This window comes from Rhinolophus hipposideros (assembly GCF_964194185.1).
Source record: "Rhinolophus hipposideros genome assembly, chromosome: 9".
Classification (NCBI taxonomy): Eukaryota; Metazoa; Chordata; class Mammalia; order Chiroptera; family Rhinolophidae; genus Rhinolophus; species Rhinolophus hipposideros.
Genome location: NC_138055.1, coordinates 24,488,783 through 24,632,961, shown reverse-complemented (window position 1 = coordinate 24,632,961; position 144,179 = coordinate 24,488,783). Strand labels below are relative to the sequence as shown.

The 144,179-nt window shown below is 36.3% G+C and overlaps 6 protein-coding genes and 4 pseudogenes across 12 annotated transcripts in view; 6 read left to right on the top strand and 4 right to left on the bottom strand.

Annotated features, from left to right (window-relative positions):
* NECAP1 (NECAP endocytosis associated 1) overlaps window positions 1-4,924 on the top strand; it is an 11,077-nt gene extending 6,153 nt beyond the window's left edge. The window contains exons 4-8 of the mRNA XM_081061082.1: window positions 570-651; window positions 1,439-1,547; window positions 1,643-1,826; window positions 3,290-3,392; window positions 3,704-4,924. Of these exons, the coding sequence (XP_080917208.1) occupies window positions 570-651; window positions 1,439-1,547; window positions 1,643-1,826; window positions 3,290-3,392; window positions 3,704-3,752 (527 nt within the window). The 3' untranslated portion in view covers window positions 3,753-4,924. The remainder of the gene's footprint in view (window positions 1-569; window positions 652-1,438; window positions 1,548-1,642; window positions 1,827-3,289; window positions 3,393-3,703) is intronic.
* Window positions 4,925-12,933: 8,009 nt separating this feature from the next.
* Window positions 12,934-13,645, bottom strand: LOC308501836 (protein NipSnap homolog 2-like; annotated as a pseudogene). The gene has a single exon. The product of its transcript is annotated as a protein NipSnap homolog 2-like (transcript).
* A 10,282-nt stretch (window positions 13,646-23,927) lies between these two features.
* On the top strand, window positions 23,928-38,262 carry CLEC4A (C-type lectin domain family 4 member A). Its single transcript, XM_081059529.1, has 7 exons — window positions 23,928-24,191; window positions 24,438-24,631; window positions 26,460-26,576; window positions 28,167-28,268; window positions 34,672-34,823; window positions 35,899-36,014; window positions 37,053-38,262. The coding sequence occupies exons 2-7, from the start codon at window positions 24,550-24,552 to the stop codon at window positions 37,192-37,194; spliced, it is 711 nt and encodes a 236-aa protein (XP_080915655.1). The 5' UTR covers window positions 23,928-24,191; window positions 24,438-24,549; the 3' UTR covers window positions 37,195-38,262.
* A 25,751-nt stretch (window positions 38,263-64,013) lies between these two features.
* LOC308502302 (C-type lectin domain family 4 member D-like) lies at window positions 64,014-80,272 on the top strand. Its single transcript, XM_081059910.1, has 6 exons — window positions 64,014-64,306; window positions 65,819-65,908; window positions 68,092-68,196; window positions 75,290-75,441; window positions 76,515-76,630; window positions 77,665-80,272. The coding sequence occupies exons 1-6, from the start codon at window positions 64,279-64,281 to the stop codon at window positions 77,804-77,806; spliced, it is 633 nt and encodes a 210-aa protein (XP_080916036.1). The 5' UTR covers window positions 64,014-64,278; the 3' UTR covers window positions 77,807-80,272.
* A 2,107-nt stretch (window positions 80,273-82,379) lies between these two features.
* LOC308502303 (transcription factor BTF3 homolog 4-like) lies at window positions 82,380-83,009 on the bottom strand. Its single transcript, XM_081059911.1, is given in 2 exon segments — window positions 82,380-82,836; window positions 82,838-83,009. Coding segments are annotated over 2 exon segments (477 nt in total). The 5' UTR covers window positions 82,946-83,009; the 3' UTR covers window positions 82,380-82,467.
* An 8,257-nt stretch (window positions 83,010-91,266) lies between these two features.
* On the top strand, window positions 91,267-99,554 carry LOC308502304 (C-type lectin domain family 4 member D-like). Of its 3 annotated transcripts, XM_081059912.1 has the most exons (6): window positions 91,272-91,517; window positions 93,024-93,116; window positions 95,300-95,404; window positions 96,352-96,430; window positions 97,516-97,605; window positions 97,860-99,550. In XM_081059912.1, the coding sequence occupies exons 1-6, from the start codon at window positions 91,490-91,492 to the stop codon at window positions 97,912-97,914; spliced, it is 450 nt and encodes a 149-aa protein (XP_080916038.1). In that variant the 5' UTR covers window positions 91,272-91,489; the 3' UTR covers window positions 97,915-99,550. The 3 variants fall into 3 exon arrangements, with proteins under 3 accessions (XP_080916039.1, XP_080916038.1, XP_080916040.1); XM_081059913.1 differs by lacking the exon at window positions 97,516-97,605 and having other exon boundaries at window positions 91,267-91,517; window positions 93,027-93,116; window positions 96,283-96,430; window positions 97,860-99,554; XM_081059914.1 differs by lacking the exon at window positions 97,516-97,605 and having other exon boundaries at window positions 91,318-91,517; window positions 93,027-93,116; window positions 97,860-99,554.
* Window positions 99,555-103,693: 4,139 nt separating this feature from the next.
* On the bottom strand, window positions 103,694-110,509 carry CLEC4E (C-type lectin domain family 4 member E). Its single transcript, XM_081060260.1, has 6 exons — window positions 110,302-110,509; window positions 109,041-109,133; window positions 108,327-108,416; window positions 106,997-107,142; window positions 105,739-105,854; window positions 103,694-104,731 (listed from the first exon to the last, which is right to left on the bottom strand). The coding sequence occupies exons 1-6, from the start codon at window positions 110,336-110,338 to the stop codon at window positions 104,566-104,568; spliced, it is 648 nt and encodes a 215-aa protein (XP_080916386.1). The 5' UTR covers window positions 110,339-110,509; the 3' UTR covers window positions 103,694-104,565.
* Window positions 110,510-115,094: 4,585 nt separating this feature from the next.
* LOC308501834 (large ribosomal subunit protein uL22-like) lies at window positions 115,095-120,331 on the top strand (annotated as a pseudogene). Its single transcript has 2 exons — window positions 115,095-115,247; window positions 119,775-120,331. The product of its transcript is annotated as a large ribosomal subunit protein uL22-like (transcript).
* A 400-nt stretch (window positions 120,332-120,731) lies between these two features.
* Window positions 120,732-121,691, top strand: LOC308501833 (vomeronasal type-2 receptor 26-like; annotated as a pseudogene). The gene is made up of 2 exons: window positions 120,732-120,750; window positions 120,819-121,691. The product of its transcript is annotated as a vomeronasal type-2 receptor 26-like (transcript).
* A 13,446-nt stretch (window positions 121,692-135,137) lies between these two features.
* Window positions 135,138-138,384, bottom strand: LOC308501832 (plastin-3-like; annotated as a pseudogene). The gene is made up of 3 exons: window positions 138,230-138,384; window positions 136,515-138,148; window positions 135,138-135,262 (listed from the first exon to the last, which is right to left on the bottom strand). The product of its transcript is annotated as a plastin-3-like (transcript).
* Between the last annotated feature and the right edge of the window lie 5,795 nt (window positions 138,385-144,179).

Here is a 144,179-nt window from a genome sequence, read left to right as displayed (position 1 = left end):
TTTCTGCAAAGTTAACTATTATTATGAAAGAAGGATTAACATGTTGTTTGTAATAGACATGGACACAAGTTCAAGACATGGTAATTAGTCGGTAAATGTAAATAAAAGTGTATATCTAACAAAAGAATTTACACTTATTGCCCATTCGTTGTTTGTAGTGGTTTTTGGTGGGACCATCATAAATCATCTGTATCTAGGCCAATCATTATTTCTTCTCCATTGTCTGTATCAGAGGTCGGCAAACTTCTTCTGTAAAGAGACAGATATTTAGATTTTACAGGCCAAGTGGTCTCTATAGCAACTACTCAGTTCTGTTGTTGTAGTGTGAAAGCAGCCACAGATAATATGTAAACAAATTGGTGGGGCTGTGTTTCAGTAAAACTTTATTTCACTGAAAACAAGCTACGGCAGCATTTGGACCATGGGCTGTATGTAGTTTGCAGACCCCTGGTCTGTGAGAAGATGATTCACATTGTCAGACTTCAGGTAGGGTAACTTATATTTTCATTGGATAGAATTTTCCCTAAGGGACACTTCCTATTCTGAGTATTCCTGTCTTTTTCCCCCAGGGCGTAGTGCTTTCATTGGCATTGGCTTCACAGATCGGGGTGATGCATTTGACTTTAATGTCTCCTTGCAAGATCACTTCAAGTGAGTGAAGCTCATCCTAGTTACCAGGTTAAGTGGTTTGGGGAAAGCTGCTTCGCAGTTGAATGGGCACTGTCGCTTTTACCCTCTTTATTTGGTAAACAAGTTTATTAGGAATATAAATCTTCCCATTGATTATTTGTCTGTATATTATCTTTGTATCTAGTTTATCCTTTCCTTATAGCCCAGAATATGTTTTTGATTCCTTGTACAATGGTTTGAGATGATGCTTTTGTTTATGCCTCTGGGGGTGCCCTTGCTTTTAGGTGGCTGAGAGAGGCATACAGTAACAGGGCTGTATATGAGATATGTGGGGAGTTACATGCCAGTTTTGTTATTTCATATAGTGACATGTTTTGTGCCTGTTGCAACATTTCTTCAGCCCACCTGACTTTGGCGTAGCTGTGGTGGACAGCACCATCCACACTGACGCTTCCTACCTCAAGGCACATACCTCTGCTTTTCTGCCTCAGAAGGCCAGTTAATACAGGGGTATAACCTGCAAGGACTGAGGAATTAATGTTCCTTCAGGGGCAGCCCTTACCCAGGCGAATGGGAATTGGTGACTAAATGCCCTCCTTTGGAGGGACAAGTTTAATGTACATTATGTTTCATTCTTCAGTGGTATTGAGCCCCAGTTGCCCTCTTTCTTGCCCCCCCTTTAACTCTTCAGTTCCCTCACTGTGCTTTCTGGAATCTTGTTTTGCATAAATTAGCTACATTCAAATTTGTGTGTCAAACCCTGCTTTCAGGGAATCCCAAATTAAGATAACTTACTCTTTTACTGAAGGTGGGTAAAGCAGGAATCTGAGATTTCCAAAGAATCTCAGGAAATGGACACTCGTCCCAAGTTGGATCTGGGCTTCAAGGAAGGACAGACCATCAAGTTGAGTATTGGGGTGAGTATGCTTTTTCCCCCCTCTTCCTATATTTCCATAAGCCTGTGACTTCTCTTTTTCTCTCTCTCGCTCTCCTTCTTTTTCTTCTTTTGTAGAACATTACAACCAAGAAAGGAGGTGCTTCTAAGCCCAAGACTGCAGGGACTGGGGGCCTAAGCTTACTCCCACCCCCACCTGGAGGCAAAATCACTATTCCCCCACCTTCCTCCTCAGTTGCCATCAGCAATCATGTCACTCCACCACCCATTCCAAAATCTAACCATGGAGGTAGTGATGCAGGTAAATCTCTCTAGTATTTTTAACTTTCAGAAATCATATCGTAGGTTGTAATTGGAGATCAGCTTTTTGTCAGGGAGAGTGTTGATGTTTTTATTATCAAATGGCACTTGGTACTGACAAAGTGATTTCTGGCAGCCTCTAGCAAGGGATCAAAGCTTTTCTAATGGAACGAGAGTCACGATATGTGGAAGGTTCTTTGGCAGAAAATGGGTGGATATCAAAAAGACTATTTCCTTCATTGTACCTTGGTTAGGTGCTAGTAGGCCTGAGTCAGCTGGACCAAGATTTCAGTCATGGCTCTGCCCCTTTATATCTGAATATGCTTGGTAACATTACTTAAAATCTTTTGAGTTTCAGTATCTTGATCTGCAAAATAGAGACGTAAAACCACCCCAGGATTGTGAAAGGTTAAGTGATGTGAGGGCACCCAGCACAGTACTTGGCACATAGTAACCATTCAGTAAATGCTATTTCTTAATCTTTTTCATTTCTTCACCAGGGCAGTTGGGAGAAAATGAGACATCTGTGTTTGTGAATGCATTTTTGTTGTTCTTTACTATCTGGTGGGGAAAATAATAGATATATTTACATTTAAAGAATTGCAAAGATTAGAAGTCAGAAAGGAATTTTCCTAAGACTAGAGAACCAGATATTACAGTCTGGGAGTTATAATAAGTGTTAACCAGAAGACACTGGAGATAATATCTAAGATTTATTTTTTATTTTTTAAATTAAATTTTTTATTTTGAGACAATTGTACATTCACATGAAGTTATAAAGATAATACCAAGAAATCCCTTGTATCCTTTACCCAGTTTCCCTCAATGGTAACATTTTACAAAACTGTAGTTATTAGACTACGGTCATTAGACTACATCTCAGCCAGGAAATTGACATTGATACTGTCTATTGCTTAGATTTCACCAGTTTTAGGTGTTCTCATTTGTGTGCATATGTGCAGTTGTATTGTGTGTAGGTTTCTGGATTCATCACCATGGTCAGCATACAGAGCAGTTCTAGCACTACAAAGATCACTTGTGTCACCCTTTAATAACCATCCCTCCCTCCCAGTCTCTTCCCCTCTTCACCCTCCCCAACAGTCCCTAGCTTTTGGCAACCACTAATCTGTTTTTCATCGCTATACTTTTGTCACTTCTGGAATGTTATATGAATGGAATCATATAGTATATAATCTTTTGGGATTGGCTTTTTCCACTCAGCCTAATTCCCTTGAGCTTTCATCCAAATTGTTGCGTATATCAGTAGTTTCTTCCTATTTATTGCTGAGTAGTATTCCATGACGTGGATATACCACAGCATGTTTAACCATCACCCATGTAAAGATATCTGTGTTGTTTCCAATTTTTGGCTATTATAAATAAAGCTGCTGTATATAGATTTTTGTGTGAACATATGTTTTCATTTCCTTTTCCTCCCTTTTTCTTCTTTTACCTTGTATTCAGATATCCTTTTAGATCTGGATTCTCCTGCTCCTGTCACCACATCAGCACCAGCGCCAGTTTCTTCAAACAATGACTTGTGGGGAGACTTTAGCACTGCATCCAGGTATGGGTGTAACATACTCTCAGTCAGGGTATGGATGATATGTACAGTCAGACGAAATCTTTGATCAGGGCATTCGTAGGTCATATAGAGTCTTTGGCAGGAATTCTAGGTAAGGCAGTATAGGAGTACTGGGATGTGAGATAAGAAAACTGTAGGGTGAAGCTGGAGGTGGGTATTTCAGGCCTTGCTTAGTAGAACTGCTGTGAAGTTTCAGAAATTCTGGGTAGCGATTTCTTTGAAACTATTAAGTAAAAAATGGAGTAGCTGTTCTAATACTATGCCTTTGGCTTTCTCTCTGTTCTGTCTTGCAGCTCTGTTCCAAACCAGGCACCACAGCCATCTAACTGGGTCCAGTTCTGAATAGCATGGGCAGGACATTAAGGACAGACTTGAAGAATAAAAATGACCTTGAGGGCACCAATCTGTGAGGGATGTTAGGAATCCCTTCTCTCCCCAGAACCAAAATAACTGGACAATCTTTCATAGCTTCGCTATTACGTTCAAGCTGGTTTATGTCGCTCCCCTATGTTGTTACTTGCTGTACAGCCAAGAAAGTATCTCTTATCTCCTCTTCACTATCAAGGCAGGGGAGTAGTGGGTCTTCTCATACTTGTGGCTGACGATGCAGGGCTTAAAAGGCCAGGGTCTCTGTGAGGGGGAAATGACCTCCCACATCTGCATAATTTTTCTCCGTCTTTTAAATTCTTTAACATATTTCAGAATCATCTCATGACCCTGTGTGTCTCTTTGTGAAGCCCTATTGAATTTTTTCAGGAGGGACAGAAACCTTGAAATTTCTTTTCTGCTAACCCAAGACTGAAAATGGACAGACTGACCTCAGTGTTTACAAATTTAGAATTTTGATAGGGATGGAAATGAAGAAGGACCTGTTTCTTGGGTCTCTGCTATATATCTTCCTTCAGGCTTATCCAATTCAGTGAACATCTAGTGCTGAGTGCAGCTCCACCACCCTCTCATGTGTTTACAAGTCTCTTCCTGTAATAAGAGGGTTGTGTTGGTGGAGCCTCCACTATTCTTTTGTTTGTTGAATAGTGCAACATCTTTGATCAGTGGGTGTCTCTTGGATGAAGGAGAGTCAAGGAGCTGTGTTTTCCAAGTTATATTCTAGAGAAGTGTTTACAGTAAGTCTTCAACGTCATCAGTAGGTTTTGTGACTTTAAACAACTTATAACAAAACCAGTTTTACCATGGGCTAACTGATGTAAACAAGAGTTAAATTCCTATGGCGTATCATCAACAGTATGACAAAATGACATTATTGAAAGACCTGTACTTTCTTGCTGCTTCATCTAATTGTTACACTTGAAGCACAGCGTTATTTTGTATTTGTCCCATTGTTTGACCTAAAGTTGAGGGTTTAGAGTTTTTAACCTGATTTGTAGAGCAGAGAGGTTGAAAGCACTTGACTCTTGTTCAGTACCCACATTACCTTGCTGCCTGGGTACCTGGCCCCTTTCCGTAAACATTTACTTTTCAGTCTATCTAATTCTTCAATAAAAAAGCTGCTATTATATGTATCATCATTTATGAAGGATGCTGGAGAATTACAGCTTTACCTATGATAGGTTTTGCCTAAGTTACAGTTTTGATACCCATCACCCAGGATATCTCAAAAGCAAGTTGCTCTCCCGTCATTTCTTTTCCTTTGCCCCACCATCCCTTTTACAATGCTGTGAAGAGAATTCCCTTTCTTAGTTGATTGGGCACTATCTGTTTCGTTTGTTAATTGGCAATTTTGAGGATGAAATGGGAGGATATTATTTCTTCCCTTAGCACCTGTTTGGACGTGGATACTCTGGCTGAATGGAGTCCTTATATTTAGTTTCAAAATACATTCTCTGTCTTAGATTTCCTTCTTGACTCTTTTTAACTTTGAATCCATCCTTTTTTCATTGCCTCCACTTCCAGGTAGCTCTATACTTACAGAGCCATGGCGGGGCATTTTAAAATTCCAATAGAAAACACTAAAAGGAAAATCTATAGAATCACTAGTGACTAACTGTTGGGAATCTATTTTCTCAATCTTCCTCCATGTTGTGTTCTTTGTATTCTCAAGATGATAATATATTATGTATTTGAATTGCTGAAAAATTGATGATGAAGTTTAAGATATATGTATATAAAGCGTATGCTGTATTGGTGCAATAATGGTAATTAAAAGTATGGAAAAAGGTAGTGTCTCTTTATCTTTTAATTTGCCTGTTTCATTACCTTTTTTATTTAATTGATCCAATATAAATGGGCCAGTAGGTAGTAAAAGACATTTTATAGCTATTATTCTTTTTCAAGAAATAGGAGCTTTTAAGAAGTTAGGCTACACTCTGTTCATGGTTCTAAACCCCCAGAGTAATCCTAGAGATTCCTTGTATTCAGTATTTATTTGCTGGTACTGTTAATTTCACTTGCTTCAAGTTATCTTCATGTTCTAGTCCACCTCTCACATCCTACAACTATTATATAATCAGCATAAATGAAGGAAATCAGGGTAAGAGACAGAACTAAAGTCAGAGGCAGAGACTAGAAGCCAGAAGGATCTTGGAATTCTTATTCAGTGATTGTTACAGGCGAAGAATCAGAATAATATGCATGCTTTTTTTTTTTTTTTTTTTTTTTTTTTGTGTGAAGTAACACATACTGCTCTCTCCAGAGATTCCAACATAGCTCCCCATTTGCTCTCCTAGGGTCGGGATTCATTGGCTTCTCCAACCAAGGCCTTTCTTACATTACTGAGGTGTGAGGCACTGTCACTGATAGAAGTATATCCTAATCCTCAGGTTTTGTTTGGGGAAAAATGTCATCAATCATGGTTGAATTGTGAACCTTTATTACTCCTCACTTCCTCCATTTTCATAACCTAGGTATGAAACCTAGGTAGTCAGCTTGTCTGTAGCTTTCTTAGCTCCAATTCAGTTTACATGTTGCCACCAGAATCTTCCTAAAACCAAGCCCTGCTCATGCCCTTTCCTCCCCTACTCATTGCTTTTAATGATTTTCCTTTGCTTACAGAATAAAGTCCAAAGTACCATTTCGTTCTCAACTTTCAGTTTTCCTTTTTACTCACAGTATGCTCCAGCAAACCAGGGTACTGGTCATTTTTCAAATACCATCAGCACTATGAGCACCGAATGCTTACTAAAATTCTCCCTGCTTAGAATACCTTCCCTTCCATACCTGCCTCTTGAAATCCTTCCCATCCTGTAAAGCTAGCACAAATACTACTTCATGAAATGTTACCTGTCGTTTCACCCTGATCTCTCATTTTCTTTGGGTTGCTGTTGAATTCTTCCTCATTAGTTCGTAAGCTCTTTGAATATGAGGACCATGTCTTCATTTTTATCTGCTCACTGTACTTACCATATGTCTTTCTAGATAGTAGATGCTCCTTAACTACTTGTTGAATTTATAGTGATTTCAGTGAAGAAGGACTAGAAAGGGTATTTTCCTTTTACTCATTCTCACTTGGGTTGTTTTTAGCTACATGACATAAATATTCCTTATATGCTTTGTCATAGTTGCAGAAAATCTCATTTATGTGCTCCAGAGTCAGTCAATATTAGGGATCAAGAAGCAGTGGTGAAGACATTTTACTTTGGTACTTAGACCTTATGGCCTGGGAAAAGGAAAATTGGATAGTGTGTGGGACAGCTGCTGGTAAATTTGGTATCTTACTGTATTATTTTAATTACCATAACTGGCTAAAGAGTACACGGCACTTTGGTTATATTTTAGTTATTTTCTAGCGTTTAAAAAAATCAGTTCTGTTATTGCGTCTTTACTATACATGAAGAAAATTACACATGGTTTGTGACTATAGAACTCAAACTCAAGCTTTTCCCATCAATTACATTCTCTCTTGAGAAAGAAGAAAAAGTTTATTTGTAGGTCTCTTAAGCCTGGAGGATGTATAGGCTTGATATGGTTTTTACAGCAATTTTATGGTCTGGCATTTATTTCAGAAATTTATAAGAATTGCTATTTTTTGACCCCTTTTGAAAGAAATCAAGATATAGGGATGGTATCTCTTAAAAAAAAGCTCTGGCATACTTGAATTGCCTATAGCTGAGCCAAGAGTAAAATAGTTGTCCATTGTGACCTCTCGTTCCATCCTATCAGTCTAAAGATAGTGTTGTTCCTCTCAGACACACTAATGCATTAAGGCCCATTATGATTTGTAAAATTTTGCTTTTCAGTATTTTCTTTTTTCTTATAGTGTGCCCTGCCATTGAACCTGTAATAGGAAAGAAAGGGCATTGGAGCACTTTTTGTGTGTTTTATGTAGCTGCATATCAGCATGGGGCCACTAGAGGGCGTGCTCCTTGTAGCGACTAGCACAATTGTAGGAAATGCTCAGACTTGGTGGAGATGGGAAGCATTTAAAAATAAAGACATAAATGAAGACTGTCAAGGGACATTTCATCTATGCTGTCTAAATGCACTGATTCAAAATTTGTAGGGAATGTGGAAAAATAGCTATTTGGACAGGCAGAAAATGAAGTACAGAATAATACTTCCTTCAGACTTTAATACTTAAATATTTGAATGGGGAATATACTCATTAATTTTCATACCCCATCCCTCCCCGAGTCCCACCAAAATAGATGATTAATGGGCGCTAAAGAATAGTGTTTATGAGCATGGGTTTGGGAGGAGCCTTGGTAAAAAAAGGTTGCTCTGATACTTGCTTTTTCACATTGGACAAGTTATTTAACATTTGTTTGCCTTAGTTTTCTCATATGCAAAATGAGGATAATAGTGCCTACTTTATAGAGTATTTTGACAATAAAGTAAGTTAAAATTTTAAAGTGCTTAGAACAGGGCTTGGTACATGGTAAACTATGTTAGTGCTACTACTGCTGCTTGGCTTGTTTTTTTTTTTTTTTTTTTTTTTTATTGGGGAATATTGGGGAACAGTGTGTTTTTCCAGGACCTATCAGCTCCAAGTGAAGTATTATTTTCAATCTAGTTGTGGAGGGTGCAGTTCAGCTCCAAGTCAAGCTGTTGTTCTCAGTCTAGTTGTGGAGGGTGCAGCTCACTGGCCCATGTGGGAATTGAACCAGCAACATTGGTATATGAGCACGGCGCACTAACCAACTGAGCCAACTGGGGCCCCAGACGTGGTATTTTAATTCTGGCTATCAGAATGTGCAATAAGATGGTAAGTATATAGGCAACATGATGGGCTTTTAAAAAATATTTAGTTTTTGAGATATAACTGACATACAACATTGTATACATTTAGGTGTACATGTTAATTTGTTACATTTATATATTGCAATATGATTACCACCATAGTGTTAGATGACATTTCTATCACATCACATAATTATTTCTTTTTTTGTGGTGGGAACAATTAAGATGTAGTCTCTTAGTAGCTTTGAAGTTTATAATACAGTATTGTCTGTAATGGCTGTGCTGTACATCAGATCTCTAGGACTAATGTATCTACTGGTTACAAGTTTTTTACCTTTAAACCACATCTCCCCAATCCCTCCTTACCCCAGCCCCTGGTAACCACCAATCTACTCTGTTCCTATGAATTTGGCTTTTTTAGGGTTGGCCCAGTGGCTCAGGCGGTTGGAGCTCCGTGCTCCTAACTCCGAAGGCTGCCAGTTTGATTCCCACATGGGCCAGTGGGCTCTCAACCACAAGGTTGCCGGTTTAACCCCTCGAGTCCTGCAAGTGATGGTGGGCAGCGCCTCCTGCAACTAAGAGCGAACTCGGCACCTTGAGTTGAGCTGCCTCCCAGATGGCTCGGTTGGAGCGCGTCCTTTCAACCACAAGGTTGCCAGTTCAACTTCCGCTAGTTGCTGCGCCCCCTGCAACTAGCAACGACAACTAGACCTGGAGCTGAGCTGCGCCCTCCACAACTAAGACTGAAAGGACAACAACTTGACTTGGAACAACAAGATTGGACAACAAGACTGAAACGATAACAACTTGACTTGGAAAAAAAGTCCCGGAAGTACACACTGTTCCCCAATAAAGTCCTGTTCCCCTTCCCCAATAAAATCTTAAAAAAAAAAAAAAGAATTTGGCTTTTTTAGATTTCACATAGAAGCGGGATTATATAGTATTTCTGTATCTGCCTTATCTCACTCAATCATACCCCAGGGTCCATCCATGTTGTGGCAAATGGCAGGATTTCCTTTCTGTATCTGCCTTATCTCACTCAATCATACCCCAGGGTCCATCCATGTTGTGGCAAATGGCAGGATTTCCTTTCTCATGGTTGAATAATACTCTTGGGTTCGTATACCATACCTTTATCCATTCATTATAAATGAACACTTACATTGTTTCCATATTTTGGCTGTCGTGAATAATGCTGCAGTAAACGTGGGAATGCATGTCTCTCTTTGATATCCTGTTTTCATTTCCTTTGGCTATATACCCAGAAGTGGAATTTTAGATTATATTATAATTCTATTTTTAGTTTTTTGAGGAAACTCCATACTGTTTTTCATAGAGGGTGTACCTATTTGCTTTCCCACCAACAGTGTACAGATGTTCTCTTTTTTCCCATATCTTTGGCAACCCTTGTTATCTTTTGTCTTCTTGAGGATAGCCCTTCTAAGAGGTGTGAAGTGATGTTTCATTGTGGTTTTGATTTGCATTTTCTTGTTGATTACTGGTGTTGAGCATCTTTCCATGTGAATGGGCCCCAAACATCACTCCTACCAGTCTGAGCCTCGGAATGGAGTTCCTTTCTCCCTCTTTTCTTCTGGGACTCTAATGATGTGTGGATTATTTGTCTTAATGGTTTCCCATAAGTAGACTTTTCCTCCCTTTCCATTTTTTTCTTTTTGTTCCTTTGGATAATTTCAATTGATCTGTCTTCTCAATCACTGATTCTTCTGCTTGGTTGAGTCTGTTGTTGAAGCTCTTGAATTCTTCAGTCATATTCTTCAGGTCCAAAATTTCTGTGTGGTTCTTTTTTATGTTCTCTTTGTTGAAATTCTCATTTTTTTCTCGAATTGTTTTTCTGATATCATTAAATTGTTTACTTGTGTTTTCTTGTATATCTCTCAGCATCTTTAGAATAACTATTTTGAATTCCTTGTCAGGTAATGCCTGATTTCCATTTTTGGGGGCCAATTACTAGAGGTTTACTGTGTTCTTTTAAGTGCTTCCCTGATTCTTTGTTATCCCTGCAGCTATTGTAGTTGTCTATTTAAAAAGCAGTCACCTCTTGCAGACTTGTGGACTGATTTTGGTAAGGGAAGACTTTCACCTGTGCGTGGGAGCATGCTGGAGCATGTGTGCCGCCAAGCCTAGCAGTGCAGGGTGCCAAATGCTGGGTGTGTAGTTGCTCTGGATCTGTCGTGGGGGGGGACATGATGTGGTTTCAGCTCAGGCTGCTGAGGTCCACAGCATCGACAATTGTGATCCTTGGTGAGCACTGCAGGGGGTCACAGAGACTGTAAAGGCTTCTGGGGTCCTCTGCAATGCCTCCAGGTCCAGGGCTGGAGACCGGGGCAGCCAGCGATGGTGGCTAGAGCCAGTGGTGTGTGCACACTTGTTTGTGAGGACCAGCTACAGGTGCCTATGGAGTGACTGCGACCAGTTACAGAAATACACATAATGGTGGGAGCCAGGGCAGGCAGCAAGGCTGGAGCCAACTATGTGCTTACTGGCAGATACGGGGCCCTGGCTATTGGTGTTGGCTATTGGCCCTGGCTAGTAGTTGCAGTTCCCCCTCGGGGTGTGGCTGCAATGGTGGCTGGTAGTAATATGCAAGTACACAGCAGGGGAGGCTGGCCTCAAGTGCGCATATGGTGTCTGGGGTCACCTGCTGGGATCTGGGCTGCATTTTGTATTTGTGCAGCTGCAGAGGCCTGGGCTGGCTGCAGATGTGGTTCAAAGTCTCCAGTGAGGGTTGAGGTGGGAGTGTTGGAAAGAGTGGGAAGAAACTCAGGTGAAAGCTGAGTGAAATCTGCAGGTGGTCCACTAAAGTGCTTAGTTTCTGCAGTGGTGAAATCTGCTGGGTTTGTCTGCAGAGCAGATCACTGAACTTTGATCTCTCCTGCTGTATGGCTGATGTTGGTAGCCCCTGCTTTTTCCCCTTGTTCCTAGCCATCTCTATGCATCTCAGCTTTGCCAGTGTGGTGACACTGAAACAGGAGCTTTCTGAAGTTCCCCAAAATGGTAAAGAAGTTGATCACTCACCCAACTGCTCATTTCCCTTACTGGGGGAGCAACCCAACTGCTCCTTTCCCTTACTGAGGAAGGGAAAGGAGCAGTTGGGTGCTCGGATCAACTTCCTCTCTGGGTAGTTGACTCTTGGTGCTGAGCAGTGCTGGCTGGAGGGGTGGGAGGAAGCAGGCAAAACGAAACTGTCTTTCTTCTGTTCTTGTGTGGTTGTTCTCAGGGTTTTTATTCCACTGTGTTGCTAAAGTTTTTTTCTTTTCTTTTTTTTAAATTAGGATTTTATTGACTTTTATATGTTCTTGGAGAAAACCATTCACATGTAAAAGTTTGAGATTTGATATGAGATTTATTCACACTTTCTTTTACATATAAATTAACTAGTTTGGGAGTCAGGCATAATATTTCATTTCAACAGCCCTGTTACATGATTATAGTCACAAAATCAGCACACTGTATCAAAAAACTAAACCAAACAGCTAGACAAAGTATGCAGCTTTATGCTAATGTAAATCTCACCATGCACCACCTCTCATGCACGATCGTGGAAGTATCTGCTGTGAGCTTACTAGAATAAGTGGAGAATGTCTGAGGTCATGAGTGATTGTTTACAAATTAAAACCTATTTTTCTAGTGCTTCTTGTTTTGTTATAGAAAGATGTTACAGATAAAAATTAGTGCTATTCAGGGTGTTCATTTCAAAATCACATATGGTACACAAGTTCAAGCGATTGTTCCCCTGTTATACAGAGACATCACAACATGCTGTATGAAGACTGAATTACTAATTAAATGTACCTTGGCAGCCACTACCAGCTTCGTAGTGACACATTGTTTACCATGCCGACTGATTGAAAATGAGAGTGAATTAAAACATTCAGGTATTGAGTACACTCATAATTTGTTCCTAGTCTGAGACTCCAAAAAAAAAACAAAAAAAACTTCTAGAGAAACATGATAAAATTTGTATTTCTTTCTGATATAAGAAATTTGTCAAAAAAATCTGTAATTATAAAACAGATTTACTTTTTATAAAAAAATGGCTAGCTTTTTTCATGGGTAGATTCTTATTTAGAGCTGATTCAAATTTTAGTTTGAGCCTTCTTCTCCCAGAGAGTGGGGAGGAGTGTTTCAATATGATAAGTTATATTTAACCAACACAGGGATGTTCCAGAGAGGACTACAGAGCACAGTTCCATTAGTCAAAGTACAATAGTTTCCTTCTAATTATGTAAATTTTAAAGAAACGAGGTCTCTCATAAGCTATGTACAGCAGTTTACATTTCAGTGTTTTTCACTTGATATGCAATTAAAATTAATTTATGACAAGTACTTGTCACATAAATTTATGTAGGCACGTCTAAATTCTGTAGCTTTAATGGAGGGCCAAGGTCTTCAGTGGGATCATGATTCTGGATTCCATTTCCTGAATAGTGGAACTGTATAATACACCAATTCTTCCCAGCCATGTTTATGCCATGCTGCATTCCGTATATCTTCCATTGTCTGAAGATCCTTGTAAACCCTAAGAGGATGCACTGTATATAACTGCTCACTCTAAGAGAAGAATCTTCCAACAGCTTCATTATTGTCCTGTCTGAAGTGAATTGCATGAACCCAGTAATTGCCCCATTCAATCATAGTTCCTGGTTGGAGTTGGTAAGATCTGAGTTCATATACATTAGGTCCTGATTGGAACGGGCTCATCATTCCAGAAACTAAATTCAAATAGCAGCTGATTCTTCCCAGAGAGAAACATATTGCTTCTTGCCTTCCAGAATTCCACAAACTCCTGATTTTCTCTGAGTTTTATTCATGACTGTGAGGGTGGGATAGCCTCCTCCATATCTCCGGAGGTGGATATGTTGATTCTGCTCGCCATACCACGTGTTCCAAGTCCCTACCAGAGTACAAGGGTAATGTTTATCTTCATACATCTTTGGCAACACCTCTTGACAAATTTTGTTGTATGCTTCTAGGTCTTCTAGTTGAACATTGTGAATCTGTTATTTGTGTAGACTGCTTGTTTCCTTTTTGGCTAGGAGACTAAAGTGAGCATCTTTTCTTGGATCAACTTTCCAGACAAATAAAGATTTTAATCAGCTGTCTTCTCAAGGTCTGTTATTGGAGGACATCAATCTGCCGAGCCAGGGCAGGAGGCCGCAGGAGCGGCCTGCCGCAGGACGCAAGAAGCAGTCAGCCGAGGCCGCTCCACGGGCATGGAGCTAAAGTTTTTTAAGTGGACCACAGAGCTCTCCTAGACCTGTTTGTGTTTATGGATGGCTGTCTATTTTTTGATCATCTCAAAGTATCCTGAAATTATCACTTTCATAAACATCTTTATTATATGTGCTTTCAAACAATTCTCTACATGTTTTATAGAAGTGCTATCACTTTCATTCTGGAGGGGATATTTAAATGCCTTAGAGATCCATTAGAGTCACCTGAAGAGCTTGTTTAAACACAGATTTCTGTGCCCAAACCCCAAAATTTCTGATTCAGTTGTTTTAGGGTGGAGCCCAAGAATTTGCATTTCTAACAATTTCCTGGGTGATGCTGATACTGCTAGTTTGGCGACCACACAAAGAACCACTCAGAATTTGGTAGCATGAGACTTACCAAGGTACCTGTTTGTCCTGCTCTCCTCATGATATCTGCATGATACCATCAGTGGATGAACCAGCAAGATGTCCTGTGACACGGTGACATGTTTAAGTTCTCTGCAGTATAAATGGTAGGACAGAATGAAAGAGTTAGGTAGATCTTAGGTAGGATGGTGAAAGTATGCTGTTGTTTCTGATAGGAGGAAAAGCTAATTGATTCTGGTTTTCCTTGCTTATTTGTTAAGTGGTAGCAAAGCTATCCACCATATTAATAGTACATACTATACTAATAGGACCAAGACTACATTGATTTGCTCTAGACCTCACCTGACTAACTTTGTGATAATCCACTGCCATTCTCTGAGACCAATCTGCATTGGCAAGATGGGTGAATTAAATCAAGAATATAATAGGAATCACCAAGTCTCCATCTTTGAAATTCTGCTATTAATAGTAGTATTAATCTCGGTGATTTCCTAATGGATGCTTTACAATTTGGGGTTTACTGTTTTGTTACGAAAGGGGAGTGTCAGGGACTTCAGTTTGGCTTTTTCACTGGAATGGATCTTCACAGGTCTACGAGACCATGTGGGGATTTTGCCATTTGCACATTATTTATTCCACCTGTACAATAGGAGCTTGGGCAGTAACCACAGGGTGGATTCAGGCTCTCATGTCTACTGTTTTTGTGGGCAAAGGAAACTCATCAGACTTTGAATGTTTTGGAGTCCGTTATATGTCTCTTTATCAGTTCTTGAGATCACATTTTATCAAAATCAAGCCTCTAGTTTTCAATTAAGAGACCAACCGTGTTTCCCCGAAAATAAGACCCACCCCCAGAATAAGCCCCAGTTAAGATCATCAGCCAGACAGATGCATTTGGTACGTTACAACATTCCAGAAGAAGAAGAGGACATGACTGTTTGAATAAATGTAGATTGTTGTACATGAAAAAATAAGAGACCTAGCAAAGCTTGAATTCAACTGAGTTTGTAGTTTTCTAACTTGTAGAATCAAACTTAGTTTGGTTTTAGGCTTCTTCACCCTATAGCAATAAACAATAAAGGATTTTTTAAACGTAGTCATAGAAATTCTGGTTTCCGGGTTTTACCTTAAGCTAAGAATATAGGGCTTTGAGCTTGTTACTCTTCTTTTGTCCAGTGCCATAAGAAGCAACGATTCTATTCTCCAGTCCTTACACTCTTTTCCCCCTTGCAGTCACTTGATCTCCTAAAAAGTCTTGTCTCCAATGGGCACATTTTTAAAGGTGACAACAAGTTTGTTTTAATTTGTTTTAGTCTGATCAGGCTGCTTAAAAAAGTACCATAAACTGGGTGGCTTATAACAACAAACATTTATTTCTCACAATTCTGGAGGCTGGGAAGTCCAAAATCATGGCGCTGGCAGAGTCTGTGTCTGGTGAAGGCCTGCTTCCTCATAGACAGCTGTCTTTTCACTATAACCTCACATGGTGGAAAGGGTAAAGCTTTCTCAAGCTTCTTTTATAAATTTTTGTTTCAAAAAAATTTTTTTATTAATTTCAAGTGTACAAAACAATGTAAAAGACATTTACACCCCTCACAAAGTGATAATCTCCCTCCCCCAATCTACTACCCCTCTCACATCGTATATAGCTGTTACAATTCCATTGACTATTCCCTGTGCTGTACTCCACATCCTGTGACCATAATATATATAGTAAACTATAGTTGGCATTCATTGTTATTCAGCTTCAGCCTCAGCTATACAGCACAGTGGTCAGGCATCTACACTGTCCCTGAAGTGGTCTCCCTAATAAGACAAGTGCCCATCTGACACCCCACAAAGTCTTTACAGCATTATTGATTGTATCCCCATGACAATCTTGTGGTTACCAATTGTGCTTTCTAATCCCCTCACCTTCTCCCTCATCCTCACCCCCCCTCCCATCTAGCAACCCTCAGTTTTTCCCTATATCTCTGAGACTGCTTCTGATTAGTTTGTTCATTTATTCTATTCTTTAGATCCACATATAAGTGAGATCATACCGTATTTGACTTTTTCCTTCTGACTTATTTCACTTAGCATAACGTTCTCTGTGTCCATCCATATCGCTGCAAATGGTACCATTTCATTCTTTATGGCCGAGTAATACTCCATTGTATAAATGTACCACAGTTTCTTATTCTAGTCATCTACCGATGGGCATTTCAGTTGTTTCCATGTCTTAATTATTGTGAATAGCGCTGCAATAAACATAGGCGTGCATAAATTTTTTTGAATTAGCGTTTTGGATTTCTTTAGATACCTAAGAGTGGAATTGCTGGTTCATAAGGTAGTTCCATTTCCAGTTTTTTAGATACCTCCATACTGATTTCCATAGTGGCTGCACCAATTTGCAATCCCATCAACAGTACACAAGGGTTCCCTTTTCTCCACATCCTTGGTAATACTTGTTTGTTGATTTATTGATGATAGCTATTCTGACAGGTGAGAGGTGATATCTCATTGTGGTTTTTATTTACATTTTCCTTATGATTAGTGATGTTGAGCATCTTTTCACGTGTCTGTTGACCACCTATAAGCCCTCTTTGGAAAAATGTCTATTCATATTCTCTGCCCATTTTTTTTAAGAGTTTTTTTTGGGGTGCGGTGGGAAGGGGAACAGGACTTTATTGGGGAATAGTATGTACTTCCAGGGCTTTTTTTCCAAGCCAAGTTGTTGTCTTTTCAATCTTAGTTGTGGAGGGTGCCGTTCAGCTTCAAGTTGTCCTTTTAGTCTTAGTTGAGGAGGGCTCAGCTCAGCTCCAGGTCCAGTTGCCGTTGCTAGTTGCAGAGGGCACAGCCCACCATCCCTTGCGGGAGTCGAACCGGCAACCTTGTGGTTGAGAGGATGCACTCCAACCAACTGAGCCATCTGGGAGCTCATCAGCAGCTTAGCTCAAGGTCCTGTGTTCAATCTTAGTTGCAGGGGGCGCTGCCCACCATCCCTTGTGGGACTCGAGGAATCGAACTCTGCCCATTTTTAAATTGAATTGTTTGTTTTCTTGATGTTGAACTGTATGTGTTCTTTATATATTTTGGATATTAACTGTAGTCACACAACAGCCTAGCCAACTGTCCTTCCATGTCTTTCCTTAAGGAAAGAAGAGTCTGTAAGATTGTGCCTTTCTGTGACTCTGTTCCATCCTTGTGTTTACACCTTGTCTCTCTGTTTAATCCCCAAAAGATGATTTGCAGCCAAAGACGGGTAAGATATCTCACGGGAGATACAACCTAAGCCAGATGGAATCGAGTGGGGACCCCCAATAAGCTGCCTTAAACAAATATGGGAAAGGGCTTTGCCTCCCCTTCCCCCTGCATGGGAAAGTCTGTTGCCGACTCTGACTTTTCCCTAACAGCTGTCAGTTAGAAATATAATGAGGAGAACGAAGACCAGTTATCTCTAATATCTGAGAGACTTAGCACTGAGAAGATATTTACCTTAAGTAAGATATAATGGGACCTTGTACCTCGGCTGTTTAGAGACTAAGATAAATTGGCTTGGGATGTTTATGAGTCTCACAGACCGTGCCATAAAACACTGTTACCCTCTTACATGCTGATCAATAAAAGCCTCCAGTCGGCTTTGTTCGGGGCTCCAGTCCTCTGAGACTGAGAGACCCCTGGCCTTCTGAGAGATTTAGCAGCTTTAAGTCTCTGTTTGTTTCTTTCTTAAAAACTTAACCCAAACCGCCCCTTCCCGCCTCCTCACTGCCCTTGTTGCGCCGGATGCGACAATTAACCCCTTATTGGATATATCATTTGCAAATATCTTCTTCCATTAAATAGGTTGCCTTTTTGTTTTGTTGATGTTTCCTTTGTGGTGCAAAAGATTTTTAGTTTGATATAGTCCCATTTATTTATTTTGCTTTTGTTGTCTTTGCCCTAAGAGACATATCCAAAAAACATATTGCTGAGACGAATGTCAAAGAGCTTACTGCCTATGTTTTCTTCTAGGAGTTTTATGGTTTCAAGTCTTATGGATACATTTAAGTTTAACCCATTTTAAGTTTATTTTTGTAAGTAATATAAGAAAGTGATCTAGTATCATTTTTTTTTGCATGCATCTGCCTAATTTTCCCAACACTATATATTGAAGAGACTGTTTTTACCCCATTGTATTAATATAATCTTGCCTCCTTTGTCATAGATTAATTGACCATATAGGTATGGGTTTATTTTTGCTCTGCTCATTTTTTAATTGGATTGTTTTTTCTACTGAATTGTATGAATTCTATATATATTTTGGATCTTAACCCCTTCTTAGATATATGCTTTGCAGATATTTTCTCCGAATCTGTATGTTGCCTTTTCATTTTGTTGATAGTTTTCCTTACAGAAGCTTCTTAGTTTGATGTAGTCCCACTTGTTTATTTTTGCTTTTGTTGCCTTTGCTGTTGGTGACAAATAACAATACCGTATTATATACTTGAAAGTGAAGATAGTAGATCTTAAATCTTATTACCACACACCCACACACAAGTGGTAATTATGTGAGGGGATGTGTTAACTAATCCTATTGTAATCATTTTGCAATATATACATATACCAAATCATCGCTTTGTACATATTCAACTTACATATGTTATATGTCAATATCTCAGTAAAGCTGGAAAAAAGTGACAAATACCATATGATCTCACTTATATGTGAAATTTAAAGCAGCTGAACTCATAGAAACAAAGTGGAATGGTGGTCACCAAGGACTGGGGAGATTAGGGAAATAGAACGATATTGGTCAAAGGGTACAAACTTCCAGCTCTAAGATGAATAAGTTCTGGGGATCTTATGAACAGCATGGTGACTGTAGTTAACAATATTGCATAATACAATTCAAATTTGCTAAGAGAGTAGGTTATAAATGTTCTCATCACAAAAAAATGTAATTATATGAGGTTATGAAGGTGATTACTAATCCTATTATAGTCATTTCACAGTATATACGTGTATCAAATCATCTTCTTGTACCTCCTTAACTTACACAATTTTATCTCAATAAAGCTGGAAAAATAGAGTATAAATAAGGGTGACTAATTATGCTAATTCATGCTCAGAAGCTTAGACATATTTTGATGAAAATTAGCATAATTTTCCCCAGTTTTATTGAGAAATAATTGACATACATCATTGCATAAGTTTAAGGTGTGCAGTATGATGGTTTGATTTACATATATTGCGAAATGATTACCAAATGGATTCAGGTAACATCCATCTTCTCATACAGATACAATAAAAAGAAAAGAAAGAAGAAAAGGAAAAAGGAAAAGACATTCTCCTTGTGATCAGAACTCTTAGGATTTATGCTCTTAACAACTTTTCTGTATACCATACAAGAGGTCTGTTGACGTTACTGCCAATGTAGTTTCTTTTTCCAAAGGGTATACTTAATAAATACTTGATGATTGAAGGTCAGCGTGCAATTATTCAGTAGGGGAAACTCTAAGGGGCTGATTGTTGTTAGGAGGAGTGTTTTTCAACCATTGACAGGTTGCCACAACCTATATTTTGTTGCCCAGAATTTGTACAAAAATAATATTCAACAGTAGGGGGCCTGGGCACTCACATCTCTTTCTATATCTCACCAGCCACTACATAAACCCTTTTTTTTAAAATCAAAATACTTAATATTCTTTTAGACTCAAAGGAATTATAAAATCTTTGAAAGGGATTTAGTGATAATTTTGCAGAAAACATCCTTTTCTATAATATCCTTAAAAGACAATTTTGCAATACCTGCTTGGGTAGCTCACTCATTGGAAGTTAACCTTTTGGAATACGAACAAGTTTTGGGTCTTGGAATTAGGCAGGCCTGGGTTAAAATTTAGAGTCTGTTTTTATTGGATATGTGTTACTGGCCAATTAGTTAACTTCTCAAACTCTGAATATTCCTCATTGGTCAAAATGAGGAATAACAATGCATACTTTTCAGGATGATTTTGAATATTAAGTGAGATAATAAAAGCAATATATGCATTACAGTTTACAGGACATAGTATGCTCAAATGTGTTAACCATTATTGCAGTCTTTTTCACTGTTGCTTACTCTACTAGCAGGAGTATTTGCATGGAGGAAACCCATGTTGATTCATAACAATAAAGGGGAATTACTGACTCACCAAACCAAGAAGGTCAAAGATGAAGATGGCCTTTGGAGTGACTAGTACTAAGAACTTCTTCATGGATTAGTCCATGGATTGCTGTTATATGGCCATCGTATCATATGAATTGTGTTTAAAAGCCCAAGAAGTCTTGATTATTACTCTTTGTGTGGGTTTGATAGAAGCATCATAAACCAGCAATGGAAAAACATAGAGCAGTTTTATTTCCCCAATAATTGATATCAACTTATCCCTCTGTTTAAAAGTAAGGTCAGAAGAAAAAAATACGGCAGTCTATGTTTTTTTAGTTCTTTCCGTTAAACACTAGTCCTTTCCAATAATTGATTATTCAGTCTAGCTATTAAAATGCCAGTCTCAAAGAATTTTCTCGTGAGCCCACAGTGTCTCAATTGCCTTCAGTTCAAAATAGTTCACGTGCCAAAGTGTCACATCTTGGGGGAGACCTGTTCTGAAACCCTTCAGTAGGCATGCTTGATTGAATCATTTGACACAAAGTCAAACTCTATCTTCAGCATCCTTCTCCTGTCTGAGCTGACATCTCATGGCTCAAATCTCCAACTCTAACCCCTTGCTTGGTCTTTCTGGCTTGGCCAGTCCCCGTCCTGAATCATCTTGTGAGCATAAACTATGTAGGAGCCCACTGTGAGTGACTTCATTAACATAAAGTATCCAGGCTCACCATATGTAACGAAGACACGCTCATTACTCAGGAAATACCAAAGATTTAGAGGTTCCTGGGAACTGGATACAAAGGCCACCCAAATTCTTGATTGCACAGATATCCTCACATCACACGCAGAAAGTGAATGAACTAGTGAAGGTACACCATCAACTTCTCAGGGTTGTGGAACCTTCACTGTTTCCTCATGATAGATGCCTTACCACACATGACATTGCAACCAACACTAAATGCATATGATATTCATGCAGCTTATTTTCCTTAATATTTTAAATATATGTTAAGTTCTAGTGTTTTATTTCTATGTCCTAAAGTATCCTCTTATATCACCTGGGATAGTTGTGTTCCACTTTTAAGATTATTGCCCTAGAGAGCCCTTGGCTTAATAGTTGAAAGAATGCTATGGACTGGATGTTTCGGTCCCCTAAAATTCATATGTTGAAATTTTAACCCCCAGTGTGATGGTATTAGGAGATGGGGCTTTGGGGAGATGATTAGGTCCTGAGGGTGGCGCTCTCATGAATGTGATTAGTGTCCTTATAAAAAACCCAAGAGAACTTCCCTTGCTCTTTCTGCCATATCAGGATGCGGTGAGAAGATGGCCATCTATGAACTAGGAAGGGGGGGGTCTCACCAGACATTGAATCTGCTGTCACCTGCTGCCTTGGACTTCTCAGTCTCCAGAATTGTGAGAAATAAATGTTTGTTCTTTAAACCACCTTGTCTATAGTATTTTTTCATGGCAGCCCAGATGACTAAGAGGAAAGGATTGGGGTAGTTTATATTATTGTTCTCAAGTGTTTATTTCTTCCTCTGTGTGAGTACTAAACTTTGCTGCCCTTGACATATTTGTTTGTATGGTAGAGTGTACTTCTCTTCCCTATTCACAGGTTTATCCAGGTGACTTGCATTGGCCAATGGAATCAAAGTAGATGTAATGTACACATTATCTGAATAGAGGATTTGAATGTCACTACATGTTTCGGCTTACAAAGAGCTGCTCTATGATCCTTGGTTCCAGAATGAGAAAATACTGAAGAACCAAGCCAAGTTACAGCAGACCCTAAGCCCACATGTAATGTGAGTAAGAAATGAATGCTTGCTGTCATAAGCCAGATTATGGGTTGCTTGTGATACAATATAATCCAGTTAGAATGTGACTTACTCCACAGAAATAAAGATGCTTTTAGGAATACAGTTTGCATTCTCTTTATTTTTTTAACATTTTTTATTAGTTTCATGTGTACAAAACAATGTAATAGTTAATTTATCATTTATATCCCTCACACAGTGATTGCCCCTCTCCCCACATCTACTACCTCTCTGACATCGCACACAGCCATTACATTTCCACTGCCTCTATTCCTAACACTGTACTCCACTTTTTGTAACCATATATATATGAAACCATATATATGTGTATATATATACATACATATATATACATATATACATATATATACACATATATACATATACATATATACATATACATATATATACACACACATATATACATATATACATATATACACACACATATATACATATATACATATATACACACACATATATATATATAAAAAATTGTAGTTGACATTCATTATTGTTCATCCTCAGCTTCAGGTGTACAGTGTAGTGATCAGGCATCTACATCATCCCTGAGGTGGTCTCCCTAATGAGACAAATGTCCATAGGATACCCTACAAAATCTTTAACATTATTGATTACATTCCCCAAATTGTGCATTCTCTTTATAAGCTTACATTGTTAAGCCTCTGATAATCAATGATTATTATTTGGAGTAGGGTGTGTGCATGCACACCTGTCCACGTGCAAGTGCTTGTTAGATCTAGTAATTATTTGCTAGAAATTTGTATGGATTAGCTCTTCCCCTTTCCTTACTGGTGTGGGTTTCAGAGGCTGAGCAGGCTAAGGAGGGTGTCCATGTGGTGGGGCAGCCCAATATGGGGAGTCAGAGCCCAGGAAGGGTGAAGAGGGCTTACACTCATGAGGGTGAGCTTGTGTAGGATGTTAGAGCATAAGTGGGGTAAGGATGGATTCCAAGTGAGGGTGAGGGATCAGCATCTAGAATCAGTCTAGGGAGAGCAAGGAGAGCGTTCTTATGGAGGGTGGCCTAGCATAGGGTATCAGGCCTGAGCAAAGTGAACAGGATGTCCATGGGGGTTGGCTGACCTTGTGCAAAAACACCCAAGTAGAATGAAGAGGGCATCATCAACAATGGGGGCCTAGATTGAGCGCTCAGAGCCCAATCATGGACAGAAGGGCATCTTAGCGAGGAAGTGGCAACAAAGATTGAAGATTGATTCTATCCAAGGGGTTGATCCAATAAGGAAATAAGTTAAAGATAATGGAAGTGAATTTCTTACTGTCACAGAAGTTAGAAATGTGGAAAGGGAGAAAACTGGAATAACTCTTTGGTGTTGGATTGGAATTAAAGGTAGAAGTGTAAACTCATATTTTCAATATGTTTAGATATAGAAATATAGAGGGGTGTGTGTGTGTGTGTGTGTGTGTGTGTGTGTGTGTGTGTGTGTGTGTTATGCAGGAGAACATGTCTGTGGAAAAATTTCACAAGAAGTATTTAATTTTGGGAGTGTTTTTCTTTGGCCTTTGGAAAAAAAATCACATTTAGCACTCCGTTTATCTCCTTCTAAACTGTGATTACATTCAATTATCTTAACTGTTAAAATAGTAATATATACCTGTGTAGCCTTTTGTTGTGGTGTTGTGGGGATTAAAGGGCTAGAGAAGGGTGGCCTAGTCCTCTAACATCCAATAGAAAGAGATGCTTTCAGAAGTTGCTGGAGTTGGCTGTAGCAAAATGAATGGAGATTCATGATGCAGTTAAGAGCAACAGAGAAAAGCAGAGAGCACTGAGGTACGGCTTTAAAAGGCATATGATCTAAAATTTCACTTCCCCAATACATCAGAGAATGCTGACTCTTGAAAGTGGGAAGCTCACATGTGAGTTTTTGTCAATGATCCTCTTAGAATGTGATCCCAAAAAGTTGCTTTGGGACAGATATACGGCCAAAACTGATGAGAATGTAGCGTGAGTGAGTATGTGCCAAGATTGATCGGTCTACCACCGGCCCATGTGGGAATCGAACCTGCAGCCTTTGGAGTTAGGATCATGGAGCTCTAACCGCCTGAGCCACCGGGCCAGCCCCTGAATTTTATTCTTGCTGTGAGTTCAAATAATACAGTTCTCAGAAAATATTTCTCTAACTGCTTAGTTCCTTTTTTCTTTTCCTTCCTATTTCTTTCTCCTACCTTTTGACTTCCTACTTTTATTACTTTGGTAGCATATCTTTAAAAGTTACGGTTTTCACTGTGCTGGTCCCGGAGACTGGGTCTCTGTCTTAAAGTTTTCAGTTCTCATGAGATTCATCTTAGGGCTATTTGCCTAACTGGGGCCTCTGTTCTCATCTAGCTGCACAGTAGGAATTCTGACAAGCTGCCATCATGTTTGGTTTTCATTTTGAAATGTTTTAAGGAAGAGATGAGAGTGATTTTTTGAAGGAAGTAGAAGATCTCTTACCAATATGACTTCAGAGATTACTTATGCTGAAGTGAGGTTCAAAAACGAATCCAAGTCCTCAGGAACCAAATCAGAGCCTCCGACAGGTAAGAAACATTTTCTAGTGGTCAGAGTTAACGATGAGGTAAAGGATAAAGAAAAAATACTATAAATGAAGCATAGGTGATATTACTTGCTGGTTTTATGACTGGCCACATTTGGAAATATAGGATTGATTCTCAGACGATTGAGTTGCTTGAAGATAAGCATTAGGGGTTGTATATTTGTACTATAATAAAAACTGAGGTGTAAGAAATCCACTCTAGTCTTGAGCTAAGGAGAGTGCTAATTATGAGGAAAAGTTGTCCTCCTCTGTCTTCTGAGGCTCAGTGAGACTGTAGTCAAGAATTTCGGTACAGAAACAAAGCCCACTAAATTATTGGTAGTCCTTGCAGATTGATGAACTAGTGGGCTTAGTTTCTTTTTTGTTTATTCTCGTTTTTTATTTTTGCTTGTTTTAGTTTTAGGTGTATGGACTTTGTTTCTTGATCAGTTAGAGGGAAAGAGTTTGGTGGAGAGTGTTGTGGGTGTATTTGTTTATACTGGACTAAAGTGGAACAAAAGGTCATTGCAGATAAAAGACTACAAAGTCTTATTTTAAAAAGTCCCTTATATCTCAAGGGAAATTGCTCTGTAATCAGAAAATCTGTTGAATACTGCATCTCTGAAATAGATTCACCTAAGTTGGGGAGTTGATAAAAGGTAATTTGAGTAGCACGTATAATATCTCAGCTATAGAGTAAAAGAGAGAAAAAACGCATGTGAAGTATAAGAAGCCCTGGGGGTTGGGGGGGGGTCATCTCATGATTGCTCATGTTTTCCAAGACACTTCTGTGGAGACATAGAGAATGCTCTGTAAACCTGTTTTTTCCCCCCCTTAAAAATGTATATGTCTTCTTTATTATATGTTAAAATGTTCACTGTAAAAAAAAGCCTAAAAACTAGAGGTACATAAAAATTTTTATTTTATTCTTACCATCTAGAGATAACTATAACTTACATTTTAGTGTACATCCTTCTAGATAGAGATATACATAAATGTGTATATGTATTTTTTTTCTAAAAATGAGATCATAATATACATTACTGAGGGTTCCCCCCGCCCGGCAATGTATCATAACTTTCAGATAATAATAATTCTTAACCACGAAATGTTGACCTTATCCTAAAGATGTAATGAGGGATGATTATAAAGATTTATCTGCTATGGTATTATTTAAAGTAGTTAAAGTTGGAAACAATCTGGAAGGTTATTTAAATATACATAATCAAATACTATGCAACCACAATAGAGAATGTTTTAGAAGAAATATGGCAGTATGAAAAATGTTCATGATATAGCGAGTACAAAAATAATAGGTCAGAAACCAGTATATATGGTGTGATATATGGTGTGTCAATCATGTGGGAAAATGTATGTGTATATATATATTCTCTCTGTCTGTCTCTCTCTCTCTCTACACACATACACACACACAAACACACACACACGGTGCCAAAAAATGTATACACATTGTAAGAAAGAACAAAACTATTAAAATTGTAATACTCAATATATACCGATAACAAAAGACGAATACAAGTCATGTGTATACCTTTTTTTGACACCCCTGGTATATACTCTAAAAATTGCTGGAAGGATATATATCAAAATATTAACAATAGTTGTCCTCAATGGCAGAAATTAGTGTTTTTTATGTTTCAAAGTTTCTACAATGAACATTATTTCCTTCGTAGTTTTACATTATTCAAATGCTGTATTGTTAGTAATACCTAGTATGTTATCCAAGAAAAGGGAGAAGAGGAAGAGAAGGAGAAAGAGTAATTAAAAGTCAGAATATATTACTGATGAAACTAATTTAATTTCTTCTTCAGCTCCCAAAGAGAAGACCAGCCCTTATAAAAGTAACCCTGGTTTTTCCCAGGCACTTTTTCTCTCATTGCTGATACTTCTGCTGCTATTGGCAATCTCATTTTTTATCGCTTTCATCAGTAAGTATCCAAATGAAACTATAAGGAATGTCTGCCTTACACAAAGAGAGGATATTCATTATATACTGATATTTAACAATGGTTTTATCCAGAAATCTAGGAAAAAAGTCTTCTTTGGGTGAGGGGGTGATATAATTAGTGGGACTCCACTGGAAATGTTTTTTATTTGAATTTAGTTACTTTTCTATAAAAATAATGGAATCCATTCTCTTTATAGAAATTGAAGAGTATATGTTTTTACAATGTGTTTGTGTTATAAAGTGAAATCCGTAGAGTACCATGTCTACACTAGACAGTTGTGTAAGTGACGGCAAATCTAGATTTCCTTAGTAGTATTTATAAGGCGAGGCCTTTTTGCATACACAGATACATATTTGAGGATGAGCAGGTAGACAAGGAGATAGGAAGAAATATTCCAGGAAGAATTTCCCATTGAATTTTTACCTTAATTGTTTCTTAATTATTAGTTACCTTAATTATTTCTTCCTGCATAAGACTTGTGAGATCTAAAAGCCAAATTGGCAAATAGGTGGATTTCTGTTTATTTTTGGATTTAAGAATTTATCAAGTTGTTAAAAGGCATAAAAACTAGTACATACATTTGGGTAGATATTTTATTCATTCATTTGGTCATTCAATGAGCAAGGATGGCCATCAACTTTATATGTGATACCGTGCCAGACAAAATCTAGACAGAGTACTTAGTCTCAAAAATTTCAGAAAATGGTGGTAACTGGTCACATGAATGGTTACAACATTGCACACTATGTGTTGTATAGGTAAGAAGCACAGAAGGCCAAAATAGACTTCTTGAAGGAGGTGACATCTTGAGCTGTGTGTACCAAAAAATGATAGAGAGATGTGAGAGAGAATGGAAAAATCTTAGGAAACCCAAGTATATATGACTGACCATATGGTGCTAAGTGAACTGTGAGAAATGAAATTATAGGTGGGAAAAATAAGTAGGACTCAAATCATGAAGTGTGTACAATTTTAAAGAATGAATTTTTTTTCCCTGATGGTGATTGTATCAGTTATCTCCCGATGCTTAATAAACCAATCAAAAACTTAGTAGATGAAAACAGCGACTGTTTATTTAGCTCATGATTTTGTGATTTGGCAATCAGCTGATCATGGCTGAAACCAGGAGTTAAGGGGAAAGAGAACTGCGAGGTCAAAGAGGAAGGCGCCCTAGGATATTACTGATGACCATTGCAAGGGTGATTTTATTGGAGTGGTGGAAGCAGAAGCCATCTTTCTCTCTATTTCTCTTTTCTACAAGCCTTAGCTTTTGCATGCATCATATATTTAGCATTGAAGGAGAATATGGATAAGTCCGTTTAGATATATAATAGACCTGTTATGTCCTCTTTCAACTACTGATCTTTCAGCTATTTCTGGAGAAATTTATGGTTTCAAAATCAGTAAGTTTAGGATTACATTGAATATGGGATGATGGAAAATCTTTCCAGTCAGGTTCCTTCTGCACAATTAGGCATTTGTAGGTTTTGTTCCTATAAAGAATAGGAACAATAAAGAACAAAGGTATAACACTGCCAGGAAAATGAATGCTCTTATTCTCTTTTTCAGTTTTCTTTAAAAAATATTCTCAGCTTCTTAAAGAAAAAAAGACTGTAAAAGAATTCACTCACACAGCTTTGGAATGTATGAAAGAAAATTTGACTATGGAAGGTAAAAATTAATGTTCCTATAATTCAGTTGTTGACTATACTGTGTAGGGATCCTCAATCAATATTTCTGTGAAAAAGATTCACACGTCATACTAAGTTGAGTCTCATGATCATTTTAAACTTTAAGTATACAAATATATAGGATCTAAAATTCTTATGTGAATATCTTTAATTTATCTGTGCAAGGAAACAGTCTTAGTTGTAAAAAATTTTACATTGCTTTTGGATTTCTTCAGCCTTCACTTCTTTCCGAAATTTTTGTGCACACTTGCTCTTTTTCTCACATATCAGTTAAAACTTACTCTCTCAAGAGAGATCTAATTCATTTGTGTTTTAAAAACATTTTTTAAATGAAAGTTTATTGGGGTGACAATTGTTAGTAAAGTTATGAAGGTTTCAGGTGTACAATTCTGTAATACATCATCTATAAATCACATGGTGATGGAAGAAAACATATTGTATGTTCATAAAACATTTCTGGAATAACACATAAAATACTCTTACAGTGTTTTACCTATAGAGACTAGGATTGAAGATGTTGAAAGAGAAAGTTTTAGTTTTGTTTTATGGAGATGATGATGTTGATATAAAGATAATTTATAGTGATATAAATATGAATGTGAATAATTTAGTTAGAAAATAGACAATTTTTTTTAATTAAATTTATTGGGGTGACAATTGTTAGTAGAAAAATAGACAATAACAACAGTTTTATAGTTATAGCAAATTGAGCAGATAATACAGAGTTTCCATGTCACTCCCCTCCCCTGTGCACATAGTTTCCCCAGTTATTAACATCTTAACATTAGTAAGGTACATTCATTACAACTAATGAACCAGTATTAATATACTAGCATTAATTAAAGTTCATAGCTTATTCAGATTTCTGTAGTTTTTACCTAATGTTATATTTTTTTTATTTGAGGACCCCATCCAAAATAGCTCATTACATTTAGTTTCCATGTCTCTTTATGCTCCTCTTGGCTGTGATAGTTTCTCAGCTGTTTCTTGGTTTTGATAACTTTGGCAGTTTTGAGGAATATTGGCCAGGTATATTGTCGGATGCCCCTCTATTGGAAATTAGTGGTATTTTTCTAATGATTAGAGTGGGGTTATTGGTTTTTGAGAGGAAGATCATAGACATGAAGTACCATATTCATCACATTATATCAATGTATGTACCATCAACATGATTTTTGACAATTGATGTTGACTTTGATCACCTGCCTGAGGTAATATTTGTCATATTTCTCCAGTATAAAGTTATTCTCCACCCCCCCTTTTCATACTGTACTCTTTGGAGGGAAGTTGCTGTGTGCAGCCCATAATTAAGTATTAAGGAATTAGCCTCCCTGTCCTTTAAGGTGGAGCATTGTATTAGTCTGCTTAGGCTGCCGTAAGAAAATATAGGTATCCCCCGCTTTTCAGAAGTTTGCATTTTGCCACTTCACTTATACAAAAGACCTAAATTAGTACCTGTTTTTGTTAACCGAAGAAAATCTGAAGAGGATTTTCACTTTTACAAAAAAAAGCAAAAAGCAAGCAAAGCAGTTACTGTTTGTTTTGCAGCAAGCTCCTAACAGAGACAGCACACACCTTGAGCAGCAAGAGTGGTCCCGCCAAACACCCTCCCGGGCAACTGCACTCAGTATCTCAGCATCAAGCTGCCACAGCTTTGATCTGTGTCTGTGAGCTTTGGTGTTTTATCTTGATTTATTTTGTGCGTCCATTAACAACAAGATGTGTCCTAAGTTATCAGAAAAGCCTGAGAGGTTATTTTTTGGGTCTGAGGAGCCATGGCTCCTGTTATTGAAGAATGGTGTTAGACACCAAGATCTGGACACTAGGTATGCTCATTGCTAGTGGGGTATCATTTCTTTTAGGCCTTCTCAGCTGACAGAGCAAAAAAATATATATGTGTGTACTAACCTGTGTATATACATGTATCTGAATATTTCTACATGTAACTATCTGTACCTATAATAAGTTAAACATCAGCTTTTACTGATGTCTCCAACTCTAATCCATTATCACATGCGTCATCCTAGTCTATACCCCTTGATACCTTGAAGTGACAAATCTGGTTCTCACCATTGCCCAATACATTTACTTAATTATTCAATTCCAAGTAACACAGATCATAGTATCAGAATCAGAAACTCATACCACCATGGGAAAGAACTTTATAACTAGAATACAGAGCTTATGCGCAGTTTCTTTTGTCTTTTATAGACTCCATTTCCAAAGTTACTTAGGTCATCACCTTACACCCCACCCTCTTCAGTGTGGTTGTTTCCTACACTTGTAATACATTTAGATTCTATTGTCACAGTCTTCATTCTTTCATGGGATCCCCTGACCTCCTAAATGAATTTTAAAAATTTGCATACAATAAATATGTAAAGTTCTATGGATTTTTGACAAATACATAATGTCATATATTCATTATTACAGTATCACACAGAATAGTTTCAGTGGTTTAAAAATTTCCTGTGCTCCTTCCTCCTTTCCAAACTCTTAGTAATCACAGAAATGTTTACTTTCTCTAAACTTTTGCCATTTCCAGAATGCCTTATCATTAGAAATATACAGTAGGTAGTCAATTTACACTGGCTTATTTTACTTAGCAATATGCATTTAAGGGTCCTCCATGTCTTTTCATGACTAAATAGTTCATTTAAAAATCACTGAATACTATTCCTTTGTAGGGTGTACCAAAGTTTGTTTATTCTTCCACCTGTGAAAGAACATCTTGATTGCTTCCAATTTTTGATGCTTATAAATAAAGCTGCTGTAAACATTGCATATAGATTTTAGTGTGGACATAACTTTTCCACTCAATTAGATCAGTACCGCCTAGAGGATATTATGCTGAGTGTAGTAAGTCAGACAGCAAAAGACAAATGTCATATGATTTCACTTATAAGTACAATTTAAAAAACAAAATAAATAAACGAATGAAACAGAAACAAACTTATAGATGCAGAGAACATTTTGATGGTGGCCAGATGGCAGTGGGGTTGGGTGTGGGTGAAAAAGGGGAAAAGATTAAGAACAAATTGATTGTTACAAAGTCGTCATGGGGATATAGGATATAGCATAAGGAATATAGTCAGTAGTATGGTAATAACGATGTATGGTGTCCAGAACCAGATGGCTTCATTAGTGATTTCTACTAAACATTCAAGTAGGATCTAATACCTGTCCTACTCAACATCTTCCAAAACACTGAAGAAGAGACAATATTGCCTAACTCATTTTATGAGGCCAACATTTCTCTGATACCAAAACCTGGTAAGGATAACACAAAAAAAGAAAATTATAGACCAGTATCTCTGATGAATACAGATGCAAAAATCCTAAAAAAAAATTCTAGCAAATCGAATATAGCAGTGCATTAAAAAGATTATACATCATGACGAAGTGGGGTTCATCCCAGGGGCACAAGGATGAACCACATAAACAAAATAAAGGATAAAAAATCATGTGATTGTATTGATAGATACAGAAAAAGCATTTGACAAGATACAACATTCATTTAGGATTAAAGCGCTTAATGAAATGGAAAATACCTTAACAAAATAAAGGCCATATATGACAAACCCTCAGCTAATATCATAATTAATGGTGAAAAACTGAAGTTCTATGTTCAGGAACACAACAGGGCTGTCCGCTATCACCATTGCTTTTCAACATAGTATTGGAAGTCCTAGCCAGAGCAATCAAGCAAGAGAAAGAAATAAACGGCATCCAAATTGGGAATGAAGAAGTTAAATTGTCACTTTCTGCAGATGACATGATGCTATATATAGAAAACCCTGAAGACTCCACCAAAAAAGCGATTAGAAACCATAAACGAATACAGTACAGTTTCTGGCTACAGAATTAACGTACAAAAATCCATTGCATTCCTACATACTAACAACGAAGTCTCAGAATAAGAAAAGAAACAAACAACAACAAAAAACCAAAACCGATTCTTTTTGCAATTGAAACAAAAAGAATAAAATACCTAGGAATAAACTTAACCAAGGATGTGAAAGACCTATACACTGAAAACTATAAGATATTTTTAAAGAAATGGAAGAAGACACAAATAAGTGGAAAGATATTTCATGTTCATGGATTGGAAGAATCAGCATAGTTAAAATGGCCGTATTACCCAAAGCAATATACAGATTTAATGCAATCCCCATAAAAATCCCAATAGCATTTTTTAAAGAAATAGAACAAAAAGTCATCAGATTTGTATGGAAACACAAAAGACCCCGAATAGCCAAAGCAATCCTAAAAAAAAAGAATAATGCTGGAAGTACACTCCCTGACTTCAGCTTGTACCATGTTTCCCCCAAAATAAGGCCAGGTCTCATATTAATTTTTGCTTTAAAGATGCATTAGGGTATGTTTTTAGGGGATGTCTTATTTTTTCATGTACAACAATCTACTCTTATTCAAATATAGTCATGTCATTTTTTTCAGGAACATCGTCATATCATACTAAATAGGTCCGTCTGGCTGACGATCTTAACTGGGGCTTATTTACGGGGTAGGTCATATTTTCAGGGAAACACGGTACTATAGAGCAACAATAATCAAAACAGTATGGTATTGGCTGAAAAACAGACACACAGACCAATGGAATAGAATTGAAATCCCAGAAAGCAAACCACATAAGTATGAACAGATAATTTTAGACAAAGGAGCCAGAAACATATGGTGGAGAAAGATAGCCTCTTCAATAAATGGTGCTGGGAGAATTGGAAAGCCATGTGCAAAAGAATGAAACTAGATTGCTATCTGTCACTGTGTACCATTATTTACTATAAATGGAATAAAGACCTAAACATAAGACCTGAAACAATAAACTGCATAGAAGAAAACAGGTACTAAACTGATGGACCTTGGGTTCAAAGAGGATTTTATGAATTTGACTCCAAAGGCAAAGGAGGTAAAAGCTAAAATAAATGAATGGGACTATATCAAACTAGAAAACTTCTGCACAGCAAAACAAACCCTTGACAAAATAAAGAGGCAACTAACTGATGGGAGAAGATTTTTGCAAACAACACCTCAGATAAGGGGCTAATATCCAAAATACATAAGGAATTCATACAACTCAACAACAAAAAACAAACAATCCAATTAAAAAATGGGCAGACGACTTGAATAGACATTTCTCCAAAAAGGACATACAGATGGCCAATAGACATATAAAAAATGCTCAACATCACTAATCATCAGAGAAATGCAAATAAAAACCACAATGAGATATCCCCTCACACCAGTTAGAATGGTTATCATCAACAAGGCAAATAATAACAAGTGTTGGATAGGCTGTGGAGAAAAAGGAACCCTCTGTTGGTGGGAATGCAGACTGGTACAGCCACATTGGAAGGCAATGTGGAGGTTCGTCAAAAAATTAAGAATAGAATTACCATATGACCCAGCAATCCCTCTCCTGGGGATCTACCCAAAAAATCTGGAAACCTTTATCTGTAAAGATATATGTGCTCCGATGTTCACTACAGCTTTATTTACGGTGGCCAAGACATGGAAACAACAAATAGATGATTGGTAAAGAAGAGGTGGTATATATACCACAATGGAATACTACTCTTTCATAAGGAAACATGAAACAGTGCCATTTGTGACAACATGGATGGATCTTGAGATTATTATGCTAAGAGAAATAAATCAGACAGAAAAAGTCAAGAACCATATGATTTCACTGAGATGTGGGATATAAAACTGTAAGCAACAAAAGAGCAAGATAAACGAATAGGGAAACAAAACCTCATAGACACAGACAATAGTTTAGTGGTTACCAGAGGGTAAGGAGGGAGAGAGATGGTACAAGAGGGTAAATGGGGTCAAATATATGGTGATGAAGAGAATTGACTCTGGGTGGTGAGCACACAACATAGGTGATGTATTACAGAACTGTACACCTGAAACCTATGTAACTTTACTAACCATTGTCTCCCCAATAAACTTTAATTTTAAAAAAATCAGATAATTCTAATATTTCTGTTGTATTGCCATGTACTTGTTTTCTTTTTCTTTTATATTAATTTTGAGAACATTTTGGTGTTTGGTATAATGAGTGATTTTCCACTGAAACCTAGATGTTTCTGTATAATGTTCTGAGTGTCTGGATCTTATTTAAACCTGTTTTAGCTGGCTTTTCCTGATAGCACTCTGGCAAGGGAAAGGGAGCCCTGCTTTGTTACTGCTTGTTGTAGGTAGACTTGACCTTTACACCTGATGGGCGGGGGCTCCTTGTTACCTCTGGATGCAGATAGGATTCCCGGTTTCCATGTGGTTCCCCCTTGTCCTTAATTTTAACACACACTTTGTAAATTACTTTTCTCACATTGTACCTATATGGCCTTATGTCACTACAGAGAAAGACTGGAGCTGCTGCCCAAAGGGTTGGAAATCATTTAGTTTTAATTGCTACTTTATCTCTACTAAAAACGAAAATTGGACTGAGAGTGAAAAGAACTGCTCAGGAATGAAGGCTCACCTGCTAGTGATCAACACCAAGGATGAGCAGGTACTTTCTAATAAATAACGAAGTCAGGAATTTTGTCTGGGTTTTGTACACCTTTTGGCTAAGAAGAACATTTTTCATAGTTTTGGGATATTGGTGCTGTGGCAAAAGACTTTAAAATAGATAGGAAATGTTACTTAAGCCTTTACATTCCACATCTCCTCTCGTTCCTGCTTCCAGGAAACTGATCTCCTTCAAAATAAATGGGGACATTTAAAATATAATATGTGGTGGTTGAAAGGAAGAATGAAATTATTTCAGCCTGAAATATCAATTTATTATTGCAACATGTAAATATTTTATAAATTACAGTTTAACAGAGAAGGGGTATTAGGTCAAATAGGGAAATCAAGTTCAATCAGGAAGAGTCACCATCAACAATCAGAAATGAAGTAAAAGAATTTGAGGCTGTTTAAGGAAAATAATCTGCAAGTGTTTTCTCATGCATAACTTTGAAGTATATCATCTCTCAGTGAAGAAAAGAAGGGAAGTGAGTCTGAGGTGAGAATTCACTATGATCATGGATAGAAATTGCTTCCATATGTATTGAACAATGCTATACTCTGAATGTTTGTGTCCTCTCCAAATTCATATGTTGAAATTGTGATTCCCAAAATGATGGTATTAGGAAGTGGGGCCTTCACAAGGTGCCTAGGTCATGAGCACCAATAAATTGGATTAGTGTTCTTATCAAAAAGACCCCAAATTGCTACATTGCCTTTCCACTATGTAAGGACACAGCCAGAAGGTGCCAGACTTGCCCCACCATGCTCGTACCCTGATCTGGGATTCCAGCCTTCAGAACTGTGAGAAATAGATTTCTGTTGTTTATAAGCCACCCAGTCTGTGGTATTTTGTTGTAGGAACCCAAAGAGATTAAGACAAATGTCATGCTCACAAGTGATGTCTACGTGTTATCCTGCACTGCACAGCCAGAGAAGGCCTAGGATCCTGGGCAGGGCCTCCACGTGTTTGTTCCTGAATCTTCTCCTTTCCTTCTCTTCTCCCTAAAGCCATAAAGAAGTCAATTCAACGTGAATACTCTAAAGGCTGTAACTGCTTTCTTTTCTTCCTTCAGGAATTTATCACTGGGAACCTGGATACAAGAGGGGCTTATTTTGTGGGGCTGTCAGACCCAGAGGGGACAGGAAACTGGCAATGGGTCGATCAGACACCATACAATCGAAGTGCCACGTGAGTATAGAATTAGATGAAGGACCCCTGTGTCTTGGATCATCAGGCATTTTAGGGTGTCCCGACTATCAATGCCAACTGTCAGGTATTAAAATAAAATAGCTTACTTTTCTTTTAACTCTTGGGCACTATGTAAATAATTTTATTATCTAATTTAATCACAAAGAATTCTATGAGGCACACATTATTTTTCTCACTCTAAAGCTGAGGAAGTTGAGTTCAGAGAGTTTAGATACCTCAGTGAATATTATCCAGTGGTGGCATCCGTGGTCCTTAAACCAAAGCTATCTGATACCAAAGTCTGTGCTTTTAACCAGTACATTTATATTTCTAAATATAACAAATATTTATGTCTGTAATGATTATAACCAATTGTTAATATTTACTATCTCTCATAAAGCAAATACGCTAAATTCTCATAGTTTTATAATAACTCGTATTTATGAGGGTATTTTAAAACTCTTAAGTGCTTTAGAACATTTTAGTACATTACCACCTTTGGGCCTTAGGTGATATAAGTAGGGGTATTACTTTATTCTTTGTTTTTTAGATATGTAAATAAGGGAAATTAAAATACTTGTTTAAGATAACAGGAATAGTAGCAGATTCAGAGATTTTAGCTACTTCTTTAGACTCCAAGAGCAGTACATTTAAAAAAAGAAAAAAAAAAGGAAACAAACTACATTGATTGATACTTGGGACCAGGGGACCAGGGTAAAACCTTGTCATCATTTAAAGGAGCCTAGACAGTGACAATACCCTAGGAACAGGGCATATAGATGGACAAATAGAAGGGAGCCTCTGGAATATGTACTGGGAAAGTGTTTATGCAGTAAAATGACACAGTACTGGATGATGTAGGCATAATTTTCAAGGGAAATGCCAGAGACACAGAGACATAGCATGAGAAGTAGGAAAGGAATGATTTGGGCATATCTGCCTTGATTTTCACAAAGTTAAACCCCAGCTTTCTCCCTCACTGTCTCTAACCCTTCTCGCTATTTGAAGACACATCCTCATCCTTTTTCCCCCTTTCAGATTCTGGCACCAAGGTGAACCCAGTCATCCTGATGAACGTTGTGCTATACTGAATGCTCGTCAGCAGGGATGGGGCTTGAATGATATCTCCTGTAACCTACCTCAGAGATCAATTTGCAAGATGATGAAGATCTACTTATGAATGAAAATTCTCGGTGAACATGTCGTTGAATTGGTGTCCACCATTAAAGAGAGAGCTAATTTACTTTTTACTTTTATTTTTTTAAAACTTTTTTTTTTAAATTGGAGACTATTGGGGGACAGTGTTTTTCCAGGGCCCAACAGCTCCAAGTCAAGACGTCCTTCAATCTAGTTGTGGAAGGCGCAGCTCAGCTGCAGGTCCAGACACTATTTTCAATCTTAGTTGTAGGGGCCTCAGCTTACCATCCATGCAGGAATTGAACTGGCAACCTTGTTGTTAAGAGCTCAGGCTCTAACCAATTGAGCCATCCGGCTGCCCCTAATTTGCTTTTTAAATTTCATATGTAAGCTTGTATGAGTGATCTCCATAGAATTTTCCAGTAAGCTGTTACCTAGTTCACCTATGATAAAATCAGTGTACACATTCATTTATTTATTCATTAATAAAATGAAAATATACTGAGCATTTTCCATGTGCAGACACATACTGGAGACACTATCTGCAGACAAACGGAAGAAGCATGAGCCTCCTCTCCCAATTTTTGTCTAATTGCTAAGGGGTTCGATACTGATATGATATGATGTGGCTGGGTCCTCCATCTATGTGGATTTTTCTCTTTATGGGTTGGTCAAAAGAAAATAATACTGAATATTACATTCATTTATCAGATTTATTATTTTCACTGAAAGCAAACTATTTATCAGTTGGAATATAATATACCTCAGTGTAAGATAATTTCCAGCTTTGGTCCAGTGGGCTCTTGGGCTTCCTAACATTCTCTATTTGGTCTTGGATTGTCATTTAACATCAGAGTACAGCCATAGGATAATCAGAGATTGAGCATTGGATGTTTAGAATTAGTAGTTATTACTGGTGTGAAACAGAATATAAACAGAGCCACTTTAAAAAGGGAGTTGGAATAATTTTATATATATAATGTGATGGTTCAGTGTGAGGTCGGAGGGATAGTGGATGGGGGGAGGGGGGTTCACAGTATGAGGGATATAAATGATGAACGTCTAAGTATTACCTTGTTTTGTACACCTGAAACTAATAAATAAATTAATTAAAAAAAAAAATAAAAAAAAAAAAATAAAAAGGGAGTTGGAGTTGCCATCCCAGAGGAAGTGCCTTGCATGTCTTACCCCTCCTTTGGGATGTTAAAACTTGGCAAAATAACCTTTGAACTGGACCTAAAGGAGCACTGTATTCCAAACAACTGTCTGCAAGGATAAGCAAAAAAAGCTGATATTATGATTACCTGGCTGAAAATTAAAGACATTCTTTAGAATTAGCATTACTATGTTAGTCTATCTGCACCTATAGAAATCCCTTTCTTCTATTCATGTAATTGTTCCCCTTACCTTTCTCATAAATACACCTCGTCTTTAACTTATAGTTGGAACGCTATTTGGGTGTATGCCTGAATCATAGCTTTTGGATCTCAAATGTTTGTTGCCTCTCACTTTGGCCTTTTATTTTTCGGTTAACACTGGTGAGTTGATGCAGATTTGTATTCATCAGGTATTTTGATACATTTTTTTCTTTGGTTAAGTTTTATGGTTTCTATGTATGGCTTGCCACTCAAAAGGTCCTATGGTGTATTTGTAGTCCCCTTTTTACCAAAGTTCTTATAGATCATTTTCTTTCTACAACAATATAAAACATATCATATTTACAATAAAGCCTGTAATTCATTGCTTTAGTATAGTAGTTGTAATTGATCATGATAAAGCTAATTCTCACCACGGTTATCTCAATATGACCTGAGATCATACCCTGATTTTCTTGATACAACTGAATCATTACATTTGCTGCTCACTTCCCAACAATATCTAAAGTTTAGTTATTTTTATACAGGTCCGATCATATTTATTGTATATAGAATTTACCAGTTATTTCCCAGAGAGCAATTTACGTAATAAATCTGGGGAAACTTTATTTACAATGAGATTTTCCCCTTATTGTTATATTTTAATCATCTGGGAGTGGATTGTAGGAAGGGCAAGAAGAACTACATTATTAAATGCCTTTGATTGTCAGAATAGATGTGCTTAAAATGGAGTGAAAAGGAGAATGGTAACATTAGTCAGTGCTGGAACTCTTCTCCTCTCTACACATTACATTTATGAATGTGGTTCAGAGCCTATTTTAAAATATTTTCCCTAGAGCACCATTAAATCGAGATTGTGTGTAGTAGGTTTTATGTAATTTTGTGTTTAAAGAGTGACATTTAAATGAAGAATCATCCAGCTGAGTTCCAATCAATGGACAGAATTGCGAAAAATAACGAAACAGTTGTTTTAAGCCACTAAGTTTTGCTTATTGTTCAACAATACTGATATATAACTGAGACACCTTCAAATTATATCAGTTTTGAACCAAGATTCTGCAAAATAATGAAACATATTCAATTACAAAAGATTAGTAACAATTTACTAATCTGAAAAGATTAGTAACAATTTAAAAATCAGAGTTGATTAATTTTACCATCACTGAGTAAAATGCAAAATATCGTTTAATTCCTATTCTCGTATAGTGGGCATATTATATTATATAAATTGCATTTTTGTTCCTTTAACCATACCTTTCACAGAGCAGAAGTTTTTAATTTTAATGAATTTCAATTTACCCATTTATTTCCTTGTATTATACTTTTGGTATTGTATCTAAAAACTCATTGCCAAACCCATGCCTCCCATGTCATATTGAAGAAGTTTTGCAGTTTTGTTTACACTTTTAGGTCTGTATTCCATTTTGAGTTAATTTTTGTGAAGGTATAAGGTGTATGTCTAGATGCATTGCTGCATGTGTATTTCTAGTTCTAGCATCATTTGTTAAAAAGACTATGCTTTCTCCATTGGAGTGTCTTGTCAAAGATCAGTTAACTATATTTGTGTGTGTGTCTCTTCTCGGTTCTCAGTTCTGTTCTATTGATTTATTTGTGTCTTCTTTCACCAATAAAGCACTGTCTTGATTACTGTAATTTTGTAGTAAGACTTAAATATTAAGTAGTGTCAGTCTTCTATTAATAACTTTGTACTTCTTCAATATTGTGTTAGCTATTCTGGATCTTTTGCTTCCCCTTATGAACTTTAGAATCAATGTTGATATTCACAAAATTCCTTGCTGGTATTTTGATTGGGATTGTACTGAATCTATAGACCAAGTTGGGAAATCGGACATCTTAATAATATGGAGTTTTCCTATCCAAGAGCATGAAATATCTTTCCTTTATTTAGATCTTTGATTCCTTTCTTCAGAGTTCTGTAGTTTTTCTCGTATAGATCTTGTACATATTTTGTTAGATTTATACCTACCTATTCTTTTTTTCTTCTTTGATGCCAATGTAAACGGTGTTTTAAGTTTCAAATTGCAATTACTCATTGCTAGATTATAGGAAAGCAACTGACTTTTATATATTAATCCTGTATCCTTCTACCTTACTATAAGTAAGTTACAAGTTCCAGAAGTTTCTTTTGTCAATTTTTTGGTTTCTTTCTACATAGACAATCATGTCAACCACGAACAAAAACAGTTTTATTTCTACAGTCTCAATCCATATATACCTTTTCTTTTGGCATTAGCTAGGACTTTCCGTAAGATATTGAATAGGAGTGGTAAAAGAGGACATCCTTACCTTGTTCCCAGTCTAAAGGAAAAGCACCCAATCTTTTACCATTAACTATGACGTTAACTGTTTGTTTTGTAAATGCTTTTTAAGTTGAAGGTTCCACTCTGTTCTCAGTTTGCTGAGAGTTTTTATCATGAATGTGTGTTGTATTTTTTCAAATGCTTTTTACTGGATCTTTGATATGATTATATGCTGTTTCTTCTTTTGTCTGTTGATGTGATGGAATACAGTAATTGATTTTCAAATGTTGGACCAGCCTTGCATACTTGAAATAAATTCGACCTGGCTCTGTGATCTATGATTTGTTTCATACATTGTTGGGTTCAATTTGCTAATATTTTGTTGAGGAGTTTTACATCTATGTGTATAAAAGATATTTATAGTTTTCCTTTTGTGTAATGTGTTTGTCTGGTGTTGGTATGAGGGTAATGCTGGCCTCATAGTATGAGTTAGGAACTGTTTCTTCTGCTTCTATTTTCTGAAAGACATTGTAGAGAATTTATACCATTTATTCCTTAAAAATTTGGTAGAATTCAGCAGTGAAACTATCTGGGACTGGTGCTTTCTATTTTGGAAGGTTATTAATTGTTGACTCACACTTATTCAGGTGATCTCTTTCTCTTTGTATGAGTTTTGGTAGAATGTGTCTTTGAAGAATTGTTTCATTTTATGCAAGTAATCACATTTGTGGGCATAGAGTTGTTCATAATATTCTTTTATTATTTTTTAATGTCTGTGGGGGTAATTAGTGGTAACTAATTTTATAACTTCTCTTTCACTTCTGATATTAGTAATTTCTTTTTTCTTTCCTTTTTTCTTGGTTGGCCAGGCTAGGGAGTTATTTATTCTTTATATTTTCAAAAAAATAAACTTTTGTTTTCATTGACTGTCTCTGTGGCTTTCCTGTTTTTAATTTCATTGATGTTTGTTTTCTTCTGTTTTTCCCTTTCTTCTGCCTCCCCCCGCACTCCAATTCAAGCTGTTGTTTCTCAGTCTAATTGTGTAGGACACAGCTGCCTGGCCCACGCTGGTATTATGAGCTCTTTTCAGCTGAAGCAGTCAGTTACCTGTCATTCGTCGGCCACTAACAGCAGCTCTTGCCGGCTGCCGGCTGCTCACGCAAGCTGTCGGCCACTCATGATGACTACCGGTCACTCATGGCAGCACACGGTAGCCCATGACAGCACACAGCAGCCCGCAGCAGCCCACAGCAGCTCATGCCGAGCTCTGGCTGTTCACTGCAATCCAGTTCCAGGGAGAGCCGTTGTTCACAATCTTAGGTGTGGAGAGCACAGCTCATTGGCCCATGTGGGAATCGAACTGGAGACCTCGGCATTAGGAGCACGGTGCTCCAACCACCTTAGCCACCGGTCCGGCCCTGTTTTCATTTTTATTGTGTATTTTCTTCTGCTTACTTTGGATTTAATTTACTCTCTTATAGCTTCCTGTTGTGGCCTCTTCTCTATGTAGTTATGGTGGTTCTGTTCAGCTAGTGTTCAGATGAATCTTGAGGTTGAGTGTTCTGTGATCCTGGAATGCAGTAGGTACAGTCCAGATTTTAGCTTTTCTAGTTTTGTAAAATAAAGGCTATATAACTTGAGCAGGGAAAAAGTCTATTGTGTTCCATATTCATATATCCATGATAGATTTTTTTTTCTTGTATTCATGATTGCTCACTTGGGAATGTGGAGATGTTTTTGATGTTAATAAAGGTCTACATTCTAGGGACTTCATGTTAAGAAGGATCCTCAAACCCGTGTGTGATGACAAGGAATTCATGAAGCCCACCTCTGTTATACCATTTGAAGCTATCCCTTGCCTAATTAGGGAGATTATAAAATATTACTAACCTCTGTTTAATATTAATATTGATACAATAAGAATGTTTAATTGCTTTTGTAGAGAAATTCCAGGATCTTCCATTTTGTAATCATATTCCTGAACAATGTACACGGGTCTTTATGTAATTTACTATATTAACATACTAACTAAGCCATATCTATTTAATCAGACTTTTGCTCACTTCCTAGGACACTTAATCCATTACTTGGATTAAGCCTTACCTAAAATCCAATGTAAAGGTTGGCTAGGGAGCACTTAATTAAGTCCTACAAATAAATTTCTTTTAGGGCATATAAAATTTTCTATTTTTCATGAGTAGGAATCAGAGAGAAATTTCATGTCAGAAACTGAACAAATGATTTAAACATTCTTTTTTTTTTTAATTTGGACTACAACATTAATATATTGCAAAAACTCAACTGCAAAAATCAATGCACACTTATATTGTTATTTTAATGACTAGATGGCGTATTGTTCCATATAGAGATATTATCTATATATATATTTACTCTATTTTCCATTTTTTTATTAGTTTCAGGTGCACAAGACAAAGTAATACTTAGACGTTTACCATTTATATCCCTCACAATGTGTGAACCCCCTCCCCCATCCACCATAGCTCTGACATCGCACAGAGCCATTACATTTCCACTGTCTCTATTCCTAATGCTGTACTCCGCTTCTTGTAAGTATATACATACATATATATACATATGTATATATGTAAAATTATAGTTGGCATTCATTATTGTTCAGATTCAGGTGTACATTGCAGTGATCAGGCATCTACATCATCCCTGAGGTGGTCTCCCAAATGGGACACGTGTCCATTGGATACCCTACAAAATCTTTACAACATTATTGATTACGTTCCCAAAAGTAATTTTCAAAACCCCGTGGCCATCTGGGGGTTACCAACTGTTTTCTAATCCCCTCACCTTTCCCCTTACCCCCATCCCCCCGCCCATCTAGCAACCCTCAGTTTTCCCTCTATGTCTCCAAAACTGTTTCTGATTAGTTTATTTACTTATTCTTTTCTTTAGATTCCACATATAAGTGAGATCATATAGTATTTGTCTTTCTCTGTCTGACTTATTTCACTTAACGTAATGTTCTCTAGGTCCATCCATGTTGTTGCAAATGGTAAGATTTCTTTCTTCTTTATGGCTGCGTAATACTCCATTGTATAAATGTACCACAGTTTCTTAATCCAGTCATCTACCGATGTGCATTTCGGTTGTTTCCATGTCTTGGCTATTGTGTATAGTGCTGCAATAAACATAGGAGTGCATAAAGATTTTTGAATTGGAGTTTTGGATTTCTCTGAATAGATACCTAGGAGTGGAATTGCTGAATCATAAAGTAGTCCCATTTTCAGATTTTTGAGATACCTCCATACTGTTTTCCATAGTGGCTGTACCAATCTGCAATCCCACCAACAGTGCACAAGCATTCCCTTTTCTCCACATCCGAGCCTACACTTGTTTGTTGATTTATTTATGATAGCCATTTTGACTGGGGTGAGGTGGTATCTAATTGTGGTTTTTATTTGCATTTCTCTGATGGTTAGTGAGGTTGAGCATTTCTTCATATGTCTGTTTGCCATCTGTATGTCCTTTTTAATATAATTTGATGTCAGGTATTGTTATACCTCCCACTTTGTTCTTATTTCTCAAGATTGCCAAAGCTATCCGGGGTCTTTTATAGTCCCATATAAATTTTAGGATTATATGTTCTATTTCTGTGAAAAACGTCGATGGTAGTTTGATAGGAATTGCGTTGTTCAATTTAGTTGTTCAATTTAGTAGTTGTTCAATTTAGTAGGATAGTTATATAATAATACTATTATTTGTGGCTTTGAATAAAACCCAGAATTTAATTATACGTTATCTCATTTGATTCTCATACAATCTTGTAGGTATTTGGGGACCTGATTATGATTCCTATTTTTATAAATAAAGAGAAGATTAAGGTATGTGCTTAAGATCAAAATGAATCAGTAGCAAAACCAGGTCTCTTAATTTCAAAAACAAAGTCTATCTCCCACCACCTCACTCCTGCCACAGATTGTATTCCTTAGAAGAAGGCTAACTTCTTATGTCCAGACTCAAACATCCTGACACTTGTTTAGCGTATCTCCATGAGAATAGAGGAATTTGGGAAGGTGATAAGAGTACACAAATGAAGGAAGCAGCCTCTTTGTTACATGCCACTAAAAAAAGAATTGTTTAACAACTCATATCAGGATAAGGGCTCTGTAGAGAGGAGGAAATGAAGATCAGATTCTAGGGAAAAGGTTCAGTGGTACCCTATTTCATAAAAATTTTGCCAGGAGAATGTTAGATGAGCAATTATAAAAGTGTTTGTTCACACTTGGGGTTTTTGAGGAGGGCAGTAAGAGAAGAGGAGAGCAATCATTGGGATGTTCTTTTACCCTGAGCCTCATTCTCTTCAATCCCAAACCTATGTACTTTATGATCACTATGCATTCATTGAAGAATTGTTTTTATTCTTTGTTTCTCTTTATATTACGGCACCAGTGTGAGCCCATTCTTTCTGCAGAGGATTGAGCTTTAATAGTTTTCTGGAATCATAAAGGATGGGGCTTGAATGATGTTCTCTGTTACTCTAAAAGGAATTCAATATATGAAATGAAGACTTATCTATGATCGGAACTCTATTTATCAACATCTTTAAAATTGAGACCTATCATAAAATGATAATTTCCTCTTGTAATTTATGTATAATTCACATCATAGTAGTCCATGGAAATATCCAGCTGCTCTTCTCCCTCCAATCACCCCCTTATAGTTTCCTTTTTTCCACTAATGATAGGGTGAGCTCTTCCTTATTTTTCTTTCTTCTTCTTTCATTTGTTATGTATTATTTTCTTTACTTACTTTATACTTCGTTTCACAAACATTCATTGTGCCAGAAATGGTGTTATTTTGTCTATTAGAAGACTTATAAGTAGGTATCTATTAAAAATTATGACTGACCTTCCTCAAAATACCATTGAGAAATCCTTTTGGTCAAGATGGTGATAGGATTACAGTCATCTGAAGGCCTGGCAAGAGCTGAAGGATCTACATCCTATATGTCTCGCTCACATGGCTACCAACTTGTTACTGGCTATTGTTAGAAGGCCTCGGTTCTTCACCATAGGAAACTCTCCATAGGGTTTCTTGAGCGTTCTCACACTATAGTGGCTGGCTTCTACCAGGGCAAGTAATCTAAGAGAGTAAGTGAAAGCAGCAATGTCTTCTAGCCTTAGAAGTCAATCCCGATGACTTCTGGTGCATTCCATTGTTCACATAGACCAAACCTGATATACTAAAGAAGGGGGTTACCGAAAGGCATGAACAACAGAAGATGAAAATCACGGAGGGCCATCTTGTAGGCTGGTTACCATAGCAGGATTTCTTTGTGTTTCTTTTTATGGTAAGGCCATGAATTCTAGCCAGAATTGCAAATCCACACTATAATTCTTTTTTTTTAAAATTAAAATTTATTAGGGAAGTTTCCTTTAAAAAGATACAAAATATGTGTACCAAGAAGGAAAATAATTGAAAATTATTCTACACTGAAATTATGAACTTGTTTTCATCAAAACACTATAAAGAAAACCTTTGAAGGTTGAACTGGGAGAAGATAATTCACATACTTACGACTAACACAGCATTAATACCAAGAATATATAAACAGTGGTCACAAATGAATTAGGGAGACAAAAAATGGGCAAAATATTTGAAAAGCATTTCACAGAAGAGGAAATACATAATTCAACAAACATGTTTTATAGAGATGCTCAGCTTCATTCATAATTTGAGAACTACAAGTAAAGATCACAGTAATATTCCGTGTCATACCCATTTGCATGGCAAAAAATAAAAAACAGATAATACCAATTGTTGGAGGAGATATAGATAAATCAGATCTATTTTTTTGAAAGAGAATATTTTTTTCAGTTTTTTAATTTATTTATTTTAATTAACTTTTTAAAATTTACTTTTCAATTATAGTTGACATACAATTTTATATTAGTTTCAGGTGTACAACATAGTAATTAGACATTTATATACCTTATGAAGTGATCACCCTGATTAGTATCCATCTGGCACTATTCGTAGTTATTACAATATTATTAACTATATTCCTTATCTTGTACTTTACATCACCATGAAGATTTTTATAACTGGCAATCTGTACTTCTTAATCTCTTTCACTTTTTTTGCTCATCCCCAAACTCCTTCCCATTTGGTGACCATCAATTTGTTCTCTGTATCTCTGAATTTGTTTCTGTTTTATATGTTCATTTATGTTGATTTTAGATTCTAAATACAAGCGAAATCATATGGTATTTGTCTTGTTCTATCTGACTTATTTCACTTAGCCTAATACCCCCTAGGTCCATCCATGTTATCACAAATGGCAAGATTTCATTCTTTTTTTATGGCTGTGTAATATTCTATTGTATATATGTACCACATCTTTATCCATTCATCTATCAATGGACACTTAAGTTACTTCCATATTTTGACTATCGTAAATACTACTGCAACAAACAACATAGGGGTGCATATATCTTTTTGAATTAGCGTTTTGGATAAATACCTAGAAGTGGAATTGTTGGGTCATATGGCAGTTGTATTTTTAATTTTTGAGGAACCTCCATACTGTTTTCCATGGTGGCTGCACGCATTTAAATGGGCACTCTTATGCATAGTTGACTTGAATTTATATTGCTATAGCCACATTGAAAAGTACATAAATCTATGTTGAGAATAATATCAAGAAGATAGTGTATTATGAATCTCAAATTATGATTAAAATATTTTTGTGCACCCACAGTTCATATCATTATGACATCACTTGCTTTAACTTTAGCCTTTGGTTTTAGTTATTTTCCTGATATTAAAATAGGTATACCAACTTTATATAGGTGAGTATTGTAAGGTATTTCCTTTTTCTTTATTTTTGACTTTTCTTGAGTCTTCTGTTTTAGATATGCTTCTTGTAAACAACATGTAGTTAAATTTTTAAAATTTTCAATTGGACAACCCATTTTTTAGGTGGCAAATTTAATGCATTTGCATTTATGACAATTTTTCATACGGTGTTTCCCCCAAAATAAGATCTAGCCGGACAATCAGCATCTATTGGAGCAAAAATCAATATAAGACACGGTATTACGTTATATTATATATATTATATTATATTATATTATATATATTATACATATTATATTATATCAGGTCTTAAATTAAAATTATATTATATTATACATATTATATATATATATAAAATATATTATATATAATATGTATACTATATAATATATTATATATAAAATTATATTATATTATATTGTATTGTATTGTATTGTATTGTATTGTATTGTATTATAGACCAGGTCTTATATTATATTAAAATAAGTCTGGGCCTTGTATTAATTTTTGCTCCAAAAGAGGCATTAGAGCTGATTGTCCGGCTAAGTCTTATTTTCAGGGAAACAGTATACACAGTTTTAAATCTATCATCTTACTATGTGGTTACCATTTTCCCCATCATGGTCTATGCTCTTTCCCACTCTCTCTTTCTTGTCATCTTTTAGATGGATTATTTTTAAATTACTGTTTTTTCCTTTTGTTATTTTGGAAGTTATATATGTTTTTACTATTCTTTTAGTGGTTACTCTAGAAATTGTGATGTGAAGCAATGACCTATCAAATCTAGTGTCAACTGATGATTTGCTGTCCTCCTGGATACTATAAGAACCTTCAAACACGTTAATTCCCTTGCCATTCCTCTCTACTTATAAGCTATTATTGTCATGTATGTTAATTTTATATATTCTTTATACCTTACAAATTTTATTTTACTTGTTTTATACAGTCAATGTCCATGTACATTTATCTACATATTTACTATTTTTAAATTTCTCTTTACTCATTTCTTCATCTCAAACTTCATACCTGGAATAATTTTTCTTCTATCTATATAATAATCTTTTTTTTTGGTCTTTTTAATTTAATTTAATTTAATTTGATTTATTAGTTTTAGGTGCACAAAACAATGTAATAGTGAGACATCTATCATTTATATCCCTCACACAGTGACAACCCCCTTCCCCTCATTCACTATCCCTCTGACATCACACAGAGCCATTACATTTCCACGGTCTCTATTCCTAATACTGTACTCTGCATCTTGTAAAAAATATTTATATATATTATACATATTATATATATATATATATTATATATATATATATGTAAAATTGTAGTTGACATTCATTATTGTTCAGCTTCAGCTTCAGGTGTACAGTGCAGGGATCAGGCATCTACATCTTCCCTGAGATGGTCTCCCTAACAAGTGTCCATCGGATACCATACAAAATCTTTACAACATAATTGATTACATTCCCCAAACTGATTTTCGTAACCCCGTGGCAATATTGTGGTTACTGACTGTGCTTTCTAATCCCTTCACCTACCCCTTTATCTCCATCCCCCCTCCCATCTAGCAACCCTCAGTTTTTATGTAATAATCTTTATATTTTTATTTATATCAGTCTTCTGAAGACAAATTTTCTCAGTGTTTATTTTCCTAAAAATGTTTTCTTTTTATTTCACATTTACTCTTGAAGATAATGTTTGCTGGGTATAGAATTTTGTTATTAATGAATTTCTGTCAGCTCAATGAAAGTATCATTCAGCATCTTCTGGTTTTTATAATTGTGCATAAGAAGTTAACAATTTACCTAAATTTTGCTCCTTTGAGGATAATTTTCTTTTTTTGTTGTTGTTGTTGTTTTAGAGACATTCTCTTTTTGCTTCTGCAGTTTTCTTATGAAATGTCTAGGTATAGATTTCCTCCATCCTTCCTGCCCTCCCTTTTTCCTTCCTTCTTTTTATTCCTGTTTTTCCTCTTCCCACTCACCTCTCACTTGCCTTTCTAATATTTCTTTCTTCTTCCTCTTCTCTTTCTTCTTCTTTTTCTGTTATACCTTGGATTCTTTGGGCCTTTTAAGTATGTTGATTGATGTACATCTTTAGTGTTAGAAAATCTTCAGCCATTATTTCTCCAATTCTCTTTTTCTTTTTTTATTTTCTGGCATTTCATTTAAATATATGTTAAGACTTTCTATCATCTTCTGTATCTCTTGCTCTTTCTTCTGTGTTTTACTTCATTTTTTCTCATGCTTTCTTTTCTATTCTTGAAAGCATATCCTACATAGTAAAATATTCATAGATCCCATTGCTATTTAAATATTATTTCTTCTTTAAACTAAATCATGTCTGCAAAATGAGGATATTGCCCATCTTTCTGGTTGAGATGACTTATGTTTCTTCTTAAGGCATTATTTACTTCGTGGGAAAAACTTCCAATGAAAATTTACCATGGAGAATAACAATAAATGTGAATACTTGTTCGTATTTTGGAGGCATAAAAACTAATTACTTTATGTCTTATTTTCATGATCTAATGTAGTAATCAAATAGAGTAACTTCATGTGAAACACCAAACAAATGATTTTAACATATTTGGAGATGTCCTTAACATTCTTTTGTTTTTGAATGTACTTTTGCTTGCATTTTTCTCAATGTAAAGGAAAAGGTTTTAAATCTTTGGGGACTATAGCCCTTAACAGTACTATTTCATTTAAAATGAATTTTACATTGGAAGTTTTCTAGTTTTTCAGAGTGACTAAGGCCTAACTTCTCTGAATAAATCCATGTTTCCTGGATAAAAACTTCAGGGCAACAGACATAAGAGGTTCCTAGTATACCTTGCTATGGGAGTGCGCACACAGTGTTTCTAAAAGAATACCCTCAAAGTGGAAGTGAGAACTTATTTTTTTTTCAGTTCCAGGTAGGAGAGTAGAAGTAAAACCAACAATGGAAGATTAGGAATTGATATTGTTTCCAAGAGTGATGCTTTCTAAAGCAATTAAACCAACGTGAGAGAATTGTGAAGTTAGAGAATTTTAGTACTAGAGATTATAACACTAATAATAGGTTGGGAAAAGGTAAAATTAGAAAAATAGCTCACATATGAGCAGTTGAAAGGCAAAGAAAATGTGCACTGTGGTTCAAGGTGGTGATGTAGGAAAATCCTGAATTCACTTCCTCCCACTGACACACTGAATCTACAGCTACATATAGAACTATTTCCTCTAGAGAAAGCCCCAAAACTAGCTGAGCAATTCCTACACACCAGGTGAATGAGGAAAAACTCATACTAATATGGGTAGGAGAGGCAGAGAAACAATCTTGCCATGAACCTGACCCTAGCACAGTGACCCACAATTAGAAGCGTCCCAGCTTCTCCCTGAGGAGTGAAGGGTTTGAACCCCACATCTAGTACCTTAACTTATAAGACCTGTACCTGAGAGGTGGGCCCCAAAAAATCTAGCTTTGAAAGCCAACAAAACTTGCATCCATGAGACCCCTAAGTCTACAAAGAATCAAGAAACAGTTCTCAAGGGTTCGAACGGGCTCACCATGACTAATCCCATAGGCACAGAGATAGCAAACTGAAAAGCACCAGTCTTTCTGTGAAAGGCCGATATGCTTATTTAAAAAGTTTCAGCCTGAGTGGCAGGCATCTAATTGATCACACATATAAGGTCTGACTAAAATACTCTCCAAAGGCCACAGAGGCTGTCAGGCACTATCTGTGTTCTCCCTTTGCTCTTCTTTTGCTGCCTTCTTATGTGAATTGGGAACATGTTGATTTAGACAACCTGAAATTTTCTAGAATGTTAAGAAAAATGGCTCAGACTTTAGTGTAATACAAAAAAACAATATCATCACTAAGGTCAGCTCCATTTTAGATTTTTAAGGTCAAGTGCTAGAGATAAATGGGTTTAAGAATTGATGTTTCATTAATAAAGTAGAAGCAGATTAGGAAACTTATATATTGACCAAGAGAAATGTGGAGACAGAGCCAGGAATGCAGTTTCCAGGAATGCAGTTCCTTTCGGCCTCACGTGGAAAGGTGCTAGCTCAGGTAGTACATGGCTATCAACTGTGATTGGATGGCCATCAGCTGTGGCTAGTTGGCCGTTAGCTGTAACCAGTGAGCCATTGGCCACTAATATAACTGCTGTGGCTACGCTAGCAGAAAAAATGGGGGCTAGCAGGAAGATGGTGGCTGGCAAGTGTGGATTGCAGTTAGCACGGTGGAGTGCAGATTGCAGATTGCAGAGAAGTGGACAGCAGGTTGCAGACAGTGTGGCTCCTGCTTCCTGTGTCTCCAACCCAGCTGCCAGCAAGACTATAGTGGTATGACTCCCCTACCTCCGTGGGTGTTCCTTTTTGGCCTCACCATATCCTGCGTTCTTATGTGGGGAGCGGGAGCAGAGACCCCGCAGGCCACCCTGCACGACAAGAAATGTAGAGAAATTGGATTGAGTCAAGTCTCCACAAATCAGAAGAAAATAAATGAAAGGAGTGAAGAAATGAACGGAGGAGCAAAGATAGATCAGTTCGTGTTCTTACCAAAGAACAAAGAGGTCGTTTTCATTGTAAGACATTTAACATATCTCACAGCATTGAAATTTTCTCCTGTGTATTTTACCTCTTATATTTTTTGTAGTTACTAGTAGTCAGAAAACTTATCAACTTTTAAAAGGCCCACAGAATAATAAAATACAGAGAAATGGGCAGCCAGTGAGTCAACATATTTTTGAATCGAATAATTACTATTTTCTTGGTGCTAGAGAACCAGTGAGATCCTTAACAGTGTCTGTTCTAAACTGTAGCTCTTACATTTTAATTGCATGGACATTGAAAAAAATATGGAAACCTATAAATAAGTAAAAATAAAATACAAACAAGCTCTGAGATAGTAAAGTTTTTTCTTGAGGTTTGGCACAGAGAAAAGTGATATAATTAGGAGAACTGCAGAGCCATCACGACTGCAGTTAGAATCGTGATGGCATGTGATGGCATATTTTAACCTTAAGAAATATGAGAAAATAAATGAGGGAGAACAGTAGTAAGATAATCTGTGAGAGCATGTGTTCTGGTGGCTGGCTACCTAGCCTGGTAAAGACATAATAAATAGTACAGGAACTAACCCCCCTTCCTCTTTCCAGGTGACTCGTCAAAATTCTTTATAATGGAAAATTGACATGGGTTTTTTGATGACCTGCTTGTTAAAAGCAATTTTACTGGAAGATATCACTTTTCCATGAGTAATCAGACTTCCTGTTCGAATGTTCAAATTCCTATTCAGTTTGACCTCCACTCTGAGTTCCAAATGAGTAGGTCCTGTTGTTTCCTTTAGAGATTATAAATAGGCATTTCAAACTTTACATGTTGAAATGAGGCCCTCGATTTTTCCAAAACACTGTCTCTTCTTGTGCTCTCCCTTTCAGTAAATGGCTTCGAATATATATCCAGATGCCCAAACTATTAATCTAAGAATGAGTCTCAACAATTTTGCTTTCTTAACCTGGTTTTGTGCTGGTCTCAGGCTATTAATGGTTATGCTTTCGGCTAGAAGTCCCTGAGAGCACTCACATGGGCCCGCAGTAGCCCCCACAGACATCTTCACTTTTAGAACCAATGTTGTGGGGACAAAACCCCAAAAAAACAGTTTCCAGGCTCTCGGCCTCACATAGAAAGGTGCTGGCTCGGGTAGTAAATGGCCATCAACTGTGATCAGATGCCAGCAGCTGTGGCTAGTTGGCCGTCAGCTGTAACCCGTAGGCCATTGGCCACTAATATAACGGCTGTGGCTACGCTAGCAGAAAAGGAATGGGGGCTAGCAAGAAGGTGGTGGCTGGCAAGAGAGGACTGCTGTTAGGCAGATTATGTAGATCCTGCTTCCTGTGTCTCCAGCCCAGCCGACAGTGAGAATATATTGGTTTTACTCCCCTACTTATGGCTCCATGGGTGTTCCTTTTTGGCCTTACCGTGTCCTGCGTTCTTGGGCGAGGAGTGGGAGCTGAGACCCTGCATGACAAATGGCGCAGCGAGTAGGGTCCCCCGCGTGACAAATGTTGTGGCTGGACTGGCTCTTGTGGTTTGTATTATGATTGCAAGACACCCTCAGCAGTAACCATCAGGAATCTTTGAAAAAAAAATAATAAGGTTTATTTCTCACAAGTCCTGGAGGGTACATAGCATGCCTGGAACCACACAGTGAGGTCATGGCTGAAGAAAGAGACACAGGGAGAGCAGGCCTGGGGTTCTTCTTTCATGGGATTATGGATAGGGAGGGGGGAAGGTTTTGTGGGTTCACTCTTTATTGGTGAATTTAAAACATAAGAGCGGGAATTAAAGTGTGGGAAGGGAAAAACAAGTGGCCAAACCGTCAGTTACAAAGTCAACCAGGGAATCTCAATGTGGAATCTAAAGAAGAGAATAAATGAACAAACAAAACAGAAATAGTCTCATAGATTCAGAGAACAAAATGATAGTTGTTGTGGGGGTGGGTGAGAAAGTTTAAGGGATTAGGAAGTACGAATTGGCAGTTATAAAATAGCCACAGGGATGTGAAATACTTGCACAGTATGGGAAATAGTCAATAATATTGTAAAAAGTATATATAGTGTCAGATGCATACTGGACTTATTGCGGGGATCACTTCATCAATTATATAAATGCCTGATTACTCTGCTGTACAGTTGTAATTAATATAAAATAATATTCCATGTCAACTATAAGTAAAAAGTATGGAATGTAAAATACTGTATATAGTCAACGGTATTATAATAACTATGTTCAGTGTCAGATGAGTAGTAGACTTGTTGGGATTGTCACTTTGTTAGGTGTGTAAATGTCTACTTACTGTGTTGTTTTGTACACCTGAAGCTAATAATAATTAAAAAGAATAGTCAACTAGAGATCTCTAAAACAAAGGAAACTCTGGGAAGGGGGCAGTCTGGCTCTTTATCTAGTGAAGTAGCTGGCAATCTTTATTGGAAGATAGCCATCTTTTAAGTGCATGCCTTGACAATCAACCGCTTAAATCAGACATTTGCATTACAATAAACACCCCAACTGTCAGGTGTTTACACTATACCCCTTCATCTAATCTATTATCGAAGCCTATTTGTTAAATTTGAAGGTAATTAGTGACAGCCCTCTCGTTTCTGAGTTCTAGAGAATGAAATAAAGAAACCAGGAAAGAAGCCAAATACTAGATTTATTGATGGTAAAGCTGTACTGAAAAACACGAATTGGATATGTAGCCAAAAAAAAGTTTTTTATTACTCTCCCAACTCCAAGTCTAAAATGGAATCCCCTTTGGGGGAGAACTGTGGAGGCTACATGCTAAAAAAAAGACCTCCCCTAGTCTTCCTGTAGAGAACCAAGAGAGAAAAGCAACACTTGAATACTGCCCTTTAATTAATTGGTTCTCCCCAGTGGAAATAATGAAAGCATCAGATTTTATCTCAAGAGTCTAGGATACTGTGAGAAATGAAGAGTCACAAAAACATGCTGAAAGGGTTAGTGGAAATTTCTCTTTATGAACTGAGGAATATGGAGAGAAAAGAATGTTTTTTTGCCATGCTCATTGCCTCCTTTTTGAATCAACTTTATTGAAGTATAACTTAATACAATAAAATATACCTGTTTTAGTCAGTTCAGGCTGCGAAAATGAAGTACCGTAGACTAGGTCGCTTACAAACAACAGAAATTTGTTTATTCCCCACAGTCCTAGAGGCTGGAAGTCCAACATCAGGGTTCCAACTTGGTCGGGTTCTGGTGAGGGCCCTCTTCCAGGTGGCAGACTACTATCTTCTCATTGTATTACAATTAAAAAAAATTTTTATTTAGTAAAACTAAATGTAATACATATCTCTGCTTATCTTTAGTATGGTTAATCAACTAGTTTAGAAAGATGTGTTAATATCTCCAACTATAAACGTTGGTTTATCTAATTCTACCCTTACTGCTATCAGTTATTCCTTTATATAATTTGAGTCTCTCTCTTGTTATGATTAATCTTCTGTGATGCCTTTTAACAATATGTGACATTCTTTTTCATTTACAATAGTTTGCATTGAATTCTATTTCATTAGAAATTCAAATTGATATTCAAATTTTTAGTTCATATTGCCTGAATCTTTTTCTTTTCTTTTTCTTTTCTCCTTTCTTTTTGATTTCATCTCATCCCGTCAACATTTTTGAATTTTTCTGCTACTTGTTTTAAGTATGCCTCTTGTAAACAGCATCCTTTGGTCGCTCTTAATAGTTTCTGTCTTAAGTAGTGAGTTCAACCCATTTCTATTTATTGTGATTATTTTATACTGAGTTACCACTGCTACCTTATTTCATGTTTTCAATGCACTATTCTTCAATTTTGTTTCTTTTAAAACATTGCTTTCTGTTTCTCATTAAATAAATCAAAATATTCTCTGATTTTAAAAAGTTACCTTCTATTTTTGTCTTATGGTAGATACTATTGACCTCAGATTCATACTCATGTTTATTGACATTATCAATTTTTTAGACATTGTGTTTGCCAGTATAGACTGTATTATACTGTGAGAAACAATTACACCAAAACAAAGCTACTTTTTCATGATGCATGTCCATTTCTAATTGGTAAGAATCTATATTACTGTTCTCCTCACTTGGGAGTCAAGACAGATGGAACAGCCACTATATGAATATGGGGGAAAGAGAGCTCTGAAGGTTGTCTTATAAGTAGTAAATGTTTTGACCTGATGTGAAACATGTCACAAATTATTGGCCGGGATGAGCCACAAGGCTTCATTTTTTTCTTTTATTAAATGTATTTATTTTTAAAAATTAGAATACAGGGGGCGACAAGGTAGCTTAGTTGGTTAGCGTGCAGTGCTCTTAACAACAAGGTTGCCAGTTTGATCCCCACATGAGCCACTGTGAGTTGTACCTTCCAGAACTAGATTGAAACAACTACTTAGCTTCGAGCTGATGGGTCCTGGAAAAACACACTTAAATTTTTAAAAATTTTAAATACAGTTAATATATAGTATTATATTAGTTTGAGGTTTACAGCATAGTTCTTCAAAAATTTACAAGGCTTCACTTAACCCTAGTGACTGAGATTATATGATCGGAAGATAGTAAAACTAGAATATTTGGCAAACATAAGTCATAACAACATACTTATCAATATCTTTATGTTTTTTCATAAAAACACAAGCATGTTAGTACATTCTTAGGTCCTTTTATTCTTCTCTGTGCTCCCTGTGTGTGTGTTATTTGTCACTGATTGGCTCTGCCTCCCTATGCAACCCTATGAACCCTATGCAACCCTATGAATGAGTGAGTCCAGTGTCCTGTTCTCAACTGCCACTCAACTCTTTTAGACTCATGCCTATGGCTCCTTTTGTGGAGTCTTCATCTTTCTTGCTGCCTTTTATTTTCCCAGCATTATTGTCTTTTCCAGAGTCCTGCCTTCTCATCATGTGCCTGAAATAGGACAGCTTTAGTTTTGTCACTTTTGCCTCCAGCGGTGTTTCAGGCTTAAATTGCTCTCGGACCCACCTGTTTGTCTTTCTGGAGGTCCAGGGTATCCATAGAGCTCTCCTCCAACATCCTATTTCCAATGAATCCAGTTTTTCCCTCTCAGCCTTTCTCACCGTCCAACCTTTTCATCCATACATGGTAATTGAGGATATGAGGGTGTGGATGATCTTAGCCTTGGTCTCTAATGACACACGTTTGTTCTGAGTGATCTTTCCAAATTCTCCCATTGCTGCCGTTCTGAGTCTCAGCCGTGTCTTGATGTCTTGGCTACAGTCTCCATTTGACGTCTGCGCCAAGGTAAGGAAATATTTTACAATTTCAGTGTCTTCATTGTCAATGTTAGAGTTGTATATTTCTTTTGCAGTCATTATTTTTGTCTTCTTGATGTTCAAATGCAGTTCTGCTACCTTGTTTCAAACTCTGGGAACCTGGTTGTTCAGTAACCTTAGTTTTCGTGAAATGCATGAGCAGACTTCCTATACATTTTTCTCTCTTTTGAAGTTTTTAGTTGGCTTATTTCTGTTTTTTGCAAATGAAAGACTTAACCCAATACACAGGTTATATAGAAAATGAGAGGTAAGACAATGACGACCTAAAAAGGATTATAATGGAATCTAAAAGTATAGTGATTTGGCAGAACAGCTATAGCCTTAAAACAAAAGTTAAGTATGCCCTTGACAATAAAAGAAATGTAGATGTAAGTGTTTAATCTCTGTTTCCTAAGGATTTCATAATTTATTATTATTATTATTATTATTATTATTATTATTAAAGTGGGGTAGACACCATCTATACTGACTGGTATATAAATACCAGTCGGGAACGTGCAGTATGGATACTGTCTACCCTACTTGAATAATGTTCTTTTATTAATGTCCTTGACTACAATCTTTCCTCTAGGGTATGTCAGCAGCCCTTAAGGAAAGAAAGGGAGATCTTTACTGTTGGTCTAGACATACTCACTTGTAAACATTTCCGATTTGCTCTGTCCTATCTGACCTCTGAGAAGCATATTACCTCAGATCAGTGTTCTTTACTTGTTCCAGCAAGAGAGGAAACTGTGGGCCCTTGTTTCTTCATTGGATTGCTGCTATGGTTGTCATCCTGTTTGTCTATGCTGCTTTCATCATCACTGGAGTTGGTGTACAACTTTCCCTTCTCTGCCTCTTGCACAGATTCCTTTTTTAGTGTAGTCCAGTCATGGTTTCTGTACATACATATGCGATATGTTCTTATTTACTGTTAGTCTATGTTTTTAATTTACTTTCCAGCTAGAGTTCATTTGATCAGTGGTATCTTACCTGATAAAATATCCTTCTTTTCTCAGAGGACTACAACCTAGTGGTTAACAGTATGGCCTTAAGTTCCATGATACCTAGATCTGAATTCCAGTTCTAGCTTACTCTCTGCAAGAGCTCAGGAAAGTTTTTAATTTTTCATATATATAAAACATATTATATGTATGTTATTTTCAAAGGGGGAAAATAATAGTACCTATTCATTTTGTGAAAATTAGGTAATTTGATTTCTGTTCACAACAGTGCCTGGCATATCAATAAATATTAACTATTATTGCTTTTAGAGGTATGTTTATCATAATACTCCAAGGTTATAGCTAGCATCAGCTGGTACTCATATTCTCCTAGGTGTATTGGTTGGGTTACCTTATAACTTTCTTTCTTTCTTTTTTTAACCAAGAGGTGTTGGAGGTAGGGGACACACTCTAGGCTCACAAAAGATATGGATAATAAATCAGAGACAACAGGTAAGACCACCTTGTTAGGAATCAGTCTACAAAGCATGCATACTTGTCGGCTACTTCTTTCTCCAGCCTCTTCCAGCCCTAATCACCAATGTCAACCTCCTAAAAACAACATTCCTTCTTTCTGAGTTGACCTGAGAAATCATACAGGATGTCAAGTCCTCTCAGTTGTAGAGCTGACACTTATTTTGCTGCTAATAAATCTGATATCTGCAGCGCAGGGTACTTGCATTGTCTATGAATTTCTAAGTTATTTACCCTATCCTCATACTACCCCAAATACACCCATATGATTAGGTTTCTGCCTCTGGACAGATTAGTTTTTCTGTCTATGACCCTGGTTTTGGACCCTGTGCTGGAAACTGCTCAATTGACACTCAATAGTTCACAGCCACTCCTTTGGCTGTTCTCTGTACTTAAAAACATCTATTATCAAGACCCTCAGTGCTGTTACTTATCTGATTTCAAGTATGACCAATGGCTTGAACATTCTCCTGCAGCTGAGTCATGACTCCAGAGTTTGACTTTCTCAGAGACTGGCATGTTTCTGGACATTGTATTCCTCTTCTTCTTCCTGTGCTCTAATGCACTCAGAGGGGTTAGTTTTGCCATTTTAATTTTCTAATCACTTGTACTGACTTGTGTACTCTTGCCAATTTGGTAGTGTGGAATAATAAAAAGGAATGCAAACTCTGAAATCATCAAGGTCTATTGTCAAATGAAATATGCACAAGATGACAATCTAAATAGTACAAAATAGTTCATGATGAAAAGCAGCAGCCTCTCACTTCATCCTTTCCTACCCCAACCTTACTGTACAGAGGTAACTTGTTTTAGCTTTTTTTTTTAAGTTCTGCTGATTTTTTTCTGTAACTGTAAATAATACTTATATCTGTTTTTCTGAGTATTCCAACCCAATACTTCTTGTTCCCTTATTCTTTTTCACTTTCCTCTCTATTTTCACATTTTCTCTTTCAAATTTTGATAATTAAATGATTATTATTACTTTTAGTTACGAATTTATTTGCTGCTTTTGCAACTCTAAAAGATATTTTTGTTCATTTATTTTTTGTTATATCTCTATTAAAATGAGGATGATTGCTCCTACAACTTTCTTCTCACTTTTACTTCCTATATTTGTCAGTCCTATACTTTTAATTTTACTTTGCTAAGATTAACACTTAATTTTGTGCAACAGCTATGATCAAGTGTGAATGTTTTATAGAGGCTAACTCTCGTCAATGAACTTTCTCATGATCATGATGCTTTTGGACCAAGAAATGGTCTGAGATTATATTATGTTTACTTTTCTATAAATCCCATGTGTCAATTCTGATTTGTTAAGAGATTGCTCCTATCATTAAGGTCCTTTTCTTTTTTAAAGATTTTTGATTGGGGAAGGGGAACAGGACTTTATTGGGAAACAGTGTGTACTTCTAGGACTTTTTTCCAAGTCAAGTTGTTGTCCTTTCAGTCTTAGTTGTGGAGGGCGCAGTTCAGCTCCAGGTCCAGTTGCCAGTTGCTAGTTGTAGGGGGCGTAGCCCACCATCCCATGCAGGAGTCGAACCTGCCACCTTGTAGTTGAGAGGATGCACTCTGACCAACTGAGCCATCCAGAGCTCATCCAGAGTTTAGCAGAATCTCAGCTGTGTTCAATCTCAGTTGCAGGGAGCGCTGTCCACCATCCCTTGCAGGATATGAGGAGTTGAACCATCAACCTTGTGGTTGAGCGCCCACTGGCCCTTGTGGGACTTGAACCGGCAGCCTTCGCAGTTAGGAGCAGAGAGCTCCAACCACCTGAGCTACCGGGCTGGCCTAAGGTCCTTTCTTAATGCCTGGTCTTTTAAAATATTTTGAGTCTGTGACCACTGTTTTGTCCTTTTTACATATTAACTATTTCTTAATTTTTTGGGGGGGAATATTGGGAAATAGTGTGTTTTTCTCCAGGGCCCATTAACTCCAAGTTGTTGTCCTTCAATCTAGTTGTGGAGGGCGCATCTCAGCTCCAAGGCCGGTCGCTGTTTTCAGTTTTAGTTGCAGGGGACACAGCCTACCTTCCATGGGGAATTGAATTGGCAACCTTGTTGTTAAGAGCTAACCAATTGAGCCATCCGGCTGCCCCATACATATTAACTTTTTATAACATTATCTTAGAATAAAGAATGAGACAAATATCTTGTAAAATACTGAGTCTCTGTCACATTTGAAAGAAACCCCATTTCATTTAGGGGGAGATGGGACAACTACTACTCATCGTCTAGTTCGTCCTAGGACAGGTAATTTTTACATATTTTTCCCACTGTCTTTGCCCCAGATTGTCAAAGAATCCCTAGCAAGTTATAGGTATATTGTGGAATCAGTGAAAGGCAATGTTCGCTGCTATATTCCCATTATCTACAAAGTGCTTCGCATCATAGTAGATGCTCATTAAATTTTTGTGACTGTGTGATTAGTTTTTATTTCTAACTCCTTCTTGGCCCTGGTTTTTTCATCAGGAATTTCCTGTTATGTTTGTTTTCTATATATCTTCTTTTTTAGGTTCTATTATCAGTATAAATCCAAAAATCCAAGGGTAGAATTATATCTTTGCTAAATTTTGACCTAAAATTTGACGCTGAAATATTTCTTGCATTTCAGAGCAACAATTCACCTGTAAGATACTGTGGGGTAGTTTTGACAAAGGCCATTAAAGTGAAAATAACAAAAAACAGAAACTTGTGGTGTAGAAGAGATTGCGTAGCCCAATAGAATGGGCAGTTCCGAATTTTCTCAACTAACAGATTTTGCAATGCATTGTGAAATTTTGAATAACAGATTATACTGGATTCTTCGCTCTAGCACATCGCTGAGTCTTATATTCCATTTCTGGGCTTGTTTGTTGTAAGTTAGTATAGTTATTTGAAAGTGTTGTCTGGCCAAAATCTTAATGGATTTAATAGCTTGATTTGATTTACATATCATGTTTTGGAAGGATGTTTGAATATTTTTAAGTTTTGTTTTTACTTCAAAAAATATTTTTATCATGTAGTTATTTATTGATATGAACCCCCCTTTTAGAACTGCTTTAGCTGCATCCCACAAGTTTTTTTTATTTGTATTCATATTTTCACATGTCACAAAATATCTTTTATTTTTCTTTTGATTTCTTCTTTGACCCATTGTTTTCTCCAGTACCATTTTGTTTAATTTCCACATATTTATGCATTTTCCAGTGTTTTTTTTCTTGTTTGATTTCTAGTTTTATACCATTGTGACCAAAAAGATGCTGGATATGATTTCAATATTATTAAATTTATTTAGACTTGTTTTGTGGCCCAACATATGATCTATCCAGGAGAATGTTCTATGTGTGCTTGAGAAGAACGTGCATTCTGCTACTGTTGGGTGAAACATTCTATAATGTCTGTTGAGTCCCTCTGGCTAACGTGTAGTTTAAGTCCAATGTTTCCTTGTTATTTTTCTTGTGAAGAGATAAAAAGTTTTCTAGAGAAGCAAAAGGTGACGGAGTTTATCACCAGTAGAACGGTCTCACTAGAAATATTAAAGGTGCTTATTCAAGCTGAAATGAGAGGATGCTAATTAGTAATAGGAAAATATGAACATATAAATCTTACTGGTAAAGATAAATATATAGTTAAATTCAGAATACTCTTATGTTGTAATGGTGGTGGGTAAATCACTTATAAATCTAGAATGAAGGTAAAGACAAAAGTAGTAAAAAATAATTATAACTACAATAATTTGTTAATGGACACACAAGGTAAAAAATATAAATTGTGATATCAAAAACTTAAAACATGGAAGAGGGGAGTAAAAATATAAAGCTTTGGTATGCGTTTGTACTTCAGTTATTAGCATAAAATAGGCTGTTCTAAATATACGATGTTTTGTGTAAGCCTCATGGTAACAACAAAGCAAAAACCTATATAGATACCCTATATAGATATATATATATATATATATATATATATATAGAATAGTTTAAAAAAGAACATATATTATTGCAGATTAAGGAAGAATATATATTATATATGATATATATACATATATGTATATATGTATCTGTATATATCTATATATGTGTATATATATGTATATATATAGATATATGTATATATAGTAATATTGTAGTTTAAAGAGCAATGTAGGCAAAGGGACATATCCTGGAAGGTTAAATTTAAGAAGGATCTCTAAATGCTAGGTACTTTTCTTTGTCATTTTGGGCTACTATAACAAAACAAAATTCCGTAGACTTGGTTGCTTAGACAATAGACATTTATTTCTCACAGTTCTGGAAGCTGGTTAGTCAGGGTGCCGGCATCGGTGCACGGGACAAAAGCATTCACTCCATGACAGTACTGTAAATGAAGTCAGGGCCCCTGATGATGCCTTTATCACAGAATGTCACATTTTAATTTCCTTTGCCTTAACTAACCTGTTTTCTTTCATCTATGAAAATTTTGGGATTTAATCGACAGCTCAACCACCACTTTCTCAACTCTAAAGCAAAGGTTTTTGTGTCTTTACATATAATGTACCTACACTGTACACATTAAAAGCTTTTGCTCATTGGTCACATTGTCTTTTACCATTTTGCATACAACTTACTCAGCATAGAGTACTTTCTAGGGCAGAGCTTACCTCAAGCATATAACTGCCTTTGAGAATATAATATCCAGGAAAAGAGAAAGATGAGGGTATGTTTATTAATTGTTTTTCACTCGTAAACTTTTCACTTGTATTTCAGATTCTTCTTTGGAGTAAAACAGGTTTTTCACTGTTTACAAGATTATTTTTGAGTTGCAAAAACTCTCTCCATGTTTTTTTCCTTGTATTCCCCCATTCAGTCTTGGCTACCACAATCAGACAGAAAGCACAAGGACCACTTTTTCTTGCATGTGCACTGGAACTTTGGCAGCAGATAGTAATTGCTCCAGGTCTGTCAAATAGATGTACTAAAATTTTATTAGGTATAATGAGTGTTTTTTAGGGCATTGCTAATTTTTTGTTTGTTTAAATCAATACAATCAAATTGGATGATTCTACATGACACACTGATCTAGTGATTTCAACATACTTATGGAAGTTTCTGCTAACTGTTTTTGGGTGTTGCTTTCTCAATTTCCTTTTTTTTCTTTGCTCGGTTTCCTAAAGTGAATCAAAGGAAACCCCAGTCTCTGAAAAGACTTTTTCTTTTGAGTTTTGTTTTATATTGGAAACTTTGTAGTCTCAGTAGAATCTGTAAGATTGATGTTCAATCTCAAGTATTTCTGAATATATTCTTTTATCCACAGAAATATACCCTGGGAGGAAAATATAAGAAGAATCTTGTCCTCCCAAACACTGGACAACACAAGAGTTAACACACAATGGGGCAAGAAGAACCTCAAAATAAACGTGAGTACTTCTCTCTTTTCAATTTTAAAGAGGCAGACAAAATTATGACTAAGATTTAAAATACAAATTGATGGTAGCTGTCATTTTGAAGGTTGAATGTGATGATATGGAGAGGATATGGTGGAAAAAAATGAGGATGACTTTGGTGAAGAGGAAGGTCATAGACAAATTTAAATATATTGAGTAACAGAAACTCTTTGTAAAACATAAGTTGGGCCCAGAGAGGAGTTAAAGTATATAAAAGAAAAACAAGATGAAAAGAAAGAAATTTGGGAAGACTGTTTTAAAGGGAAGAGAGAGAAGAAATAGAAAACAAACCGACTAAGGCTCACAATATTCCTGAGGCTCTAACTTTACCCTGTTTTATGTTTTAAGTGACAGGAATGGATTTGTATTATGAGAACATTATATAACATTTTGAGAAATACAGAGAACAAACGCAAAAATATATCATTTTAAAATTAACGTTTCAAAAAAAATAAAAAATAAATAAAAAATATAAAATTAATGTTTTACTTTAGCTTGTTATCCCAACATGGCAAAGTTCAATGAACCCACAATGTAGTGATGCTATAAAATTGTTTTTATGTAACAATATGTCCTGGAGATTTTTTATGGCAATATGCACTGATATATATGATTATTTTAATTGCCATATAGAATTCCATTATATAGATTCACCATGATATAGAATCTCTACTATTGATAATACGTATGAAAATATTAAGTTTCGGTGTTTTTTTCTATTTCCATAAGTACTGTAAATGAATATCCTTTAACATAAATAAATTCAATTATTTCCATAGGATAGATCTCTAGAACTGAAATTCTTGTGAGAAATATTAATGTTTTTAAAAATTGATAAATGCTGTTAACTTGATCTGTCTAAAAGGCTTTCTAGTTTGTAGTTCAATAGAAGCATTTATTTCCTCACCAAGTGTGCTATGTGTATTTTTAATTTACTCTTTAAAATCTGATATATTAAAGATCACATCATAATATTTTGGCTTACATTTCTCTGATTGAGCATATTTTTATTCATTTTATGGCCAATTTATAATTTAGTAAATTAAATATTCAGTAAATTTCCTGCCAAATTTTTGCTGTTTTCTAATTGATTTTTTAAATTCTTTATACAGTCTGGATATTAATATTGTGACAAGATTTTTCTCCTGTATGCTCCTTGTGTTTTAACATAATTTGTTATATAGAAGTTTTAACTTTTATGTACCCAAATGATCAATTTTTTATAACTTTGGGTTTTGTATCTTCCTTATAAAAAGCCTTTTCTATTCCAACCTCCTCAATATTGTTCACGCAGTTCTGATCTATTGCTTGATTGATTTGTAAGGTCTAAAATTGATTTATTCAGGGGAAAACTTTAAGCCCTCCTCTAGATCTAAAATATTTTGAGTGATCTCATATTTAGCCTGATCCTTGGTAGAATTAGCTTCCCCAGCTCTTGTGGCTGAGAAGCAGATAACCTATTTGCCTTCCTTTCTGTCCTAGTAGAAAGAGACCCCCATTTCCAGCTGATCCCTTGGGCCATTGCTATTGTTTTCATCTCACTTCTTGGTGCCTGCTTTATTGCAAGTTGTTTGGGTAAGTTATTAGCAAAAGTGGAGCTCGCCTAGGGTTATTTTCCCAAACAAATTTCATAAAATTGCTCTAAATCTTTTGTTATCTTGATTTCCCCCAACATATCAATTTATAATAACTTCAGGGTCTTGGAATTAAAATTCAGGGCTATGTACTTGTCCTGCTATTCTTCGCTGGTGCTGCCTTGTGTCAGGGAATGAAAGATGGAATTTAGACCCTTTTCTATACACGTGAAGGTTGGTGGCTGTAGTAAATCATCCTCCATTTTGGAGTAGGATTACAAAGGGTTGCCTCTTATGCAAAAAACCAACTTTCAGATGGACTGCAGTCTGGCTTTGAAAAGAAGAATAGCTGGAAGACCAGTTGTTTCTGATATCAAGACCTTCTGCAATGTTATTATAATTAAAGTAATCTGATAAAGATGCTAGTATAGGCAAATAGCCCGAGAAAAAGAATAGAGAGCTTAGTTACAGATCCTGCATATTTAAAAACTCTTTATGTAAAACAGAAGGGGATACTACAGAGTTATAGGAAAAGGATAGTTTTGTTCAATTAATGGTGTACAGACCATTAATTATCCATAATTTAAAAATGAAATTGCTCTCCTGTCTCATATCATGCATAAAAACCAACCCATTTTGGTCAATGGATAATTGACCAAAATGTGAAAAGCAAATCAATAGCACTTTTTAGAAGATAAATGGAGAATGTCTTCATGATCTTGAGTCACAAAATGATTTCTTAAGCAAGTTACAAAATGTTCTAGCCAATAAATAAAATATTGACAAATGATATTACATTAAAGTAAAAATTACTGTACAACAAAAAATACCACTGAGAGAAAACAGATAGCCATAGGAGAAGATGTTTGTAATGCATATAATTAATAAAGAATTAGTGTACAGAATACATAAACAAATCCTTCAAATCAATATGAAAAATACTGACCATAAAACAGAAAAATGGGCAAAATTTTGAATAAGCACTATGGAAACAGAATGAAATGTCCAATAAACATATAAAATAAACATACAAAAACTCAACCATTAGTTTTGAAGGAAATGCAATTAAATTCACTATGAGATACCATTGATAACATACAAGAATGGCAATAATTTAAAAGTGTGGGACAGGCAGATATTGATGATACTTTGGAGCAACTGGACCTCTAATGAATTGTTGCTGGTAGGAGTGTAAAGCAGTAAACCCACTTTGGGAAAGTTGCCACTATCACAGTTGATAATACGTATATCCTATCACAGCAATTTCACGCCTAGGCATATGCCTTGCAGAAATGCATGCTTATGTGGTCTAGGATGCATGGTCAAAAATGCTGAGAGCAGCATAGCTCCCAATAGGCAGACACTGGAAGTAATGTAAATCTCTACCAGAAGAAAAACAGATAAATGCATTTTAGAGCATTAAGAAAATGGATCACTTTTACAGCAATGAAAATGGGTAAATTAAATTTGCACATAACAGCAGATAATGCTGAATGGAAGACAACCAAAAGAAGATATATTGTATGATTCCGTTTCATAAAGTTCAAAAGCAGGCAAATGTGATCTATATGGTTGAGTGATATGTTATTAAATGGTAAAGTTGTGAAGCAAAGCACAAAGTGATTACTTTAAAAGCTATGGCATGATTACCTTTAAGAGAGAGGGCGTGAGTTGCATTTGGATGTGAAGGCCACCTGGGGTGTTGGTAATGTTGTGTTTCTTGATCTGGGTAGTTGTTACCTAGAGTTTTCCCTTTACAATAATTTGATGATTTATGTTTTCCAGTTCTTTACAAATTTGTTATATTTCAAAGTAAAAATATTTAGAAGATAAATAAATGTATAAGGCTCATAAAACTTTGCAGAACAGTGTTCACCAAAATCTCCATGCTAACACAAACTCTGATAGAAAAGTATGCTTAAAAGCACATGCACCTAAAGGCTTGCAAAACTACTCTCATAAAGCACAAAATGCATAATATGATGAAATATTCATTTTCAACAGTTCTTTTCAACCAATTCACCTGAAACTGCAATAAAGGAATTGCATAGGAAGAAAAGAGAATGTGTGGGGCGGGGGTAGGCTTAGTATTAGGGTGTGAGAGAGATTAGAACAGTCAGCCCCATTTCTCTAGGTAAGCAGTTACATAGGGAAAGGAAACTAACTGTTCTCCCTCCTTGACAGTGACTCATTACAACTTTCTACACTGTAAGAGAAGCACGGGAGGATTCCAGTTACCAGAGCATCACAAAGAGCTGACCTGCATCAGAGGAAAATCAGAACGGAAAGGTACAGATAGCAGTAGCATAAGAGAATTTCTTTCTCATTTCCATTGCCATTCAAATTCATAATCTGGTTTAAAGTATATCAGTAATAAACCAGGAGAGATTAACATAACATAAAATGAGAATCTGGCACAAAAGTGAACATCAGTAAATTGAGAGAATTATTTCTCATGACTGTAATCAGTTGAATAACTGGAGGATATAACAATACACTTATGGGCCATTCTTGGCATCTAAATAATAATATTAATTTAATTATATTTCTTTTGAGTCAGACATAGCATAAGGACTGTTTCCTTCTAGAATATATAGCTTTGTTGAAGCATCTTTATCTCTTTTATTATTCTGGAATTTATAAAGTCTCATTTGGGAGAATGAGGAAATGCTTGAGAGTTTTAGCGTACTTTTTGCCTTCGTCTGTTAAAATGTCCTGCAAAAGTCTTTGTTACAAAACACTTTAATTTTGAATATAAATAGATGTAGGGATGTTGAAAAATAATCATTCCTTCTAAGAGATTACATCATCTATATATCACATGGTGATGGAAGAAAACATATTGTATGTTCATAAAACATTTCTGGAAGAACACATAAAATACTCTTACAGTGTTTTACCTATAGAGATAAGATTAAAGATGTTGGAAGAGAAAGTTTCAGTTCTGTTTTATGAACATGATGATGTTGCTATAAAGATAATTTATAGTGATATAAATATGAATGTGAGTTATTTAGTTAGAAAAATAGACAATTTTTAAAGAACAGTTTTATAGTTATAGCAAAACTGAGCAGATAATACAGAGTTCCCATGTGAACATAGTTTAAATGTGCAGAGCATAATGTCAATTCCAAAAGGATGGAATGGACCTTGAGAAATCGGTAGGAGACTGGACAGCAAGACATGCTCAGAGGAGTGAGAGTGAGAGTCGTAGGGCAGATGTTCCCATGTCACTCCCCTCCCCCGTGCACACAGTTTCCCCAGTTATTAACATCTTAACATTAGTAAGGTACATTCATTACAACTAATGAACCAGTATTAATATACTAGCGTTAATTAAAATTCATAGTTTATTCAGATTTCTTTAGTTTTTACCTAATGTTATTATTTTTTTTATTCGAGGACCCCATCCAAAATAGCTCATTACATTTAGTTTTCGTGTCTCTTTATGCTCCTCTTGGCTATGATAGTTTCTCAGATGTTTCTTGGTTTTGATAACTTTGGCAGTTTTGAGGAATATTGGCCAGGTATATTGTCGGATGCCCCTCTATTGGAAATTAGTGGTATTTTTCTAATGATTAGAGTGGGGTTATTGGTTTTTGAGAGGAAGATCATAGACATGAAGTACCATTTTCATCACATTATATCAATGTGTATACCATCAACATGATTTTTGACAATTGATATTGACTTTGATCACCTGCCTGAGGTAATATTTGTCATATTTCTCCATTATAAAGTTATTCTCCACCTCCCCTTTTCATACTGTACTCTTGGAGGGAAGTTGCTGTGTGCAGCCCACAATTAAGTATTGAGGAATTAGCCTCCCTGTCCTTTAAGGTGGAGCATTGTATTAGTCTGCTTGGGCTGCCGTAAGAAAATATAGGTATCCCCCGCTTTTCAGAAGTTTGCATTTTGTCACTTCACTTATACAAAAGACCTAAATTAGTACCTGTTTTTGTTAACCGAAGTAAATCTGAAGAGGATTTTCACTTTTACCAAAAAAAGAGCAAAAAACAAGCAAAGCAGTTACTGTTTGTTTTGCAGCAAGCTCCTAACAGAGACAGCACACACCTTGAGCAGCAAGAGTGGTCCCGCCAAACACCCTCCCGGGCAACTGCACTCAGCATCTCAGCATCAAGCTGCCACAGCTTTGATCTGTGTCTGTGAGCTTTGGTGTTTTATCTTGATTTATTTTGTGCGTCCATTAACAACAAGATGTGTCCTAAGTTATCAGAAAAGCCTGAGAGGTTATTTTTTGGGTCTGAGGAGCCATGGCTCCTGTTATTGAAGAATGGTGTTAGACACCAAGATCTGGACACTAGGTATGCTCATTGCTACTGGAGTATCATTTCTTTTAGGCCTTCTCAGCTGACAGAGCAAAAAAATATATATGTGTGTACTAACCTGTGTATATACATGTATCTATAAATATTTCTACATGTAACTATCTGTACCTATAATAAGTTAAACATCAGCTTTTACTGATGTCTCCAACTCTAATCCATTATCACATGCGTCATCCTAGTCTATACCCCTTGAGACCTTGAAGTGACAAATCTGGTTCTCACCATTGCCCAATACATTTACTTAATTATTCAATTCCAAGTAACACAGATCATAGTATCAGAGTCAGAAACTCATACCACCATGGGAAAGAACTTTATAACTAGAATACAGAGCTTATGCGCAGTTTCTTTTGTCTTTTATAGACTCCATTTCCAAAGTTACTTAGGTCATCACCTTACACCCCACCCTCTTCAGTGTGGTTGTTTCCTACACTTGTAATACATTTAGATTCTATTGTCACAGTCTTCATTCTTTCATGGGATCCCCTGACCTCCTAAATGAATTTTAAAAATTTGCATACAATAAATATGTAAAGTTCTATGGATTTTTGACAAATACATAATGTCATATATTCATTATTACAGTATCACAGAATAGTTTCAGTGGTCTAAAAATTTCCTGTGCTCCTTCCTCCTTTCCAAACTCTTAGTAATCACAGAAATGTTTACTTTTTCTAAACTTTTGCCATTTCCAGAATGCCTTATCATTAAAAATATACAGTAGGTAGTCAATTTACACTGGCTTATTTTACTTAGCAATATGCATTTAAGGGTCCTCCATGTCTTTTCATGACTAAATAGTTCATTTAAAAATCACTGAATACTATTCCTTTGTAGGGTGTACCAAAGTTTGTTTATTCTTCCACCTGTGAAAGAACATCTTGATTGCTTCCAATTTTTGATGCTTATAAATAAAGCTGCTGTAAACATTTGCATATAGATTTTAGTGTGGACATAAGTTTTCAACTCCATTAGGTCAATACCACGTAGAGGATATTGTGCTAAGTGTAGTAAGTCAGACAGCAAAAGACAAATGTCATATGATTTCACTTATAAGTGGAATCTAAAGAACAAACTAAATAACAGATGAAACAGAAACAAACTTATAGATGCAGAGAACATTTTGATGGTGGCCAGATGGCAGTGGGGTTGGGTGTGGGTGAAAAAGGGAAAAGATTAAGAAGTACAAATTGGTTGTTACAAAGTAGTCATGGGATATAGGATATAGCATAAGGAATATAGTCAGTAGTATGGTAATAACGATGTATGGTGACCAGAACCTGATGTCTTCACTAGTGAATTCTACCAAACATTCAAGTAGGATCTAATACATGTCCTACTCAAAATCTTCCAAAAAACTGAGGAAGAGACAATACTGCCTAAATCATTTTATGAGGCCAACATTACCCTGATACCAAAACCTGGTAAGGATAACGCAAAATAAAGGAAATTACAGACCAGTATCTCTGATGAATACAGATGCAAAAATTCTAAAAAATTTTAGCAAATCGAATATAGCAATACACTAAAAAGACTATACATCATGAGAAAGTGGGGTTAATCCCAGGGGTACAAGAATGAACCACATAAACAAAATAAAGGATAAAAACCATGTGATTATATTGATAGATGCAGAAAAAACATATGACAAGATACAATATTTATTTATGATTAAAACTTAATGAAATGGAAAATACCTTAGCAAAATAAAAAACATACATGACAAACCCTCAGCTAATATCATAATTAATGGTGAAAAACTGAACTTCTATGTTCAAGGACACAACAGGGCTGTCCCCTATCACCATTGCTTTTCAACATAGTATTAGAAGTCCCAGCCAGAGCAATCAGGCAAGAGAAAAGGCTTCCAAATTGGGAATGAAGGAGTTTAATTGTCACTTTCTGCAGATGACATGATGCTATATATAGAAAACCCTAAAGACTCCACCAAAAAAACTATTAGAAACCATAAATGAATACAGTACAGTTTCTGGCTACAAAATTAACATATAAAAATCCATTGCATTTCTATATACTAACAATGAAGTCTCAGAAAAAGAAAAGAAACAAACAACAACAACAACAACAACAAAAAACACCCAAAAACCAATTCCTTTTGCAATTGAAACAAAAAGAATAAAATACCTAGGAATAAACTTAACCAAGGATGTGAAAGACCTATACACTGAAAACTATGAGACGTTTTTAAAAGAAACGGAAGAAACCACAAAGAAGTAGAAAGATATTTCATGTTCATGGATTGGAAGAATCAGCATAGTTAAAATAGCCATGTTACCCAAAGCAATATACAGATTTAATGCAATCCCCATCAAAATCCCAATAGCGTTTTTTAAAGAAATAGAACAAAAAGTCATCAGGTTTGTATGGAACCACAAAAGACCCAGAATAGCCAAAGCAATCCTAAGAAAAAGAATAATGCTGGAAGTATCACACTCCCTGACTTCAGCTTGTATCTTGTTTCCCCCAAAATAAGACCGGGTCTCATATTAATTTTTGCTCTAAAAGATGCATTCGGGCGTATTTTCAGGTGATGTCTTATTTTTTCATGTACAACAATCTACTTTTATTCAAATATAGTCATTTCATTTTCTTCTGGAACATCATCATAACATACTAAATATGTCCATCTGGCTGACGATTTTAACTGGGGCTTGTTTTCAGTGTAAAACTTGTTTTTGGGGAAACACGGTACTATAGAGCAACAATAATCAAACAGTATGGTATTGGCAGAAAAACAGACACACAGACCAATAGAATAGAATTGAAATCCCAGAAATGAAACCATTTAAATATGGACAGATAATTTTAGACAAAGGAGCCAGAAACATATGGTGGAGAAAGATAGCCTCTTCAATAAATGGTGCTGAGAGAATTGGAAAGCCACGTGCAAAAGAATGAAACTAGATTGCTGTCTGTCACCGTGTACCAAAATTAACTCAAAATGGATCAAAAACCTAAACATAAGACGTGAAACAATATACCGCATAGAAGAAAACATAGGTACTAAACTTATGGACCTTGGATTCAAAGAGGATTTTATGAATTTGACCTCAAAGGCAAGGGAAGTAAAAGCTAAAATAAATGAATGGGACTATATCAAACTAGAAAACTTCTGCACAGCAAGAGAAACCATTGACAAAATAAAGAGGCAGTCAACTGAATGGGAGAAGATTTTTGCAAACAACGCCTCGGATTAGGGGCTAATATCCAAAATACATAAGGAACTCATAAAACTCAGCAACAAAAAACAAACAATCCAATTAAAAAAAGGGCCGAGGGGCTGGCCAGGTCGCTCAGGTGGTTAGAGCTCCATGCTCCTAACTCCAATGGCTGCTGGTTTGATTCCCACATTGGCCAGTGGGCTCTTAACCACAAAGTTGCTGGTTCAACTCCTCAGTCCTGCAAAGGATGGTGGGCTCCGCCACCTGAAACTAAGATTAAACAGGGCACCTTGAGCTAAGCTGCCCCTGAGCTCCCGGATGGCTCGATTGGAGTGCGTCCTCTCAACCACAAGGTTGCCGGTTCGACTCCCGCAAGGAATGGTGGGCTGTGCCCCCTGAAACTAGAAATGGCAACTGGACCTACAGCTGAGCTGTGCCCTCCACAACTAAGACTGAAAGGACAACAACTTGAAGCTGAATGGCACCCTGCACAACTAAGATTGAAAGGACAACAACTTGACTTGGGAAAAGAAAAAGGCCTGGAAGTACACACTGTTCCTCAATAAAGTCCTGTTCCCCTTCCCCAATAAAATCTTAAAAAAAAAAAAAGAATGGGCCGAGGACCTGAATAGACATTTCTCCAAAGAGGACATACAGATGGCCATATGAAAAAATGCTCAACATCACTAATCATCAGAGAAATGCAAATAAAAAGCACAATGAGATGTCCCCTCACACCAGTTAGAATGGTTATTATCAACAAGGAAAATAATAACAAGTGTTGGAGAGGCTGTGGAGAAAAAGAAACCCTCATACACTTCGTGGGAATGCAGACTGGTGCAGCCACAGTGGAAGGCAGTGTGGAGGTTCCTCAAAAAATTAAGAATATAATTACCACATGACCTAGCAATCCCTCTCCTGGGGATCTACCCAAAAAATCGAGAAACCTTTATCTGTAAAGATATGTGTGCTCCGATGTTCACTACAGCTTTATTTACGGTGGCCAAGACATGGAAACAACAAATAGATGATTGGTAAAGAAGAGGTGGTATATATACCACAATGGAATACTACTCTTTCATAAGGAAACATGAAACAGTGCCATTTGTGACAACATGGATGGATCTTGAGATTATTATGCTAAGAGAAATAAATCAGACAGAAAAAGTCAAGAACCATATGATTTCACTGATATGTGGGATATAAAACTGTAAGCAACAAAAGAGCAAGATAAACGAATAGGGAAACAAAACCTCATAGACACAGACAATAGTTTAGTGGTTACCAGAGGGTAAGGAGGGAGAGAGATGGTAAATGGGGTCAAATATATGGTGATGAAGAGAATTGACTCTGGGTGGTGAGCACACAACATAGGTGATGTATTACAGACCTGGACACCTGAAACCTATGTAACTTTACTAACCATTGTCTCCCCAATAAACTTTAATTTTAAAAAGTCAGATAATTCTAATATTTCTGTTGTATTGCCATGTACTTGTTTTCTTTTTCTTTTATATTAATTTTGAGAACATTTTGGTGTTTGGTATAATGAGTGATTTTCCACTGAAACCTAGATGTTTCTGTATAATGTTCTGAGTGTCTGGATCTTATTTAAACCTGTTTTAGCTGGCTTTTCCTGATAGCACTCTGGCAAGGGAAAGGGGGCCCTGCTTTGTTACTGCTTGTTGTAGGTAGACTTGACCTTTACACCTGATGGGCGGGGGCTCCTTGTTACCTCTGGATGCAGATAGGAGTCCCGGTTTCCATGTGGTTCCCCCTTGTCCTTAATTTTAACACACACTGTGAATTACTTTTCTCACATTGTACCTATATGGCCTTATGTCACTACAGAGAAAGACTGGAGCTGCTGCCCAAAGGGTTGGAAATCGTTTAGTTTTAATTGCTATTTTATCTCTACTAAAAACGAAAATTGGACTGAGAGTGAAAAGAACTGCTCAGGAATGAAGGCTCACCTGCTAGTGATCAACACAAACGATGAGCAGGTACTTTCTAATAAATAATGAAGTCAGGAATTTTGTCTGGGTTTTGTACACTTTTTGGCTAAGGAAGACATTTTTCATTGTTGTGGGATATTGGTGCTGTGGCAAAAGACTTTACAATAGATAGGAAAGGTTACTTAAGCCTTTACATTCCACATCTCCTCTCGTTCCTGCTTCCAGGAAACTAATCTCCTTCAACATAAATGGGGACATTTAAAATATAATATGTGGGGGCTGAAAGGAAGAATGAAATTATTTCAGCCTGAAATATCAGTTTATTATTGCAACATGTAAATATTTTATAAATTACAGTTTAACAGAGAAGGGGTATTAGGTCAAATAGGGAATCAAGTTCAATCAGGAAGAGTCACAATCAACAATCAGAAATGAAGTAAAAGAATTTGAGGCTGGTTAAGGAAAATAATCTACAAGTGTTTTCTCATGCATAACTTTGAAGTATATCATCTCTCAGTGAAGAAAAGAAGGGAAGTGAGTCTGAGGTGAGAATTCACTATGATCATGGATAGAAATTGCTTCCATATGTATTGAACAATGCTATACTCTGAATGTTTGTGTCCTCTCCAAATTCATATGTTGAAATTGTGATTCCCAAAAATGATGGTATTAGGAAGTGGGGCCTTCACAAGGTGCCTAGGTCATGAGCACCAATAAATTGGATTAGTGTTCTTATCAAAAAGACCCCAAATCGCTACATTGCCTTTCCACTATGTAAGGACACAGCCAGAAGGTGCCAGACATGCCCCACCATGCTAGTACCCTGATCTGGGATTCCAGCCTTTAGAACTGTGAGAAATAGATTTGTTGTTTATAAGCCACCCAGTCTGTGGTATTTTGTTGTAGGAACCCAAAGAGATTAAGACAAATGTCATGCTCACAAGTGATGTCTACGTGTGGTCCTGCACTGCACAGCCAGAGAAGGCCTAGGATCCTGGGCAGGGCCTCCACGTGTTTGTTCCTGGAGCTTCTCCTTTCCTTCTCTTCTCCCTAAAGCCATAAAGAAATCAATTCAACATGAATACTCTAAAGGCTGTAACTGCTTTCTTTTCTTCCTTCAGGAATTTATCACTGGGAACCTGGATACAAGAGAGGCTTATTTTGTGGGGCTGTCAGACCCAGAGGGGACAGGAAACTGGCAATGGGTCGATCAGACACCATACAGTCGTAGTGCCACGTGAGTATAGAATTAGATAAAGGAACCCTGTGTCTTGGATCATCAGGCATTTTAGGGTGTCCCGACTATCAATGCCAACTGTCAGGTATTAAAATAAAATAGCTTACTTTTCTTTTAACTCTTGGGCACTATGTTAATAATTTTATATCTAATTTAATCACAAAGAATTCTATGAGACACACATTATTTTTCTCACTGTAGCGCTGAGGAAGCTGAGTTCAGAGAGTTTAGATACCTCAGGAATATTATCCAGTGGTGGCATCTGTGGTCCTTAAACCAAGGCTATCTGATACCAAAGTCTGTGCTTTTAACCAGTACATTTATATTTCTAAGTATAACAAATATTTATGTCTGTAATGATTATAACTAATTGATAATATTTACTATCTCTCATAAATCAAATATACTAAATTCTCATAGTTTTTTAATATCTCATATTTATGAGGGTATTTTAAAACTCTTAAGTACTTTAAAACATTTTAGTACATTACCGCCTTTGGTCCTTAGGTGAAATATATAGGGGTATTAGTTTATTCTTTTTTTTGATATGTAAATGAGGGAAATTAAAATACTTGTCCAAGATAACAGGAATAGTAGCAGATTCAGAGATTTTAGCTATTTCTTTAGACTCCAAAAGCAGTACATTTAAAAAAAAAAAGGAAACAAACTACATTGACTGATACTTGGGACAAGGGGACCAGGGTAAAACCTTGTCATCATTTAAAGGAGCCTAGACAGTGACAATACCCTAGGAACAAGGCATATAGATGGACAAATAGAAGGGAGCCTCTGGAATATCTACTGGGAAAGAGTTTAATGCAATAAGATGACACAGTACTGGATGATGTAGGCTTAGTTTTCAAGGGAAATGCCAGAGACACAGATGGAGAAAACATAGCATGCGAAGTAGGAAAGGAATGATTTGGGCATATCTGCCTCGATTTTCACAAAGTTAAACCCCAGCTTTCTCCCTCACTGTCTCTAACCCTTCTCGCTATTTGAAGACACATCCTCATCCTTTTTCCCCCTTTCAGATTCTGGCACCAAGGTGAACCCAGTCATCCTGATGAACGTTGTGCTACACTGAATGCTCGTCAGCAGGGATGGGGCTTCAATGATATCTCCTGTAACCTACCTCTAAGATCAATTTGCAAGATGATGAAGATCTACTTATGAATGAAAATTCTCGGTGAACGTGTGTTTGAATTGGTGTCCACCATTAAAGAGAGAGCTAATTTGCTTTTTACTTTTATTTTTTAAAACTTTTTTTTAAATTGGGGAATATTGAGGGACAGTGTGTTTTTCTAGGGCCCAACAGCTCCAAGTCAAGTCGTCGTTCTTCAGCCTAGTTGTGGAAGGCGCAGCTCAGCTACAGGTCCAGACGCTGTTTTCAATCTTAGTTGCAGCGGTCACAGCTTACCATCCATGCAGGAATTGAACCGGCAAGTTATAATGTTGTTAAGAGTTCAGGCTCTCACCAACTGAGCCATCTGGCCGCCCCTAATTTGCTTTTTAAATTTCATATGTAAGCTTGTATGAGTGATCTCCATAGAATTTTCCAGTAAGCTGTCACCTAGTTCACCTATGATAAAATCAGTGTACACATTCATTTATTTATTCATTAATAAGATGAAAATATACTGAGCATTTTCCATGTGCAGACACATACTGGAGACACTATCTGTAGACAAACGGAAGAAGCATGAGCCTCCTCTCCCAATTTTTGTCTAATTGCTAAGGGGTTCGATACTGATATGATATGATGTGGCTGGATCCTCCATCTATGTGGATTTTTCTCTTTATGGGTTGGTCAAAAGAAAATAATACTGAATATTACATTCCATTTATCAGATTTATTATTTTCACTGAAAGCAAACTATTTATCAGTTGGAATATAATATACCTCAGTGTAAGATAATTTCCAGCTTTGGTCCAGTGGGCTCTTGGGCTTCCTAACATTCTCTATTTGGTCTTGGATTGTCATTTAACATCAGAGTACAGCCATAGGATAATCAGAGATTGAGCATTGGATGTTTAGAATTAGTAGTTATTACTGGTGTGAAACAGAATATAAACAGAGCCACTTTAAAAAGGGAGTTGGAGTTGCCATCCCAGAGGAAGTGCCTTGCATGTCTTACCCCTCCTTTGGGATGTTAAAACTTGGCAAAATAACCTTTGAACTGGACCTAAAGGAGCACTGTATCCCAAACAACTGTCTGCAAGGATAAGCAAAAAAAGCTGATATTATGATTACCTGGCTGAAAATTAAAGACATTCTTTAGAATTAGCATTACTATGTTAGTCTATCTGCACCTATAGAAATCCCTTTCTTCTATTCATGTAATTGTTCCCCTTACCTTTCTCATAAATACACCTCGTCTTTAACTTATAGTTGGAACGCTATTTGGGTGTATGCCTGAATCATAGCTTTTGGATCTCAAATGCTTGTTGCCTCTCACTTTGGCCTTTTATTTTTCGGTTAACACTGGTGAGTTGATGCAGATTTGTATTCATCAGGTATTTTGATACATTTTTTTCTTTGGTTAAGTTTTATGGTTTCTATGTATGGTTTGCCACTCAAAAGGTCCTATGGTGTATTTGTAGTCCCCTTTTTACCAAAGTTCTTATAGATCATTTTCTTTCTACAACAATATAAAACATATCATATTTACAATAAAGCCTGTAATTCATTGCTTTAGTATAGTAGTTGTAATTGATCATGATAAAGCTAATTCTGGAGAACTGAAGAATATGGAAAGAATGGTTTTTTGCCATGCTCATTGCCTCAACTTTTTTGAATCAACTTTATTGAACCAACTTTATTGAAGTATAACTTGATGCAATAAAATATACCTGTCTTAGTCAGTTCAGGCTGCGAAAATGAAGTACCGTAGACTAGGTCGCTTACAAACAACAGAAATTTGTTTATTCCCCACAGTCCTAGAGGCTGGAAGTCCAACATCAGGGTTCCAACTTGGTCGGGTTCTGGTGAGGGCCCTCTTCCAGGTGGCAGACTACTATCTTCTCACTGTATTACAATTAAAAAAATTTTTTATTTAGTAAAACTAAGTGTAATACATATCTCTGCTTATCTTTAGTATGGTTAATCAACCAGTTTAGAAAGATGTGTTAATATCTCCAACTATAAATGTTGGTTTATCTAATTGTACCCTTACTGCTATCAGTTATTCCTTTATATAATTTGAGTCTCTCTCTTGTTATGATTAATATTCTGTGATGCCTTTTAACAATATGTGACATTCTTCTTCATTTACAATAGTTTGCATTGAATTCTATTTTATTAGCAATTCAAATTGATATTCAAATTTTTAGTTCACATTGCCTGAATCTTTTTCTTTTCTTTTTCTTTTTTCCTTTCTTTTTGATTTCATCTCATCCCGTCAACATTTTTGAATTTTTCTGCTACTTGTTTAGTATGCCTCTTGTAAACAGCATTCTTTGGTCGATCTCAATAGTTTCTGTCTTAAGTAGTGAGTTCAACCCATTTCTATTTATTGTGATTATTTTATACTGAGTTATCACTGCTACCTTATTTCATGTTTTCAATGCACTATTCTTCAATTTTGTTTCTTTTTAAACATTGCTTTCTGTTTCTCATTAAATAAATCAAAATATTTTCTGATTTTTTTTTTTTTAGTTTTATTTTATTTTATTTTATTTTTACATCCCTCACACCGTGAACCTCCCTCCCCCCATCCACCACCACCCCGACCTCACACCGAGCCATCACATTATACACATAAAATTATAGTTGGCATTCATTAATGTCCAGTCTCTGGTGTACAATGCCATGACCAGGCATCCACAGCATCCCTGAGGTGGTCTCCCAAACAGGACACATGTCCATCGGACACCCAACAAAATCCCCAAACACTATTGAATAAGTTCCCCAAAGTAATTCTCAAAAAACCCTGAGGCCATCCTGTGGTCACCAGCCGCCCCCCAATCCCTTCACCCTTCCCCCCATCTCCAACCCCCTCCCCCCCGCCCATCTAACAACTCTCGGTTTTTTGTGTCCCCAAAACTGTTTCTGATTAGTTCATACACATATTCTTTTCTTTAGATTCCGCATATAAGTGAGATCATATGGTACTTGTCTTTCTCTTTCTGACTCATTTCACTTAACATAATGTTCTCTAGATCCATCCATGTTGTTGCAAATGATAAGATTTCTTTTTTCTTTATGGCTGCGTAATACTCCATTGTATAAATGTACCACAGCTTCTTAATCCAGTCATCGACCGATGGGCATTTCGGTTGTTTCCATATCTTGGCTATTGTGTAAAGTGCTGCAATAAACATAGGAGTGCATACAGATTTTTGAATTGGAGTTTTGGATTTCTCCGGGTAGATGCCTAGAAGTGGAATTACTGGATCATAGGGTAGTTCTATCTTCAGATTCCTGAGATACCTCCATACTGTTTTCCATAGTGGCTGCACTAATCTGCAATCCCACCAACAGTGCACTAGCATTCCCTTTTCTCCACATCCCCGCCAGCATTTGTTGTTTGTTGATTTATTGATGATAGCCATTTTGACTGTGGTGAGGTGGTATCTCATTGTGGTTTTTATTTGCATTTCTCTGATGGTTAGTGAGGTTGAGCATTTCTTCATATGTCTTCTTGCCTTCTGTATGTCCTTTTTAGAAAAATGTCTCCTCAAGTCCTCTGCCCATTTTTTAATTGGGTTGTTTGTTTTTTTGGAGTTGAGTTGAGTAAGTTTTTTATAGATTTGTGATATTAATCCCTTATCAGATATATCATTGGCAAATATCTTTTCCCATTCAGTAGGATCCCTTTTTGTTTTATTGATGGTTTCCTTTGCTGTGAAAAAACTTTTTAGTTTGATGTAATCCCACATGTTTATTTTTTCTCTTACCTCCCTCGCGCGAGGGGATATATCAGTGAAAATCTTACTCCGGGTAATGTCCATGAAGTTTCTTCCTATATTATCTTCAAGATATTTTATGGTTTCAGATCTTACATTTAAATCTTTAAGCCATTTTGAATTTATTTTTGTATATGGTGTGAGGAGGTGGTCCAGCTTCATTTTCTTGCATGTGTCTCTCCAGGTTTCCCAATATTTTCTGAGTTTAAAAAGTTACCTTCTATTTTTGTCTTATGGTAGATACTATTGACCTCAGATTCATACTCATGTTTATTGACATTATCAATTTTTTAGACATTGTATTTGCCAGGATAGACTGTATTATGCTGTGAGAAACAATTACACCAAAACAAAACTACTTTTTCATGCTGCATGACTATTTCTAATTGGTAAGACTCTTTATTACTGTTCTCCTCACTTGGGAGTCAAGACAGATGGAACAGCCACTATATGAATGATTATGGGGGAAAGAGAGCTCTGAAGGTTCTCTTATAAGTTGTAAATGTTTTTTGTTTTTTAAATGTAAAGATTTGTTTTATTTCTATTGGGGGAAGGAAGAGGATAAATAGAACTGTTTTCCAATTTGCTCTCCACTGTATACACACATACCCACACGCATACATACACATGCATACACCAAAAATACCCCAAACAAAAAAAATGAAAGAAAAAGCCAAGAGCCAAAAATCAAAACACCCTCAAACTGCATCAATACTTCATATTTTGACCAAAAGAACAGATCCTGGGAGGAAGTGCAAAATGCAAAATCAAATGACCAAAAAATGCTGAACAAACAGCATTATTAATATACAAAATATTTATATTACTGAACTAGTAACAGTTGATGTTCTCCGTGTCTGTAAAACTTTGGAATCACAAGCTGATCTGTTAAATCTAGTCCATGCCAGCTTCCAAAAACCAGAGAGATTTTAGTTAGCTTCATTTTTTGATGCCTCATCAAAATTTTCTACGAGATCTGGAACATCATCATCCTCCTCGTCAATATCTTCTGGTTTTGGTGCTTTGCTATCCAACACTTGCCGAGGGAACTGTTCAGCTAACTTCCTAAGACTTGTTAAGCTATCAGCACCAAGTTGACTTAATATTCCAGGTAGCATCTCTGTGATTGGTTTGGCTTCTGCATGACCAGTAATTGCAAAGGTGTTAGCAGAAAGGGAAGCTTGAACTTTGGGATTGTTGAAATGAATAACTGTCCCATCATCTTTAATCATGTTTACCTCTTCAATACCAGCTATATTATTCACAGCCAGTTTTTTAAGAGAACTCTGAAGTTTTTTTGTCATCAGCTGTAGCTGTTCTATGTACCACCTTCTTCTTTCTGCGAGCTGTACCCTTGCCCCCTATCCGGACCTGAGCCTGAAGTTTGGCTAACTTTTCTTGATTCATGCTGTTAGTAAATCTGAAGAAGGGAGGGTCCTCCAACACCAGCACGCGGCAAGAGCAAGATGGCTGCCTCAGTCAAGACAGAGAAAGACGACTATAAGTTGTAAATGTTTTGACCTGATGTGAAACATATCACAAATTATTGGCCAGGATGAGCCACAAGGCTCCATTTTTTTCTTTCACTAAATGTATTTATTTTTAAAAATTAGAATACAGGGGGCGACAAGGTAGCTTAGTTGGTTAGCGTGCAGTGCTCTTAACAACAAGGTTGCCAGTTTGATCCCCACATGAGCCACTGTGAGCTGTACCTTCCAGAACTAGATTGAAACAACTACTTAGCTTCGAGCTGATGGGTCCTGGAAAAACACACTTAAATTAAAAAAATTTTAAATACAGTTAATATATAGTATTATATTAGTTTGAGGTTTACAGCATAGTTCTTCAAAAATTTACAAGGCTTCACTTAACCCTAGTGACTGAGATTATATGATCGGAAGATAGTAAAACTAGAATATTTGGCAAACATAAGTCATAACAACATACTTATCAATATCTTTATGTTTTTTCATAAAAACACAAGCATGTTAGTACATTCTTAGGTCCTTTTATTCTTCTCTGTGCTCCCTGTGTGTATGTTATATGTCACTGATTGGCTCTGCCTCCCTATGCAACCCTATGAACCCTATGCAACCCTATGAATGAGTGAGTCCAGTGTCCTGTTCTCAACTGCCACTCAACTCTTTTAGACTCATGCCTATGGCTCCTTTTGTGGAGTCTTCATCTTTCTTGCTGCCTTTTATTTTCCCAGCATTATTGTCTTTTCCAAAGCCCTGCCTTCTCATCATGTGCCTGAAATAGGACAGCTTTAGTTTTGTCACTTTTGCCTCCAGTGGTGTTTCAGGCTTAAATTGCTCTTGGACCCACCTGTTTGTCTTTCTGGAGGTCCAGGGTATCCATAGAGCTCTCCTCCAACATCCTATTTCCAATGAATCCAGTTTTTTCCTCTCAGCCTTTCTCACCGTCCACCCTTTTCATCCATACATAGTAATTGAGGATATGAGGGTGTGGATGATCTTAGCCTTGGTCTCTAATGACACACGTTTGTTCTGAGTGATCTCTCCAAATTCTCCCATTGCTGCCGTTCTGAGTCTCAGCCGTGTCTTGATGTCTTGGCTGCAGTCTCCATTTGACGACTGCGCCAAGGTAAGGAAATATTTTACAATTTCAGTGTCTTCATTGTCAATGTTAGAGTTGTATATTTCTTTTGCAGTCATTATTTTTGTCTTCTTGATGTTCAAATGCAGTTCTGCTACCTTGTTTCAAACTCTGGGAACCTGGTTGTTCAGTAACCTTAGTTTTCGTGAAATGCATGAGCAGACTTCCTATACATTTTTCTCTCTTTTGAAGTTTTTAGTTGGCTTATTTCTGTTTTTTGCAAATGAAAGACTTAACACAATACACAGGTTAAATAGAAAATGAGAGGTAAGACAATGACGACCTAAAAAGGATTATAATGGAATCTAAAAGTATAGTGATTTGGCAGAACAGCTATAGCCTTAAAACAAAAGTTAAGTATGCCCTTGACAATAAAAGAAATGTAGATGTAAGTGTTTAATCTCTGTTTTCTAAGGATTTCATAATTTATTATTATTACTATTATTATTATTATTATTATTAAAGTGGGGTAGACAGCATCTATACTGACTGGTATGTAAATACCAGTCGGGAACGTGCAGTATGGATACTGTCTACCCTACTTGAATAATGTTCTTTTATTAATGTCCTTGACTACAATCTTTCCTCTAGGGTATGTCAGCAGCCCTTAAGGAAAGAAAGGGAGATCTTTACTGTTGGTCTAGACATACTCACTTGTAAACATTTCCGATTTGCTCTGTCCTATCTGACCTCTGAGAAGCATATTACCTCAGATCAGTGTTCTTTACTTGTTCCACCAAGAGAGGAAACTGTGGGCCCTTGTTGCTTCATTGGATTTCTGCTATGGTTGTCATCCTGTTTGTCTATGCTGCTTTCATCATCACTGGAGTTGGTGTACAACTTTCCCTTCTCTGCCTCTTGCACAGATTCCTTTTTTAGTGTAGTCCAGTCATGGTTTCTATACATACATATGCGATATGTTCTTATTTCCTATTAGTCTATGTTTTTAATTTACTTTCCAGCTAGAGTTCATTTGATCAGTGGTATCTTACCTGATAAAATATCCTTCTTTTCTCAGAGGACTACAACCTAGTGGTTAACAGTATGGCCTTAAGTTCCATGATACCTAGATCTGAATTCCAGTTCTATTTTACTCTCTGCAAGAGCTCAGGAAAGTTTTTAACTTTTCATATATATAAAACATATTATATGTATGTTATTTTCAAAGGGGGAAAATAATAGTACCTATTCATTTTGTGAAAATTAGGTATGTTAATTTCTGTTCACAACAGTGCCTGGCATATCAACAAATATTAACTATTATTGCTTTTAGAGGTATGTTTATCATAATGCTCCAAAGTTATAGCTAGCATCAGCTGGTACTCATACTCTCCCAGGTGTATTGGTTGGATTACCTTATAACTTTCTTTTTTTTTCTTTTTTTCTTTTTTTTTTTTAAACCAAGAGGTGTTGGAGGTAGGGGACACACTCTAGACTCACAAAAGATATGGATAATATCAGAGACAACAGGTAAGACCACCTTGTTAGGAATCAGTCTACAAAGCATGCATACTTGTTGGCTACTTCTTTCTCCAGCCTCTTCCAGCGCCAGTCACCAACATCAACCTCCTAAAAACAACATTGTTTACTTTCTGAGTTGACCTGAGAAATCATAAAGGATGTCAAGTCCTCTCAGTTGTAGGGCTGACACTTATTTTGCTGCTAATAAATCTGATATCTACAGGGCAGGGTACTTGCATTGTCTATGAATCTCTAAGTTATTTGCCCTATCCTCATACTACCCCAAATACACCCATATGATTAGGTTTCTGCCTCTGGACAGATTAGTTTTTCTGTCTATGACCCTGGTTTTGGACCCTGTGCTGGAAACTGCTCAATTGACACTCAATAGTTCACAGCCACTCCTTTGGCTGTTCTCTGTACTTAAAAACATCTATTATCAAGACCCTCAGTCTGATTTCAAGTATGACCAATGGCTTGAACATTCTTCTGCAGCTGAGTCATGACTCCAGAGTTTGACTTTCTCAGAGACTGGCAATATCTTCAACCATAGCTGGGTTAGAAATGTTTCTGGACATTGTATTCCTCTTCTTCTTCCTGTGCTCTAAAGCACTCAGAGCGGTTAGTTTTGCCATTTTAAGTTTCTAATCACTTGTACTGACTTGTGTAATCTTGCCAATTTGGTAGTGTGGAATAATAAAAAGGAATGCAAACTCTGAAATCATCAAGGTCTATTGTCAAATTAAATATGCACAAGATGACAATCTAAATAGTACAAAATAGTTCATGATGAAAAGCAGCAGCCTCTCACTTCATCCTTTCCTACCCCAACCTTACTGTACAGAGGTAACTTGTTTTAGCTTTTTTTTTTTAAGTTCTGCTGATTTTTTTCCGTGACTCTAAATAATACTTATATCTCTTTTTCTGAGCATTCCAACCCAGTACTTCTTGCTCCCCTATTCTTTTTCACTTTCTTCTCTATTTTCACCTTTTCTCTTTCAAATTTTGACAATTAAATGATTATTATTACTTTTAGTTATGAATTTGTTTGTTGCTTTTTCAACTCTAAATATTTTTGTTCATTTATTTCTTGTTGTATCTTTATTAAAATGAGGATGATTGCTCCTACAACTTTCTTCTCACTTTTACTTCCTATATTTGTCAGTCCTACACTTTTAATTTTACTTTGCTAAGATTAACACTTAATTTTGTGCAACAGCTATGATCAAGTGTGAATGTTTTATAGAGAGGCTAACTCTCGTCAATGAACTTTCTCATGATCATGACTCTTTTGGACCAAAAAATGGTCTAAGATTATATTATGTTTCCTTCTGTATAAGTCACATGTGTCAATTCTGATTTGTTAAGAGATTACTCCTATCGTTAAGGTCCTTTTTTTTTTTTTTTTTTTTTTTTTTATTAATTAATTTATTTATTAGTTTCAGGTGTACAAAACAAGGTAATACTTAGACGTTCATCATTTATATCCCTCATACTGTGAACCCCCCTCCCCCCATCCACTATCCCTCCGACCTCACACTGAACCATCACATTATATATATAAAATTATAGTTGGCATTCATTAATGTTTAGCTTCTGATGTACAATGCCATGATCAGGTATCCACAGTATCCCTGAGGTGGTCTCCCAAATAGGACGCATGTCCATCGGATACCCAACAAAATCTTTACAACATTATAGAATACCTTCCCCAAATTAATTTTCAAAAGAAAATGGTCCTTTTTTTTTTTTTAAAGGTTTTTTTTATTGGGGAAGGGGAACAGGACTTTTTTATGGGGAACAGTGTGTACTTCCAGGACTTTTTTCCAAGTCAAGTTGTTGTCCTTTCAGTCTTAGTTGTGGAGGGCGCAGCTCAGTTCCAGGTCCATTTGCCGTTGCTAGTTGCAGGGGGTGCAGTCCACCATCCCTTGTGGGACTTAAGGAATCGAACTGGCAACTTTGTGTTTGAGAGCCTGCGCTCCAGCCAACAAAGCCATCTGGGAGCTCAGCAGCAGCTCAGCTCAAGGTGCCGTGTTCAATCTTAGTTGCAAGGGACGCTGCCCACCATCCCTTGCAGGACTCAATAATCGAACTGGCAACCTTATGGTTGAGAGCACATTGACCCATGTGGGACTCGAACAGGCAGCCTTTGGAATTAGGAGCACAGAGCTCCAACCACCCAGGCCGGCCCAAGGTCCATTCTTAATGCCTGGTCTTTTAAAATATTTTGAGTCTGTGACCACTGGTTTGTCCTTTTTACATATTAACTATTTCTTAATTTTTGGGGGGGGAATATTGGGGAATAGTGTGTTTTTCTCCAGGGCCCATTAACTCCAAGTTGTTGTCCTTCAATCTAGTTGTGGAGGGCGCATCTCAGCTCCAAGTCCGGTCGCTGTTTTCAGTTTTAGTTGCAGGGGGTACAGCTCACCATCCCATGGGGAATTGAACCAGGATCCTTGCTGTTAAGAGCAACCAATTGAGCCACCGAGCTGCCCCATACATATTAACTTTTTATAACATTATTTTAGAACAAAGAATGAGACAAATATCTTGTAAAATACTGAGTCTCTGCCACATTTGAAAGAAACCCCATTTCATTTAGGGGGAGACATTCATTTAGATGGGACAATTTCTACTCATTGTTTAGTTCGTCCTAGGACAGGTAATTTTTAACTATTTTGCCCATTGCCTTTTCCCCAGAGTGTGAAAGAGTCCCTAGCAAATTATAAGTGTATTGTAGAATCAGTGAAAGGCAATGTTCCCTGCTGTATTCCCATTATCTACAAAGTGCTTCGCATTATAGCAGATGCTCATTAAATTTTTGTGATTGTGTGATTAGTTTTTATTTCTAACTCCTTGTTGGCCCTAGTTTTTTCATCAGGAATTTCCTGTTATGTTTGTTTTCTATATATCTTTTTTTAGGTTCTATCATCAGTATAAATCCAAAAACTCCGAGGGCAAAACTGTGTCTTTGCTAAATTTTGACCTAAGATTTGACGCTGAAATATTTCTTGCACTTCAGAGCAACAATTCACCTGTAAGACACTGTGGGGTGGTTTTGATAAAGGCCATTAAAGTGAAAATGACAAAAAACAGAAACATGTGGTGTAGAAGAGATTGCGTAGCCCAATAGAATGGGCAGTTCCGAATTTTCTCAACTAACAGATTTTGCAATGCATTGTGAAATTTTGAATAACAGATTGTACTGTATTCCTTGCTCTAGCAAATCTCTGAGGCTTACATTCCACGGACTTATGTCCATTTCTGGGCTTGTTTGCTGCAAGTTAGTTTAGTTATTTGAAAGTGTTGTCTGGCCAAAATCTTAATGGATTTAATAGCTTCATTTGATTTACATATCACTTTTTGGAAGGATGTTTGAATGTTGTTAAGTTTTGTTTTTACCTCAAAAAATATTTTTATCATGTTGTTATTTATTGATATGAACCCCCTTTTAGAACTGCTTTAGCTGCATTCCACAAGTTTTTTTTGTTGTATTTATATTTTCGTTTGTCACAAAATATCTTTTATTTTTCATTTGATTTCTTCTTTGACCCATTGTTTTTCCAGTACCGTTTTGTTTAATTTCCACATATTTATGCATTTTCCAGTTTTTTTTTTCTTGTTTGATTTCTAGTTTTATACCATTGTAACCAAAAAGATGCTGGATATGATTTCAATATTATTAAATTTATTTAGACTTGTTTTGTGGCCTAACATATGATCTATCCAGGAGAATGTTCTATGTGTGCTTGAGAAGAACGTGCATTCTGCTACTGTTGGGTGAAACATTCTATAATGTCTGTTGAGTCCCTCTGGCTAACGTGTAGTTTAAGTCCAATGTTTCCTTGTTATTTTTTTTGTGGAGAGATAAAAAGTTTTCTAGAGAAGCAAAAGGTGACGGAGTTTATCACCAGTAGAACGATCTCACTAGAAATATTAAAGGTGCTTATTCAAGCTGAAATGAGAGGATGCTAATTAGTAACAGGAAAACAAGAACATATATAAATACATATATATGTATTTAACATATTACATGTTTAACATATATTTAACATATGTTATGTACCATATATAAATCTTACTGGTAAAGATAAATATATAGTTAAATTCAGAATACTCTTATGTTGTAATGGTGGTGGCTAAATCACTTATAAATCTAGAATGAAGGTAAAGACAAAAGTAGTAAAAAATAACTATAACTACAATAATTTGTTAATGGACACACAAGGTAAAGAAATATAAATTGTGATATCAAAAACTTAAAACATGGGAGAGGGGAGTAGCCCACATACTCATACTAAAGCTTTAGTATGCGTTTGTACTTCACTTATTAGCATAAAATAGGCTGTTCTAAATATACAACATTTTGTGTAAGCCTCATGGTAACAACAAAGCAAAATCCTATATAGATATCCAAAAGATAAAGAGAAAGGAACCTAAGAAGAAAGAAAAGATCATATATATGTGTGTGTGTGTGTGTATATATATATATATACACACACACACACACATATATACAATAGTCTAAGGAAGAACATATTGCAGTTTAAGGAAGAATATATATATTATGTATGATATATATATATATACATATGATATATATATGTACTATATACATATATAGTAAATTGTAGTTTTAGGAAAAATGTAGGCAAAGGGACATATCCTGGAAGCTTAAATTTAAGAAGATCTCTAAATGCTAGGTACTTTTCTTTGTCATTTTGGGCTATTATAACAAAACAAAATTCCATAGACTTGGTTGCTTAGACAATAGACATTTACTTCTCACAGTGCTGGAAGCTATAAGTCAGGGTGCTAGCATTGGTGCAGGGGACAAAAGCATTCGGTCCATGACAGTACTGTAAATGAAGTCAAAGCCCTTGATGATGCCTTTATCACAGAATGTCACATTTTCATTTCCTTTGCCTTAACTAACCTGTTTTCTTTCATCTATGAAAATTTTGGGATTTAATCGACAGCTCAACCACCACTTTCTCAACTCTAAAGCAAAGGTTTTTGTGTCTTTACATACAATGTACCTACACTGTGCACATTAAAAGCTTTTGCTCATTGGTCACATTGTCTTTTACCATTTTGCACACAACTTACTCAGCATAGAGTACTTTCTAGGGCAGAGCTTACCTCAAGCATATAACTGCCTTTGAGAATATAATATCCAGGAAAAGAGAAAGATGAGGGTATGTTTATTAATTGTTTTTCACTCGTAAACTTTTCACTTGTATTTCAGATTCTTCTTTGGAGTAAAACAGGTTTTTCACTGTTTACAAGGTTATTTCTGAGTTGCAAAAACTCTCTCCATGTTTTTTTCCTTGTATTCCCCCATTCAGTCTTGGCTACCACAATCAAACAGACAGAAAGCACGAGGACCCCTTTTCCTTGTATCTGCACTGGAACTTTGGCAGCAGATAATAATTGCTCTAGCTCTGTCAAATAGATGTACTAAAATTTTATTAGGTATAATGATTTTTTTTTAGGGCATTGCTAATTTTTTGTTTGTTTAAATCAATAAAAACAAATTGGATGATTCTACATGACATACTGATCTAGTGATCTCAACATACTTATGGAAGTTTCTGCTAACTGTTTTTGGGTGTTGGCTTCTCAATTTCCTTTTTTTTTTCTTTGCTGCGTCTCCCAAAGTGAATCAAAGGAAAACCCAGTCTCTGACTTTTTCTTTTGAGTTTTGTTTTATATTGGAAACTTTGTAGTCTCAGTAGAATAGGTAAGATTGATGTTCAATCTCAAGTATTTCTGAATATATTCTTTTATCCACAAAAATATACCCTGGGAGGAAAATATAAGAAGCATCTTATCCTCCCAAACACTGGACAACACAAAAGTTAACACACAATGCGGCAAGAAGAACCTCAAAATAAACGTGAGTACTTCTCTCTTTTCAATTTTAAAGAGGCAGACAAAATTATGACTAAGATTTAAAATACAAATTGATGGTAGTTGTCGTTTTGAAGGTTGAATGTGATGATATGGAGAGGATATGGTGAAAAAAAATGAGGATGACTTTGGTGAAGAGGAAGGTCATAGACAGATTTAAATACATTGAGTAACAGAAACTCTTTGTAAAACATAAGTTGGGCCCAGAGAGGAGTTAAAGTATATAAAAGAAAAACAAAATGAAAAGAAAGAATTTTGGGAAGACTGTTTTAAAGGGAAGAGAGAGAAGAAAGATATAGAAAACAAACTGACTGAGGCTCACAGTATTCCTGAGGCTCTAACTTTACCCCATTTTATGTTTTACTTAAGTGACATAAATGGATTTGTATTATGAGAACATTATATAACATTTTGAGAAATACAGAGAACAAACGCAAAAATATACCATTTTAAAATTAACGTTTCACTTTAGCTTGTTATCCCAACATGGCAAAGTTCAATAAACCCACAATGTACAGTGGTTCTGTAAAAAATGTTTTTGTGTAACATTATGTCTTGAAGATTTTTAAGGCAATATGCACTAATACATATGATTATTTTAATTGCCATATAGAATTCCATTATATAGATTCACCATGATATAGAATCTCTACTATTGATAATACATATGAAAATATTAAGTTTCGGTGTTTTTTTTATTTCCATAAGTACTGTAATGAATATCCTTTAATATAAATAAATTCAATTATTTCTATAGGATAGATCTCTAGAACTGAAATTCTTGTGAGAAATATTAATGTTTTTAAAAATTGATAAATGCTGTTAACTTGATCTGTGTAAAAGGCTTTCTAGTTTGTAGTTCAATAGAAGCATTTACTTCCTCACCAAGTGTGCTATGTGTATTTTTAATTTACTCTTTAAAATCTGATATATTAAAGATCACATCATAATATTTTGGCTTACATTTCTCTGATTGAGCATATTTTTATTCATTTAATGGCCAATTTATAATTCAGTAAATTAAGTATTCAGCAAATTTCCTGCCAAAATTTTGCTCAGTTTTCTAATTGATTTTTTAAATTCTTTATACAGTCTGGATATTAACATTGTGACAAGATTTTTCTCCTGTATGCTCCTTGTGTTTTAACATAATTTGTGTTATATAGAAGTTTTAATTTTTATGTACCCAAATAATCAATTTTTTATAACTTTGGAGTTTTGTATCTTCCTTCTAAAAGGGCTTTCCTATCTATTCTAACCTCCTCAAAATTGTTAACTAGTTCTGATTGATTGATTGATTGATTGATTGATTGATTGATTGATTGATTTGTAAGGTCTAAACTTGATTTATTCAGGGGAAAACTTTAAGCCCTCCTCTAGATCTAAAATATTTTGAGTGATCTCATATTTAGCCTGATCTTTGGTAGAATTAGCTTCCCCAGCTCTTGTGGCTGAGAAGCAGATAACCTATTTGCCTTCCTTTCTGTCCTAGTAGAAAGAGACCCCCATTTCCAGCTGATCCCTTGGGCCATTGCTATTGTTTTCATCTCACTTCTTGGTGCCTGCTTTATTGCAAGTTGTTTGGGTAAGTTGTTAGCAAAAGTGGAGCTCGCCTTGAGTTATTTTCCCAAACAAATTTCATAAAATTGCTCTAAATCTTTTGTTATCTTGATTTCCCCCAACATATCAATTTATAATAACTTCAGGGTCTTGGAATTAAAATTCAGGGCTATGTACTTGTCCTGCTATTCTTCACTGGTGCTGCCTTGTGTCAGGGAATGAAAGATGGAATTTAGACCCTTTTCTATACACGTGAAGGTTGGTGGCTGTAGTAAATCACCCTCCATTTTGGAGTAGGATTACAAAGGGTTGCCTCTTATGCAAAAAACCAACTTTCAGATGGACTACAGTCTGGCTTTGAAAAGAAGAATAGCTGGAAGACCAGTTGTTTCTGATATCAAGACCTTCTGCAACATTATTATAATTAAAGTAATCTGATAAAGATGCTAGTATAGGCAAATAGCCAGAGAAAAAGAATAGAGAGCTTAGTTACAGATCCTGCATATTTAAAAACTCTTTATATAAAACAGAAGTGGATACTACAGAGTTATAGGAAAAGGATAGTTTTGTTCAATTAATGGTGTACAGACCATTAATTATCCATAATTTAAAAATGAAATTGCTCCCCTTCTCATATCATGCATAAAAACCAACCCATTTTGGTCAATAGATAATTGACCAAAATGTGAAAAGCAAATCAATAGCACTTTTTAGAAGATAAATGGAGAATATCTTCATGATCTTGAGTCACAAAATGATTTTTTAAGCAAGTTACAAAATGTTCTAGCCAATAAATAAAATATTGAAAAATGATATTACATTAAAGTAAAAATTACTGTACAACAAAAAATACCACTGAGAGAAAACAGACAGCCATAGGAAAAGATGTTTGTAATGCATATAATTAATAAAGAATTAGTGTACAGAATACATAAACAAATCCTTCAAATCAATATGAAAAATACTGACCATAAAACAGAAAAATGGGCAAAATTTTGAATAAGCACTATGGAAACAGAATGAAATATCCAATAAACATATAAAATAAACATATAAAAAGTCAACCATTAGTTTTGAAGGAAATGCAAATTAAATTCACTATGAGATACCATTGATAACATACAAGAATGGCAATAATTTAAAAGTGTGGGACAGGCAGATATTGATGATACTTTGGAGCAACTGGACCTCTAATGAATTGTTGCTGGTAGGAGTGTAAAGCAGTAAACCCACTTTGGGAAAGTTGCCACTATCACAGCTGATAATATGTATATCCTATCACAGCAATTCCACGCCTAGGCATATGCCTTGCAGAAATGCATGCTTATGTGCTCTAGGATGCATGGTCAAAAATGCTGAGAGGAGCATAGCTCCCAATAGGCAGACACTGGAAATAATGTAAATCTCTACCAGAAGAAAAACAGATAAATGCATTTTAGAGCATTAAGAAAATGGATCACTTTTACAGCAATGAAAATGGGTAAATTAAATTTGCACATAACAGCAGATAATGCTGAATGGAAGACAACCAAAAGAAGATATATTGTATGATTCCGTTTCATAAAGTTCAAAAGCAGGCAAATGTGATCTATATGGTTGAGTGATATGTTATTAAGTGGTAAAGTTGTGAAGCAAAGCACAAAGTGATTACTTTAAAAGCTATGGCATGATTACCTTTAAGAGAGAGGGCGTGAGTTGCATTTGGATGTGAAGGCCACCTGGGGTGTTGGTAATGTTGTGTTTCTTGATCTGGGTAGTTGTTACCTAGAGTTTTCCCTTTACAATAATTTGATGATTTATGTTTTCCAGTTCTTTACAAATTTGTTATATTTCAAAGTAAAAATATTTAGAAGATAAATAAATGTATAAGGCTCATAAAACTTTGCAGAACAGTGTTCACCAAAATCTCCATGCTAACACAAACTCTGATAGAAAAGTATGCTTAAAAGCACATGCACCTAAAGGCTTGCAAAACTACTCTCATAAAGCACAAAATGCATAATATGACGAAATATTCATTTTCATCAGTTCTTTTCAACCAATTCACCTGAAACTGCAATAAAGGAATTGCATGGGAAGAAAAGAGAATGTGTGGGGCGGGGGTAGGCTTAGTATTAGGGTGTGAGAGAGATTAGAACAGTCAGCCCCATTTCTCTAGGTAAGCAGTTACATAGGGAAAGGAAACTAACTTTTCTCCCTCCTTGACAGTGACTCATTACAACTTTCTACACTGTAAGAGAAGCACAGGAGGGTTCCAGTTACCAGAGCATCACAAAGAGCTGACCTGCATCAGAGGAAAATCAGAACGGAAAGGTACAGATAGCAGTAGCATAAGAGAATTTCTTTCTCATTTCCATTTCCATTCAAATTCATAATCTGGTTTAAAGTATATCAGTAATAAACCAGGAGAGATTAACATAACATAAAATGAGAATCTGGCACAAAAGTGAACATCAGTAAACTGAGAGAATTATTTCTCATGACTGTAATCAGTTGAATAACTGGAGGATATAACAACACATTTATGGGCCATTCTTGGCATCTAAATAATAATATTAATTTAATTCCATTTCTTTTAGTCAGACATATCATAAGGACTGTTTCCTTCTAGAATATATAGCTTTGTTGAAGCATCTTTATCTCTTTTATTATTCTGGAATTTATAAAGTCTCATTTGGGAGAATGAGGAAATGCTTGTGAGTTTTAGGGTACTTTTTGCTCCCATCTGTTAAAATGTCCTGCAAAAGTCTTTTTTATGGAAACACTTTAACTACCAATGTAAATATGTATACGGATGTTGAAAAATAATCATTCCTTCTAAGAGAATATGTTGTAATTTTCTTATAGTTCTTATGTGATTCAAATACTTTTGTTTAGAAGACATTTACAAATGTAATTTTCAAGATATTTTTTAAAGGGGGAACAGAATTATCTTGGTAATCCTGATATTATTTCCATAAATGATAACTGGATATTCGGTAGTAAAATATCCTATCTGTTTTTTGGATATTAGGTAGTAAAATATCCAATCTGTTGCAGATGAAATGCTCTTTTTAAAAATACTATTATTTTTTTCAGTGACAATTGACATTCAACAGTATTTTATATTAGTTTCAGGTGTACCGCCTAGTGGTTAGACATGAAATGCTCTTTTATTAACTGATTTTCCTTTCTATTTTCATGTGAGGGAGCACCTAGAATTGTTGTCCCGTTGGCTGGAAAGCCTTCCAATCTAACTGCTATTTGCCTGTTAACGACAGCAAGACATGGACTGAGAGTGAGAGGAACTGTCCAGGGATGGGGGCTCACCTGGCCACCATCAGCACAGAAGCTGAGCAGGTATGTTGGGAGGCGCGCACAGTTTCTCGGTTGGTTTGAATCTCTGCAGAGAAAGAGGAATTTTCTGCTCTGCTGTACCTTTGTTCCTTTGCTTCACCTATTCCATCTGCCTGGAAAGCCTTTTCTTCTCTCTCATTTTCTTCATATGACCAACTTCTTTGGGTCTTTTGCAGTTGATTTATATATTATTTCTCAAAACTACTCTACCCATCTCCCATACTGCACCTTCCCTGTTCTAAATTGGAGGTACTTCGATGGTCCTTTCTACACTGTGGTTTGATGGCACTTACTTCTGTGTCCTGCAGTTCTTCAATACTGCATCTTTTCCAAGGACCCTACTTTGTAGAGGGCTGGGGCCATGCCTTACTTCAATTACATGTCCAGGGTCCTGTGCAGTGCTAGGCACACTGGCTAGGTCTTAATAAATGGAAAGTAAGTGAATAGATGAATGGTTAATCGAGGCTGAAATAGCTATTCAGGATAAAGCATAGGAAAAATAATTCAGATGTATGGTTGTAATTCTAAATTAAAAAATCTTAAGGTAAATTTAATTCTTTAAAAGCTGAAATTTATATCCTCATGTAATATATTTCCATATATGTACCAGGACTCACATTCTACTGTTTTATTGATCAGCAGGGCTTTTTGGAGGATTCTGTTTTCATGGCTTTGCAGGTTCACTGACTCTGAATAAAATGGAATTTAATAAAATACACAATTAAAGAAGGCAATTTTGTAAACAAAAGTTCTTCATAATCTGATTCTATGAAGCATTTGCTAAGTGGTTTGCAAGTATGAGCTCAGTTAATCTTCACAATAACTCTGTGAAGCATGGAGTTGTCCCTTTTGATGATAAGAAAACTGGGGTTTGGTGAGATTAAAGCAATTACTAACATTACGCAATAAACTGCAAAGGCAGGAAATGAAAGCAGATCTGTGTGATGTCAATGCTTTTGTGCTTAACTAGTAATCTATTTGACCTCTTTCCTCTTTTCCTAACATAACAGCTATTACATGGTAAGTACAAATATATTTATGAAATTTACATTTTTTATGAAGAACTTTATTATTCAATTTTTGGATAGACGATTTTCATATTTCCTGGGACTTACACATGAGAACCCTGAAGTCCTGTGGCAATGGGTGGACAAGACACCATTTAACCCACACATGGTGTGAGTATATTGACTGGGGTGAAAGAGCTTTATAGGTAAAAAAGGTAGCAAGCAGAATTTATTTTGGGGCAGAGCATACCAATGTAAAAATGCTTACTCAGCACTCTATGTTGAGCAATCTCTATAATAATATACTACTACATTTGTATTAGTCAGTGCAAATTTAAAGTTTTCACTTAGGGGCATTTTCTCTGAATATATATACATATATATTTATTTATTTTTATTTTATTTATTTATTTTTTTCATTTCAGGTTCCGGCATAAGGGCAAACCCAACAACCATCAGAAAATGTGTTGTCCTTGTTAATGACCAAAACAAGTGGGCCTGGAATGATTTTTCTTGTAACGTTGGGGCAAGTGGGATTTGTAAGATACCTGGAACTGTATTCAATAGACACCTATGAAAGGGTCCTTGTGATGAGGACAGAAAAGAAGGACCCATTAGACTAGGGCAGAATATACATGCATCACTGGAACAGAGAAAACATGCTGGGTCATAGAACATTTTCAGTCATGATGGCCTTATTTGTTTTGTTCAATTCATTCAAGATAATGTGTTTTTGTGTGGTTTTTCAGTGGAAGGAATAATCTTTTCTGTGAAAGTCATTTTTCATTAATTTCACTTTCTTGATAATACTTCAAAATATATACATTTCAATTGGTGTGCATTTATTACACATCTAACAGATGGCTTAAATGGTGTAATGTCTTAGTCATTTCTTCCTCTGCTCAAAATCTTAGCTCTTAAAATTCAAAGGTGGAATATTCCAACTGGTAGTGGTACACCATTTTTTTAACCCAAATATCACAAGCCCTTTAAAGTTTTCAAACAATATTTTTATTGTTTGATGCTTCATTTTCAGACTTTTTAATAGTGTGAGTCATTAGATTGACATTTAATGAGCAAAATATTTTCTGAACAAGAGTGTAGAATAGTTCTGAATTATAGTATTGCACAGGTAGAAAAAAAGTCTATCTACCTTTTAAAATTTACTTCTTACTCTATCCTAAATGTCTTTCCAAAGCAGAGAGTCTCAAGCTGACTTATTTTCTTATTAATTTGTTTTAGTGGAAACGTCCCTTACAGGCCACTTTAATCAAACCTTCAATTCTATAGCTGGGGAAACCTTGGAAGCCAAAGAGCTCACCTTTACGTTGCTAGTTCAGGATAGAACTAGAACTATGGCTCAGATCTACGTTTCATAAGAGGTAAAATGTATTCCCTTTGTTATTACAGGGAAGTTACTGGGAGTGATTCGGATTCTTAGCTAACAGATAGTTCCTAATTATTCAAAGTAATATTGTACTGGTGTTTCTATATTTTTAATTTGGATCAGAAAGAATCATATTTTTAACTCATTTATGTAAACTGTTAACGTTTCTTTGGAGTTATAAAGGTATAGTTCAAAGTAGCAATGATGTCATTGTTTTAACAACTGAAAATTTAATATATGAAAATTATGTTTTTGTGATATATGTAATATTTATTAATTGTAAAGCAGTCACATCCAACATCAACAAGATATGGTGGTTTATCTTAAAATTCCCAATTTGCCAATATTTCCTGGATCTACGTTAAACAATTTCAAGCAACAGCTTTTTAACCTAACTTCCTTATTACTATTTTTTTTCCCTTATCACTATTTTTAAATTTTGCAAATTAGTTAGTTAGTTTCTGATATCGGAATATTAGTGTTTGATTGATTGGTTCCACGTGTATATGTGTCTGTGTTTAAAGATGATGGTTTTAACTGAAGTAATGCTAAGTGACTTTAATTGTGTTTGCCATATTCACTAAATTACAAAATCTATAAGACCTGTTGACATAACTTATGTAAATACTAGTAGGCTTTGTATAGTTAATATTATTCATGTTTATTTGTATAAAACTGTGTATTGGTTGAGATTCAGTTGTCAATAAAATGTGAACGCTTTGTGATTTTATACATCTGTGGGTACGTCTATATATATTTCTCCCAATGCTAACCATTTCTCATTACTTCCATGGCTACTACCACAGACCAAGCCATCATCTCTCTTACTTGGATTATTGAAATGGCTTTCTGATTGGTTTTCCTATTTTCCCCCTTAGTCCCTTTCAGTCTATTTTCAACTTTCATGGCATCTTTCCTATTCTTCACAATTTCTTTAAGAAAGCTGATAATAATTTCAAAAAAATAAATGCTAATTAGTTTAGTACACTGTCGTAGTCCTAGAAGTTTGAAGCACTTATGGTAATGGAAGGAGAACTGACTCTGGGTGGTGAGCATGCAATGTGATATATAGATATACTATAGAAATGTACACTTGAAACCTATATAATTTTACTAACCATTGTCACCCCAATAAATTTAATAAAAAAAGAAAATAATTTTAAATACTGTTTTATCTTTGAAAAAGTAATGTGTTAAATATTTTAAAAGGCGAACAGTAAAGACATTAATATAAGTATAAAGTAAATTTCTCTTCCACCCTGAACTCTAGTCCCCTAAATGCTTCTTCAGAGTAAGTACAGTTTGATCAGTTTCTTATATATATTTCCATATATGTTTACTCATATATGTGTTACATAAAATATATAGAATATAATTTACAATTTTTACACTAATGGAACCATTATCTACATAGTCTTAAATATCTTGCATTTCTTACTTAACTAGATAGCTTGATAATTATTTTATACCTTGTTCCTTATAAGTAAGTAGTATTTTCTTGTACAGGTATATCATAATTTGAAATAAACTTAAAATGACAAAATATTTCCTTATGTAATAAAAATCAACAAAATAATGACTGTGAGGCAAACCATGAGAGCAATCCCACATCAGATAAGAAAAGAAAGACAGAGTTCCAACGAGATTATTTTCCCCATGAAAATATGGGACTGACAAAATGCACTGAGAGTGATACACAATTCTGGAGAGTTAAGGGATGAATTATTCACCAGTACATAGAAAACTAAATAAATATGAAAAATGATGCCAATAATAGTAACATGAAAAACAAAATGTGTTTAAGAAAGTAATCATGATACAGTACATAATTCAGATATTAATAATATTTATATATCATAGTAACGTAAATGTTGAATATTGACATAACAATAAGTTATGATATAGTGATATCAGAAGGATGGGAAGGTGTGTGTGTGTGTGTGTGTGTGTGTGTGTGTGTATCTATGAGAGAGAGAGAGCACAAGAGAGAGAGAGAGATTCTTGTTTTCATTAGTGTGGAGAAATTATCAAATTATCAAATGACAATATAGTATAAATTATTAGATAGAAATAGAAACTATGCTATTTAGAAACAGGGAACACAGTAGAAGAAACATCTAAAAAGCTGAATGTGCTTGCCTCTTAAGCATGGAAATCCAGTTGGCAGAAAACAGGTATTTTTAATTTATAATACCTATGGAAGGTGTTTTTTTTTAATGTACATGTATGTACATAGTATCCAAATTTATTGAAGTAAAATATTAACATTTAAATGTTAACATTTCACATTAATATTTAAAAAGAAATGCTTAAGGATCGTCTAATAAAATCAATAAATGATTTAGTGTAAAACATTTAACAAACAAGGAACAAAAGGAATTTTCCACGGAAGGTCTACTCCAAATCTGTAGCAGTTATTACACTGAACAATAAATCATTATAAACATTTTCTTTAAAGTCAAGAACAAAACAAGGATGCTCACTATAGCAGCTTCTATGTGACAATTATTGGCAATCCTCGCTAGCTTAGTATGATCAGAAGAACTAGAAAGGAACAAACCCAAACTATAATTATTTGTAGATCAGAACTGTCCAAAGGAAATATACAGCAAGCGAAAAATGTGAGCCATATATGCTTAAATTTTTTAGTAACGCATGAAAAAAAGTTCTTTTAATTTATTTAAACCAATATATCCAAAATATTATTGTTTTAACATGTAATCAGTATAAAATTAGTAGTGACATTTTATTTTTTATTCCAATTTAGTTCTCCAAAATCTGATATGTATTTTATACTTCCCAGCATATCTCAACTAAAACAAGTGATCAATGTTCAGTAGCTACAGTCCTGGATAGCTAAGTATATAGACAATATAATTATCTACATAGAAAATGTAAGGGAATATACAGCTAAAGTGTTAAAAAAATAGAGTATAGCAATGTTTCTGGATAAATTATCAATATACAAAGATCAACAACATATAATACTTGCAAAGTATAGAAAATGTATTTTTATATAAAATGTTACACTTACAACAGCAATACAACTATAAGATACCCAAGAATAAACTTAACCAAATGTGCAAGTTTATGGAGAAAAATGACAAAACTTAATTGCAAGACCTGTAAGCCATCCTACTACAGCATGGCTGTGTGGCTCTCCTCACCCCACTATGTGCCCTGTGACTCTTCTGTTTGGTCCTCTTACTTGGGCTCAACACCTACACTCCTCAAATTAGCTCAGGCTTTCACACTTTGGGCCAGTCTGCCACTCCACCAGGATGGTCCCTGGAATCCAGTGGGACACCCTTACAACTCTCCCCACCCCCACCCTTCTGCTTACACAGATTCACCCTGCTTAGGCTCTAAATCCCTGTGGTGGTAATTATGCATTCCCTTCCCCCCACCCTCACACCCATACATTCATGCATACACATGTAAAAACTAACTTGCTTTGCATCATTTGATGAATGATTTCAGGACTGCATTGTTAAGAAAGGCAAAAGGAAATGGGGATTAGGAAAAAGAGAAAATAAAAAAGCAAGAACATTTTACATGGTTCTTCATAATTTTCCTTTACTTCAGAAGAACTTTTTTGGAAATAATTTTTTATGGTAACTTATAAAGCCTAAAAAATTCCTGAAGTTCCACAATTCTTTAATTTCACTTCAATTTGTCATTTGTTTAATTCAAGTAAAATTAAATTTAATATTTTAAAAGTATCATCTGTTGTATGATTTCTTTCTGAATGTTTGTATGTGTATATAGAGATAGATATAGATGATAAAAATATAGATAGATGTAGCTATAGACAGAGATAGGTAGAGAGAGATAGAGATAGAAATAGATGTAGAGATAGAGATAGAGATAGATATATACACCCAGTAGTCCTCCCTTATCCACAGGGATACTTTCCAAGACCCCTGGTGGATGTCTGAAACTGCAGATAGTACCAAACCCTATATATATTATGTTTTCTCCTATACATACATACCTTTTCACTTAAAGAAAGCATTTTATGACTTCTCTTTGGCATATCTGAATTATCACCATCACTACTCTTGCGATTTGGGGCCATTATGGAGTAAAATAAGGATGACTGAACACAAGCACTGGGATACCATGACAGTTGATCTGATAACTGAGAAGGTTGCTAAGTGACTAATGGGCAGCTAGTGTATGCAGTGTGGACATGCTACACTAAGGGATGATTCATGTCCTGGGCAGGACAGAGTGGGATGGCTAGATATGCTATCATGCTATACAGAACAATAAGCAATTTAAAACTTATGAATTGTTTATTTCTGGAATTTTTTCCATTTAATATTTTTGGACTATAGGTAACTGAAATGACAGAAAGCAAAACCATGTATAAGGGGGATATATATAAACAGTTTCAACTGGATGATCTACTTCTCAAACAAAAATAAATAATTTAGGTTCCAATGATTTTTAACTACTAAACTCTTAGTAATTATTTCTTTTCTTGCAAAATTTTAAAGACAAATTTAGTTTTATAACTTAAATTATAAATATATGGTGAAATAATATACACTAATATTTTCATATGTCCTTCAATATCAAAATAAAATTTAGAATAATCAAATTATAGCTATCTATATGGAAACAATGATGACCAAAAACATCTCCATATATCTTTCAATGTTTTCTCATTCATGTTTATGATTTGAAAAATGGGAATGAGAAAGTTGAAAATGTATTTATGAGGTTACTTTTAGTTTGAATGACTTTTGGATTAAAGGTGATTTCAAAACCACAGATTTTCACTTATGCCTAAGAGAAATAAACATTTGTAAAGAAAGCCAATATATGTTCAGTTGAATTTTCCCACTCAATAATTACACATTAATTCCAATATATGAAATTTGAGGGTGTCTTTATGGTGCTGTGTGCAAGAAACATGTTTATAAAAGCTGCCATGTTATATACATATTTTTGAATAACCTTATCTGTATGGTTAGAATATTATGCAACAAATGGATTGGCTTGAGATTACACTCTGGCCCTGGCTGAGTAATAGACACAAATTCAGGTGAGATTCCGTTAGTCAGTGGGAGAGGATATGGAGAAAAGGGAGTTCCTGGGATGAGTGGACTGAATGGCAGCCTGTTTGGAGCTGAAGGTTAGCATGTCCTTTCCATAAAGAGGTGCAGTAAAGTCCTTTGGCCAGAAAGTCCACACCAATCTTTTGAACAGGAATAAGTTTCATAACTTTAAAAAGTTTCTTACTCATTGTACAAAGCATATTGAAGGACTATGCTTAGGGAGGCGGTAAAACAGTATGAAATCAAGAAGAGAAGACACATTTTTCAGGAGCTAGAAAGAAGAGGAATTGACACAGAGCCTGAATTCAGGCAATTGTTCAAGGCACTTTCCAAAATCCTCTTCTTTGTCCAACTCTGTTCTATCTCCCTGTATTTTCTTATAAATACTCACAAATGAAGAAAATGTACCAAAACAAGAATTCCTTTTTTCTCACAGCATTTGCTAAAGAATTGCTTGGTAAATTCTGAGAAGTCCTGAGACTAGTAGAAAGAAAAATACACTTCAATCAGTATCATGAATTATAACATTCAAAATTCCTTATTTTTATTTATATCAAAGTGGCAAACACTTATGAAGTCCTTAAGAAGTGCAATGCACACTTTTCTCATGTTGGAGTTGTGGCTGTTTTCACGCTCTTCTTCCTCCTCATTTATACATTTAAGTTGTGTCTTCTGTTCTTAGAGATTATTCTTTGCTTCATATATTTCTGGAATTTCGCAAACACGGTACATTCTGAAGAAACACGTCATATCATTCCAATTTCCCCTCGGATTTGGAGAGTCTCTTATGGTGACACAGTCCTCCACTGTAGCTAGGTTGTTGGGCTCCCCTACATCCCAGAAGCTGAAAGGAACGGACATGGGAGATTTTAAATCCCAACTACAAGCGATAGTGACCTAATATACTAGGCAAATTACTTTTGCATTATTTAACTTCACAGCAATTTTGTGAGGCAGATATTATATTCTCAATTTTATTGATGAAGAAAAGGAATAGGAATCTCTGAAAAGCTAAACAATTTGTCTAAGTCATAGAGTTTGTGAGTAGTTAAGCTGAACTGGATCTCTCTTCCTTTCTATTTTGTCATACTTCCTCATATATTAGACCCAGAATGAGAAGTTATGGGAATGACTGATGTCTTGATGGATTTCTTTCCTTTGTACTCATATCTCATATCATGTTTGTTTCCCTTTATTCTACACAGAGTTTGTACTTACTTCTGTGCACACTTGAATAGTGTTGTAGTGAAGCAACTTTTTAAAGTATCAGAGCATGTGGACTGTACTCTCAGAGCTGATTGATACCCCCTGACCTCTAGTTTCCTGCAAAGCTCAGTGAAGATTAATAGTATCGATGTATCTCAGAAAGGTGTAACTTCGGTTAGATGAAATCATGAATGAGATCAAAACTTTGAAAACTCCAAAATGTTGTGCTCTAAGGCTGTAAACCCATTATTAAGGAGAAAAGAGACATTATCAAAGGGGTTCCCTTTTTCACGCCATAAGAATCTTCTTTCTTTCTCGAATCACTATTTTTGTCTCATTTACTATAGTATAGGGGCATAAGACTGAATTCCACTCTTTGCCTCTGCTGCATTTCCAAAGAATTGATCTTCAGTTCTAATCCTCTTTCAATTTTCACCTGTTAGCCCTGTATTCTTGAGACAGTCTTAGGAAATGATAGCAGTAGATCCACATGTTTCTCTTTTCTCTCTTCTTGTATCTAATGTCACAAACAATAAACTTAAATATATCTCATGGAGCTGAAGGAGCTTCTGAGAACTCCCCTCAACAGTGGTCTAACTTTAGGATTTAGGGTAATGTTAAATTTTCCTACAAGAAAGAAATTACCTCAGAGACTCCATGAAAGGTGTGCCATCTACCCATTTCCACTGACCCTCAGCCATCTGGTCTGTCAGTCCAATGTAAAATTCTCTCTGTCTAGGTTTCGAATGGAAAAGGAATTCCTATGGAAGGTACACAATGACAAAAAAATAGATCAACTATTTCAATTCTGAACAAATGTTGAAGGTAATTGTTATTAAAAGAGATAAAAAAGGATCTGGACTAAAAATGATAGATAAATGGCCCTGAAATCATGGGGGAATTATCTTCTGATTTTTTTTTTAAAGAGATACTTTTTTATTTTTTTAATTGGGGAAGGGGAACAGGACTTTTATTGGGGAACAGTGTGTACTTCCAGGACTTTTTTCCAAGTCAAGTTGTTTTTTTAATCTTAGTTGTGGAGGGTGTCATTCAGCTTCAAGTTGTTGTCCTTTCAGTCTTAGTTGTGGAGGGCGCAGCTCAGCTTTAGGTCCAGTTGCTGTTGCTAGTTGCAGGGAGCACAGCCCACCATCCTTTGCGGGAGTTGAAACCGGCAACCTTGTGGTTGAGAGGACTCGCTCCAGCCAAATGAGCCATCTGGAAGGCAGCTCAGCTCAAGGTGCCGTGTTCAATCTTAGTTGCAGGGGGCGCTGACCACCGTCCCTTGCGGGACTCCAGGAATTGAACTGGCAACCTTGTGGTTGAGAGCCCACTGGCCCATGTAGGAATCGAACCAGCAGCCTTCGGAGTTAGGAGCATGGAGCTCTAACCGCCTGAGCCACCAGGCGGCCCCTGATTTTTTTTATTGTGATAAAAATACACAAAACATAAAATTAAACCAACAAAAAAGAACCTTCAACAGCTCAATAACTCATTCAAAGTTTACAAGTATCTACTGTTATTTGTCGCAAAATCTACTATATAGATTAGCACAAAATATTATTAATCACAGCTTAAAAGCAATGGACAATATTTACTTTCTTTCTTTCATCTAGGTTGGTAAATATAATGGTCATTCTAAAATGGACTCCCAGCTTTTTTTTTTTCATTGCCTTACTAATGAAGGAACTAAATATGGAAACGTATTTTTTCTTAGGCTCTTCAAGTAATGAAAATAAATTAGAGTAGGTATTGACTTAGAAGAATAGTAGGAATAGCATGCATTTCAGTACATTCATTTAAAACATATTAACTGTGGTCCAAACACTGTATACACATATGGAGAAAGGGATAGATCATGTGAAGAATGTTACATTGATACTGGGGAAGGCTGTACTTCAATTACCTGCTCCTCCTGTGTGTTGATAACCACCAGATGAGCTCCCATGTTTGTGCAGTTTTTTAAACTTGCTGCCCAGGTCATGGTGTCAGTGGAAAAGAAGTAGCAGCTAGATTGAAAATGTACCCAGTTCAATGGACAGCAATTCTTGACTGAACATAGGAGAAGATAAGTTTCCATGAGTGTCCCACATGAAGTAAGTAAGAAAACAGAAAGTTCCATCTGGTCCCATGAAGTCCATCATTTACAATTAGAAGCCTTGGAATCCCTTGTTTGTACCCCCACCCCCATCTTACCATCTAAGACTTAAGGTAATTCCTATGTCAATAAACACAAATAGCAATTTTCTTGTCTTTTTGAGACACAATTTTTATTTTCTAGATATACCAGTAAATGCAACCATATATACAATCTATCTCAGTTATGCTACTTTTATGGGACTCCATTATATATTTTTAGACTGCCAAGGTCAGAGAAAGTTATGCATTTTATCTAAGCAACCATCTCTCATGTTGTCCAAATGATGTACCCTCAACAAACTCTCCAAACTGGCTTTACAGATGGGTTAAATTTCTTAGAACTATAGAAGTTAAGACTTAAAGGTGTTTTAAAAATAAATAGTCCAATTTCTCTCAATTTAATGGTGAGGAAATTATAGCCAAGAGAAGGAAGTCATTTTCTAGTATCATATGTCTTTTTTCTAAGATTTAGAATAGGACTATATGCAAGAGCATAGAAAGTATATTTCTGAAGTTTTTCCAAATTCCCATTATATATATATATATATACATATATATATATATATGTATATATATATATGTATATGTATATATATATGTATATGTATATATGTATATATAAGTTTATTAAAGTTTATTGGGGTGACAATTGTTAGTGAAGTTACATAGGTTTCAGGTGTAATATTCTGTAATGCATCATCTATATACCATATTGTGTGTTCACCACCCAGAGTCTATATATACTTTTTCCTTCATTTCATTTTGAAAGCAGGTGGTGAACAGAAAAAAGAGTGTGCTCATGGTGATAACCCTTGCACTTCTAGATTTACTGTTCAGACATATACCTCAAATTTATTCTAAAAGTTTGCTATAATGTCCCCAAGATTTCCTGCCTCAATGCTAATTGCATTTCCAAAGGTCTATTCCTGTCTTCTTAACCAATTCCTCATAATACTCTTCCAGTACAGGCAAGATTTTACATTTTGCTTTTGAAAAACAGGACCTACTCAAACTACTTTACTTATCCCCAAATCAATCTAGAAGCCAGAAAATGTTGATGTGTAAATTTTGATGTTCAAATTTGAGGACTATTATACCTGATTCATCATTGTAGCAGGAGAATTCCAGGAGATCTTCATGTGGCTGGAAATTTCTTTCATCACAGAGTTGAAAGATGTGATATGTCGCTATAAGGAAAGGGACACAGTTAATGTTTATTACTCTTTTGATAAAAAATAAATTATTTTTGTATTTATAACAAAAGTGCCAAATGTTATATTATTTTCTTGCTATTTACCTTTCCTTCTGCATGGAGAGGAACTGAGATTTACTTAAAGAAAGAAGAAGGAATTCACAATTCGTGGTTTTCCTGATTTATGAATAAGAATGTACTTTATTTCAGGCCCAAAGACTTAGATAAAACAAATGTGTTTGCATTCTTTCTTATGCCAAGTCTCACCCTCTCTACTCTTCTTTCCAAAAAGTGATTTATGTCTCTGGCTGGGATCTCCTAAGAAAGCTTTACACCAATGATAAGGGTAGAAAAGGAAGGACTCAAAGAGTCATGGAGATGAAAAATATCCGTCATGAAAAATGTGTCAGAGGTCAATGAAATTTGGTAATAGTTCTATTTGGGACTAGCATACTAATTTGGGATTTCTGGCTTGAGGAATAACCTGGAGATAAACGGGGGGCGGGGGACGGGAGTAGACTAGAATTACCCTTTGTCGGAGAAGAGAATTCACAGACAGCAAGAAAGAATGTACCCTAATTATTCACCAGGGAGATTAAATTTGACCTTCAGAACTCACCAACACATCTGGTGATAAAACAGGCACTGAGTAGTAGGATAGAAATCCCAGCAACAGTCCATAAGAATACTTGGGAAGAGAGGCATCCGCTCTCTGTAGAAAGACACAAATATAGTCAATCTTCCCTAAGCAAGATACAAAAGAGGTATAAAAACTTCTTATTTAACCTTACTTATTTCCTTCCACTTTATTGTCTTTATTGAGTAATTCTCAATCTTCAGCATGTATCAGAATTATTTGGAGGGCTTATTGAAAGACAGATTATGGTGCCTCACCCCGAGTTAAGAATTCAGTTAGAGCTGGTATGGCACAAATAAATTCCCAGTGATGGGGAACTGACCTAAAATGGTGGCCGGAGCCAAGAGAGAAATCCCCAGCCTAAGCCCCAGCCCACTTCCGCATAACCCCCTTCAAGCCACACCCTGAGCCAATCATCAGAAGACACCTACCCCTTCCCCCACTCAAGGAAGTCCCTAACCCATAAAAACCTGCTCAAAACCTTGCTAGGGGCTCAATATTTGAGAGAGATCCCGCTGAGCCCGCTGGCATAATAAAGCTGACGTTCCTAACTCTCTGAGTGCTGGTTCTTTCTGGTCCTGGTATCCATAATACCAGGAGCCGCTGATGCTGCTAGTCTGGGGACCAAATTTTCAGAACCACTGGAATAATCCATTACTAATTCTTTTTTTAAAAAATTTATTGGGGTGACATTTGTTAGTAATCTATTATTAGTTCTAAGACCGACTCCTGAAGTTGGACAGGTGTGCAATTTTTCCTTTCTAAATCTCCCAAATTTTTCCCTTCATTCCCTTTCTCTTTCTCACCCTCTGTTTTTCTCTTTCCTGCTCTTCTCATTTGAGTGCTTCATTTTCCAGACCCTTTGTAAATCAACCAGATAAAACATTGTCTATCATCTAGTAGTTCCTCTCCTCCTCTTTCCCCATTCACATTTTACAGACAAGGAAAGTAAGTTCCAGAGAAGTGAAGTGACTTGCCTAATGGGACACAGTGAATTATAGAGAAGGTAGAGACAGCAGTCTCGTAGCTCTCCATGAACTCAAGTCCAGCAGTCTTTCCAGTATAATGTAGTCTTCTAACCATTCTTTTGTTTTCTTCTTTTTGTTCTCTGTCTTTCGATCTCTGACTGTCTTTTAGCTTACTGCATGCTTTTCTATTTTCATGTCTTTCAACATATTTATTGCCTCTTCCCCTCCCCCCCCAAAAAAATCTATGAAAGAAAAAGGAGAAATGCAAATTGTACCTGTGCATTGTAATGCTGATGACTTGGAAGAATTCATTCTTTTTCTCTTTCACTTTTTCTTGCTGTCTCTTTCTCTCTGTGTCTTTCCTCTGTTTCTGAATGTTTTGTTGGTAAGATTCAAGGAAAATGAATCTGGAAGAATGAACACTTTATCTGTATTTTAGGAAGTTCAACCCTAGGACACAAGAATATTAACTTGCTCTGTGGCTGCGTGTTCTAGTCAGAACTTCCTTTCTTGCATAAGGAGGATGAGAGTGTTTACTGGGCAGCAAATCAGTTTCCTCACTCGAGACAACAACAAAATGGGGAAATGATTAAGTATCAGCAGAAATAGGGTGACCATTTTGATGGGTAAAATTTCTCTGCTTTCTTCCAGGCCTAACTCATCCCTAAATGTTTTCTTGACACTTCTGGGGCCTACCTCTGCACTTCCAATAGCTCGCACTTTTGATCTTTACTACCACACAATTGTTAAATGAAAAAGAGACAGACTCCAAATCTTCACAGTACTTAGCACAGAGCGGGGCTCATAGTATATGCATTTATAATTTAGCAATGTGAATTTTTTTTACTTTTCATGTTTTTTTCTTCTTTCTTCATCTGCAGCTCTTGAACATTCTAGATTTGTCCATTTATGTCCCTTTTATCAAAGTGCTTACTACACCTGACAGCTCTACCTCAGTTGAACAGCCTCATGTGGTTTGACTACTTTGAAACTCAGCCCGCTCTTTACATCATAACACAGCTTCTGAAACTTAGAGACTCAATAGCAGGTTTAATTCTATTGTTCTAAATATTTGGGGACTTTTGTATTATATTGTAGCCTACATTAGAAGAAATGAATTTGAATATTAGAAGGATATTTGATTAGACATCAAAACATGCTTTTCTGGCAGATTAGTTATAGATATAGTAAAGTTTCCTCTCCTCCCTTAAAAATACTTAAGAATAAGATCAAACAGGACTCAGTTGACTTAAAGTCACAAGTGTCAGGGGGCATTAGTTATATTTATATATATATATATATATATGTATATATATATATATATATATATATATATATATATATATATATATATATATGACCTGGGAATCCCCACAGCAATGACTCACAGAATTTCCATGTGTTAGAAAATACCCTTGTTCTCAAAGGGACTTTTCAATTTTTCAATGTATTGGTCAATTTCCTGTGCATTCTCCATTCTACAGTTACAAAATTTATTAAATAATGTTTAAAAATTATACATGTATATAATATAAAATATAAACATATTTAATATTTGTATTATCAGCAAATGGCTTATGACTGGTAAAAAGAGAGAAATGATGTAGTGGATGAGTTATGTGAATTATTAATTGATAAATCATAATGACAACAGTCATTTTTTATGATCGATCAGCAATCAATATTAATAAACATTTATATTAATTTTGTAAATATACAATAAACTAGATATTAATAATTAATAAACAAATATTTAACCAGACAAAATATGTGGGTGTTTTTTAAAAAACAGTTTTATTAAAATATAGCTAACATACAATATTATATTAGTTTCAGGTGTACAATAGTTATTCAACATTTATACACCTAAAGAAATGATCACCATAAGTCCAGCAACCATCTGATACCCACAGTACCATGATATTACAGTATTATTGACTATATTTCCTATGCTGTACATTACATCCTCTTGACTTATTTGTTTTATACCTGAAATTTGAACCTCTTATTCCCCGTCATCTTTCCCCCCTTCTTAACTTTCTTAATTACTGTTGACATTCAGTATTATTTTATATTAATTTCAGGTGTACAGCATTGTGGTTAGAAAATTATACAATTTAAGAAGTGATCCCCGTGACTAATCTAGTACCCACCTAGCACTGTACATACTTACTACCATATCATTGAATATATTCCCTGTGTTTTACTTTACATCCCCATGACTATTTTGTAACTACCAATTTGTACTTCTTAATGCCTTCAACTTTTTCACCCTGCTCCCAACTCCCCTCTCATCTATCACCTAATAAATCTAGTACCCATCTGATACTGTACATAATTATTACAATATTATTGACTATATTCCCTAAACTGGATTATACATCCCCATGACTACTTTGCAACAACCAATTTGTACTTCTTAATTCCTTCCCTCTTTTCACCAAACTCCCTCTGGTCTGGCAACTATCAAAATGTTCTCTTTATGAGTGTTTCTGTTTTGTTTGTTTATTTTGTTCTTTAGATTCCACAAATAAATGAAATCACTTTGCATCTATCTTTCTCTGTCTGACATACTCCAATCAGCACAATACCCTCCAGGTCCATCTATGCCACAGTATATAGCAAGAACCGTTCCCTTCTCTGGCTGAGCAATAGTCTATTGTATATAGGTACCACCTACTCTTTTACTCTTTATCCATTCTTCCATGAACAGACACTGAGGCTACCTCCACATCTTGGTCATTTTAAACAACGCTGCAATCAATATATGAATGCACATGTCTCCTCAAAGTAGCATTTAGGATTTCTTCAAATAAATACCCAGAAGTGGGATTACTAGATCCTTCTTTGTCTCTTGTTATAGCCTTTGTTTGAAAGTCTGTTTAGTCTAGTATAAGTATTGCTACCCCAGTTTTCTTTTTTGTTTCTATTTTCATGAAATATCTTATTACCGTCATCTTACTTTCAGTCTGTATGTGTCTTTTGATCTGAAGTGAGTTTCTTGTAGGCAGCATATGTTTTCTTATCCATTCAGCCACCCTATCTTTTGATTGGAACACTTAATCCATTTACAGTGAAAGTAATTATTGATAGGTAGGTAGTTATTGCCATTTTATTATTCATATTTATGTTTTTACCCCCGTCTTCTGCTTAAAGAAGTCCCTTTAACATGTCTTATAATACCAGTTTCGTGGTGATGAACTTCAGTTTTTTCTTGTCTGGGAAGCTCTTTTTTATTCTTCTTCGATTCTAAATGATAGCTTAGCTGGGTAAAGTAATCTTGGTTTTAGTTCCTTGCTTTGCATCACTTTGAATATTTTGTGCCAGTACCTTCTGGACTACAAAATTTCTGTTGAGAAATCAGCTGATAATCTTATGGAAGCTCCCTTGTAGGTAACTAACTGCTTTTCTCTTGCTTTTAAGATTCTCTTGGTCTTTAACCTTTAACATTTTAATTATGTGTCTTGGTGTTGGCCTCCTTGGGCTTATGTTGTTTGGGACTCTCTGTGTACTTCCTGGGTTTGTATGTCTATTTCTTTCACCAGGTTAGGGAAGTTTTCCATCATTATTTCTTTAAATAGGTTTTCAATTCCTTGCTCTCTCTCTCTCTCTTCTCCTTCTGGCACCCCTATGATGCAAATGTTGTTATGCTTGATGTTGTCCCGGAGGTCTCTTAAACATTCCTCATTTTTTAAAATTCTTTTTTCTTTTTGCTGTTTTGATTGTGTGAGCTCAGCTACGTTGTCTTCAAATTGGTGATTTAATCCTCTGCTTCATCTAGTCTGCTGGTGATTACTTCTAGTACATTTTTCATTTCAGTTACTGTATTCTTTACTTCTGACTGGTTCTTTTTATGTTTTCTATGTCTTTTTTTTATGCTAGCAATCATTTTGTTGACATTCTCTCCAAGTTTCTTGAGCATCCTTATAAGCATTGTTTTGAACTCTGTCTCTGGTAGATGGCTTGCCTCCATTTTGTTTAGTTCTTTTTCTGGATTTTTCTCCTGTTCTTTCATTTGGGATAAATTTCTTTGTTTTCTCATTTTGGCTGCCTCTCTGTGTTTGTTTCTATGTGTTAGGTAGATCTGCTATGTCTCCCAGTCTTAGCCAGGCATCCTTATGTAGATGTCCTGTGGGGCCCAGTGGCACAATCTCCCTGGTCACCTACTTTGGGTGTTCCAGGAGTGTTTATTGTATGCATTATGTGTGATCTCCTATTTTGGTTGAGCCTTGGCACTCAGTAGGTAGGATTGACCTTCAGGATGACTGGCTGTGGGGTATGGCTACATCCATAGCTTATGGGCTGCTGTGTAGGAGGCTCACACCACTGAGTGTGATTTGCCACCGTGGGCTCTGGTGCTGTCGAGATCACCTTTTGTGTGTACTACTTGTGGGGCTAATTGGGCAGTGCTCTGCTGTGGTCTGAAGCCAACTTTCAAGTATGTTGGTTCTGAGGCCTCTTGGGAGGGGCTCTGGTGCAGGCCCAGGTCTACCACTGCCTGTGACCAGTTGGGGACTACCTGGTAGGAGCTACAAAGTGATCCACAGTTGTCTGCTGCCTGTGCTGAACCTGGGGTGTGTGGGAAAGGCCACACTGAGAATTGAGCACAGCTGCCACCAGTACCAAGCCTGGGGTAACTCCACAAAAAGCCAGGACACCCAGAGGCCAGCTGCTACTTGCCAGCTTCCTTAAGTTTCAGCCACTGATGAAGGCTCATGCTGTATACAAGTTAAATGGCAGGGTTTCAGGGAATCACTAGTGTGGGAAGAATTGTGGTCACCAGATTAATGTAGACTCTGGTTTGGTGCCAGTGCTGAGCCTAGAGCTACTCAGCAAAAGTCTCAGAGCACACTGAGGCCAGTTGCTCTCTGCCTGGGACCCATGGACCCTGATAGTTTTCCTAGAAAGAGTGCAATGCAGGAGGGAATTGCTGCTTGGAGAAAGTGCCTCAGGTGGTGTATGAGTTGGGTGGGGTGGGATCCCAGCTGAGTCAACAGGGTGGAGCAATGGATCTCACCAGGCCAATCAGATTCAGATTTTATATATTTACGGGCTCAATATAGAAAATATGGCACCTGCCTGCCAGCTGCACAAGAGAAAAACCTCTCACCAGGAAAACGCCGACTGTCCTCCAGTCCTTCCCCTGAAGCCACATTCCTCAGTCTGCCCCTCGCATGTCTCCAAGGCCCCCCAAATCACTGTCCCTCCACTGGAGCCCAAGGTGAGTGCCTTCGTGCGAGTGACTTTGTACGTGGTCATTTAAGAGGACCTCTGGGTAGCTGTTAAAGAGGACTGGCAGCCTTCTGTCACACCTGAATGGTTGGAATTCCTACTGTTTTTCACAGCCAGACATTGTGGGGGCTTCTCTTTCTGACATCAGTACTCTGTGCTAGGGAGCCTGGTGTGAGGGCCTGGGGTCCCTTACTCCTCCAAGGGGAACCTCCATGGCCAAGGTATCCCTCCTAATTCTCAACTTCGGCAGGGAAGTTTGGAGCCTGATCTGCATTTCCACCCCTCCTACCAGTCTTGATGTGGCTTCTTCTTTATATTTTTAGTTATAGGACTCTGTTTGGCTAGACTTCAGATGGTTCTCCAGGCTGCTTGTTCTGTAATTTAGTTGTAATTTTAATGTGTTTACGGAACGATGCAGGCACAGTGTTTACTCCGCCATCTTGGATCTCTTCCAATCAAACTAATTAAAGATGTTTTTCTTCTAACCCTAATCCTACCTCTACTTTTACCTTCGTGATCCCTCTAGTTTGGTAGGCATTTCTATAGTATATTCCAGAGTTGCTTTTGATAAGTTTGATGGCATTATTATCTTTTTAAAATAAAGGCCATTTTTCTCTCTGGAAGCATTAATATCTATTTCTGTATCTCTTATGATCAAAATAATGTGCCTTGAATAGATATTTTCTTTCCATTCATTTAGCTGAGTATTCATTGAAATTATTCATTCTGAAATTTTCTGTCATTTGTTCTGAGAAATTTTCTTCTATCATTGTATTGTTTTTAAAATAATTTTCTCCTCCCCATTATTTCTGTTTTCACATATACGTGGAATGTCAATGCCAAAGGTTCTTAATTTTTATATCATATATTATAATTCTTTGTTTTTATTTTATTTTCCTCAAATTTAATTTTCCAATCATTTTATGTTGTTTATTTTTACTATTATTGTTTACTTCTAAAAGATTTTTTTTAATTCTCTGAATTTTCTTTTTGTGTTTTTCTTTTTTTTTTCAGAGTTGCAATACATTTCTTTGTTTATTTGAGAATAATTATACTTTTTAAAAGTTTAGTCAGCTTTCTTTAACTTTTCCTCAGTTTCGTTTTGTATTTCTTTTTCATTACTTATGTTATTTTTTCTTATATTCATTCATTTATTCAACATGTTAAAAAACCTATTAAATATTGTTCTAGACATCAAAGAGAAATTTCACTGAACAAATTAAACAGGCCAGAAAGACTTAATTCCAGACTATTTCAATTGGGGAGAGAGACTGAAGTCTACTGCCAGCAAGTAAAAGTTAGATGAGTTTTTAAGTGCTGTTTTTAAGTGGAAAAGGACCAGAAGATTTTAGGAGAAAGATTGACCAGTGTGATTAGGCTGTTTGTGCTCACTAATTGGCTTTTACTGAGGTTAGGCTCCTATCTTCCTATAGAGACTAGGGAAGGGAAAACTGTTTACATTTCAAAAGGATGGCTCAACCCCTTGAGAAAGACATTTCTGGGTTGTAAAACTGGCAACAGTTTGGGAGATTCACATCTCAAAGAAGCAGAGAATGAATTCACAATTGCAAGTTCTCTAAGGCAAATGCTCTAAGAAAAGGGAAGTCAGGAGCCTATAGTCAGAAAGAAATTTGTCTAAAGTTTGGTCAATCTGAGGGGAACATTAAAGTCTTGGTCACAGGCAATGAGGATAAAACAGTGAATAAAACTATGTTTTAGGAGAAGGAATAGTAGACAAAAGCACAAAGAGCAGTAATTAATTGAACAATTGCTATATTTCATGTCCTATTTAAAGTATTTGCAGTTAATAAGTCTTTACCTATACAGAAGGGGGCTATTGTACAACAGAATACAACAGGAGAACAGAGTGTTGTTCAATGAGGTAGAGGCATAAGCAATCCAGATAAGGCAGGGCACAAGATGAATGACTATTTGGTAGTTTTCAGTGTTGAAGAATAATGCTTGATTTCTGTTTCTGGCAGAATGATAGTTTAGTTACTGCAAAAGGGTCTTCTAATGCCAAATTAAATGCTTATGAGACTTTTACATATATTATTGTACATTCCTAAAAGCAAAAATCTTCAGATTTCCTTAAGTTAGCAAAAACAGGTACTAATGTAGGTCTTTCATAAAATCAAAGTGGCGTAAAGTGACCTTTCAAAAAGCGGTGGATACCTGTACTGCTGCAGGGACCAAGTAAATTTAGAAGGTGGCTAAATTCATTCAGGTTGGCAGCACCTCCTGGCTGTCTCCAGAAACAAATGGCAATTCTCTCCAGAAGTATTTTCAAATTAGGCCCTCAGAATTCTCAAGAATTAACATGAAATAACAAAACACAAAATATAAAATGCTGTGTATAAAAATATAGTAATGAGCAAGAAATAACAGATTATCAATGAAGACCAGTTTTGAAAAAAATTTTCTAAAGCTTTTTCTTGAAGAGTAAAATTTTAAAGATTTAAAAGTCAGTGGATGGATTAGTAGCAGATTAGGCAGAGTTAAAATAAGATTTAGTGTATAGAATATGCATATAAAAAATTACCCAGAATGCAGCCCATATAGGCAAGGAAATAAAAGAGAGCTTAATGGATAAGCAGGATAGAATGAGAAGATCTGGAATCCCAAAAGAAGAGACTACAGAGAATGGAGAAAAGACAATATTTGAAAGTTAGTATCAGAATATTTTTAAAAATTGATGAAATACTTAAATTTATCTAAATACTTAACTCTGTATCTATATTTATGAATCAGAACATTCTAAATGGGAAAAAGTGAAAAAAAAATATGTCTATGCATTTTGTAGTTAGATTGCACTTAAAAAGCAGAATCCGAAAAAGAACAAAAAAGGTCTTTAAAACATCCAAAGAGAAAAGACAGACCACTGACAGTGTTAGACTGACAGTCTAATTCTCAGCAAAATGAAAGCTGAAATTAGTGGAATAACATTCTGGAAAAAAACAAATGTGCACTTGTTTTGTAGGCAGGATAGGAGGTGATTTTGCAGTTGCCTAAACCCCTGTCATAGAGCCAGGTCTTATAAAGGTGTAAGTGGTGTTTCTGCTCCATAGTGATATTGAGAATACTGTTTTGAGGATATTTCATATCCAAAGACAGAGCCAACAGAAAACTTGACTTAGTCATGGTCTTTGCGATTTTTACCTCTCAACCATGGTCAATAGCAAACGCTGGCTTCATACAACTCTTTTCTTCCATATCTCATGTGAAGTTCTTAGGCGTAATTATGTTGCATTTGTCACTTACCTGGGCAATGCCTTGTACTGCTGGGACCATTGAGTAGGTTGGTGGCTTTTCTCTACCTAGCACTTTGTATTTCCCTTTGTTTCTCTTCCATTGATGTTAGTATATGAGCCTAATTGGGCCTTTTTACTTTCTCTTTTAATATTTTATTTATTTTTGATGGCTATTTTAAATAGTTATTACTTTTTTTTTGGAGCAAAGCTGGCATCATATTGACTGAGACTTTCAGTATAAAATGTTTTTTACTCTTATTTCCAACCTTTTTATGTTGTTATATCTTAGGTGTGGGTTTTATACATCTTGTGTTTTTAAAAATGCAAATGGATTTACAAAAGTGGATTATTGACATATTTTAATGTATTTCAGTAATCTTATTTTGTATTTTCCACCATGACCTGCCGCCAGCAACAGAAGTTTATTGTCTCACAGTTATGGAGGCTAGAAGTCCAAAAGCTAGGTGTCAGCAGAACCAGGTTTCCTCCAAAACTTGTAGGGGAGAATCTTTCCTTACTTATTGCTAGCTTTTGTTGGTGGCTGACAATCTTTGGCATTTCTTGGCTTGCAGCTGCATTACTTCAATCTCTGTCCCTGTTGTCACATGGCATTTTCCTCTTCTTATAAGGACATCAGATAAATTGAATTAGGACCTACCCTAATGACCTCATCTTAATTTGATTACATTTACTATGACCCTATTTCCAAACAAGGTTACATTCACAGATACTGGGTGTTACAGCTTCCGCATATTGTTTGGGGGGACATAATTGAATCCATAACCTATGCTTATCTATTTTGAAGTTAGATTTCTTGTGTTCTTTTTCATGGAATTTCCAGTGCCTAGATGTTCAGGTTAAAGGAATACATAAGAAACCAAGAAGGGGAATGAGCAGGGTTGTCACTAAGCCTGGTTAGTTTTGATGATGATCATTGTTACTAAAAGACAACTAATGTATGTTTCTTTTTCGGAAGAGAGAATAACAACATAGAAATAATAAATTTTTTTTTGTAAAATATTTTTGGGGTATACACCCACATTTGAATATGTAATTATTTTTCTAATTTAAAATATGCCAGATGTAATTGCCTTCAGAGTGAATGACATCAAACCTTAATGGATAGAACTTAACATTTGTTTTGAAGTTTCTTCAAAATATTTACCTCTAAAACTTCTTCCTTTCATTATCTTTTCTGTAAGGACTAAATCCCTTGCTAAACTGCAATCAAAATAAAATTATAATTCGTTCTCTATTCCCAAAAGCAGCCTGAGGTGACCTCTGAAAATGGTTTGCTTGACCCAGAGAACCCCACAAAATCATGTAAATCAAGAAGTCCAAATCTACAGGTTCATTTTAAGAACACTCATGAAACTGCCCAGCATCTAAAGGATGTCACGTTACAAAAGCAACGTGTGCCATTCCATCGTTACAATGGCGGAGTTGGGAGGTGTGTCCAGGCCAAACAGTGGGGTTGTATGCAGGGTAGGTGGTCCAAAAAGAGTGCAGAATTTTTACTGCACATACTTAAAAATGCTCAGAGTAATGCTGAACTTAAGGGTTTAGATGTAGACTCTCTGGTCATTGAGCAGAGCCAGGTGAACAAAGCTCCCAAGATGTGGCACAGAATGTACGGAGCTCACAGGCGGATTGACACATACATGAGCTCTCCCTGCCACATTGAGATGGTCCTCACTGAAAAAGAACAGATGGTTCCTAAACCAGAAGAGGAGGTTGCACAGAAGAAAAAGATCTCCCAGAAGAAACTGAAGAAACAAAAACTTATGGCCCGGGAGAAAATTCAGCATCAAATAAATGCTAATAATAATAATAATAATAATAATAATAATAAAAATAAATAAAAAATAAAATTATAACTCAGAAGAAAGCACTTGCAATAGTTCCTGAAACATAGATAGTCAATAAACATTAGGACTATCTATTTCCTAGGATTTCCATAGTTAAAGCCCACAAGCTTCCAAATGTGTTCTCTCTTCTTTTCATATATTATCAAATACATTTTTTAATAGTTTGTGTTTTTCCACCAACATTATTTTCTAAATTTTTGGCTCTCTCATTGTTCAATTCAACTCACTTTTTCTGTATTTTTTATGGATTCAAATGTATAATAGATTATTTTTTCTCCCATGAAAGACAATTTTTATTTATTTTTTCAGTGTCTCAATGAATATAACTGGGTACATTTACCACAGAATTCTTATATGGTTCTGCTCAAGATATGTTTGTTTTATAGATATATTCAGGGAATGACTGATGGACTATAATAAATCAAACTGTATCCCTTTCAGATTTGGATCAATGTATCAAGTGTCCCAAAGACCAATATCCCAAGACACAGGGAAATCAGTGCCTCACCAAAATTGTGACTTTTTTGTCCCACGAAGATCCTGTAAAAGCTGTTCTGAACTCTATGGATATCAGTTTCTCTGTTCTCACTGCGCTGATTTTAGGAGTATTTATCCAGTATAGAGACACACCTGTCGTCAGAGCAAACAATCGAAACCTCAGTTATATCCTCCTCATTTCCTTAATGCTTTGCTGCTTCTGCTTTTTCATTTTCTGGCCAATAAACTGCATCCTGAGACAAACAGTCTCTGGAGTTATATTTTCTGTAGTGATTTCTGCTGTTTTATCAAAGACCTTTGTTGTAGTTGTGGCCTTCAAAGCCATACGTCCAGGAAACATAATACAAATGCAGATAGTGACCCAATTCTCAAATGCTTTAGTCATGGCTCCCTCATTCGAGTGTGTATCTTCACAATCTGGCTGGGAACTTCTCCCTCTTTCCTGCCATTGACACACAATCAGAGTTTGACCAAATCATCCTTTGATGTAATGAGGGGTCCACCACTGCGTTTTACTTTGTTCTGGGTTACTTGGGCTTTCTAGCACTTCTGAGCTTGATTATTGCTTTTCTGGACAGGAGGCTGCCAGACAGTTTCAATGAGGCAAAAACAATCACAGTCAGCATGCTGGTTTTCTGTAGCGTGTGGATTTCTTTCATACCCAGCTTTCTGAACACCCAAGGCAAAGCCACGGTGGCTTTGGAAACCTTTCCAATTTTGGCGTCCAGTGCTGCTTTATTTTATTGTATATTTCTTCCCAAGTGCCACATGATCTTATTAAGATCAAATAAGAATTCAAGGAAAAAAATTGCTTGAACAAATTTCTACCCAAAGGTAAAGGAATTAGTGTTCAAGTGACATCAATAATAATGTGGAAATGAAGATTCCAAAGTATGGTATGAAATAAATGTATTTCATTAAAACAATGACAATTACTCTTTAATCGAGTAGCATTATCATCATTGTGGTAGCAAGTCATGGTGAGGAAAGCTCTGGAGTCAGATAGACCAATGTTCAAATTCAACACCTTGTTGGCTGACTCTGACCTTTCAGTGTGTCCAGTTAACTTTTCTTCAAATCAGTTTTCTCATCTTTAAACAGCATATAGTAAGTTTACAAATTATAAAATATTAAGAGTGTGAATTAAAATAATTTATGTGAAAATATAGTTAGTGTTCAAAAATATGTTGCATTTTATAAGCCGTACTCTAGCTGTCTTTTTCTTCCTGTTTAATAAAAATTAATTTTTAAGGAAATACAAGTCCGGCAGTAGAAAGCTAGTGATATCTAATTGTCCTTCATTAAACTACTCATAAATACAAAACAATATGAAATTTGATTTTAAGCAATCTAAACAGTGCTCTGTATGCTTCCATTATGCCCAGATGGACCATGGATCAAAGCTTAGGTAAATCCCTGAGGGAAACACACAAGGAGTTACTCAGGGAAAAGACAGTGCTTTATCCATATTCCCTCTAACACATAAAAACTTGACCTACTGAGAGAGAGGAACCGTTCTTTACAGGAGAGTGTGGCTTTTGAATATCGTCAGAATTTTCAAATGTTTTCTTTTTCATCTGTTCATCGCTGATACCCAATATCACTTACAATTTATTAAACAATATTTTTCAGCAGTGAAATGTGTCAAGGGTTAGGAGTAGATACAGGTTTAAATCCAGGAGTGTTAGATAACAGTTGTAAGTAAGAGAACCTGGATGAACTGTAGAACGATTCTCTCTGGGAGATGTAGGTTTCCACTTATTTATTTTTTTTGGCAAAGAAATTCCTTTGTACAGACCATTTCTGATCACCCCATAATAAATCAATCTCTCATATAAGTCTTTAAAGGCAGAAGGCCGAACTGGGAAGGGAGTGTGCTGGGCTTCCCCTTCTTCTAGCTCTCCTCAGTTACCCGGTCATCATTTGAAGGTGCACACGGGCAAGCTCTTCAGACTTGATGTGTGGAGCTTAAGTTGGAGTTTGCTATGGTGGTAGGGATCCCTGCTGAGGTATGGTAGCAATGGCTAAAATAATAGAGGCATTGGCAATAACTGATGCTCAGAAATTGCTACATCAGGTAAATGTGTGCGTGTTTTTTAGAACAGGATTTATATGTCATTCAAAGCTTTAGTTTGAGGGAAATTGTCTTTGCACATAATATTGGACACATAACATTGTAAGGTGAAAGAACACTGAATTAAAAATATTCTTAGCCTATCTCAATTCTCACCTATCTTTTTTCTTTCCCTAAAAAAATAGATTTACAACTTGACATACTGAGAGAGAGGAACTGTCCTTTACACAAGATTAAGGTATATATAGCTCACCACTTTGGTCATATTGGACTGAATTGCTTCTATTGGGCCTTAAAATTAGTAGAAAAAAGAAATAACTATCCCACTGGAATCTGTTCTGATGTGAATAAACCAAATTACATTCACAGTTTATTACCTGATGAGAATGGAAATGATTGTGTTGCAGAAGTTGTTAGAAAGTTTCCAAAACTCTATTATTTATTCATTTACAGAAACCTACCACTCAAAAAGAGAGAGAAACTTAGTTTTAAAACACTGGAAGGAAGATGAGCACAATATGCCCATGTAAGGCATGCTTTCTAGAACAAATCTTTCTGTGTTGGGGTTGTATATCATTATATTAGAAATCCAAGTACTAAAATGCATGGAATTGATAGAAGCAATAGGATGTCTTAAAAAAAATTTCCAAATAAATGGCAGAAATTTGAACTTCTTGCATGTGCTTAACCAAATGTTTAAGTGAATATTCATTAAATATATGTTTCAAACCAAATGTTCACAAATTGATTGCTGAGTAGGTAGCCTGGGTGGCAATTAATTCATGGTTAATACAGAATAACCCATCATCTAACAATTCTTTCCAAAGTATCTAAATTTATAAGTTTGTTAAATATTATAAATAAAAGTATAAATAATGTCCATGTATTGCTTAAAGAATTTTTATTATATAAACACCATTTTATGACCACGTTGCTTGAGAAACATCAATACTTTTGAAATTCCCTGTATGCTCTTTCCCAATCATATTCTGCCCCCTGCAGTTCTCTAGAGGGAAGTTCTATGATAAATTTTGTATTAATCATTTCTTTGTTTTGAAATAGTTTTCCATCCCCAAATAATATATTGTTGACCGTGTTCCCAATTTTATATAAATGTATTATATTGTATGTATTTTTCTGTGATTTGCTGTATTTCCTAAGGCTGTTTTAAGGCTTTATATGTGCAATTGTATATAATAGAGCTGTATTTCATTCTTTTTCACTTCTGCATATTGTATCTCACTATGTAAGAATATAACAATTACTAATGAGTTCTCTTCATAGAAGATATTTGGACTATTCTTTTTTCCGATTGCAAACAATGCTGTTTCTTCCATTCTTGTACAAACCTCCTGGTGCATATATGTACCATTTCTCGAGAAGTGGGATTTCTGTGTCATGGGGTATTTTTTTGCTAAGAAATATCAAATTATTTTCTAAATTTTATTTGTAAGAATTTGAACTTTCAACAGCTATTTATAAAAAGTTCCCATTGGTCTCTATATTTTTTAATGTCTCACACTCTATTGTATGTTTTTCATCGAAAGGAAAAAATTACATTATTTATCTCCATAAATGCCTTCAGTTAAGGCTCTTGACAAAATTCAATATCCATTCCTAATAAAAACACTTAGTAAAATTATTAACTGGTCATTCCTAAAACCAGCATCTAAATTAAAGGAGAAACACTATGCAATTCCCACTAGGGTCAAAAACAAGGCAAGAATACTCACTATTTCCATTACTATTTAAAATAGTGTATTGGAAGTATGGGCCAATGCACATTTTAAAAAAAGAAAATAACTAGGAACATAACAATTAGAAAAGAAAATATAGGACTATATTGGCAGATGATATGATAATATATCTGGAAGATATATTAGATGATTCCAAGAGAATCAATGATACAAACTAGTTTAATAAGAGAGTAGAATAGAAAATTAATATACAAAATCAATGTGTATACAAACAATAATCAGTTAGAAGATAATAGAAGAGAAAACCCCATTTACAATGGCAACAAATAAGATATAATTCCTAGAAATAAATATTACAAGACATGTGGAAAAAAAACACAATAGTAATATGAGACAAACTTTAGCACACTCCTGGAGGTAGACGCAAGCAAATGGAAAGATAATCCTTTTTTGTAAATGTCAATTCATAATCCTTTTTTGTAAATGTCAATTTTCCTTAAGTTAACATAGAAATTTAGCACAATCTCAATACAAATAGCATATTTTTTCCCTTAAACAAAACAAATTGATTCTAAAGTTCATATTGCAAAAAACCTACTAGACTACATATTAATACCCAGAGAAGAAAATAGCCATGAATGTGAAATAGACCTTACAGTTATTAAAGCTCATTATAAAAACTCTGTATTTAAAACACTATGGTACTGGCACAAAAGTAGATACAAAAGTGAATGGAATAAACAAAAATTCAGAAAGTAATACAAGTACATAAAAATATAAAAGTGCTATCTCAAAATGGTGTTTTAAACAAGTGCAATTGGAACAACTAACTAGCCATTTGGAAAAACAGTGGAATAGGGTCCCTATATCATATACCACAATAAATTCCAAATTGTGTTTTTTTTCAATTCTAATAATTGCTCCAGGCAGAAATCATAAATGGATTTTTAAATCATTGGGAGAAAGTTGTTGGGGAATTAACTATGTGACTATATTGGGAACAGCACCACAGACAAGGAAAAACAAGCAGTAGTGTTGCACAGGAGCGAGTGGGATGTGAATGACACCAAAGAGACCACAGGGAAGGAGGAGAGTGAGGGAAGGGGAGAGAAGGAACAGCAAGAATTAGGTGGCTAGACCATGTGGAGAATTAGAGGCCGTTATGGCTGTCTTTTTGTCAGACTAAAATGGAGGGAAATTACAGGATTTTCAGCAAAAGAGTGATATAAGCTGACCTAAGTTTCAAAACCAATGTTACTTTCAGAATAGTCTGGAGAGGGACAGGAGAAAAGAAGAGACACCTGTCAGGGTGTTATTGCTGTCATAAGGATGGAGAATCTAAATAGTAGTACTGTGTAACTGTGACTATAAACAGAGTGTGTTAGTTAATTTTATCTATCAACTTGACTGATTCATGGGGTACCCAGATATTTGGCTAAACATTATTTCTGAGTGTGTCTGTGAGACTGTTTAGAGATGACATCAGCATTTGAATTGGTGGCCTCAGTAAAGCAGATTGCCCTCTCCAGTGTGGGTGGACATTATCCCATCTATTGAGGACCTGAGTAGAACAAAAGGAAGAGGAAGGGAGAATTTGGCCCCTTTTACCTGATTGCTTGAGCTGAGACATCATTCTTTTCCTGCCCTAACTGGGATTCACACCATTGTCTCCCCTCATTCTCAGGCATTTGGATTCAGATACCACCAGCTTTCTTGGGTCTTTAGTCTGCAGATGGAAGATTGTGAGACTTCTCAGCTTCCATAATTGCATGAATCAATTACTTACAATAAATCTCAGGGCTCTTGGGAGAACTCTGACTAATAAATACACAGAGGGGTAATTAATGTCAAAGGACAAATTTTCTTTATATGATTTCTGAATAGAGCACATGTTGAGAATAAAAAACAAAATATAAATTTTGGAAAATTATACATTTTAAGCATTTAAAGAATGACCAGAAATTAAATCTTCAGGTGTGAGCAGAGTTTAAATAAATAAATTTGCTTTTTGGGGATAAAATTTCCAACTGTTATTCAGTTCTGTACCAGTGGCAATCTTAAACTTATCTCAATACTATTTCAAATATTATATTACTACATTTATCTCAGGATAAATAAAGTTTTTACAGGAATTAAGATACATATGTAAAATGACATTTCATCATGGAATAAGATGAGAGAAAAATCAATGTAATATAGTATTTTCCCAAGATGTCCCAAGTAATCAGAACATGCAAAGTGAAATTTTAGTGAGAGTTCATTGACGTTATTGCCATTTGCTTTGTGATCATTGTCTTTTAAAAATGTTTTCTTTTGGAAGTAAGACTGTACTTTATTTATTTTTAGTTATTGCATTTCATCAAATAGTAGAATGAAATTTCAACCTTAGTAATAATCTTACATTTCTAGCACACCTAATAGCTCCATTGGAAATAGGTGAAATGGGCTTTGATGCCTTGATGGGTACAGATTGTGTAAAAGGAAAGGATGCACAAAGGGTAGGGGAGAAATAAAAGCACGTTTCAGCAAAGTAAGATAAGTTGTTGTGAAATAGTTAAGAATCATTATATGTGTAGCTATAGCCCTTATTTAGAATTTAATCCAATACCAACACAAATGCTTTATTCTGTAACATTAAGATCTGCATGCTTCAATCTTTGCTCCAACAAACTTACAAGCAACAATTTAATGTTTCATGTAAAACAATTTTCTAATCTACTGTTGTTGGTTTTTGTTTCTTTTACCATTTTATTACCCAACCGCAAGTTGACACAAAACATTTAGAAAACCCCAAAATATTTAAGAAAAATAATCTCAAAGGTAAACATTACCGAACACAACATGCTGCAGTTTCTCCCAGATGCACAAATTTTATTTGTGATGAGAGTATACGACAGGCCATTAGAGAAGAAGAAAAAAAAAACTGGAATGGCTAAAATAATTATACAGTATAATAGTTTCATCATCATCAGTTCACTGACTCACATCTGTCACTATACTGAATATGCTACTAATTAATTAGGGGCACCATAGGAAATAAAAAATCTGGACCAAAATCATGGCTGAGGTACTCATCACAAACATTTTCTATCCCTTACACTTTCTTTTCACTTGACAAGGTTTCATGAAGGGATCTTTTTTACTCCTTAAAAATTTCTGAAACGATTATTGCCATAAATATCTGTTACCTATTTTCTTTTATAATGGGGTATGATAGATAACTATATATACATATATATATATATTCTAATTAATTATGTTAAATATTTTTCCCTCTGTTAATTTAGAAAATGGATCTTATTTTATATCTACCTCTGGGGACAAAATTGAGCTTTTTTTCGTATTTGTAATTCCTTTAGTTATAGTTTTTTAGGGGTTTCTTTTCAGATCACTTCTGTGGTAGCCTGGTGATACAAATACAGTTAAGTCCTCACTTAATGTTGTTGATAGGTTCTGCAAAACGACATATAATTAAACCAATTTTGCTATAGGCTAATTGATATAAACAAGTTAAGTTCCTACAGAATCTCATCAACGAAATGACGTTGAATGGCATGATGTTATTTGAGGAAGTGCTGTATCTTACAGGATTCTTTTAAAGAGTTTTTAAATTGTCTTTACCAGCAATAACAACTTAGAATGTATTTTTTTATTATTAAATTTATTGGGGTGACATTAGTTAGTAAAATTATGTTCATTTCAAGTGAATAATTTTATAATACATCATCTATATATTGCATTATGTTCACTACCCAGAGTTAGTTCCCCTTCCATCACCATATATTTGATCCCTTTTACCCTCATCTACTACCCCCTCCCACCCTACACTCTGGTAACCACTAAACTATTGTCTATATCTATAAGTTTTGTTTCTTCATTTCTTTTTCTTGTTCTTTTGTTTTTTTCAGTTTTATATACCACATATTAGTGAAATCATATGGTTCTCTACTTTTTCTGTCTGACGTATTTCGCTTAGCATTATAATCTCAAGATCCATCCATGTTGTCGCAAATGGCTCTATTTCATCTTTTCTTACGGCAGAATAGTATTCCATTGTGTATATATATACCACAACTTCTTTATCCAATCATCTATCGAAGGACATTTTGGTTGTTTCTATGTCTTGGCCACCGCAAATAAAGCTGCAATGAACATTGGAGCACATACATCTTTACAGATAAGAGTTTTCAGATTTTTTTGGTAGATATCCAAGAGAGGGATTGCTGGGTATATTAGTAGTTCTTTTTTAATTTTTTGAGGAACCTCCACACTGCCTTCCAATAGCGGCTGCACCAATCTGCATTTCCACCAACAGAGTATGACGATTCCTTTTTTGCCACAGCCTCTTCAACCCTCGTTACTATTGGTCTTGTTGATGATAGCCATTCTAACTGGTGTGAAATGATATCTCATTGTGGTTTTTATTTGCATTTCTTTGATGATTAGTGATGCTGAATATTTTTTCATATGTCTATTGGCCATTTGTATGTCTGCAGAAATGTCTATTCAGGTCCTCTGCCCATTTTTTAATTGGATTGTTTGTTGTTGTTTTTTGTTGAGTTGTATGAGTTCTTTATATATTTTGGATACTAGCCCCTTATCAGAGGCATTGTTTGCAAATATCTTCTTCCATTTTGTGGTTGCCTCTTTATTATGCCGATGGTTTCTTTTGCTGGGCAGAAGCTTTTTAGTTTATATAGTCCCATTCATTCATTTTACCTTACACTTCCCTTGCCTTTGGGGTCAAATTCATAAAATGCTCTTTGAACCCAAGATTCGTAAGTTTAGTACCTATGTTTTCTTATGAGCAGTTTATTGTTTCAGGTCTTATGTTTAGGTCTTTGATTCATTTTGAATTAATTTTGGTACACGGTGACATATAGCAGTCTGGTTTCATTCTTTTGCATGTGGCTTTCCAGTTCTCCCAGCACCATTTATTGAAGAGGCTATCTTTTCTCCATTGTATGTTTTTGGCTTCTTTGTCGAAAGTAATCCATATTTATGTGGGTTTATGTGGGACAGAACCCCAGAAAGCAGTTTCCAGGCTCTCGGCCTCACATAGAAAGATGCTGGCTCAGGTAGTAAATGGCCATCAACTGTGATCAGATGGCCATCAGCTGTGGCTAGCTGGCGGTCAGCTGTAACCCGTAAGCCATTGGCCACTAATATAACTGCTGTGGCTACAATAGCAGAAGGAATGGGGGCTAGCAAGAGCGGATTGCAGAGAGGCGGATGCCGCCGGTGAGAATAGTGATATGACTCCCCTACTTATGGCTCCGTGGGTGTTCCTTTTTGCCCTCACCATGTCCTGCGTTCTTATGTGGGGAGCGGGACCAGAGACCCCGCCCGCCGCCCCACATGACAAATGGCGCAGCAAGCAGGGTCCCCTGCACGACAGTTTATATCTGGGTTCTCAATTCTATTCCATTGGTCTGTGTGTCTGTTTTTCTGCCACTCCATACTGTTTTAATTATTGTTGCTTTGTAGTACAAGCTGAAGTCAGGGAGTGTGACACCTCCAGCATTGTTCTTTTTTCTTAGAATTGCTTTGGCTATTCAGAGTCTTTTGTTATCCATACAAATATGATGATTTTTGTTCTATTTTATTTCTGAGCTGCCCTTTTACTTTGGTTATTCATAGCAATTAATGAATTGTTATTTGTCTTCCTGGACATCTATATGAGTGGGTTCTGCAACAGGTTGGTAGGAAGAGGTCTTTTTCTGCTTTCTAGTAGGTGTTGGTAGAATGCTTTTTTTCTCTCTGACTGCAGCCTTTTATTCTCTCTCATGCTGTAGTGTTATATTTTCTCTGCATTGTTCCAGCTTCTCACACAATGGTGGGGCAGGATTCCCTGGAAGGTGTGCTTCTCCTCTGTGAGCAGGTCGTCTGGGACTCAGGGCACTGCATCTGTTGCGGGATATGGAGAGCTTCTGAAGTTCCGAAGCTCTTCCTGCACCAGATTCAGGGACTGTGTGTTTCAGCAGCTCTGTTTGCCCCTGCAGGGATTCATCCAGATAGGTGGGGGCAGTGGTGGAGTAGGTTGTGAGAGGTGGCTCTGAACAATGGCAGTGACCACCAGCACAGCCAATCCTGTACCCAAGGCTTTCTCCCCTTCACCAGAACTAGTTGGGCTGCGAGTCTGTGGCTACAGGCTACAGTTTTCAGAACTGCAAATATTCTGTTCTCAAAAGAACACTGCTACTGTTCATCTTCTAGCACTGACACTGCTACTGTTGGGCTTTTAGCACTGGGGAGGTGGCGGTGGGGCAAGCTCTGCGAAGGTGAGAGGGGTTGGCTTGGCTCCGTGCCTAAGCCTTCTATCCTCTGCTTGGCAGTGAGGGCTTAAACTGCTAATTTCACCTTTCTTCCCTCAGTCTTTCCTCCGAGGTCTCTGTGGTGAGTGTTGGGTTAAGCTGTATTATACGCTGATCCCTCAGGCGAGACTGTGGGCCATAAGGGGAGTGCTAGCAGTCTGAATTCTTCCCTCTCCCATGATTGTGGTAACTCTGGAATACAGGGAGCTCGGAGCTCCAAGCTCCAGTCTGCATCCTGTGCTTGTGCGGCCCGCATCTCTGCACTTCCCCCTTCTCTTCCCCCCCTCCTCGTTTAATTTGCCCACCTGTAGATGATTTTAATTGTGTATCTCTTAGTCTTGCCTGTCTGCTATTCAGGGAGTCCTTTGTGGAATTATAGATGTTCAATTTGTTGTAAATTCCAAGGAAGATTTCATAGGCTCACCTCACGCCACCGTTTCTATGATGTCATCTCTGGCAACTGGATTTTCAATGGTCAGCTGACTCAGTGGTCGAGCAAGTGGGGTTGTGAGATAAGAACAATGGGCAATATGTGATTTAGCATTTATCAATCCTAGTTTCAGCCTACACCTATAGAACAAAAAGTCTGCTTTGATCACACACTGATAGTACAGGGAGTATTGTTTAACAATGATGCAAGGACTACAAGTAATCAAACAGTACAATCAGCACAGGAGGGCTGCTTGCTCCACAGGCAGTTTTGGAGCCCAAAAGGCAAAGTTATGTTCTGTAAGCTGCTTCAGAGCAAAAGCTGCAAAATTCAAAATATTGGGCCATAAGTTATGATGTTAAAGTTCTTTTAAGTTCTTATTTTCCCCTTTTTATCAGACCTAACAGAATGCAACAGTGCTGATGAATCTAGCAATGAATCTGATTCTCTCTTATTGAGTCCCATTGTCATTGCCAAGAGACATATCTCCCTGCTCAAGATCCTTTTTGTCCCATGGAGGAAGGAAATGAGACCAAAATTTCATAATGGTTTAAACCCCAATGGCCCAAGTCTGTACAGGCTGGGTAAGTGGGACATAAGAAGTTAGAGTGGCAGAACATGGCTTTAAGTAAAAGTGATAGTTAAAACATAAGGGAATATACACTTATTAATAATTAGGACTACAAAAGTTTAACAGTTGTGGTAGACTGATTAATTATTTCTATTTTATGTGCTACCATTTCAGTCTTTACAGCTGACTTCAAACAATAAGAAAGGTGGTAGACCATAAGTTTAAATGCTGTAAACAAGATCAATAAACTTATTACTATCATGACAATAATTTTTAATATGGATTGGAACCAATTTCCTATTATAGAAGGTAGCCAGTTAAGCAAGTCATGTAATTGGTCATTCCTCCTTACTTGCTATAGCCATCTAGATTGCTGATAATTTTTTCTAATCAAGTTTCTACTTTTCTAGAGATGTTTATATATGTATAGCAAGTAGTGTGGGCAACAGCACAAACTCTCCCTTGTTTAACCAGCAGCCAGTCTCAGGCCATACAATTGTCGAAAACTACTTCAAGTAAAGGAATCTAGTGATTTCTGTTGGGCAGAAATGGCTTTAGTCATTTCTTCAGCTACTGACCTATTGTAGTAGATAAGTTTCTGATCATGTCTCTATTGACATATACTCCTACCCTTGAGGTTAATATACTGACACCTGATTCCTGACCTTTTACCAGAAATGCCTAACTGTAACAATATTTTTTTTACTCTATTTCTTATCAATTTTTATCCTCTTATATCTAACTGAAAACCCCCAGACCCTCACTCAAGATCCCCTAAAAGTAGCTTGGGAGCTCTGATGTTTATCCCCCAGTACAAATTCCTAAATTCTGAATATTCCCCATTAACTCTGCATATTAACTCCTGATCTCCCCTTCATCCCTTACATTAATTGTTGAATCATTTACTCTGTCTTTCCACTTTTTTTTAACTGTTTAAGCTTTAACCTGTTATAATGAAGACCAAATCAAGCATTCTTTTCTTATTCTTTTTTATAACCATTTATACTTGGAAAGATAATGTCTTGATAAAGCTCTCCCAATGCACAGCTAAAGAGGGCAAGCTCTCTGATTGTTGGATATGCCACCAAATCCCTCAATAAACAGAGGACGAATACTTACTTTTAGTCATTTCTGTAACTAATTTTGATAATGTTTCTGACCTATCATTTACCTAGACTTGCCCCCTTCAAATTTTACCTTTCAAGTAAATATTAGGGGAGAAAAAGATTCTACCTCAGATTTAGCACTAATCCTCTTTCACCTTTCCGAAGACCACATGCTTGTTATCTGACTACTCAGTCTTGACAGTGCAGATGAAAAACTGGGAACCATTTTTGTTGTTGGGTCCAGCATTTTCCATGGACAAAATGCCAGGACCCATACACTTCTGGATAAAATTTTCATTATTAGATTTCTCCCCATAGATGAACTTGCCTCCCATACCATTATGGCATGTGAAGTCACCACCCTGGCACATAAATACCAAATAATTCTGTGAAAGCAGGAAACTTCATAACCAAATCCTTTCTCCCTAGTGCTCAGAGCACAAAAGTTTTCTGTTGTCTTTGGAATTTTGTTTGCAAACAGCTCAAAGGAGGCGTGTCCCAAGGGCTCGCCATAGATGATGAGATCTAAGAACATGGTGGGGATGACAGTGGCTGGGTGTGGGCAGCTCCCACATGGCAGCGTCTGTAAGGCCAGCAAATTGAATTTTAATTATGCCTGTTATGCTTTCCGCCAAACCAGAAGATTGAGGATGGTAGGTACAATGGTGGTGTTGATAAATAGACCAGATTTTGCAACTGGCTTTGATAATCAGTTCTCTGAGATGAATTCCTTGATCACTGTGTATTTCTTGAGGGACTCCCCAAGTTGACAAAGTCTTTTCTAGCAAGAATTTAGCTGCATCCCTGGCTATATCCTGATGGCAAGGGAAAGCTTCAACCCAGTGAGAAAACATACAAATCATACCAAGTATGAACTTATAATTCTGAGAAAGCAGAAGTTGAATAAAATCAAGTTGCCATACTTCAAATGGTCCAGGTGGCAGAGGGAAATGACCCATATTGGCATGTATCAGCTTGCCAGGGTTACATTGAGAGCAAATTTTGCACAGTTGATAAATTTGATGGAAGAGTTCCCAATAGTATTGCTTTCCTCATTGAATCATTTTATCTGTGTGGGTAAGTTATGAATAAAAGTTAACACTTACTTTTGGAAGCCTGAGAGGAAGAACAGGGCAGCAGTTTGCCTTGAGTCATATCCACTGAGTTGAATCAAAAGTGCAGCCTTGTTTCATCCACTTCCCCCTTTCAGAGTCTGAAAAGGTGGCTTGGGCTTTGACCAGTTGGAGATAAGGTGCAACTTTATGCAGAGAAGTATGAGAAATGATCGCAGGGACAGTGGTGACTGATGTGCTACTGATTTAACCTCAGCATCAGCTAAATGTTCCCTAATTCAGTTTTGTCTTGCATAGAAGAGTGATTCTGTATCTTTATAATAGGCATTGATCTAGGAGGTAAGATAGAATCTAAAAGGTTAACACTAAAATTTTTGTTTTTGATGGGTTGTACTGAGGATGTAAGGAACCCGCATCGTTTCCAATGTATACCAAAACATGGGCTATTCCAAAAGCATACCTGCTGTCTGTATAGGTATTAGCAGTTTTGTCTTCGGCTAAGATACAAGCTCTGGTTAGTAAATATAATTCAGCTTGTTGTGCCAGCCTAGCTTTTGGGAGTGGGCCTGATTCTACAGTCTCCTCTAAAGAAACAATAGCATAGTCTTGTACAACAAATAAGCACCTATGGACTTCCAGCTGGAGGAATTCAGCCACATCCACAAACTAAAAACATTAAGAAGAAGACCAAGAAGCGTCAGTGTAAAGTTCTCTTTGAGTACATTCCACAAAATGAAGATGAACTGGAGATGAGAGTGGGAGATATTATTGACATTAATGAAGAGGTAAAAGAAGGCTGGTGGAGTGGAACCCTGAACAACAAGTTGGGACTGTTTCCCTCAAATTTTGTAAAAGAATTAGAAGTAACAGATGATGGTGAAACTCATGAAGCCCAGGAAGATTCAGGTGATTATTTTAAAAAATTTGATTAGATATAAATAAACCTTATACATGATCTAGTAAAAAAAAAAAAGAAACAATAGCATAACCAGCTTGGTCAATCTCTGGAGATAAGACCCATAAGTGAACCAGCTGAAATCAGAATTATGTAAAGGAGTTCTCGTAACTGGTCTGTCAGGGAAATACTGTCATGGGGATTGTTGTCAGGGAAGGGAACGAGAGCTGCAGGATTAAGAAGATTGTAGCGGGTGATTGTTAGATGAGGAGAAGAGAAAAGTATTTCATAAGAGAGGTGATATGGTTAACAGAAAGATGTTGAGTATGATTGGAATTATTTTTATTATGTAAATGCCTTTATTTGAACTAATACATTGCTATTGGATTACATCATTTCTCAGAGTTAGAGTAACGTTATGATCTTGAAAACTGTAGCAAACAGCTTGACAAAGCAAGAGTACATAAGTCCTACATACATAAGTCCTACATATTTTTTTTTATCTTTTTAGTTACCACAACCTTGTCTGAGGTGTAAAATTAGAAAATCTGTTGTATGCTTATCATACTTAGCCTACCGTATTCTGACTTCTGAGCACACTCTCTCCTCAAGTGTCATATTCAACAGCATTTTAAATAGAGAGAGTTTGATGATACAGGTTTTAAAACAAATAAGTAGATATTGAACCAAGTATTTTAAGACAAAATATGTCTTAAAATATGACTGTTTACAGTTTGGGTAAAGGGGAAGATGCAAATTTAAGGTACATTTTTTCCTCTACCTATAATGTATGTTTTTTACTTACTTGAAGATTCCTTTAAAAAGTAGCAAAATCAGCAGTCTTGTTTAATGTAATCAAAATATTAAATGTACAAAAAAGGATCATGTAGAAAGAATACTATAAAAAGATACTGATTTTAAGAATAAAAGAATATGAAAACTTCTATTATATTCTGCACAGCTAGTTACTTCTGCAAATTTTCAGTACTATAAAGATAAGCAAAGGATACTCATATCTAAATATCCTCTGACCACAGTTCTCAAATAAGAACTACCATACTAGGTGGAAAGCAAAATTATTGTCTAATGATATTCATATCCAGTTATAAGCAGGTCCCAAGAGGTGGATATTCTAAGAGGGAAAAAGATACATAGAAAGGAATAACATACAGCAGTGGGAAATGTCCAGGGCAGCAATCTAGGAGAGTAAATGATTTGGCTATGAGAACATGTCAATAGTGCCTGATAAATCCAACCTTTACTACAGAAAAGGAGCTGTTTTTATGAAAACTCTTTCCCCTTAGGGCTTTCATGAAGAGCTAGTCTTGTTAATCAATCAAAATTAAAAGTCCTTTAAATGACCGGTTCCTTAAGCCACGAGCCCTTTATCTGGAAATAGCTGACCTGCTAATCATGCACCTGGGAGCAAGGTTGTTTTTATTCAAATTAGTTATTTTACACTCTCTGCTGTTCTCCTACCCATCAAGCATGCAAACGGTCAGGACCATCTTGGGCGTTACTTCCACAAGGTCTTCAGGGAGAGCATACACCCTGGCTCCAATTCTTCTAGCCATTGTCACCGCAGACTTGGCATTGTTATGCTTGTCATCTTCTGTTAGACTGCCGCTCTTAACAAGGTCCTAGTTTATGCAGCCTGGCTGGATGGCATTAATTAAATCCACAACTGCCAAACTGTAGCTGATCGTCTTGTCCTTAAAACTCTGAATGGAAGTTGACTTTCCAGCTTTGCTTAATGTTCTGTTCATCCAGTTTACAATGATGCTGTCATTAACTTTCTGCCCATCTCTGAGATCTTCCAGTACATTGAGGGTATATCTTCTCATCAACTGCCAGACTAAAGCCAAAGTCAGGGTTTGGTTCCCCATCATTTAGGTCTTGTCCTCCAATTCCAACCAAGGAGAATTAGGCAGGATGCTTCCCTAATTCAACAGCATAGTTGCAGTTTTCTAGCTTTTTCATGTTGGCTCCAAATTTTGGGTATGGAGGTTTATTAACCTTACTCCAGTGAACAGGAACTTTAATTCATTCATATAACTGTAAGATTACCACGGTACCTTGCAGGTCAGCATAGAGATGGTTTACATGGGGATTAACACCAAGAGATTTTACCTAGTTATGAAAGGGTCCTTCTAATAGGTCCCTTCGTGAAAGGGTCCTTCACGAGTTTCTCCTTCTAATAGAGTCTAATCAATATTCTGGTTCTCTGGCTTAGTGCTGGGTACTTATTAAACAGGTTAGCCACAAATGTTAAGTTCAGTTTGGGGTTTCCACTGACAACAAGCAGGGGTAACAAACTCTCTGCCATCTAATTTGTCTGCTTGTTGAAGCATACTCTCAGCTCTCTTCAAATCATCTGTTTCATTGAAACCTGACATGTTAATATCTATCCGTGGTTCACCTTCCTTTTGTCATTTTGGCACCATTTGATTGAGAAGATGGAAATAGGCTTTGGAATCCTTGATGTCAGCACTGAAGTTGTTGATTTTTTGCTAGCCAGAGTTTTCCAAATGAAAGTGTTCCCATCTAAGCAGAAGCTCTTCTGGAGACAATTTCATAAGCTCGTCCAAAGTCTCACCATATCGAAGTAAAGCAGCCAAGGCTTCATTCCTGCTTAATTCAATGTCAGCAAACAAACTGATCTTAATGATCTGCCAAAGAAGTCCCCAACCCAGATGAGGTTTCCCAGCCCGCAAATTCTCTGCACCAATGTTCACAACGTGGCACCCAATGGCAGAAGCAGAGTTCAGTGCCAAGTTCAAGTTTTCCAGAATGATGAAGGGTGTAAGTTTCTTCTTGTTGATTGTTCTTTCATCAATTGTGTCAGGAACTGAAAGGTTGATCATTTTACAAAGCACAATTCCATCACTAACAGCTTTGAACAGGTCATCCATATTTGGGTTCATTGGTATAGCATTTTCCAGAGCTTTGTTTATCCAGCTAACAAAAGCGTATTTTTCTTCCTCTGAGTAAGAATGCTATGTTCCTTTACTGGTCAGCTCTGAAGTTCCTCCCAGAGCACAAATACTTTCTTTCCTGTTGATTGCTTTGCGGAAGGTTTTGGCAATATCACTGCTTTTTACCTCTTGGAAAATATAAACAAATTCATCAAAATTTATCTTCCCAACTTTATTCCTGTCACTATCCAGCATGTGTTTTTAAATAATTTCTATCACTTTATATCCCAGTAATGGCATATTAGCTTCCTTGAAATCTCATGAAGTTCATAGTCACAGATGAATCCATTGCTGTTGAGATCAACTTCTGCAAAGGCCTCTTTGAATTCATCAGGCTCATCTTTGGAAATCTGAGTGGTAGCCATCTCATCCATTTATAGAAGATCTATGGTGTTAAGATTCCACTAAAGGCAGACAACTTCTCAGTAGAGAAGTTGGGAAAAAATACTTTTCAGAGTGGTCTCAGGATCTATAAAGTCTCAGAGTACCACATCTGGCCTGATAGCCTCCCACAGACCCATTCAAATAACTTCTGTCTCTCAAAATCTTTTTTTCTGATTGGAATTTAAAAGACTTGACTACATGGGGAACACAGAGAGTGAGAGGAGATCCAAAAATTATTTTTTTCAGTAGCTTTAATTAAAGTAGCAGTGGTGGCTACTTCCCTAAGGCAGGGTGGTAGGCTCTGGGCTGTGAGGTCTAACTGTTGGCTGTAATATCCTTCAGGGCAGTGTTGTCCACCACGGGGTTGAACAAGTACACCAAATGCATTTCCCTCCCTTTTATGGACAAAAAGTGAGAAGGGAAGGTTATAGTTTGAATGTCCTAGCATTCGTGCCTGAGTTAGTTGTTTTTTTTAAAATAGTAAAAGATTCTTCAGCCTTATCGTTCCATTGTAGGCGATCAGAAGAAGATGCTTTCAGAAACTGTTATAAGGGTTGGGAGAATAAGGAAAAATTAGGGAGCCGATTATAGCAGTATCCTGCAAGTCCTAAAAACCCTTGAAGTTGTCTTTTAGTTTTGGGTTCAGAGAAAGCTAATATGCCCTATATCTGGGATGGGTCAAAGTTTAGGCCCTCTGAGATAAGGAGATATCCTAAAAATTTCATGGATGGCTGACAGTATTGAAGTTTCTCTTTCGTGATCTTATGTCCATTTAGAACTAAATTATATAATAAATGGAGACTGTTAGGAAGACTGTTCAGAGCAGGAGCATAGAAATAGATCACCTATACATTGAAGGAAGGTAGATTTACAGGGAAATACAATATCTGTAAGATCTGCCTTAAGAATTTGAGAAAAATAAATAGGACTTTCAGTATACCCCTGGGGTAACACAGTCCTAGTATACTGTTGATTTTTTCAAGTGAAAGCCAGAATATTGACTTTCTGAATCAACTGGAATACTGAAAAAGGTACTGCAGAGGTCTGCGGCAGAAAAAAACTCTCGGGAGGGATATTTTTTAAGAATGTATGGGGGTCAGGAATTACAGGATGCTGGGAAATAACTATGTTATTAATTGCTCCAAAGTCTTGGACAAATCACCATCCCTTTCTGTTAGGCTTCTGGATGGGAAAGATAGGGGTATCGCAGGGGCTAAGACAAGGGACAGTGAGCCCCCAAGCTAAAGATTCCTCTATTATGGGTTGAATTTCTGTCTGTGACTTAGAGTTTAGGGGGTATTTCTTTATATTAGGTAAAGGTTTGTTAAGATCTGTTTGAATTTTGATGGGGAATGCTGAATGGATTTTCCCTATATCAGTGGAGGATTAGGGAAGATTATCTGCCCAGAGATAGGCAGGCAGAACTTGCAGGACAGGGTAAGAATTGTTGGATAAAATAAGGAATAGATAGGGGTTTTAAAAATTACTTGTTTCTGAGTCTGTCTTGTTATCTCACAAAATATGAGCTTGCTAGGTTTCTAGAAAATCTCTTCCTAATAAATGAATTGAGGCAGAAGGGACAAGAAAAAAATTAATGAGTGCCAAAGAGGGGCACAATCAAAAAAGGGACTAGTAAAGATTTGGGGACTGTTATAGGGTTATTAGTTACCCCAACCATTTTATTTTTTTTCTTGACTCCAGGGAGGAGACATTGAAAGGGCTTTGGGGTTGAGGACTGAAAGGGTTGCTTCTGTATCTAATAAAGCTCTAACTAATTCATCCCCAATTTTAATATATATATATATATTTCCTCTAGTTTGTTGGCTTTTAACAAAGGAAATGTCCCCTTTATTTCCCCAGAGCATCCCTGTTCTTGTGTTCCAGTCTGAAATTTTAGGGTCCTACTGGGGCAGAGTTGCACGCACCATTGATATTTGAGGTAATCCTTTTTTAAATGTCCTGGTCTTTTACAAAAGAAGCAAGCCTTCAGGTCTGGGCCCTGAGTATTTTAATTATTTGGTGGGGTTGGTTTATTAAATTGCTGGAGTTGGAGGGCCACTATTTAGTAATTCTTTCTTAGTAATCCAGAACTCTTTTTTTTTCTTTTTTCTATTATCTCTATTTTTTACAATAGTTTTAGAGAGTTTATTTGCCAGTAAGGTGATCTCCTGAGGGCCTTTATCTGCCCAATTAAGGTCATGTTGTTTAACAAGATGCTAATATTTTCAGAAAGACCTGCTACAAATAATTGGATTAAATAAATTAAGGGTCTCATCACTAATTCCTTAATTTGAGTTTTGTTGAAAGATCTTTTCAAACCAGTCAAAATAATCAAGTACTGGCTCATCCATCTATAGAGTACATCTATGGATGGCCTTCCAATTAATCTGTCTTGGAAGTATTTGGGGAATAGCCTTAAGAAGTTTATTGGCTAGCTTCTAGGGCCACTGCTCTGGTCAATTTAAAATCTTGTAAGGGGTGCCATTCTTTAGCTAACACATCGCCAATTAACATATAGATGCGTTGGTAAAGATCCAAGAAGCCAGGTTACATTTAAGAGTAAAATGTCCTTTAAATTCAAGGGAATTAGTTTTATGGTCTGCAATGTCCTTTACTATGGCCAACAGTTCTGATTTAGACCAGGGGGCATAAGAGATAGTATCTACCCCATCAGAATTTCTACGACATTTAAAAGGTGCCGTTAGAATGCTGCAGGAGGCTCACGGAGATGTGCAAGAGAAGACTCAACCCAGACCAGTGGTGACCAGTGCAAGAAAGAATTCAAGAGCGAGACAGATGCAGGAAAGTGCAGGGAGTTTATTGAAAATAAAGTGCACACTTGAGAAGGAAGCGCAGGCAAACTCAGAGGTTCAGTTGCACCAAGGAAGTCCTGACCAGGGGTATTTATCTCCCTTTGGAGTGGAAATTGGTCACATGGCCTTGTTTCAGCTCATCTGTCTCCTGCAATTAGCACCTTCAGTTTCCTGCTCATTTGTCCTCATTTGGTTTCTCCAGAGCTGTCATGGCATCTGGGGCATGATGGGAGTCGTTGGAAGCACAGTGTAAATGAGATTATAATGACATTATAATTAGGTAAAGGTCAGGTCTGGATCAGGGACACTGGCCCTCCTGGATAAAACTGGTTCTTGTTTTCTTCAGCTGCAGGTGCCGGATGCAGTTTCTTTTGAAACTGTAATTAGTGAGGTGCCTCCTGTTGCATCCTGGAGAGGGAGGTTAATTCCCTAGGCTACTTATCCTGCCTCAAGAATAGGAGACTCAGGAGGGGAAATTTCTGAGGAGAGAAAGAGGAGATCAGCTAGAGAAGGAGAGGCAATGGTTGCATGGGTAGAGGACAGAGGTGGAGTCAGGGAAGGAGAGGAAGCTGAGTTACAAGGAGAGTTGCATGCACCAGAGGAGTCCTCTAGTTTTTGAACTCTCTTAATTCATTAGATTTAAGAGTTACTTTCATGCAGAGAAGCTATACTGGCCTTCTAATTTCTTTTGGGAAAAGCTTCCCATTGCTTTCGGTATGGAAACCTCCTTGTTCTAATTGGGCCCTTAAATAAACAAATTTAGGAATATCAAGAGCCTCAGGGGGGCGTGTTTAATTTAAATCATCTCAGGTCATTTTAGTCCAGAGACCAAGTCAGTCAGTTACAGGCCACTCACTGACCCACAGTTTTTAACCATCTATCCTGCAGGAGTGCTAGGCAGTAAAGGGCCAGCAGATGTCACCTTAGAATCAGAATTACCTATCCTTTGTGAAAGACTCTATAGCCTGGAACCTTGTGGGTTAAGGTTAAATCCTGTGATCCCTTATGGAGGTGTCTCTCCCTGGAAAACTGAAAAACCTATGGCGGGGGGATCTCTCCCCTTAAGAATAACACTCAGAATAACACTCTCTGATCTAAACTGAAAGCTTGGGAGAGCAAAGATTTGAGAGGACTTACCGATGGATGCCTCTCGAACGCAGAGGAAAGCAATTCAACCGCAAAGGGCACTTCAGGTCCACAGAATGGAGTGACTTCCCCCTGAGAAATGGAGGGAATCAGGATGCCCCTTCAAATTCCATCTTTGTTGCCAAAAATGTAAATAAAAATCCAGAGAAGGTTTTTGAAAAACTGAAAGAGAGTTTATTCAGATAATGATTTGCAAACCAGGAAACGTAGTCCTCAGTATGAACTGAGAATACCCTTTAAAATGTAGGGCAAGGTTTATAAAAACAAATTTGCAAGGAACTGATGATCAAAGAGATGGATTTCTAGGGGAAACAAGACCATACAATTATATCATTTTTTTTCCTTTTTTCTTTTTTTAAAATTAAATTTATCGGGGTAACATTGGTTAATAATATTACATAAGTTTCAAAAAAAAATATTACATAAGTTTCAGGTATACAATTTTATAATACATCATCTGTATATTGCATTGTGTGCTCACTACCCAGAGTCTAGTCTCCTTCCTTCATCAAATATTTGACCACCTTTACCAACTTTTCTTCCTCCTACTCTCCCACCTCCACACCCCTTCTCCTCTGGTAACTTCTGTATCTACTGTTGTCTGTATCTATGAGTTTGTTTGTTCATTTGTTGTTTTCTGTTTTATATTCCATACATGAGCGAAATCACATGATTCTTGTCCTTTTCCATCTGACTTATTTTACATAGGATGATACTCTCAAGATCCATGTTGACACAAATGGCACTATTTCACTTCTTTATGGTTGAGTAGTATATACCAGGGGTGCCAAAAAATATATACATATTTTAAGAGATGTTATCTATGTATTACTTTTAAAGTTGAATTGAATTATGATAGCAATGTGCAATGTGATGTTCACTCAAAAGATGGAGTTAATCAAATGAATGCTAGCATCACCAGGCAACAGGCAGGACAGTCAAAGAAAATGAAAGAAGCATAGTTTTCATTTCAGGAGTGCAAGACCATTTTGAAGTGGTATTTGAAATTCGAGAACATTGTGGAAGTACAACGACAATGGAGGAGTGAATGTGCAAGAGAACCTCCAACATGCCTGACAATTGCATCCATTCATGATGTGTTTGAGATGCCTGGTACTGTGTGTGATGTGCACAAGGGAAGATCTGGGAGGTCTCGCATAGCAACAAGTTCTGCTGCTTCTGCTGTGGTGTCGGAACAGTTCACATGCTCGCCACAGAAGTCTACCCAACAATGTTTGCCATAAGTGTGTGGACACTTTGAGCACCTCTTGTAATTGCAGAAGTCAAACATAACTTGTATTCATTTTTTATTATTGGTATATATTGAGTATTACAGTTTTAACACAGTTTTTTCATTTCTTAAAATGTGTATATATATATTTTTGGCACCCTCTGTGTATATACATATCACATCTTCTTTATCCAATCATTGGCCTAAGGACACTTAGATTGTTTCCGTGTCTTGTCTATTGTTAATAATGCTGCAATGAACATAGGGTTACATATGTCTTTATGAATTAGTGTTTGCAAATTTTCAGGGTAGAAGCCCAGAAGAGGCATTGTTGGGTCATATGGTATCTCTATTCTTAATTTTTTGAGGAAACTCTATACTGTTTTCCATAGTGGTTGCACCAGTCTGCATTCCCACCAACAGTGTATGAGGGTTCCTTTTTCTCCACAGCCTCTCCAACATTAGTTATTTCTTGTCTTGTTGATGATAGCCATTCTAAAAGGTGTGAGGTGGTATCTCATTGTGGTTTTGATTTAAATTTCCTTTACAGCTAGTGAAGTTGAGCATCTTTTCATATATCTGTTGGCCGTTTGTA

Excerpts from the sequence above, each read along its gene's own strand:
- CLEC4A (XM_081059529.1), top strand. The coding sequence starts at position 24,550 with ATGACTTCAGAGATTACTTATGCTGAAGTGAGGTTCAAAAACGAATCC. Across the intron at positions 26,577-28,166 it reads ATTTTTTATCGCTTTCATCA|TTTTCTTTAAAAAATATTCT; the intron begins GTAAGTATCCAA and ends TCTCTTTTTCAG. Across the intron at positions 28,269-34,671 it reads AGAAAATTTGACTATGGAAG|AGAAAGACTGGAGCTGCTGC; the intron begins GTAAAAATTAAT and ends ATGTCACTACAG.
- LOC308502302 (XM_081059910.1), top strand. The coding sequence starts at position 64,279 with ATGGGGCAAGAAGAACCTCAAAATAAAC. Across the intron at positions 64,307-65,818 it reads AGAAGAACCTCAAAATAAAC|AAAGAGACCCCCATTTCCAG; the intron begins GTGAGTACTTCT and ends CTGTCCTAGTAG. Across the intron at positions 76,631-77,664 it reads CCATACAGTCGTAGTGCCAC|ATTCTGGCACCAAGGTGAAC; the intron begins GTGAGTATAGAA and ends TCCCCCTTTCAG.
- LOC308502304 (XM_081059912.1), top strand. The coding sequence starts at position 91,490 with ATGCGGCAAGAAGAACCTCAAAATAAAC. Across the intron at positions 91,518-93,023 it reads AGAAGAACCTCAAAATAAAC|TAGAAAGAGACCCCCATTTC; the intron begins GTGAGTACTTCT and ends TTTCTGTCCTAG. Across the intron at positions 95,405-96,351 it reads AGGAAAATCAGAACGGAAAG|CAAGACATGGACTGAGAGTG; the intron begins GTACAGATAGCA and ends TGTTAACGACAG.
- CLEC4E (XM_081060260.1), bottom strand. The coding sequence starts at position 110,338 with ATGAATTCTTCCAAGTCATCAGCATTACAATGCACAG. Across the intron at positions 107,143-108,326 it reads CTGCTACAATGATGAATCAG|TCAAGAATTGCTGTCCATTG; the intron begins GTATAATAGTCC and ends TCCTATGTTCAG. Across the intron at positions 104,732-105,738 it reads CCTTTCATGGAGTCTCTGAG|CTTCTGGGATGTAGGGGAGC; the intron begins GTAATTTCTTTC and ends CGTTCCTTTCAG.